The following is a 130,329-nucleotide window of genomic DNA, read 5'->3' on the forward strand; positions in this document are numbered from 1 at the left end:
CACATATTTAATGTATATAATTTATAAACAATTTTTTCATATTTTTATTTATTTTTTTTAAATAAATGACAACAGAAGCCTTACAATTTTTATTCCATGTATGGAGTACAATTTTGAATATCCCTGGTTTTATATAAAGTATGGTGATACCAATTTGTGTCTTCATACAAGTATTTTTGATGATGAACTCTATCCACCATTCTTGCTAATCCCCTTTCCCCTTTCTTTTTTCCCACCTTTCATCTGTATCTAGAAACCATCTATCTTTCTCATGCTCCCCCTACCAACCCCATTATGAGCAAGCCTCTTTATATCAGACAAAACATTTGGCATTTTTTTTTGGAATTTGCTAGCATCACTTAGCATTATCTTCTCCAAAGCTATCCATTTACCTGCAAATGCCAGATATGATTTATACCTAGAAAACTTTAAAAGCTCCACCAGAAATCATCTAGAACTAGTAAATAAATTTAGCAAAGAAGCAGATATAAAATTAACACCCATAAATCAAAAGCATTTCTGTATATTAGTGAAAAATCTTCTGAGAAAGAAATGGAGATAACTACCCCAATTACAATAACTTCAAAAAAATAAGATATTTGGGAAGCAATTTAATGAAAGAGGTGAAAGATCTAAACAAGAAAAACTACAGAACCCTAAAGAAAAAAATCAAAAAAGACTTTAGAAGATGAAAAGATCTACCTTACACATAAATAGGCAGAATTAATATTATCAAAATGACAATGCTACCAAAAGCACTATACAGATTTATTGCAATTCTGATCAGAATTCCAATGGCATTCTTCATAGAAATAGAAAAAAACTAACCATAAAATTTATCTGGAAAAATAAGAGACCAAGAATAGCTAAAGCAATCCTTAGCAGGAAGAGTGAAGCAGGTGGTATCACTATACCAGACCTTAAACTAGACTAAAGAGCAATGGTAACAATACAGCATGGCATTGAGAAAAAAAAAAAAAAACCTGGAAGACGAATGGTACAGAATAGAGGACACAGAGACTAACCCACAAAATTATGGTTATAATATATTAGACAAAGGTGCCCAAAACATGCACTGGAGAAAAGATAGCCTGTTCAACAAACCACTATCTCTCACCATGCACAAAACTCAACTCAAAGTGTATTAAGAACCTAGGAATTAAACCAGAGACTCTGCATCTAATAGAATAAAACACAGGCTCTAGTCTTCATCATGTGGGAATAGGCCCAAATTTCCTTAATAAGACACCTATAGCACAAAAATTAAAACAAATAATCAATAAATGTGATGGAATCAAATCAAGAGTTTATTATCAATAAAAGAAACAATATGTGAGGTGAAGAGAGAGCCTACATCCTAGAAGAAATTTTGTACCCCTCGCACATCAGATAGAGCACTGGTGTGAGAGGGGTACATAAAGAAATCTAGGGTACATAAAGAACTCAAAAAAACTAAGCAAATCATCAACATCATCATCATCATCATCATCATCATTCAATCAAGAAATGGGCCAAGTATCTGAACAGAGAATTCTTAGAAGAGAATATACAATCAATCAACATTTTTATTATATATCTGATTGGTTATGGTGCTCCCTTTACAGGGCCAAGAATAGTTCACGTTCAGTTACTAAGGAAGGGAAACATGAGCAAGAAGGATTCTCAACTTTCCTTTATGAATTATCAAATGCAATTTTCTATGTCAAATTTCTAAACATAGTTGGACATGGGAAATATAGGCTTTAAGCAGAGAAATTTTTTTAAAAAAACACAGTGTAAAAGAAAGACAAAAATAAACATAATTTTTTGCACCACATTGAACCAAAAGAGAAATGGAACCTGGAATTCAGAAAAGAAAGATTCAAACTTTTATACTTGGAAATGTGGATGACATGGATGCCTAAAGTGAAAAGGCTATTACAAGCTTTTGAAAGAAAATTCTTGTGAGTGGCAGATAATGGTTAACCAATTAGAATCTGCACAGTGTCTTTCAGGGGCCTTGTCAGCTGTGCACTACAGAGAATACAGGTATTCATAGCCTCTATGAAGAGCATTGTTCATCTGTATGATCTAAAATTATTCCCATAGTACAGATAAAAAAAATATGGGTACCTGGATACTAAATTCCAATTAAATGTCCCACAGAAAACTATCCAGAGACAGAACTGCATGAAATTTCTTCAAAGACCATCAATGTATTGTTACCTCCTGATACAGGGATGTCAGTCTGGGGAAATATTATTTTCTCTTCATTTTGAAGAGAGTGCATTGAGAATACATTTCAGGAGCAACATAAATACTTTTTTTTTTCCTTTCATGTTAAGAAACCATTCAGAAAAAGAGCTCACAAGACAGATTTCTTAGAAGGGTAAATGCCTGGAGATGAAAAAAAAAAAAAAAAACAGCAGTGGCCCTGTGTGACTCAGTAAGGAAATAAATCTAAAAGGCTTATTAAAAACTGAAAAGAAACAAGTAAATATTTCTGAAAATAAATATTTTCATTAGTTTCTATCTCCACAATAAGTCATTAAGTAAACAACAAATTATGTATGAATATTTCTAGGATTGGCAAATTTTATTCCATACGATTTTATATTAAACCTCAAAATCCAGATAATAGAATTCATGATTCACTGCCAAAAATATTTTTACATAAAAAATTTTAAGGAGTGGATATTTAGTAAATATGTCATTTAACAATTTTATTACCATATGATTTTGAAGAAATTTATTCATTTTCCTGCAGCCATAATGTAGAGAAATTTCTTATTCATTTTTCCAGTAGTAATTAACAAAGATAAGCCCTAGAATCCACTTTAAATAACCTACCCTCACAATCACACAAGAAACCTATAATAAATGATGAAGAAAGGAAAAAGTCAATTTGAAAAAATAATTTAAACTTTTTTCTTTTTCTTGAAATCAATCCCTAGCTGCATTTTTGGATAAATTTTCTCATCTTTTAAGCCAAAAAGATATAAAGGACAGAAGTTTGAACTGAAAATTTATACATGAGATATGTGTATTAACTATAAAACACTAAATGTTTAGAAATTTAAGAAATACAAAATAAAAAAACCTATCATGGGAAAAATTAAGTAATATTGATGAACATTTAAATCAAATTAATAATCATTAACTCAAAATGAGTTTAAGTTAGTATCTATTTGTGGAAACTATTTTGGTATCAAATATACATGATACTCCCTATCACAGACACTTACTGAAATTAGAGCATATGTGATCCTGATAACATAGAAGGACACAATGGTAGTCACCCAAACACTTGAAGCCCAAGGGCATGGCTCAATACAATATACATCTTAGAAGAGATAAAATAATAATCTGTAGGAAAAATGATCACTAAGGCCCGTCACATTTCATAATATATCCAGTTTTTAAAAGAGCATAAAACACTATGTATAAATCTTACATAGGTGCCTTATGCAAATGGCATTTCACATGTGTACATTTTTAGAAACAAAGTATGTAGAACTTATGAGAAAATAAAATTCACAAAAAGCACATAAAAGACTAAATTATACAACCCACACATAGATGATGAAACTCATCATTTTAAAGGTGATAATTTTCCTTCAACCCAAAGTATATCTCACCAAAATTGCTATGTACAAATATGAATATATCAAAGTGAAGTCTACTTTTATGTGTATTCTTCAAAGCAATAATTTTTAAAAAACTATAAATAAATATACAATAGAAGAAAATAGGAGAATAGGGAAAGGGGAACTTCTGGATAATGAAGGGGAGCAAATTATATTCATGTTTTATGGTTATGTCAAAATAAACTTGACTATTAAATACAACAATATTGCAATGATAAAAAATCAGGAAGCTTTACTTTAAATGAAGTAAGAAACCAAAGCAAAAATTTTTAAAATTCATCTTCAAAGTTATATGTAATTTTAGCCAAAAACCTTTTCAATTATTAGAGCAGGAAAAGAACTGATCATGACCTACTATTAATATATATTGTGAAATTATAATATTACAATAATCATCAAAGAATCAAAATATAAATAAGTTCCCCATATGAATATATATGTATGTAAAAACTGTATGCTTTATTGCAATAGCAAAGTCTAGATAAATCAAACCATAACAAAAATAATGTCAGCAACTTAGATAGGACCTTTCTCAAAATAAATTTAAACCTGTTAGAGCTGTTTACTGGTGAATAGTCCTTGCTTCACCAATGCTGAGGTATAACACCAGAGAAGTATAGCAAGGAAAGTTTACAGTGGAAAGTAGAAGCTTTATTAAAGGACAGCAGAAAATTCTTCTCCCCAGAGGAAAAAGGGGACTCAAGAGGTAGAATCATGGAAGGGTTTTTTTGTTTTTTTTTTTCTTTGTTTTTTTTTTTTAGCTAAGGTCTTTTAGCTTTTTTATAGCTAAAGTCTTCCTTCAGGTATCCCACATTCCTGTCACATTGCTTTTCTTTGTTCTGTTATCTTGCAGTGATGGAATATAGGTGGGAAGGCCAAAAGTGTGCAGGACAGGTGGGCTGAAGGAATAATCTGGGCAGGTAGGGCTTTTGGATTAGCATCTCTATGTTTGCTGGGGGCTGCTTCATTAAAATTTTGGGGGGATGGGCTAAGGACCTTGGGGACATTTTTAATTCCCTTTTTCCTGATTCTCAATGTGGTGTTCATTCTTGATTTTACTGAATATTAGACCCAATTTACCTAACTACACTAACTACCTATCTGTAAATCTGGCTTCACTAGCAAGGATATGGCTAAGTAGTACAGTATCCCTGACCTCACCTAACTTTAACAAAATAATAATAATGAAGAAAGTAAAAATAAAAGAATGTCAAAATGAAAATTAGCTAGCTCAAGAGGAAATTAGTTACCCCAAAATGACAGCTGCTCTCCTGCAGGAAAATGGCCTTTGGAGATTTGATTTTGATAACTATTTCACCTGTCAATCTCCAGAATTTGAGCTGCAGGATCACACCTGACACAAAATATTTCATGCACATGCTGAGGATGCCCTTTGAGCATAAGGAAGGTAACAAAGGGTATCTGCCACTGACATGTTCCCCACCTGGTTGGCCAGTAGGACTGAGGACATAGTGGCCCAGTGAAGAACGTAAGCCTGCAGACTACAGAGACTGCCCAGAGGACCAATCTGCTAGCTCCTGTTTTCAACACAGCTAGTCTTGTGGTTCCAATAGTCTTTCTCCCCCAGCCTCCCTTGCTAGGACAATGCACACTCACCATTTCCTGGTTCACAAGAGTAGGGCTACTTGGGATCCTCAGTTCCTGCACAGCAGAACAACCTGTGACTCTGAAGTGTGAGACTACAAATGGCAAAAATGGATGACTCAGGAAGTGAAAGCTCTTCCTCCCTGATGACACACAGGATTGGACAGTTCCCACAAAATGCTCTTGATTGGAAGGGGCTTCAGATCATGAACATTGAATCTGAGAGAAGTGAGCCTTTTTCTGTGTGACAGGCAATATTATCCAAACCAGGCATGAATAAGGGCTAGATTTTTTTTTTAAATCTGAGAAATGTACCCCAGAGCCTCAGGCTGCTGTTATTTTAAGGCAAGGTTTTTTTCCATAAGTAGGAACTTACCCAACCAACAGAACATTTTCATTTAAACTTACATATAAAGTCATTTCCGTTAATAGATTATATATGCTTGTATATTATTCAGGAATTAATATAAAATAATGACAATAACTATCCAATTTTATTTAATTTTTTTTGATCTCTGTTCTTTTTAGGTGACAGATTGAACTGTAAAGAAACCCCCTAAAGTAAAAATGCCCAATAAAAACAACACATAATGGGCTAGAATTTTGGCTCAGCAGTACAGTGCTCACCTTTTATGTGCAAGACCCTGGGTTCAATCCTCAGTACCACATAAAAAATAAATAAGTGAAATAAAGGTATTGTGTCCAGCTACAGCTAAATAGTGCATAAAAAACATAAGGTACAAAGTGAGAAACCAGCCTCTACCTCAGAGCAAAGATTGTCCAAGGAAGGCTGCATGACCCTGGTCCTTGGAAAGACCTACAGAGCATTCCTAGGCACATACCCATCCTGCTGAGTTGTTTCTCTACAAATAACAGGAGAGATCTTCTGTTCCTGGTGTCCCTGACTCAGTCAGGCTAGGTGGTGACCCAGAGCAACCCCCTAGCAGCCACAAAACAGCATGAGACAGGGAAAATACCTGGGATGCCAGATGACTCTCCAAGGAGTTTATGGTGGTTGATAATATTTTGGGAAACCATAAAATTCAGCAGATACTCCCCTCATGGCCTAAGCCAATCAGTTCAAACGAATCCCCATTTTGTACTAACCAATCACCCTTACCCAACTTGTTCCCACCAGTGAATGTGCTAATCATGTTTTAGAGTTGTTTATGATTTCCCCAAGGTGTGTGATGATTTGCTAAGAGATGCTATGATGTATGAGGGGTACCTGCCTTCCACAAAGAGTGTACAAAACTGCTGCAAATCCTGGGCTCAGGGCCTCTAAGCCACAAGTTGCTTTGTATGTGGAGGACTGAGTTAGCTCGCAATAAACACCTCTTTGCTGCTTACATCATTCTTCGGCTCTGGTGGTCTTTTGGGGGTCCTGAATTCGAGCATAACAGTCTCTCCTGAAACCCATGGGAAAAGCAGACAGCACTCCAGTTCTCTAGGACTGCAATTTTATAGCACAAAAAGTTGTCTTGAGAACTTTACACAGATAACAGGATTTTGACAAGGATAATACAAAGGCAGGTAGTAGGTTAATGGTATAAGTGGTTCAGCACTTTGAGAGTAAGTTTAGATCACAACATCAGAATTTATGATGCACCACTAAAGTTTCAGAGTGAGTGTTATTTGGTCAGGGAAAGCCAGAATTTATGAGTCATCACTAAAGTTTCACGGAGGGTTTTTATCTCATCAGGGAAAACCAGACATGGGTGAGTTCAAGGCATTGGCAGGCCTTTCAAGCAAGTTTACAAATCACAGTAATTTATAATGAAGCAGAAATTAACTTTTCATGCCTTTGTGATGAGATGGCTCTCAGTCTTAAAAAGATATTAGGCTGGATTTTTCACTTGCTATAGCCATAGCTTTTAAAGTATATATTTCATACTTTAACAAGTATGAGCATTAAATTATTAATATTAATTACTACTAATTTATTAAAAGACTGAGTAAAATAGGAACTAAGATATTTGTTATTATCAAAATTTATTTATTATTAAAATTTTGATTAATATATTGATAACATAAACATAGAAATTTTTTTTAAAGAGAGAGTGAGAGAGAGGAGAGAGAGAGAGAGAGAGAGAGAGAGAGAGAGAGAGAGAGAGAGAGAGAATATTTAATATTTATTTTTTAGTTCTCGGGGGACACAACATCTTTGTTGGTATGTTGTGCTGAGGATCGAACCCGGGCCGCACGCATGCCGGGCGAGTACCGGGCGCTACCACTTGAGCCACATCCCCAGCCCCCATAGAAAATTTTGACAATGATAAATAGACATTTAATATAAGGGCTTCAATATTATAAGTCCCTCATGTTCAGTCCTTCAATGATTTTTTTCATTTTTTAGGTCATTTTGAATTACACTTCTGCAAATGTTTGTTAAGTATACAAATTCAAGATTTTGTATTTTGTAAAGTAGAAAAATGGCAGATTTGAGCTCCTTTCAGGATTTTAAAACTTATAAGCCATGTGAGGTATCTTAGCACTTTTTTTTTTCATATTTGCACACAGTCCAATTCTAGAGAGGAATGAGTTGGAGATAGAGTCTACTGTCCTGAGCAAAAGAGAAATTGCTTTAGGCTATTTATAAAGCTTTTTAACTTTTCTAAATTTTCAGAATTTTTGGTAATATGAAAAAAATTACTTATTTTAATAAATGAATTGTTTGAAATTAATTATTTATCTTTCCTGCATTATTTTTCATTTTCATTGATTTTTTAGAAGAACTAACAGAACAGAATTCCAACAGTGTTCCATATAAATTTAAAGGTATGTTGCTAATGATCAAGATAGAAAGCAGAAGCAAAACATCATCTAGTTTGATGGTTCTGGTTCAAACTACAGAGTTACTTACTTATTTCTGCTATTATTCACTAGGTTCCTGAGTATGCAGAAATCACGAGTCAACAAAGAGAAAAGTCTTTTTGGTTTGTTTCTCACAACAAATTCAAGCTAAAATACACTAGTATTACTGTAGTTTCAGACCACAGTGTGTTTCTAAATTATAAAAATAATATGTATACATAAATATATAAATAAATATAAACTAAAATACAATATTAGATAGATTTTTTTTCTGGATAATCATCTTGTACATATTTCCCTTTAGACACAGTTCTGGGAACAAAGTGTCACAAATAAGACATGAATCCTACATTGCTACACAAAGTAATTAAGGCACATACTAAGAGCTTGGTATAAAACTTGGCAGAGACACATAAATAACTAGAGAGCACCATAGAAAATGATACCCAAATGCAAAGCAGCAAATTCATAGTCTTTACGTACATGAAGAGATAAGTTTTCATAGCAAATTTTATAATTCAGTTTCTCCTAATATACAGAGATAGAGATATTTATTAAGAGATGGTTTTATGCAGATTTTTGGTTTAAAAAGGGAAAAATCAAATAATGTAGGTGATTTAAACATAAGCAATAATATTTTTCTGCATTCAGTACCTGTTTTGCAGATATATGAATTATAATTAATTCCAACCAGTAAAATGCAGAAATAGTGTAAAGATTATTCACTATGAGTAAAACTACTTAAAAAGAGAACCAAACTTCCATTCCTGTCCAAATGTTTATTCCTGACAAAAAGACTGCTTTTTTTGAACCATTTCTGTAGATATGATTTTTTTTGTAATAAATATTTTGGTGATAATTTTTGCATATTACTTATTATATTTATGCTTCACATTTTCTCTTTTGTCTTATTTTACCACCTATATTTTGAAAGAAAAAAATTTATAACTCCTTAACTCCCTTCATATTTGAGCTTTGTTTTAAATTTTAAGCTTAAATCATTTCTATAATGAAGACTATGCTTTCAGTAAAGAATTACTATTATTATGCACCTGGCTCATTTACAGGAGTTTTGTTGTGTTCTTTGATTTTATTTACAGTGAAGTAAAAAAAAAAAAAAATTAATGTTGGACCAAAGCACATAGAAAAGACCACCAACTCCAATTTTAAATCGAATTAAATTAAGATTGTATTGTGTACACAAAAGCTGGCCAGGACTGTCTCTTACAAGATCCCATGCTAGAGATCATCCCCCTGATCTTTAAGAAAAAAGTTTTACAGCACAAAAAGTTACAAAGAAGGTGGGTGTCTAGGGTATATACAGCTAACAAGATTTTGATAATCATACTAGAAAGGCAGAAAAAAGGTTAAGGATCTACATGGCTAACATTTCAAGGTAGGGAATAAATTCAGCTCCAGACATTAGAATATATGAGCAACCACTGAGATTTAGAGATGATTGTTATTTGGTTCAGCAGGAGTCAGAATTTATGAGTCACCAGTAAGTTTTTAGAGAGGGTTGTAAGGGATAGCCAGGCATAGGTGAATTCAAAACACAGGTAGAAATTCCAAGCACATTTAAAACATCAAAATATTGTCAGGTCAAAGAGAAATTTTAGTTTTCTTACATAAAACAGAAATAAAATTTTAACCTGTAAAAGCTCTAAGAGAAGATTTTATTATTTTTTTTGTATTTTCTCACATCTAATGGCTTCTGGCATTCCTTTGTTTGTGACCATACATGCTTCTCTTCTGTGTTAATTGGGTTTCCAAAACAAAAAAATATATATAGATAAGCTCTTCTCATAGGGAATATGTTTCTAACATAGCAAGTAGAAACCTTTAACCCCACAGGGTCTGACAATCATACTATAGGATATTAAAGACCCTCCAATATGCATGTTCTTCCAACCATTGTTGGCAAAGATTGACAAAAGTCAACTCATTGCACAGAATGAGTGAGATGGGTCTCTGCTCTGCAGTCCAGAACAGGTGGTAAAAGAGCCTGCCAAGTGAGTCTAGGACAGGGCTTTACATGACATAGCTGACAAAATCCTAAAAACAAAAGAAAACAAAAATTCAGAGAGAATCATACCCACATAATCTCTTTTGACAGAAACAAATTCATAAGAAGAACAGAGTACAGAGGCAAATCTAAAGTGATTTAACTATATTTTCTTTTTCTAAATTGCTATCAATGTCTCCCACAATTACATAGTTCTGGATCTCCTCAGTTAATACTTTATCATTACCTTCAACCTACAATGCATTAGGCACACTGAATTTACCCTCATACTTATGCACTTATCACTTATTTTTTTTCTATAGAAATGCATATGTATATGAATACATTTTTCCCACATTTCTAAGATTCTACCCTGAAAATTTCTGTGATATAACTTCCCTGAAATGCATTTTCATTATTTCATGTCAGTTCATTTAAATATTCCCTATCATGTGTAGGAAAAGATGAGACTTCTCTAAGGCCCTTCTTATTTGACTATTTATAAACTATAATTAAAGGTCAACCTCAGTACCTCCTCAGAACTTAAGTCTCATTCACCTTTCTCATTCACAGTGCTTTATTTTTTAAGTAGGTAGCAGAAATTTTATTTTGAAGGAGAGTAAATGACTTAAAGCCATTCAGGGTACTTTAGAGGATCCCAAAAACCTATGGTTGTGGTTTTTAAACAACTTTATCACTGAAAGATCTGGATAAACTCCAAGTTTGACACTGATACTATGCTTCCATGGGAAATGGTTTCTTGGTTGTCAATATTGTCTTTCCCTTTCCTCTATAGTCTTGGAAATGTGTGGGTTGTTTGAACTTTTAGAATCATTATTATTAACACACTTAGCATGGACACATTAGATAATAGATGACATCCATATTCTGAAAAAAAAAGAAGACCCTTCACCAAGCCCTAAATAAGTGATAAAATAATCTCTGGAAAAAAATAACAATCATCCATTAGATTATTTTTTAAAAAATACTAAGAATAAGTTTAGTGAGTAATAGTAAACATACTGTGAACATACTGTACTAGGAAAAGTCATATAAATGCAATTTTAATTTTTAAAGTTCTTTCTGATTAATACAAAGAGGGCATAAAAAGCTGGGTACATGGGCTGGAGTTGTGTCTCAGTGGTAGACTACTTTGCAAGCATGTGCAAAGCACTGAGTTTTATTCTCAGCAATACATATAAAGAAATTTTTTTTGGTTTTATTTTTTAAATACATGAAGCATATTGCATCACAATTCTTATTACAATATAGAACAATTTTTCATACCTCTGTTTGTATATAAAGTATGTTCACATCAATTCCTGTCTTCATATATGTACTTTAGATAATAATGTCTATTACATTCCACAATCCTTGCTAATCTTTACACAACACTCCTACACTGGCTACTTCATATAAAATTGCCACAGGGATTTAATGCATTAATCAAATAGATATTCTGCAGCCTATGCAGTGCTGTTGGAATGACTATTATAAAAATCTAAAATTGTCATGTATGGTGGCATATGCCTGAAATTCTAGAAGCTATGAAAAATGATGAAAAAAAAATAAAAAAGAAAAATGATGCAGGAGAATTGTTAGATCAAAGACAGCCTCATTAACATAACAAGGCTCCAATCAATTTAGTGATAGCCTGTCATAACATAAAAAGGAATGTGGATGTGTCTCAGTGGTATGCACCCCTGGATTCAATACTCAGCACCAAACCAAATAAAACCAAGCAAATATCTCATAATTAATAGGAAATCCAGGGCACATAAATATGTAAAAATATTGGTGACAATATAAATTTAATAAATATATTTTTTTATTAAAGTATTAAGGATCTTAAAAAGCCCAAAATAAAAATGCCACCTAATCCACTAGTAATTTGGGGTAGCAGTGCAAGGTTGTACATGCCTGTACTCCCAGTGGCTTAGTAGGATAAGATTTAGAAAACAACGGGTTTATTCTCAAGGTAAAGACCAGCCTCAAGAACCTGGCAAGGTTCTAAGAAACTCAGTTACACCCTCTCTCAAAAATAAATAAATAAATAAAAGTGTTGGATACTGGGTATGTAGCACACTGGGAAAGTGTCCTGGGGTTAATCTCCAATATTTAAGTAAATGTAAAGATATAAATAATAATTCTTGTTAAAAAAGTTATACAATCCACTAATAATAACTCTGGATATCTATGTAAAGGGATTGGAATCCTTTTGCTAAATATATTGCCACATGTCTATTTTTATTGTATCTTTATTCACAGTATCTAATAAAATGAAACAAATGAAGTACCTTTTAGATAAAAATTTTATCAGAAAATGCCTTCCAGTTGCAAAGCATCCAATTAGTTCATCCCTTCAGAAGCTACACACTTAAAATTCAAACTGGTCCCTAGAAGGCAAGACTTAGATAGTAGTGTTTTTTAAATACTCCAAAAATTTTGATATCTCTGTGAACCTTGTTTCAGATATTCTAAAACTTAGAACTAAGTTCCCATTATAGTTTTTAAAATTTCTTATTTGGGACACATAAACCTCATTTAGGAGAGTCCATTCTTTTTAATGTCACCTAATTTTATTCTACTTTCTTCTCATGTGAAAATCTCAGAACGATAAATTAAAATCTTTTAAAAAATGTCCTTCAGTTCTTGTAGAAAAACATAAATGATGCATCCATTTGTAATAAAACTTGGGAAAATAATGATTGATAATGCTGAAAGTGGAGTTTTGATATAAGCCAAAATTTCTTAGTTTGCCAATTGAATCTAGGTGCTTGTCTCATAAATTTTAAAGAAAAAAAAATCTAAAATATAGCACTCCCACCATGTGGTATGAGGAATGATATCAGAAAAAAAACTAATTTTGGTGTGTCATCTCAGAAGTTTACCAATGGTTTAGACAGAACACAGAGCAAAATGCATTTAGTATAGGCTTTGGAAAAGGCATACAGACTACCATAAGGGTTCACTTTCATTCTTTGAGTGACCCATCCTTTTTTCTTCAAATTCAATCAGGAATCACCCCTGGGACAAAGGACTTCATGGAAGGTGTTCTCACAAGTGGGCTTCAAGTTCTTTTACATTTTAAGTAGGCCTTAATGGTGCTCATTAACATATCTTCCAGTTAGCCTCCAGCTGTTGTTGAGAGAGGCCCATTATACACATTACAAGGTCATTCTATTATCTTTTCTATTTTTTGTAGTTTTTCTCTGTGAACAGAAAACCCTAGTTTTGGATCTGTGAACAGAGAGCTAGAAAAATGGGGGTTTATTCTTAGACCTATGCAGAGCTAAGCTGAAGTTCTGGATTTCAGATTTTTGTTCTGATTTGAGATACTGCTTCCCCTAGATTTAAAAATCTCAGGACTCATGAGGAGAATTAGTTAAAAGCCAGCATCATCAAATTTGTGAGACCCTAAGAAACTCGAAGGGACCCTGTCTCTAAATAAAAATATAAAAAAGGGGGTGGGAATGTGAATCAGTGAATGAACCCCTCTGGGTTGAATTTCTGGTACCAAAAAGAAACACACACAAAAAAAAATTCAACAAACAAACAAACAAACCCTCATGAGTAACAAGCCCTAAAATCAATAGCCTATCTCATGCATGAGTACAACAAATGGATTTGGGGTTCTCACTTGATATTTATCTCAGTCTTCACTACACAATCTGAAGATATGCTGGACTCATGGGACATTGAAGCTCTCAAAGGGCTTTAGAAAGAAGCTGAAAACACCATACAATTATGGAACAAAATGCCCAGATTTTCAACTGCTCATCTAAGCCTCACTAGAATAGTCAGAGGCAGGTGAAGGATAAGCTGCCCCACAGAGACCCTCTGGTCACAAGATTCTGGAGAGGACCACAAGGAGTCCCTAGCTATGACTGCCAATTTCCACCATTGCCACTCCGGTCAGCTTTAAGCCACCTTCATACCCAGTCTCAAGATAACAAGGCACACTTACCATTTCCTGGCTTTCAGGGTTCTCAGCGTTCTCCCTGTGATTTGTTTTCAGATTCTGCATAGCACAGACACCTGGGCTCTGGATTCAGGACCGAAGCCAACAAAAAGATTGAAAAAATGGTGGGCTCCAAATGCCAAGGGAACAGAAGATTGTGGAAACCCGCCCCCTCATCACCAGCTGCATGAGGATTGGACAGTTCTCATCTAAGAGACTGATTGGTCAAGGCTTCAGGCACTGCCTCCAGCCTGAGCCAAGTGGGTGTAGAACCCATCTGAATGACTGGCTGCTCCATTGTCATTGCTAAAAGACTACAGATCATGGCTGAGGATATAGCTTAGTCAGTAGACTACTTGTTTTGCTTATATAAGGCCATGGATTCAATCCCCTGAACTACACACATACACTCCTGCCAAAAAAATAAATTAAGTAAAGGACTTTGGGGACTAGGGTTATGGATCAGTGGTAGAGTAATTCCCAAGCATGCGTGAAGTACTGGGTTGAACACCCAGCACCTCATTAAAAGACCAACCATCAAACTACTAATGATATTGTGTTCATCTAAAACAAAAAATATTCAAGAAAAAATAAAGACTGTGTATTCGACTTGTGCACCTTCACTACAGAACCCATAAAATTCTCCCATGATGGCTTTTCAAGTAACTTATATTACAAGCATGCTTCAAAACCCTGAAATCCTCCCAACGTCACTTATTATTATTATTATTATTATTATTATTATTATTATTATTATTATTTGAGGGTCTGTGAATGTGGTTATTTTAAGGCAAAGTTTTCTTCCAATACTAGGATCTATACCAGAGGGAATTGCATTGACATTTAAAACTGTTTATAAGGTTAAAGCAATTGGTGAATAAATATGTCTATATTTTTATTTATGAAAATGATATCACATATCTTTAATTTTTTTCTTAACTTTTCTGTTCTTTGTCTCATTAAAAAGCAGTTTGAGCTTTAAACTCATAAGCAATGTCCCCATATCCCTTCCCCCCAAAAAAATGATTCACATATATAATTCAAATTATTGAGACTCATAAATTTTGGATCCTTTACTTTAACTAGTGAAGTCTATAGATTTTCTTTTTATTTTCACTCTTAAATGAAGCCCAATTTTTATAGCTTTCTTATTGTGTAACTGACCTTTAATGATCTGCATAGTTTACCCCAAAATCTGATCACTTTGGACTATTGATGTCTTGATGGAGGGGATCTCAAATTTGTCATGCAAAAGGCATGAAATGGATACAGGAAGATGTAAGACTGGAGATTGCTGAGTATGTAGATTGTGTATTACAAAATACGTATTGGTGGACTATATGGGAGTATAGAGAAAAAGAGCAATGAAAAAAAAATAGAAAAACTTGAGCAGTAGAGGGGTTCATATTGTACAAGTCTACAATGATGGTATGAATGTAGAGGGGTAGTGTTCTTGGAAGCAGCAATAAAATTTGGGGGGAAAGATAAAGGTAATTTTTCACAGTTCCCAAGTAAGAGAGCCAGGTGAATGGGTTCTGAGTTCAACTCTTCCCACCTAGGAGTGGAATTTATAGTTCATAGGATATGTTTTAGTAAGTAGTAAAACACCATTTCCATGTACCTTTACACTTTGTCATGGCTACAAGCTGACTTTCACAATTCCAGTCACATTAAAACTTGCACTTGTTATTAATTAATTAATTAATTCCATTATTTATTTGTTTATTTATTAATTCACTTTAGTTGCCATTGTTTTTACATTACTGGTGATTATATAATTGCATAAATATTCTGAATGTTAACTGTTTTTTAAATATTGTTTTATGTGTTTATTCATACATTTACTTTTCATTCAAATGTTTTTCCTTGGTCAAGCCTGATTTATATTAGACCTTAACCTTTGTTTTTGAAGACTAGATAAAATCGCATTATTCCAAATAACTCAAGGCTCTATCATCTTGGCAGAACCCTCATCACCCACTAAATTTGACCCAGTGTGGGTCAACTAAAAGCTGAGTCAAAACTCCTTTTTTTTTCTTATAAAAAGCTTAATAAAGAATTCCTCTCTGACTTTTATATGTTGGAGAGCAGACTAAATTTCCAAAGCAGCAATTAATAACCTAGATGTGTTTTCCAAGTAGCTCACTATTACTTTTAAATTATTTACATCCTTGATACAAAGAGTGTCACTGATTACTTTTTTATTTCTGCAAGATCTCTCTCTCTCTCTCTCTCTCTCTCTCTCTCTCTCTCTCTCTCTCATATTACAAATTGAAATCAGATATGCTTTTTTGCTAAGAAACACTCTCAGCCTTTAATAAATTATTCTATGAAGAAAAAAGGGTTTTACTGATTTTCTTACAGCCTCACTAAGTTGCTGAGGCTGACTGACTTTAATGTTTTAGAATATAATGTTATAGAAATAAGCATTATATATATATATATATATATATATATATATATATATATATATATATAAAATTGTGTGTGTGTGTTTGTAGTGTTTGTATCATGTATACTCACCAGGAGTATATACACAATAACAGTAAAGCAAAAGTGAATGAAAAAAAATTTGAATGAATGAATGAATGAGTGAATGAATGAATGAATAAATAAATAAATAAATAGATAAATAAATAAATAAAACATATGAAAAAGTACAAAGATTTTATGTGAGTGGAATTGCCAAATGTTGATTGCGGCCACAAAAATTTGCAAAGCTACTTGGAAATGGTTTTATACTACCTACTTAAACATACTCTGTGAATTATGAATTCCACTCCAAGGTGGGAAGAAATAAACACAAAATCCATTCATCTGACTCTTTCTTTTGGGGGTTGTGACAGAGTTACTTTCTTCTTTTGCTTCTCCCTTATTTCTGCCTCCAAATAAACTACCCCTTACCCTCATGCTACTATTGATCCACTACTAGACTTTTCATTTTTTTCTTTTTTTTTATTGGTTGTTCAAAACATTACAAAGCTCTTGACATATCATATTTCATACATTATTTGTGATTCTGCAATCTGTATTTGGGGTAAAAATGGGAATTCATAACCACTAGACTTTTAAAATCTGAACCCTTGAGCTGGTCATTCTTTCCCTCTTTTCTTCACAACACTTTTTTCTCTACCTGTAGCTATTCCACCAATACTTTTTCATGAATACTCACTACTACATAGTCCGCATCCACCAATCTCACATCGTGACTCATCTGGATCCTGCCTTTTCCATGGATCACTTTGAGATCGCCTCCACTCAGATATCAATAGTCCAGAGTAAGGTCAAGTTAGGGTGTTATATATGCAGGTTTGTAAAAGTCATTTACATAATAATAAGCCTATAAAAATTGGAATGTATTTTATCTGAGGTTAAAAAGAAAATTTACAGACTGCACTGTTAAACTGAAGTGTCTAAAATTCACTAATCTCAATAATTTGAAAAAAGAAATTCTACAAATAGGAGAGTAAAGAAAAGTGCATAATACATGAAGTAACAAATTTGAAGACACACCAAGTATATATATGCAAAGAGTGTCATATATTGGTGTTTTCAAAAACCAAATTAATTTGAAATAAATGTGGTAATATTTATTAATTATATATATTGGTAGTATATATGTATATGTATAAAGTGCATCTCATATAATTATGAGTATATGTTGCAAGAAATGAACTCTACAGTAATGTTTTTTTTTTAATTTTGCTGAAACACTATACATACCTAAATCTGGGTTTATGTATTACCAAATATTCATGATAGATTTTATACTTTATAAAGTTTATCACTGACCAACAGACTTTTTGTAGAAGGAGTAGTATTTATTGCCAATTAGAACATACTGCCATCATTTATTTTTCATTTTTAATTACTTTTAAATTATATATGACAGCAGAATTCATTACAATTCTTATTACACCTATAGAGCACAATTTTTTCATTTCTCTGGTTTTATACAAAGTATATTTACATGAATTCACTTCTTTATACATGTACTTTATATAATAATATACATCAAATTCAACCATCATTTATTTTTAATAAAGATTTTTTTTTTGAGAGAGAGAATCTTTTTTTGTAGATAGACACAACAGAATGCCTTTATTTTTATGTGATGCTGAGAATTGAGCCCAAGTCCCACCCATGCTAAGTTGAGCACTCTACCACTAAGCCCCAATCACATCCCTCCACCATCATTTCTAACCACATGAACCCTCCCCTCCCAATCCCCAACAGGTCATTTTGATACACACTGAAGTATTCTATGAAGTTATAGAAAATATTATATACCTTATAATAATATGAACAGATAAACTTTTTAAACTAATACCTAGAATAATAATAATAATAATAATAATAATAAACAACTTTCCATTTAGAAAAAAATAAAGTATACATCTGGTACTACTGACTTCTTTTCCAAAAAAAAAAAATGACATCTTCTCCAAAAAAGAGGGGTCATTTGTGGGAAAAATTATAATCTATACTTTCTTAATATCAAGAATAAATTATTGGGCTGAGGATGTGGCTCAAGCGGTAGCGCGCTCGCCTGGCATGCGTGCGGCCCGGGTTCGATCCTCAGCACCACATACAAACAAAGATGTTGTGTCCGCCGAGAACTAAATAAATAAATAAATATTTAAAAAAAAAGAATAAATTATTTTCAGAAGTAATATATATTTCAATATAAAAATAAAGTAGAACAAGATTCCATGGCACACACCTCTAATCCCATTGGATTGGGAGGCTAAGGCAAGATAATCGTGAGTTCAAAACCAGCCTCAGAAACTTAGCAAAGCCCTAAGCAACTATGTGTGACCCAGTCTCTGTGTTCCCCTGATTTAAATTTCTAGTAAGAAACAACAACAACCAAAAGAATACAGAGTATTGATGAGGACACAAAACAAATTCTCATGAAGTAAAGATGGAGTAGAAATTGCTGTTATTTCTTCATGAAAACTGTTTATGTATATATGAAGTACTCCTCACCAAGCAGCATAGACCTGTAGAAATTATAGTATATGTGTACCATGACACTGTACAGTTACAGGATAGCATAAGGCTAGAGCTATACTTGTTCACCCAGTGGAAATCTGGGGCATAGGAGGAAAGAGGAGGTACATTCAAAAAAATAAAAATAATAAAGTTTGAGGAAAAATTGGTTTCTAGAGCCCAGAAAGATTCTTGATTTAATTAGAGTACAAAATACCATATAAAAGTATTATACTGAATTTACATCTGTTAAATACATTACATGTATAATGGCTTTCAAGGAAAATATGTAAAACTTATCACAAACTAAATAAAAAATTAGAAAAACACATAAAATACTATGTGTGTAAATAAAATTAATCATTAAAAAGAAAATTATTTTGACTCAATTTAATACATAATATTTTTCCATCAAAATTTTAGCATTTTTTTAAAATACAAGAACAAAGCTGGATGTGGTGGTGCACAATTGTAATCCCTGTACCGTGGGAGGCTGAGTCAGGTGTATTATGAGCTCAAAGCCAGCATCAGCAAAAGTGAGGTCCTAAGCAACTCAGTGAGACACCATCTCTAAATGTCATACAAAATAGGTCTGGGGATGTGGCTCAATGGCTAAATTCCCCTGAGTTTAATTCCCAGTACCAAAGAAAAGCAAAAAAAAAAAGAAAGGAACAAAAAAAAATTTCATCTTGGAAATAAAATATGTAAAATACTTCAAAACGTTTAATTAAAAAAAAACAAATAATATAGTTATTTTTATGTGACACATTTAATTAATCGCAATAATACAGTGCTGAGGGCCATTGCCAAGTAGGAATGATGCATCAAAATCTCCTTGCCAGCGTACCCCATGCTGCTTAGAGGACATTCAATGGGACATTGCATGTATGCTTTAGTAAAGTGACCTTGCTCAAAGACCAGGGCGGATCCGGGTTTAGAGCTGATCAGGTGTGAGGAAGTTTCCCTGCTCCTTGAGTTTAAGGCGTTCCCGGTTTAAGACAAGTTTAGGGTGTTCCCGGCTTAAGACAATAGGGGTTTTAGGGAAGTTGGAGGCTGAAGATTATTGCTGCTGGGATTAGGGTGTTCCTGCTGCTTGTTCCCGTTGAGTTCTCATGAGATTCAAATGGGATTTGGAAAAAAAGCCTCGTGGAGTATTGATTGGGGGCGGCAGCATATTGGAGATTGGAGCAGAACGTGTTTGTAGAGGCCTGTGTGAGTTCGGGAATAAAGAATTGCTGTTTGAACCTGCAAAGCTGTGTGGTGGCTCGTGATTCTGTGCCCAGTCAAGACTGTGGCAATACAGAAGAATAAATCATAACATGAATCAAATCTGAAACCATATGTATATCAATAGTATTGTTAAGAGCAATAGAAAGGCATATGTAAAACCAACCATATAAAAAATAACATTAGATTGAATGAATGAATCTATCCAACCTAAAGTTAGAATTGGGACCTAGTGGCAAAGTTCATGGTAAGAGTGTGTGTGCAGAATGTGCAAGGTAGTAAGTTATAACCTTAGCAACACTATAAAAGGCAAATGTTAAGAGGGAATGATGTTGAAAATAAAGCAGAATATTAAAATGAGACACACTCTCTCTATCTATATTTACATTTAAGAAAAAAACTACTATGAGTGTCTCTTTGACAAAATTATAATGAGTAGAGAGATTTAGATACACTGAATATTAATCCTGTCTTGAGCAATGTACCACATTTGAGACAAAATCCCCAATTACCATCATCACTTATAGTAAACAGAAATGTGAGAGATGGGCTGAGGATGTAGCTCAGTTTTTAGAGTGCTTGCCTTATATGCACAAGGCCCTAGATTAAATCTCTAGCACCACATAAAGAAAGAAATAAAGAAGGAAAGAAAGAAAGAAAGAAAGAGAGAGAGAGAGAGAGAGAGAGAGAGAGAGAAGGAAATATGGGAGAAGTGATACAAAAAAAATTGTGGTGATATCTAAGATCCATAAATGGCTTTTCAAGTGTTTCATCAGCTGTGATCAAGACACAGAAATACCCAAATATCAAAGTTGTCAATTTATCTAAAAAGAAAACCATCTGCCAGCATATTTTCCCAACTACTGTTGCTGACAGATGAAGTTCACTCTAGCTTGTAATTTAGGGGAAATAGGGAGGAGTCCAGTAATCTACTCTTAGCTTGAGTGAGATTTTAGCACTTTCTGAATCCTGCCCCAACCCTGACATACTAGTAATAATGCCTGAACTACCAATTGCTCCTAGAAAAATATGTGTGTGTTTGTGTGTGCATGTGTGTGTGTGTGTGTGTGTGTGTGTGTGTGTGTCCTGAATTTCTCAACTTTAATATATTTTGTTTATGTTACTATGTCCTGAAGTTCCAAACTCTGGAACAAATTTGACTGAGCTTATGTAAATCTATAGATTTCAAACAAATGAACTTACATCCTTTCCCAGCACTTTTATGAACTATGATACCAAATAGTAATTCAGAAAGGAGGTTAAAAACCAATGATCCCTGTTTATTCCAACAAATCTTTACAAAATAGTCCTACATTGGCTACTTCATATAAACTTTCCACATGGATAAATTGCATCAGTAAAACAGATTTTCTGTAGTCTGAGCAGTGTTGTTGAAAAGGTTATTATAATAATCTGAAAGAGCAAGGTGTGGTGGCAAATCTACTAACAGCTGGAGAAAGGAGTCAGGAGGATTTTAATTTGAAAGACAGCCTTAAAAAACATAGCAAGGCTATAAGCAACTTAGTGAGACATTAGTGATATATCACCTGTCTCAAAAAAAAAAAAAAAAAAAAAAGGACTGGGGACATAATTCAGTGATTAGCACCCCTGGAGTTTAATTCCTAGCAGCAAACCAAACAAATATCTGAAAGATAATAGGGACTCCAGAGTATATGTGTATATGTATAGATAAAAAATTAGTTAAAATATAAAGTTAATAAAATAAGCAACTTAGTGAGACATTAGTGATATATCATCTGTCTCCAAAAAAAGGACTGGGGACATAACTCAGTGGTTAGCACTCCCAGAGTTTAATTCCTAGCACCAAACCACACCAAACCAAACAAATATTTGAAAGAGAGTAGGGACTCCAGAGTATATGTGTATATGTATAGATAAAAATTTTGGTTAAAATAAAAAGTTAATAAAGATACTTTTGAAAAAACTATCATAGTTAAAAGCTCAAAATACAAATGCCATATAATCCACTAATAGTAATATTTTGAAGCAGAGTATTATTGTGAATGTCTGTACTCCTGGTGGCTTTGGAGGATGAAAGAGGAGGAAATTAAGAACAAGACCAGCCTCAGAAACTTGGCAATGGTTTAAGTGACTCAATGATACACTGTTTCATTAAAAAAGGGGGTGTGTAACACAGTGGTAAAGTGCCTAAGTAAATAAAAATAAATAATAATTTTTTTGTTAAAAAATGTCCTATAACCAAGTAATTATAATTCTGGATATATATCTAAAGAAATTGGAATTTTTTGTTAAAAATATTACTTTATTTCCATTTTCATTGTAGGTTTATTCACAGTATCTAATAAAAGGAATCAAGTTAAGTGCATTTTAGATACAAGATATTGATGAAAAGTTTCGTTTTGTCTACTTTCCTTAAAGGCTGCATACTTATAATTCAAACTGCTCCCTAAAGGCAAGACTCAGATACTGGTTTTTCTGAATACTCCAAGAGATTTTGGTACCTCTGGGAAAATTGTGTAAGACTTTTCTAAAACTAAGGAATAGGTAAATATTGGGTTTGGAATGTGGACAACACACTGTAAATTCCTCAAGAGGGAATCTTAACTCAGACACTGTGATAAGGTGTCTGAGTCTGGGGAAGAAAGAGGAAGTAAAATCAGAGTTTGAGATAAAACTAGAATCTCAGCTTCACTGATTTCTAGGTTATTTATTTAATCCAAATAGATATTGGAAAAGGGTTAAGGCTACTAATTAAAATTTATCCAAAACAGGTATTTAAAAAGTACCAGGAAAGAGCTGAAGGTATGGCTCATTGGGACAGTGCTCCCCTAGCATATATAAGGCCTTTAGTTTAATTCTCAGCACCACAGATAAATTTTTTAAAAAAAGTAAATATTTAAAAAAATACCAGGTAAGGGTCCAGGGTTGTGGCTCAGTGGTAGAGTGCTTGGCTAGTATGCCTGAGGAAGTGGGTTCAATACTGAATCCATAATAATAATAATAATAATAATAATAATAATAATAATAATAATGTGTTCATCTACAACTAAGAAAAAAAATATTTTTAAAAAGTACAATAGTGCCATGGCCCGTGACCTTCCAATTAAATGTGTTCTAATTAAGCCTTTACAATTGAACTTGCTTGTAATTTAAATTAAACTCCAGTTCCACTTTTATTTCCTGCCAAACCAGGACATAGGAGTTTGCTTCAATATTAGGAATGTTTCTAAATGTCATTTTAATAGACTTGTCTTACATATTTAAAAACTCAATTGAAAGCAAACTTGGTGGCACAGGCCATAACCTCTGTGGCTAAGGAAAATTATACATGGGTATCATGAGTTCAAAGCCACCCTCAGCAAAAGCAAGGCACTAAGCAACTAACTGAAACCTTCTCTCTAAATAAATACAAAAAAAAAAATGGGCTGGGGTTGTGTCTCTGTGCCCCTGAGTTAAATACCTGGTATTAAAAGAAAAAGAAAAAAGAAAAAAAAACTCAATTGAGGACAAATACATTAAAGAAACAAACAAACAAACAAACAAAAACCTTAATTTTGGACAAATTAACTACACTATTGTGAGGATGGCTTTAGGCCTGGCCTAAAAATCTCCATTTTAAAACCTCAGTTTGAAACATGCAGTCTCACCGGGCATGCCTAAAGAAGCCCTGCAATATTGCCCTCAGACATAAACAAATCACTTCCCCTCAAGCTGAGAAACAAAGTGAGGCCTCTGGCAAGTTGTCCTCAAGTAGTAAGAGGCAAGGGTGAGAAGGCCAGGGTGCAGACCACCAGACCAGATGTTTTTGGCCCTAGAGTAAATGATGTCATAGAAATATCTGGTGGTAACTAATAAGAATTAAAAGGGGGGTAAAAAAGCCTCAAAATTTGATATAAATAATAGAGCAAATGAACAGATGTTCAGCCAGCTCAATCAAAAATGCACTTGAGCTCCTGAGGCTAATGACATCTCATCATGTCTCATCATTTGCATTATTCTCTCCACTCTTAAAACTCTACAGCCACATAATGACCTTAGTGAAAGGGGGAAGGGTAAAAGATTACGTGACGTTCTTCTCATGTGATGAAACCTTAATTTCAGTGGGGAGAAACCCAATGGGGAAAATAAAACCAAGAGGCAATAGAGCTAACCATTTTCTTTAACTGTTTTAACACCTAAATATAATTACTCCAAAATTTATTCTTCATTGTTTTTGTTTTTGGTGTCAAAATGGAAAGACAAGAGAGAAACACATGGACAGACACAGGGGATGTATAAAATTTTCTGAGGTTAAACTTTGTTGGCACACCTATTTCCAAGTCTTTGCTTGGAATCAAGATTTCTTTTCTCTAATATATTAAATCATTAAGATTTGGTAAATTAGAATGCTTATTAGTTTTAACTTTACATCAAAATTGATTCAAGATATTTTCTTGCCAAGAATTTATTTATTTCATGATCCTCAGATTTTTGAGGCTTACTTAATATTCTTATCATCGTTCTCTTATGATTGCATTACTCAGAGATAGAACTGCTGTACTCTTTCTTATGTATTTTCTTTTTTTAATATTTGTTTATTTAGTTAGTTATTGGTGGACACAACATCTTTGTTTGTATGTGGTGCTTGAAAGGGTAAAGTTTCTAAGCTGGAAAGCTTGAATGTAAAAGATTAGGTATTATTAAGTTCCTCTGTTACACCTAGATTCCTGAGATAGTTAAGACAACACCCTACTGGCCATTTAGCCTAGGGCCCTGTGCAGTTCGTCACAGGGCCTGGACCAATCAGTTTGAATGTGTAACCCGCTTACGAATGACCAATCAACCCCGCCTGATCTGTTCCCACCAATGAATGTGCCAATGACGTCTCAGAGTTGTTGTTCAATTTCCCCGCGCCTCATGATGATTTGTTCTGATGTATGCAAAGCCTCCCGCCCTCCCCAAAAAGTGTACTTAAGCTCTGTTTGAACCTCTGCTCGGGGCTCTGCGCTGCTCTCCCTTCTTGAGTGAGCATGGAGCCCCAGCACGCTGGAATGGATCCCCAATAAATCCCCTTTTGCCAATTGCATGGAGTAAGTCTCTTGTGTGGTCTCTCCCTCCGACGTTCCGCCTGACCCCCCCTTACAGTGCTGAGGATCGAACCCGGGCTGCACGCATGCCAGGCAAGCGCGCTACCGCTTGAGCCACATCCCTAGCCCTCTTATGTATTTTCTGAAGGGTAAGAACTTCAGAATATTTGTTTGGGTATCAAAAGCATTTTAATTTAATCTCATGGTAAAACCACTCTAATTACACCTCAAATTGAGGTTTTCTTCAGAGCATATTTTACTGAGTATTTGTGTTTCACAATAACAGATTCAAAAATTTCAGTGACTAAAAGCTATTTATTTACTGAGATATGTAAAATTTGGATTTTTTATTTTTTTACAGCTACAATATTTGATAATAATATTTATGATGCTTTCATGAACAAAAGGATATTACAAAAATAGATGTATTTCACTATACCTTAATAAAAATGTACATGTACATGTATCATTATTCAAATGTTTATTTTTACCTCTGAGTATATTTTCCAATATTATTATAAAATAAATCATATAAGATTTATTAATTTGCATTAATTTGTTTTTACCATATTTTGTTATTATGTTATTGTTATATACATATTGCTGGCTAATACATTCTTAAAAATGAAATGCTGTGTAGTAATCATAGCAATTTTACTTTAATTTTAAAGACCCTTTTAAACTACTCTTTTAATACATATTTTATTTTATCTTCCTAAAACCTTCTAGAATGTGTAAATTTATAAATATATACATTGAAGAACAAGAGATCCTATGGCAATAAGTAATATATAAAAGTGAAAAAATTTGATAAATTCAGTGCTAGAATTAACACTGTTTTCCTGAATTGCAGGTCAATGATGTCTCTAATGCAGATAGTAAACAAAACATTAAAATAACTAAAGAACTGTAATTGAAATGATTCAGCAAACTATTTGGCATGCCCATATGTGTTCTCAATTTTAATCAAATATATATTAGATTTATTTCATAATCCCTAGGTTAATTTATTCCTTTGTGATCATTATATCTTCTTTGAGACATGACCTCTAATAAAGATCCTCATTTGGCCTCAGGATGTGTGTACAGTAAGCAAAAAAAAAAAAAAAAAAAAAAAAAAAAAAACTCAAGAGTTATCCCTATTATATTCATAATATATTTTTTCTTATATCCCCAAAGACTTTCACATACTGGTCAGTTACACACAGCAAGCAATATTAAAGTTCATGAAGTTTTGCAGTATAACATTTTTATACTTCCAAGCTATTTCTAAGACTTCCTTGTGATTTATTGAATACATCAGGGAAAATAAATATGTCTTTTTTGGACCCAGAACTTGAAATGACACTGGACTCAAGAGATCAAGTTTATGAAGACAGGAGTTATGTGAATGGCTTCTGTTTATCTGCAGAAGAGCTGTCAAGGTGAAAGGGGTTGTATGAGAATGGCCTTAGGTCTGAGCCTAGGCAACTCTTGTATTGCCAGATTCATGGGACCCCAATAGACCTCCAGGAGCCAAAACTGATGCAATCACACAACAGTGTTTATTGTAAGCTCAAGCCTGGTCTCACAACAATTTCAGATGCATCGGTCCCAAGAGTGAGTCCCGACCCTTAGTTCAGTGAGGATTAATAAGATTTTGGGGGATACTGTATGCATCACAACATCACACAGACAATCATTTCACATCACAGGAAAGTCAAAAAACAACTCTTAACATTGATTAGCACATTCATTGGCAGGAACAAGTCAGGTAAGGGTGATTGGTTAGTTCAAGTGGTGGATACATTTGAACTGATTGCTTTAGGCTATGAGGGGTTGCAAGAGTGTATATAATAAACTTGCAGGGTTGCCTAATCATTTTGCCAATCACCAAACTACTCGGAAGGTCACCTGGCATTTCAGGTATTTTCCTTGTCTCGTACTGATTGTGGTCACTAGGGGGTGACTATGGGTCCTAACCTAGTGTAACTGAGTCAGGGTCACCTGGCATGGAAGATCAATCCAGTTATTTACAGACACAACTCAGCAGGTTGAGTATGTGCCTAGGAGCACTCTGGGTTTTTCCAAGGACAAGGGTAACACCCTCCTTTGGACAGTCTTTGCTCTGATGTAGAGGCTTATTTCTCAAAAATGGAGTCACATCAGTTTCTCACTCCATTATTAGAGGTCATTTATCACCAGGCACACCCACAGAGCCCTCTAATATGGCCTCAGACAAATTACTTCCCCTCACCCTGATAAACTGAGTAAAGCCTCTGGCAGGCTTTTCTCTCCTGATAAGAGTGAAAGGTGAGAATATCAAGATGGAGACCACCAGACCAGATGTTTCTGACCCCAGGATAAATAATATCAAGGAGAAATCTGGCGGCACCTGATAAGAATTGCTAGGGGTGGTCAAAAAACCCAAAATTTAGTATAATAATAGAGCTAATAAACAGGGATTCAGACAGCCTAAACAAGTATGCACTCAAGCTGGAGAGGCTGATGAGAACCTGCACTGAAATCTCATAACTTGCCATCATTCTCCTGATTCTCTCTGTGATCCTCACTGTTCTTAAACTCTACCAACTTGTCTGGACCTTTGTGAGAGCTGCAACTTTTCCCTGTGACCCTCTCCTCAACTGGTCATCCACTCCACACCAGAAAAAGCCTGTTTTTGTTCAGGACCTGATCACTGCTGTCTGAGTGAATGTGCATCTGCAGGTCATAAAGCCTAAGGCTTGAGACTTTTGAACTTGGCATAAAGAGGAAATGTCATGTCACTAGCCTGTCATGTTTTGTAATGCTCAGAATTAATCTAAAATTGTTTTCTGTGAATTATTTAATCTAGAATTTCTTGCTGTTATTTGATTATCTCCATTGCAGTGCCTATCATTAAGGATTGTTGTTTTCTTCATTAAGAACCTGTAGAGTAAAGTTGTATTGAGTAATTTGAATGAATAAAGAATTGAAAGGGGTAGAAACACATGGACATTCTTTATTTCTTCCCTTGACTGCATATGTCACAAATTTTCCCCCTGGAGATAGGTTGTTATTATTTTTAAAGTATCAAATTAAGGAATTCTTATCACTAAAGATTACTTTTATGTTCAATTCTAAATGTTGACTATATTTTTGGCATTATCTCTGTCCTCTGACTGTTATTGTTACCACTGTTTACTGGTAATGAGGCCTCGCTTCCCTGAATGGTGAAGTATAACACTGGAGAAGCATGCCAGGGCAAGTTTAGAGTGGAGAGTTGAAGCTTTATTAAATGAGAGCAGAAAAGCTTCTCCCTGGAGAAAAAAGGGGACTCAATGTAGTGACACCCCCTTTCTCCAAAGAAAAGCCCTCTTCACCATGGCTGACTTGGGGACTGTCAGCCAAAGAGTCTCTGCAAAAGAGTTCAATGTCGATAAACTTCCTATTTTTCTGTCACTCTGTTTACTTGACCACTGGCTGAGAAGATACCAGCACTCTAGATGCTGGACAACCCCTTACTAGTTTTTCACAAATGTATTCAGTAGAGTACTTTGAAGAAATGTGTAAACAAGGCCTCTGGCCTTGAACTGGGCTTCACAGGGATGTCTACATTTTTAAGATAAGTTACAAATAAGCTCAAGATAACAGCTGGAAAGGGGAGGAAGAAAAAGAGGAAGAAGCTCTCACCTTCTCAGGTGTTGTCCTTGAAGGGTTAATTTGCCCAGAACAGTGAAAGAAAAAGCTGCTTTTATGTGAACTTCTGCAGACTGTGAACTTCTGAGCCCCTTCCCTTACAGGCTTGGTATAAAACTCTGAAACTATCTGAACATGGGGTTCAGGGGATTGATTACAACAAAAGCTGTGCCCTCTGAACCTGACTGCAGCCAAATAAAACTGTCTCCTGCTATCTTCAGTGTCTTGCCTCATTTGTCCCTACAACAAACTGGGACACAGTGCTGGAGGGAGTTCTGTCACATGTGGTGAGTCAGGATCTACAGGAGAAAACACCAACTGGGCTGCTATCCCATACACATTTCCCACTTCAGGGTAGAAAAACTGATTCTGGGCATTGCCCTGAAACCTCTCCCCACCACAAGATGCCTTTACATATAAGGGTTTACTGGCTTCCCCATGTGAGTCACATGTCATTTGGAAGCCAATGGCAGATCCACATGTCCCCACCACAGATGTTTTATTACACACCTGCACTCCATTGTTCCAGGACCAGTTCCCAGCGGGCTCCAACTCACTGGCATCTCTGTTCTACACCATTTTCATGAATTCCAGTCAAATAAGGCACTGTCTGGCTCAGTCATGATGAGCAACAGGAGATCCAAAGATTTCCCAGTGCTTCCTGGTCATGAGAATTTCAAAAATTTCATGGTATTGTTCTAGCCATCATTCAAGGATAAAGTAGGTGGCACTGTGGGTTTCAATACATTCAGGAACCAGTAAGTGGTGATTAATCTCCTATCAATGAAAGCTCTGAAGAAGTCACAAAGGCAAGTCTTCCTAAAAAGCAGCCAAAAGTTCACATGAAGCCAGGCACGTTGAGGTCTATAATGTGAGGTCCATGTGTGTTTTGTTCTCAACTATGGCTGACAAGTCTTTCACAATTAAATCATGTGATTCCCAGTACTGCTGAGGAAAGCCACCATGGGCCTAAATCTCAGTTTCCAAGGGCACATCTCATGCTTGGCCTCTTCAAATCCCAACACAATTCATGGCAATACTTCTCTGAGGTCAGTTCCAGAACTCAATCTCTAATGGGAATCACACCAGACATCAAGCTGAGATTGGCCCAGTCATCTCTTCCAACCACCACACAAATGATCACAATTCCAACAAAAACACTCTCACAAGTTCCTCATCTTCATTCATATAGTCAATCATCATAACATTCTGGCTGGAGGTTTCCATACAGGAAGCAGTCCTAGATTGTGTCCAAAGTAAGCTCCCATGCCCCTCATTTGCCTAAAGCCATGGTGGCCTAGACACCCTTCTTGAGAACCAGGAGAGATAAAATGAGCCTGCAGTTAATACTTACTCTTTTTATTTTGTCATTTTAATTTTGGATGGACACATGGCATCTTTATTTAGTTTTATGGGGTGCTGAGAATCTAAGCAATAGCCTAACGCATGGGCAAGAGGATGATTCAGACACATCTCCTTACAGAGAACTTTACCAAGGAGCCACAGGGGAAGTCCCTTAATTTCCATTTTAAAACTATTTTCTTAAGGCTTCATAAAGCGGTGGGTGGCCTGAGGCAAAGACCTTCCTGACATTCAGGGGAACAGATCAATAGGTAAGAAAAAAGCCTGGAGACAGATGTTTCCACAAGATGAACACTATCACACTTACAGCTCCTGATCATGCTACTTGGGTTGCTGTCTAGCCAATCAGGGTTTCTCCACTGAGAGCCTTACCAGTCACAATGATTTCTGAGTTTTATGAAATGCTTGGCATTCCATTCAGCAATCCAGTATATGGCTATGTCACAGAGTTTGGAGGTGGTACATATCTTGGACACAAAACCACAGCCCCTTCTGGAGAGTGGCCAAAATTCAGGAAGAATATAGAAACTTAGGAACATAGTAGTTGTTGCTTATCTGCAAGGCAAACAGCAATCCATTCATATATTCACCAGGAGGAGTGCTGGGAAGCTTTCCATTAGACAGGAACATCCAATGATGCATTTTTTTTAGTGTCTTTGACCACACACACAGTGGGATCCATCAACATAGAAACACTCACCTTTAGCAAAAGGACTCATTAGTAAACAGTCCACTCCAAACAGAACAAACTATTTTCTCCATATTCTCAGAACATGAGACAAAATCACAAATTCAAACACACACCCACAAAGACACACATACACCACCCTGGAGTTAGTCTGCATCTATCCAAAGTGTTCTTTGACTAGTGGGTGACGCTATGTTCCCAAAGAGTGTCCTGTCCTGTATCAGCTCTGGTCTCCTTGGCCAACTCTGTGAAGTTGTCAGGAGCCAGCAATGAGCCAGTACCTTCCTTCTCAGGAAAGGCCCCTCTTCAGAGCTTTCCTGGTATTTGGCCATCCCCACATCAGTAGGTGCCAAGAAAGAATGACTCTGTCCTTGGTAAATCCAAACAAGTGAGCCCACAGGGACTGGGACTGGCTCTGGGTGCCTCCCTACCTGGATCCCAAGTAGAGAGTTCCATCACCAAGAAAGTGAGGTGAGGTTAATTCCTTCAAGAAAATAAATGAGGTCGCTGCCTTGGAAACCACTTTGTTTTAACAGTGGTTTCCAAGAGTCCCTTGAGATGGAGACTGCCCAATCCTCCTGTGACATTTTCACAAGTTATCAAGGTATTCATACCATAAGCGCCCAACATTAGCTATCCCCACAGGCCTGGTTTGGTCCATATTGTCTTCATTGAGAATAGAGAGGCTGATTCAGACACATCCCTTCATCCTGACCAGGTTGTTTGCCATGGAAGATAACTTCAGGCCTCTCAGGTCCTACATCGCTGCCTGGAATTCATCTCAAACATCCCACTATGCCTCATGTCATCCACATTTCATGGGATTCCTCTGTCACTCAGCAAGTTTTCTCTTCCATGCTGGGTCCACTTGAAGTTTGGCTTTGATCATCAGTTTGGCTTGTATTTTGTCTCCCCATGCATAGCTTTGCCATTAGCTTCACACTCACCCTACAGTGAAGATCATTCATTCCTTCTTGCTATCTCCACGGTGAGTACAGTGTGTGGCACTCATGGATTCACATAACATCGTTCCATAATGGAAGTCACATGATGCAGGTGTGTTAGTCAGATGTTCCTAACTGGAAAATCCTAAAATAGGTTAGTTTGCTGGCTCGGCTGCCTCTGGGGTGTGTGGGTGAGGTCGGTGAGGGCTGCAACGGGATGCGCTGGTGGCCTTGGCGGGTCCCGGCGGGCGTGCACGGTGAGGAGGGTCGGCCGTTGCCGCCATGACCAAGGTAGTGTTCCAGGCTGGGCCTCCGGTGGCGGCAGCGGGCGGGAAGGAGAAGCGCTCCTTTAGAAAGTGGTTGTTCTGGAGAGGCCGGTGGGAGGTGGCAGCCGCCCCTCCTCGCCCTCTTCAGCGCCCCTCTTGGCCCTCCTCTGCTTGATAGGGTGGGCAGCTTCCGAGCAGTGTCCTCACTCTCGCACCTTCGCTCCGAGGGCGCCGCGGGACAATGGGCCTCCGCAGCAGCTGGTTCCCGCCCAGGGTCCCAACTGCACCCACGCCGCTGCCCTGCCCGCCCTGCCCGCCTGGCCCGCCTGGCCTGCGCCCAGAGCTGGTGCCGTGAGTTGGGGGCTTCGCAACCACGCAATGCCTGCTCTGAACACCGCTGCAGCGCCTCAGACACACCCAGTTCTTCCCAAGCACCTTCGCTGGGCTAGTACCGGGGAGGGCACCTGGAGCCCTCCCTGACCCGAGCAGCCCTCAGAATGTGGTGCAAAGTAGCCAGGGCGAGGTCACAGAGCAGCTGGCGCACCTGTGCGGGCCCTCTAGACCCTGGAGTACACCCCTCAGCACAGTTGCGACTTCAAGAGTACTGTGTCAAAGAACGCACTTCAGGATGGGGGAATCCCAGCATGATGCCCAGGAGTCTCTGCTGTGGCTTTTGTACCTCATAAAGACCTCAATCCTGCTGGAAAGCAGGGGGACCAGCCTCCTCTGAAGCCTCCATCAGAGACTGATGTCATGCCCGTGGGACCATCTTCTCCTGTGTGTAGCACTTTTGTACAAGAACTTTTTCAAGCCCAGTACAGATCTTCTTTGACATATCCCCATTGTCAGAAACAGAGCAACACTTTGGATCCTTTCCTCTGCATTTCTTTGCCAATTCCTCTAACCCACACAAGACCTATTTCACTATAATGTACCAAGGGAAATGTCCTCATTGCATGAGGATTGCTGTGGCTGTGCCACTGTTTGGGACTGTTTCCAGACTTCAGGAAGCAATAGCTATGGAAACAAAGATCCTCACTGATCAGATTGCCTTGACAGAAATGTACTATGATGGATTCCTCTTTTTCTTTTGTGTTACAGATGACCTGGAGACAGTCAATGAAAGTGAAGGCATTTTTGCTTTAAGACTCCAGAAGTATTTCGGCCTGAAGGAATTCTCAGTCAAAGAAGAATTCACTTAAACAACAATCTCAATCACTTGAAGTTTGGCTTGGATCATCAGAGACTATCTTCCTCTACACAAACAGAAGCAAAGCAGGGGGAATTGGACCTGCCCACCACCAGAGCAGGCAGTGACAAGATTGTCATGCTGGTGTGTAACTGAGCCTGCACTGGGCAGCAGGGAAGGAGATTTGGACTGCCTTTTATGCTGCACTTAGAGAAGATGATAGCATGGGACCTTCTGCAGAAGAAAATTTTGGAGAAGATGAAGTATTTCCTGAGGCCTACTGTTTGCATTCAAGTGTGTCCGTTCAGTTTGCATGTGGTCAGTTTTGTGGGAATTACATACTTGCTGTCCCAGGAGGAACAGCCCCTGTGCCACCCAACAGTAGAAAGGGCATTAAAATCTTGTGCACCAGGTGGCACTGCTCATGAGAAGTTAGTGGTAGGATGGGACAAGGAGACAAAAATTTCTTATTTGTACACACTGAAGATGAGTATATCCCAGATGCAGAAAGTGTCTGCCTGCAGAAGGAGGGGCATCATCAACCTCAGACCTGCACTTTATCCCAGTGTTTCCAACTGTAAGCCAAAGAGGAACAACTGGTCCCAGATGATGCCTGGTGTTGCCCATACTGCAAGCAGCTGCAGGAGGGGAGCATCACGCGGAGCCTGTGCACTCTGCCTCATGTGCTATACACCTCAAGAGATTTCAACAGGAAGGTGACAGGAATGTGAAACTTCTAATCATGGTCAAGTTCCCCTTGACTGGCCTGGACATGACTCTTCATGTGGTCAAGAGAAGCCAGAGCAGCTGGAGTTTGCTCTCCCATTGGTCCCCATGGAGGCAGCCCTATGAACTCAGGAGGGACCCTTAGGACTACATCTATTACCTGTATGCTGTGTGCAATCACCATGGCATCATGCAAGGGGGGCACTACCCAGCATACTGGAAAAACTCCATGGATGGCCTCTGATATTGCTTCAATGACAGTGATGTGCAGCAGCTTTCGGAGGACGAAGTGTGCCCGCAGACAGCATATATAATCTTCTACCAAAGGCAGATAGCCATCCGGTCATGGTGGGCTAACAGCTCAGTAGCCAGCTTCACAAGTTCTTCCCTGTTCGAGCACTGGGTGAGCTAGCTTCCAGGGAGCAGGCAAGCCAGTGTGACTTCAGAGGCCTCCTCCAGACGAACCTCCCTGGCCTCACTCTTCAAGTCCATGGAAATGACTGCGGAAAGGAGTGAAGATGATGCTGGCTTTTCAACGCGGCCATTTGTGAGGAGTGTCCAGAGCCAGAGCTTGTCCTCCAGATCATCTGTGACCAGCTCCTTGGCTGTTAATGAAAATTGCATGAGAACTTCTTGGTCCCTGTCTGTGAAGTTGCAGATGTGCTCCATTTCTCCTTCCCACCTCTCAGGGTGAAGCCAGATTTAAAGATAGGTAGTTAGTGTAGGTAGGTAAATCGGGTCTAATATTGAGTAAAATTGAAAATGAAGGCCATATAGAGAATGGAGCCTGGGAAAGCAGAGTACAACTTGGGAAATTGAAATGTTAATGTTCCCAAGGCCCAGAGCCTATGCCAAGGAAATGTGAATGAAGCAGCTCCCAGCAAACAGGGAGATGCTAATCCAAAAGTCCTTCCTGGCCAGATTACTCCTTTGGCCCACCTGCTCCCCACACTTTGGGCCTTCCCACCTAAATTCCATCAGTGAAAGATAAGAGAACAAAGGACAGGAATGCTGACAGAATTGCAGGAAAGCTGAATGAAGACCTTAGTTATAAAAGAGGGAAGACCTTCCCCCTTCCACAGATCCCACCTCTTGGGTCCCCTTCTTCCTCTGGGAGAAGTCTTTTCTGCTGTCCTTATTTAAGCTTCTACTTTCCATTCTAAACTTGCCTCAGCATGCTTCTCTGGTGTTATACTTCAGCATTGGGGAAGCAAGGACTCATCACCAGTAATCAGAGGTAACAAGGGGACTCTCCAGTTCACAGCTCTGCCTCCACCTTAGAGAAGATCCAGTAAGCAGTGGATGACAAGGTCTCCATCTCTTGCCTTGGCAGCTTGAGGAAACTTTCCAGCAGTTATCAGGAAGCAAGTGATAGTCACAGTCTATGAGAACACAAGGCTGTTAGCTGAGCCCCCCTGGCTGTCATGTAGGGTGTGTTCAGAGATGAGTCAGATACCCAAAATTGAATTCCAGTGTTCAATTTTAGATACACAGAGCAAAAACTTAGCCCAAGGGGATCGCTTACCATTTGTCTCCTATGCATTTTATAACAATAACCAGATTGCTTGCATGGATCAGAATGATCTCATGGACTTCTCTCCTGTCAAAGAAGTGAAACCCCAGGCCATCCAGGCTCACTCACAAATAGAACCAGAGAGCACAACCAAGAAGTCTCCCAGTTCCAAAGGCATTTCTGAGCCAGATCAAAGCTTGCAAAGGGGAGAGCATCCTTGGCAAGCCAAGAATCATCTCTTTCAAGTACATCCCCTTCTTCTCTGTTCCTGTCAACGTTTCTCTAAAGCCTTCTCGCTCTTGAAGCAAAGGAGATTCTTCTAGGGCCTGTGGAAGGCATTCATGCCCTGCTCCTGACCAGCCCAGTCCCATGATTCTGCACCATCTCCCTTGCCACAGAAGCAGAAGTCAGCTTCTGATTACACTGCTTCCTCTACATCTGCTAAAAAAGCCTCAGGCTCTGCCACCAGTGGCCCCTTCCCTCCTGGGAAGAAGAGGACTTCAGAGTGAACCTTGAGTAGGGAGATCTCCAGACAAAGCCTGGGTTCCCACAGAGCCAGTGTTACCTCCATCTCCAAACCCAACTCCCCTTGGGTGAGCCAGGCCAGAGCCAGGGAGGGCAGAGGTAACAGCAAGCATGTGTGGAGCTCCTCCGTGGCCAGCCTATACCTCCCCAGCATGAGTGTGCAGTCTGGTCTGAAGAGGGACAGCAAGTCTGAGGATAAGGGTCTGTCCTCCTTCAAGGAAACTAGGAGGTCGATGAACCTCAGCAAGACAACCTTGATGTCTAAAAAGACACGTAGGAGCTCTGTCAAGTCAGACCATAAGAGTGCCAGTGATGACAAGGCTGAGAAAGGCCACAGCCTCCGGGGCCCCCAGCAGCCAAATTCACATGCAGTTGCAAAGGAGCAGCTTGTCTCCAAGGAGCCTACCCACACTGAACATTCCTTGCTCTCTGCTCACAAGACCATGTTTTCTCAGCTGGATTCCACTCTTCCCTCATCTCCCAGAGGCAAGCAGCCTGATGTGAAAGCCTCCAAAAAGTTCCCTTCTAGCATACAGACCTCTGACCAGCCTTCTCAGAAACCTCAGGGACATTTCCGCAGCCTAAGTGTTCTCTGTCTGTAAAGATGTTTATTTAGCAGCCCTTCTCGCCCACCAAAGCCCTCTATGCATTTGTTTTGTTATTTTTTGGTCATGTGACTGATTGCATGTGCGTGCATGTGTGCATGCGTTAGTGAGTGTGTGTTTGTATGCAAGGAAAAGTCAGTTGTAAATTGTTAAAAGAGTCATCTTATTCTGCCATTGAACCAAGTAACAGTTATAGGCAAAGCATTGATACCAGGCTAACTGAAGTCATCATAGACAATGCCTGGACAGTCCCTTTAGCAATTTTATATATATATATATATTTTTTTTTTCTTCTTCTTCTTCTTCTTTCTAGAGAACTCTAATGACTCTCACTGGACACTAGGGTCTTGAAACCTGTGAACCAGTTAGGCTATCATTAGTGTATGGAAGGGTGGATTATTTGACTTGGATTTCATCTGATCAGGATTTGTCCACACTGTGGGTTGTCGAGTGGCACAACTGTAAAAATAACATATGAAACAAACCGAGGGAAAAACTGTTGCTTTTGGCACTTGTGCCCCATTTACCAGTCTTTGTAAAGGGAAATATTTTAACACTAATGTTTCTAAGGTATCTATACTCAGCTAGTCCAGGATGAATGTGCATCAGTAAGTGGATTAAAGAGAAAAAAACCTTAAAATAAATAAATTTAGAGGAGAAAAGTTTCATGTGGTTCATGGTTTGAAAGTTGACAGACCATGGTCAGTTAGCAGTATGGCTTTTGGGTTATGATGAAGCACAGAACACCATGATATGGAAATCATGAGGAAGCAAATCTGTTCACCTCATGGTGGCTGGGGAAGCACAGAGAGGAAGAGGAGCAGTCAGGATTCTCATCCTTTCTTTAAAGGCATGCTCCAAATAACCTGACTTCTACTAGGCCCCACCTCCTAAAGGTTCCACCATATCCCAATAGCATCACTGGCTGGAGACCTGTGGACATTCAAAATCCAAAATATAGCAATGGGTACTTTGTGCTTAAATGTCTGCTAAATCTAGAGATGGAGATCATGGAGAAGAGGAACTTGTACCCTAGGTCTATAACAAAAAGCTTTGTACATGACTATGCCCAATGTTATGTCTATAATTAAGTTAATACCATCATTCGTAAGAATTGCTACAATTTACCTGTTAATATAGTCATGTTTCACATTACAACATTTTAGTCAACACATCATACAACTGTGGTCCCATATATTTTTAATTTTTCAAGTTTTGTTACATAAAGTAATGGTTTTTTAATACTGAAAAATTCCTGTGGCTTAGTGATGTCATGGCTATTGTAACTTTGGAGTACAATATACTACCCAGATGTTTGTGGTGTTACTGATGTAAATAACACTGCCAACTCTATGTAAAATGATAGCACATATATATTATGTACGACACATAGTACATGATAATTTAAAAATGACCGTAAATGATTTATGCATTTACTATATTTTGTATATTATATTAGAGGGTACTCCTCATTTAGAAAAATGTTTACTGTACAACAGAGATACAATTTTAATTTAATATCACTGATATCTAATTTTTATTGTGTCCTCTCTGCCTTTTTATTTTTTAATTATTTTCTTTTTAAATTTTTTTCTTAGTTAATAGATCTTTATTTTATTTATTTATACATGGTGTTGAGAATCAAATCCAGTGCCTCACACATGCCAGGCAAGGGTAATATCACTGATCCACAGTCCCAGCTCATTTCTGCCTTTTTATAAATAATATTTTTCTTCCCCTCTCCCATGATTATTCATCATATTTTTCCTGTTTGCCACACAAAGCTGCATCTTTGCTCAAGCATATTCAAGAGTATGGAATTCTGTCAGAAGGACACATCCTAAGGCATTGCCATTCATTACAAGTTATATATATATATATATATATATATATATATATATATATATATATATATATATATAACAGATTGAGTGTTCTCTATCCAAAATGCTTGGGAGCAAACATTTTAGATTTTGGAATTTTTTAAAATTTTGATACACTTGTATAAATATAACACAAAAACCATTTATATTTCATGTACACTTTATGCCCTTATGCACATAGACTGAAGGTGATTGTATACAATAGTTTAAGTTTACCATTGTTTTAAATATGAGCCATTGCATAGACCAGATGTGGAATTTTCCTCTCAAAGTTCATGTCAGTGCTCAAACAGTTATGGATTTTAAAACATTTCAAGATTTTCAGATTAGGGATTCTCACTGTATAATAAGAAAAGTAACTGATATCTCCTTAATTTATAGGGAATACGACAGTAGGTGCAATTGTGTTCTGATTTAAGATCTTTAGTCAAATATCATCCAACACCAAACTCAATTTTGCTTTTTAATTCTTTTATAGAAGCTAATAGAATCTCTGCATGTCACGGGACTAATGCCAGTATGTCCCTATTTATTACATATTCCAATGGCTCTTGAGACCCATTTTGTTACAATCTAGCCCAAATTTTGCCCTTTACCATGACAGTGATTGCATATAATTCTGTTTGTACAAGAAACATTTTTATGTTCTTCCCCTCTGAAGTATAAACCTTGTTTCTAAATTCATTTTATTAATACCTGACAAGCCTTAATGACTCCCTGAAAATAGCTGAAAAGAAATTTGAGAGGCACATGTGTCAGAAAGTGGACTAGGCTATTGTACATTTATTTGAACATTTGATTTTTGCAGACATATAACTACACATCTCTAAGTGCTTTCTTTAGAAAAATAAGTCACATTTAACCTTAAATTTGCATTACTCTGAACAATAGCTACACATCTGAGACCACATTGAGTAATGTATTTCACTTTCATAGATAAATGTGAATGTCTATGCATTTGTGTGCTTCTTTGCAGTTGCAAATGCATCCAACCTATTTAGTCTTGCTTGGATAACTAAATAGTACTGCTGCTAGAATTTTTAAAATGTGAAACTCTTAGGTTAAAGTTAGGTAATTTGTTTCAAAATAGAATACATTTCATATAGAGATTTTGATTAAATTGAAGAATATCAAGTGGTCTTCATTCAAGATCAAGGAAGCTTCATGATTATCATAATGAATAATTTGGGATTCTATAGGATTGTGTTTTACATAGATCACTCATCTATATTCTGACCCCATCAACCAAAACTCCCTGGACATATGTACTTTCCAGGGAAATTGGTATGATTTATGAGTGGTTCTCATTGTGGCCATCACCAAATCACCTAAGTGATTCTCACCCTAGTGCCAATGATATGGAGTAAATTTTTACTCCCCACCCAAAAGTATGTTTAGGTTCTATCTCAAGTGCCTTTTCTGGAAATAGGAACTTTGCAGTCATAATTAGCTAAGCTGAGGTCATCTTGGAATAGAGTTGGCCATTGATCCAATATACCTGGAGTCCTTATAAGAAGAGTACAAGAGACAGACACACAGATGAACCGAGAAAAAAGCCATGTGAAGAGAAAGCAGAGACTTAAGTAATGTAGTGTCAAAGATTGCTGAAAGCACCAGAAACTAGGAGGAGATGAGGAAGTATTCCCCTTAGGCTTCATAGATACATGGCTCTGCCAACACCTTGATTTCTGATTCATAGCCTCTGAAACTGTGAGACAATATTATTGTTTGTTATTTAAACCACCAGATTTTTCAAATTTTGCTATGACAATGATAGTAAACAAATATAACTACTTATTCAAGAAGTAAGGCAAAGGGAACTGTCTTTTGAAAGGTGTATGCCCTCTAGTGATTCTGCAATGAGCAAGCTTTGGAATCAAGAGATAGATGATCTCTGGGATTCTAAAATCTCAGGTATGATGATGGGAGAACACATATGTATTTCATGCAGGAGGTTTATATCTATTTCATTGATGAAAACTAACTCATCAAGACAGTGATAGAAGAGAAATCTCCTAATTATGATAATGAAGCTCTACATGAGGCTATTCTGTAGTTGCTACCCTAGAAGTACAAGGCACTTGAAGGTCAATTCAAATTTCATTTTGACAAACACCTCAGCTTAAAGTTATTTGCTCTTGGAGATATGATGCTTATTCAGTTTTTCGTGAGTAAGTGTTAGGGTGCTAATACATTTGCCTCATAATGGACAATATATCTTCTATGTATGAACATCTAGTTGTTTTGCAATTATTTCTGGTGATTGATATTAAACTATTATTTATTAGACTGTGGCACCAAATACAAATTTATTTTTCATACTGCTAAATTTAGACGTGCCTCTCTCCCATCTGGGTCTGCCCTAGTGACACAATAGTGTCTTACACAGCAGAGACAGCATGAGAGATTCACACTATGCCCAGAGCTGACAGAGTGCCTGAGTAATGGCAGCTGTCTCCTCAAACACCAGAAGGGCCTCCATGCATAGCAGCAGCAACCAATGACTCCCAACTCCACAGTACATCTTGTTCAACATCATTCATATAAGCTGTTCTTCTACACTTTTTCTTTATTACAGGTCTTCACTGTGGACTACCAATGGGGATCCTGAAGGAAATGCAATTCTATGAGGAGTTCTTTTTTTTCCTCCAGAGAAAGAAAAGAAAAACTCTAGCAATTTTCTCCCATATAGTAAATTATTGAACAAAACAGGGTTAAAAATTACTCAAAAGTGATCAGGCACTTAGGAAACAGAAGAGGAAACTGCCTGTCACAGCCCTATGTATGGAAGAGGCTTGCAACATAATTATTGGGAGATATCTGATTTTTGTCTTCATAATGAAAACACACACACACACACACACACACACACACACACACACATACACGAATACATGCACACACATTTGTGTTTGGGTTACTGTAAACAATCTTTCATGATAGTTTTGTCTAGCCTAACAGGGATTCTCAGATGGAAGTTCACTATCAAGTTTATTTAATAATAGTCTTTCATTTTCTGGTCTCATAAATGAAAAAGCTTGCTTATTTTTATTTTTCTCTTTTTTCCCATTTCAACTTTATTTAGAGATTGAGGATAATGTGAATACCAAAGTACACACGAAAGAAGAAACAAGTGTGAAAACTTGTAGAACGTGTGTTAGAATTTTCTTCAATCTAGTCTAAACACTGAGGCTGATCTAAATCTCTGATGTGGAATTCTGCCCTATGAGATTATACTGACATATTTTTAGATTATTGCAGCACTTTATCTTCTATCGTTTATTTTTGAATTGACAACATTATTGTGTGGGAAGTATCCACAATGATATTTAAATGACCAATTTTTGAATACATGACCTGCAGTATATTGTGTGGTATTCAAGATCAGAGACCATGTCTAAACTTCCTTGTATATATCATTTTCTTAGCTTGGACCTGGCACATAGTAGTAACTTAATACCTTCTTTTACTTGAATTGTTTCTGGCTTCTAACAAATAGGGTGGAAAGGAGCAAACAAAATACTGTGCCATATATCACAAATAATTGGGAATAAGATGTGGTTCTTATTGGATGTGATTCTATTATATTTCAGGGTCTGACATAAGACAAAAAATATCATAACCAATTCATTAATAAAAATGAAGATTGTTACTGTTTACATTATGATCAGAGGTACTACCTCTGTCCCCCATGTCACCTACTAGTTCCTAATGACTAGAATACACCAGAATGCCACAACTTTTTGGCATTCATTTATGCTTATATTTAATAAAAATGCAATTCAAACATATGCTTTCTCAGGCTGTGGTTGTGGCTTAGCAGTAGAGTGCTCATCTAGCATGTGCAGGGCTCTAGGTGGGATCCTCAGCACCACATAAAATAAATAAGTAAAATAAAGGTCTCATGTCCAACTACTCCTAAAAAATAAATATTTTTTTAAAATATCATATACCTTCTCCTTTTGTGATCCTCTCATTGTCTGCTCTTTCTTTTAATACACAATGTGAATGTCAAATCTGTTTGCTTTAATTATGCTAAAAGGTTATATTGGAAAGTTGTCCATTTAGTCTTAAACAACATGAAATAGCACTTATATTATCATTATCACTTTCTGCACATAAACAAGAACTTGATTAACAGTAGCTAACCATGAGAAAATAAATGTTCTCAGAAATGTGGATATTTTTATTAGAGAATGTCTCCTGTACCCACCTGCCTCCCCCAGGATGGAGAAGTACTGAAATCCCTTTAGGTCAGCAGCCAGTAGAGCATGGAACACTGGCACCTGTGGACAGATGTGCTCCAGGCCAGGGCCCAGGCCCTTCTGCCCCCAACCCACAGAATGGGTGGCTGAGATGAATAAGCCCTAGTTTCTGGAGAGGGCCATTTCGTCTCCACATAGGTAGGTGGAGGGAGGAGATCCTGCCCAGGGATCTGCTGTCAGGGAGGAGATCTCTATGTGAATATTCTCTAAAGACTACCAGGAGGAGTTCTGTGCCCATACCACCAGGAACATGACAACCACCAGCCACGAGCATGGCTCTGGAGCCCGATGTCCCCAGTACTTAATACAGTCTGGCTGCAGACATGGATCAGTACTGACAGCAGGGGAGTGGCCCCTGGAAGACAGGAAGAAGGTAAAAGTTAGGCTGTCAGGAACACATTTCAGAGGCAGGGGGTCAGGCCATGCCTTCCCATGAAGACCAGGGCAGCACCATGCCTGTGGAAGTCCTCCAGGAGGTTGTCGAGTTCCAGCACCATGGTGTAGTTAATGCTTCAGATGTGTGCACTCTAGGACAGCTCAGTGCCTGGGGTTCAGGCAACTCTGTCACACCTAATAAGAATATCAGAGTGGCAAAACCCACATGACAGGGGGAGCTACACTTGGGGCACTATGGTCCTTGATGAAACAGAGAGCAGGCTGTTCTGGGGCCCAGTGCCCTCTGCAGATCTGTGTGTCAATCTCATAATGGTGCAAGAAGGTGAGCATCTCCCTAATGCCTGGGGCTGGTCCTCACATCCTGAAAGCCAAGGCCAAGGAACAGAGAGAAGTGGAACTGAGGGCAGTGGGAGCTCACAGTGACTTCAGCCCAGCCACATACCTTTCAAGACCTGGTTCAGTATTACCTCCCAGAAGGCCTCGATGGGAGGGCAGTACAGGCCATTGACCAGCTGCAAGAGAAGGACCCGTTCCTCTGACACCTGGGAAGGCAGAGGGAAAGGATTGAGTTCTGGAGGCAAGGTGGATATAGTAGCTGCCAGGCCTTGCCTGTCCCACGCAGAAAGCCCATGTTGATCCCAGTGTGCTGGGGGAACAGAAGGGGGCACTGGCAGGAGGCCAAGCACTGAGGAGACTGCTGTAGTGCATGACCAAAGGACATCATGTTCAGTAGGGACTGAAATCACCCCATGAACTCAGACACTAGGACAGCCAGGACAAGGAGTCACACCATTGTGTCCACCCCTGGTCCACACTTGCATCTTGGGCATGGCTATGGAGTGCAGGAGGATGAAGAATAAAACCAGAATCCCATCCAGCATGTTGTACTTGTCCTCCCAAAAACACAGCAGGAACCTGACACAGAGAGGTAGCAGGTCCAGCCCTGGGAGAAAAGTCTGCTCAGAGGTGCATCTCCTCCCTGGATTCCCACTTTCACCTGAGTCCAATGCACCCTACAATTAGCAGGACAGCCTTCTGATCTTCACAAATGGAGCAATGGTGGTCATGGACCCAAAGCAGCCCAAGGGGCCTTCATTTCTGAAGCCTCAGGGGCAAAATCCACAGTCCAGCATGTCCACACTCTTAGGAATTAAAACAGGACAGGATATGATCTGAGCATCCCAAAACTCTGAGAAATAAGAGGGCCTTAGAGGCATGGGTGGAACCCTAGACCCCCCTTCTTTGCAGATGTTTTAAATATTTGTGTGTGTTGAAGTAATGTTTAAATACAAAGAAATAGCTTAATGTCCCCCCTTGATTGTGAATCTACCAATCAAGATAACATATCACTCATTCTGAAAAGTCTCCTCAGGACTTCACCCTTAGGAAGAACCATTGTTCTAGGCAGCATTGTGGCACACACTTATAATCCCAAAAACTCAGAAGGCTGACACAGGAAGACTGGAAGGTCAAGGCCAGCCTTAGCAACTTATAGATTCTCTCTCAAAGTAAAATGTGAAAAAGGGCTGGGAACATGGCTCAGGAGTAGATCAATTGACTAGTGTGCTGAACACCCTAGGTTCCAGAACTGCAAAAAAGAAAAATAAAGATTGTTTTTGAGTCTGACTTTCTGGGCTCAGTGCATCCTCTGTGAGATTCCTCTGGGTTAGTACTAGAAGAAGCAGCTCAAATGTAGAGGACCAAAGGGTAAGGGAACCCAACACAGCCACAGGAAGCCAGCAGTACCCAAAAGAGAGATGGACCACACAAGAGGATGACCTGCTCAGAGACTCAGGCAGAGCCCTCCAGAGCTAGTGATGCTGACCCAGGGGCCGACCCCTTCCTGGCACTGAACCCTATAGGCCAGGCTTTAATTCCATGGCACAAACTTAGCCATCATTTTTATGCTTTTTTATATTTATTTTTTCTTTTTACTTATATATGACATTGGAGTTTATTTGACATATTTATACAAACATGACATATGTCTTACACTAATCAGGATATGAGAAAATGTGTACTATGGACATTCTAGTCCAGCTTTGCTTTCTAATTAATGTCTTGACATGGCTACATTCTTGTGAACAGAGAAGGGCACTTAAGGGACATGGAGCTTAACTGTCCTCTTTTTCTAGGGCTGACACACAGGTCAAAGAAAGCCAGCCTTGCTAAAGATGGATGCTTTCCATCCAGGAACTCCACAGAGGGAGTCCACCTCCCTGTTGTTTTCAAGGCTGCCACAGGATTGGGGTGGGTATCAGGGATGAAGCAAGTCAAACTTCTACAGAAGTCACTGTACTTACAAAGCCCCAGCATTTTTCTTAAAAAATGGTCCCAAATTGCTGTCACCACAGGTTAATTTCCAGAATTCTTATAAAACTTTCTGTGTTCCTCTATGTGGTCCTGAATGACTCTGTAGATATGAGCAAGCTAAGATTTTAAGAGGGAGAGTTGAAGGGAAACATTTGGGATAGAGGAGGAATCAGGAGGAAGGAGCATGGGAAGGAGTGGGAAGATACTAGAGATGAGATTGGCCAAATTATATTTCCCCTGTAGGTACAAATACACCCCTATGAAACTCACCATCCTGTATAATTAATGCACACCAATAAAAGGTAGTGTTTTTTCCTAATTTCCAGAATTCTTAAAAAGCTGATTTGGTCTTTTTTTTTTTTTTTCAAGTTGTCTCACTGGTTTTGTTGAGGCGATAATTCTCAGCAGTCCCCACTTGAATTTCTCTGATATCTCTGTAGTTCACATTTAAGAAATGAATGAATTAGCATCATAAGTCCCCTGTGAGGAGGACAGTGACCCACTAGCTGGCCATGCAATTCTGTTAGGGGGTGGCAACCACCACTAAAAGAATATGACTCATCCTGGGCACAGGGGCAACACCTATAATCCCAGCCACTATGGAGGCTGAGGTGGGAGAATCACAAGCTTAAAGACAGCCTGCACAGCTTAGTGAGTCCCTGTCTCAAAAAGGACTAGGATGCAGCTCAGTGGTGGACTGCTTGCTTAACACATAAGACCCTGGTTCCATCCCCAGTACCACAAGCAAATCAGCCAACAAACAAATGAAAACTGGAAATAACCCCCATGTCAGAACAAGCATCTTGTATTAAGGATGAAAGGAAACAATGTGGCTGGGGCCTCCCTAGAAACTGAGGCACTGTGAAGGGTTCTTGAGATCAGGTCAGAAAAACTTCAGACTGGTGCTCAGAGTTAAAGGTATGTGTCATTCAGAAAGGACAGGAAAGGGGGAAATGAAACAATCTCAAGGGATGTTAGAAATACCAGTGTCACAGGGAAGCAGGGAGCTGAAACTCCAAACCTCAGTTCTTGTGTTTTGAAGAAAGAAAATTTAAAATCAGACACCAAAAGCATGCAGAAGAACGATATTATAAGTGAAAATGAGATGAAAATGAAGTTAAAAGCAAATGAAGATTAAGTAGAAATCACTCTCCAGAGGGAGAGTGGGCCATCTCTTAGCAGAGAAAAACAAAGGAGACAATGCTTTCTCCAAACATTTTGCTGTTTGATGTTCACCAAGAGAACTGGGGCCCACCTCTGTACTCTTCCTCTCCAGTGTTCAACTCCTCCTTCACTTCAAGTCGCGGAGTCTTTGACTTTATTTGATCCTCTCCAGAACTGTCATGGTGGCCATCCTATTTATGGGAGCTTAATCTACAAGTCGACCCCATGTAATGTGGGCACTGGGGTCAATAGCTAGTGAGAAGTTACCTTAGTGCACCTGTGCTTTTGAAGCAATTTTTTCTTCCTAGAAAAATGGAGACACCTCTGGCCATAATTCCTGGCTTTACATCAACATCAATGAACCCTTTCAAGAGGTTAGTCCCATGAGTCCTTTTCTTTTAATATGTTTTCCAACTAGCTCCCTTTCTTATCTTTTCTTTTTTTTTTAATTTTCTGCAAATTAACTAACACCACATTGCTTTATTGTATACTTTGGGAGTAGTTTTAAAAAGACCCTAAAGTGACTTAGAAACACTTGTGACCTTGCCTGCATTCTCTGCTCATTGCCAGATACTACCTATCATCAGGATACTGAAATAAATAAAATATGAGCTCCAGAGTGGGTGAGTGAGGCCAACTTTTACTTCTTGCAGAGGCCATGTTACAGAAGCTGGTTATCAAGTGTAGCCACTCGGCCTGCTGATATCTTTAACATAAGGCAGCATTGGCCTTTACTCTGATTGGAGGAGCTCAGATTACAATCTACAAGACTGGCTGTTTATAAAATTGGGGGTGGGTGGGAGGCAAAATAAAGGACCATAGTCAAAACGGCTATCATTGGATCCAATTAAAGCTACGTTTTCAAAATGGACAACCATAAGCCTTTCTATTTCCCATAGGAAGAGAGTGGATTCTCTCAGAGAGAAGAGGGATGGTGCACTTCTCCTGATCACCAGTTTTGTGATGAGACTAGATTCCACATCTGGCCAACTTTCTTCTGGGTTCTTGTTTTGCAAATTTGAAGAATAAAATTCAGGGACAAGCGGAGCATGGTGGCACATACTCTAATTCCCAAAACATGGGAGGCTGAGACAGAATGATCACCAGTTCAAAGCCAGCCTCATAAACTTAGTGAGTTTCTATGCAATTTAGCAGACCCTGTCATGAAAGTTTAAAAATTAAAAAAATAAAAGAGTATGGGATGTGGGGATGTGCCTTGGTGGATGAAGCACCCTTGGGTTTGATCCCCTGTACAAATACAGAGAGAAAGAAAGAGAAAGAGAAAGAGGAGAGAGAGAGAGAGAGAGAGAGAGAGAGAGAGAGAGAGAGAGAGAGAGAGAAAGAAAGAAGGAAGAAGAAGAAGAAGAAGAAGAAGAAGAAGAAGAAGAAGAAGAAGAAGAAGAAGAAGAAGAAAGAAGAAGAAGAAAGAGAAGGAGGAGGAGGAGGAGAGGACAAAGAAGAAAAAAGAAGGAGGAGGAGGAGGAGAAGGAGGAGGAGGAGGAAGAGGAGGAGGAGGAGGAGGAGGAGGAGGAAAGGACAAAGAAGAAAAAGAAGTAGGAGGAGAAGGAGAAGGAGGAGGAGGAGGAGAGGAGGAAGAAGAAAAAGAAGGAGGAGGAGGAGGAGGAAGAGGAGGAGGAGGAGGAGGGAGGGAGAGAAGGAATGATAAAGGACAGAAGAAAGAGGCCTTGATGGTGCCCATTAATATTTCTAGGGGTCAATTTTCTGTGTGTTCTCTCCTTTTGAAGAAGACCTTAATTGGGGCCCACTGCCAGACCATACTGTACTCTTATTACCAGGAAGCAACCAGAGTCCTGCCCAAGTCTCCCTCCATTTGACTTTTGATTGACAGCTTGGGGGCTGCATGACTGCCTCCCAACAGGATAGTGTGGTACTCAGGGTAAGAGGTTTAAAGGAAATGCGTCCCCCAGTTTCTGTCTTAATTTACCTTCCCCTTAATCAGTTCATTACCTTTTGAATAGCCTCCATCACATTTTGTGAGGGTTTTAGCTGTCAGGATGATTAGCGGTTGTGGCATAGTCTTAGTAGATATGGGGGGGGGGGTGCTGGAGACTTGGTTACAGGAGGCAGTGAAGATAGGATCCTGAGGGTAGCCTTTCTAAATGAAGGCTGGGGAGAGGGGTTCTAACATACCAAGCCCCCACCTCCTAGGTGTTCATACCTAAGAGAAGGCTCCCTGTGGCTGTTGGTCAAACTCCCAATTTTTTATGTGCATGTCACTCATGGCTGAGCACCCACCTTGGGTTCTTGTCATGCTATGAGAAGTTGCCACCAGCTGCTGACCTCCTGGTTGGAGGGTCTGAGCCTACAGTGAGCAACACATTTAGCGCTGATGCAGGACCTTTCCAGCCTTTCCTGTTTTAACCCAGGCAGAGATTGACACTGGGACATTTGTTATTCCAAGAGGAGCAAGGTCCTCATGCAAGAATATTCAGGCCCAGAAAAGTGTTAGAACAAAGCGACTGGGCCAGATACAAACATCATAGATCATTTCAGCTTTTATTAAGGAACAGGACTACATTTACAGTATTGGACTCACTTTCTTAGTGGAAAATGAGCCACTGAACAAAGGAGAGGACTAGGCTTATATAGATTGTGGATGATTTAGTGAGCATATCAGTCTGGGTACTCAGGAATTTGAATTGTTGGGTTGGGAGTCAGTGGCTAGCACTTGAAAAGGGGTTATCACTGAAGAGATTAGTGTTTCCTAGAGGCTATCACTTTAGGTTTGATGAAATCCTTTCTCCCCACCTGCAGCCAGCATCTGGGAAGAAATTATCTTGGGAGAGATGAAAGCTAACAATGTATGGGTTTTTGATCCTTTTTCCCAGGCCACACTATCTTGGGGTTTTTCATTTTCCATAACAAATATAAAAAGCTGACCCCACCCCCACAAGTTGACTCTAAACAATTTTTAACCAAAGATCTGAAGACAGTTGGAAAATAGATGCTACAGAAACTGGGAGCTATACATCCATCTTATTTGGCAGGGTCCTTTTAAGCAATTCAAAAGGAGATGCAAGTGTGTTATTCGTTCCATGGATACACATGCCCTGTATCCAGATATATGGGTCTGGGAGGTGGAGAGCCCAGAATCCCAAGCCAGAGCAGGCATGGAGCAGTGAGCCTCAAACCCGGACAGCCCTGCCTCCTGCGATTTCACTCACAAGACCTTTGTTCTCAGCAGCCCAGCTGTCAACACTTGTACCTCCAGCAGCCCCTCCCATCCTCTATATACACACACACACACAGATACCCACTTGCTTGCACATCCAGCAGAGTGCCTCTGCCTGCCCTCTACAAGCAGGAGAGTACCCTTCTGTGCCCTGCAACTGCTCTGTGGCTAAGAAACATGGAAGTGATGCCAGGACCTTGAAAACATGCAGAAGAGAAACAAAGTCACACCTCATGTGTGCTTGGGGTCAGATCCACTGGAGAGGGCAAGGAGAAGATCAGGGCTTCCCATGGTATGTCCCTAGGGCAAGAAACTGAAGCAGGTTGGACTGAAGACTGCAGTCTGGTTTTGTTAGGAAGAACTTGACAGCTCCATTTTTTAACAGATCCTCCCCATTAGAATAAGAGTTGTCCCAGATCACTCTGACTCAGCCTGACCTGAACCCAGGCAATAACCTATCATCACACAGAGAAGGGGATCATAATCCAGGACTGGAATCCTGAGAAATATCTGGTTCAACAAGGGGCAATGACTACATCAGTGACCACCAAGGTGACACCACAATACACTTCCCTGATAACCCCTAGCAGTGGCCTAACTACAAAAACTTTCCCACTCCCTTGCCCCACTACTTTCCTGGGCTATAGGCAGAAGTTGGGTTCTAGCCACTCATTTTTTTTTTGTAAAGTTATATTTAAATTGATTGATAACCTATTACGGTTTGAACCCAGAAGCACTTTACCTGAGCCATATCCACAGCACCTTTTAATTTGAGCCAGGGTCTGGCCTCAAACTTCTGATTCTACTACCTCCTCAGCCTCCCAAGTCTCTGGGGTCACAGATATTTGTCATTATGCCCAGACTCTCACTGGTGTCCTGAAGTTTGGAGGAGCAAGTCCTGGTTTCAGGCTCCAGGGCAGCTAGCCACTACTTCTGTGGTGGTGGTGGACACTTTATGAGGTGCTGGGTGCCTGGGGCTGGGGACCCACATGTGTCTGGGTCCTCCCAAGGCTCTCCTCGCCCTTGGTGGATGTGAGGCAGATTCGGGGGACCCTGAGTCCGCAGAAATCAGGGCCTCCTCCGTGACGTGTACCAGGCACAAAGGATCAAGAGACGCCTCCTGGGGGAAGGAAGGTGATCTGGGAGGGTGCAGGGTCCTCTGAGGGAATCACGTGATGGGGAATTGCATCCACTTATCCTTCCTATAAGTGGCTAGGAGGCTGGCTGTGGGGCACGTGACCTGGGGACAAAAAGAGAGCTAGGCTCTTGGGCTGTAGATGCCATTGGGTAGGTGGCGGGATCTTGCTGGGCAGGATTCAGACATGGGGGCTGCAGGTGTTGTGGGTGCCAAGGTGAAAAACCAGCCTCTACCTCAGAGCAAATCCTGTCCAAGGAAGGGACATGACCTTTGTCCTTGGAAAGACCCACAGAGCACTCCTAGGCACATTCCCCCTCTGCTAAGTTCTTTATCTACAAATAACAGGAGAGATCTGCTGCGCCTGGTGTCCCAGACTCAGTCAGGCTAGAAGGGGATCCATAGCAACCCCCTATCAGCCACCAATCAGCATGAGACAGGGAAATACCTGGGATGCCAGATGACCCTCTCAGTAGTTTATGGTGTTGGGAAATCATGTAGTTCAGCACAACACCCCCCTTGGCTTAAACCAATCAGTTCAAATGAATACCCCTTTTGTACTGACCAATCACCCCTACCCAACTTGTTCCTGCCAGTGAATGTGCTAATCATGTTTTAGAGTTGTTATTTGATTTTCCCACAGTGTGTGATGATTTGCTAAGAGATGCTATGATGTATGTGAAGTCCCTGCCTTCTCCAAAGAATGTATAAAACTGCTGAAAACCCTAGGCTCAGGGGAGGACTGAGCTGGCTCGCAATAAACACCTTTTTTTGCTGCTTACATCGATCTTGGGTCTCTGGTGGTCCTTTGGGGGTCCTGAATTCGAGCATAACAAAGGGTTTCTGTGGCAAGGAAACCCTTCCGTGGGTACTGGATTCCATTGCGTGGGTACTGGATTCCATTGCGTAGGGTGTGGGGATGCGTGTATAGGTCTCCTGGGCCCAGAGACCTCTAGGGAAGGTTACACGGGTGTGGGCCATGAGTCTCGCAGGGCTGGTTACTGGCCAATGGGTACTTAAGTTCTCACGGGTAGGGTGGCAGACCGGGTGGTTACGAGGCCGGGTGGTGCTGCATCTTAAGTGCAGGCGTCTCTTTCTGCGGGTTCAGAGCTGTAATAGGCCAAGACACATTGCCCCAAAATGTGACCTGGGAGATAGAGCATCCCCCCAAAACCCAATACACTTAGGCATATCTCTGGCTGGCTGTTTATTCTTTAAAACCTGGAGTCCAGGAGTAACTGGGCTTCTGTAAAAGAAATGGTTCCCAGTGAAGGAAATCTGCATTAGTAAAGAGTCTGCTCCCAGACAGCTTTGGTTACCTGGGAAACTGTCTAATGCAACAGCATCCATTCATCTCATGGTTCCACCCTCACCCTCTCTTAACTGTCCTCTCCAGGATCCCAGCCAACTGACCCTTCTTCAACTCATATTTTGTGTCTAAGTATGTAATTAAATGTGCAAAATTATCCTTCTGTTAGTTGTCTGATGTTGATTTAATTCATAGCTCAGCTAAAGAACCTAGGAAGGCAGAGGGGAGATATTTTTTCCTTCTCCATGGTGGAAAAGAGCCTGGGGAAAAGGGGGGGGGGATCATTGAAAGTGTTAGAGTGAAGAAGTTCTCCAACCTTGGTGGTATTTGGTTCAGGGGTTGTGTGGAGGGGAGGGGACACTCTGGGAACTGGGGTTGGGTGTGGCAGGTGAACCACCTGGAAGAGCTGGCCCTGCAGTGCAGACCATGGAAGAGAGGCAGGGGCTGCAGCAGAGGAAGTCTGCATGCAGCTGGGAACTCCAGCTGGTGAGGGGACACTGATGTTGACTGTTGAGAGCCACAGTTTAGTCAGAATGATGCCTGGCATTTGGCTAGAGGGAATGGTTGAAAGGTGACCCTGCTCTGGGATTAGGGTGGATCCTGTGGGGGTGGAATAGGGCGGCTCCAGGATTAGGGCAGATCCTGCTTGGATTAGGGCGGATCCTCCTGCCTTGGGCACCCACTACTTTGGAGTTCCCATTGAGTTCTTGAGAGAGTTTGGGAGAATTGGCACGCGGAGCCCGGTGGAGGGAGTGTGTTTCCGGGAAGTGTGTGTAGAGTGCTGGTGAGAGTTCAGGAATAAAGAGTTGCTGTTTGAACCTACAAGGCTTTGTGACGGCTAGGCTATTTTGTGCCCAGACAGACTGCGGCAGTGGTCACTGCTTCTGCAGCTATTTGTTGCAGGACCAGCAGAAGACGATGGTGTATGGGTGGATGTCCTGAGGATTCACAGGTTAGAAAACAACCAAGGCCTGCCATCTTAACGCCAACCAGGAGTGGCTGTGACCCTCTCCCTAGTTGGATGCCACTGGTCAAGGATAGGAGTGGGCCTTCATAGATGGCAGTGTCCTCTCAGTTACTGGTAACTCGGGTCCCAGACTGTTATCCCTGGGCTGCCCCACACAGACTGACCACTGCAGGAGGCTCTGCGCACAGAGGTGACCATGGCCACTAGCACCTCTCTAATGCTGTAAGCTGTCCCTGTAAGACTCACCTAACCCTCACCTGTGCTCAGGGCTATTTTTGGGGCTGCTGTCTTGTCTCCTTTCTCAGGGAGCAGGTTAAAATACTAAGGCTCCTGTGAGGAGGCCTCCAAGTTCTTTGGCCAGTGTGGAGAGGCCTCCTCCTGCAGCCCCAGGACCAGACAAGTCCCAAGGGGCACTGGGGTAAGTAAAGAGTGGGGGAATCTGTGCCTTTAAGGTAGATGGGAGCAGGGCCAGCTTTCAGCCTCACAGTTTCCTGACACCTTCCTCCCAACTCTTCCCTGGTGGCACTTTCCTTAAGCAGTTTTCTGAGGTTTTTTTGCTGGAGTAATCTGTCCTGCTTAAAGTTTTCAGTCTCTTTTCTTTGAGGGAACTGGAGTTTAGTACCCCTTTCGGATGAAAAGACTCTGGATGAGCTGAAGGGCCCTGGATATTCCAGAGGATATTTTGGGAGGAGGTTTCTGAGGCTGCTGGAGGGGGAGGGATCTGTGGGTTTGCAGTGTCCTTGGAGGAGTCCCCACACCTGCCCAGGCTCTCAGTGGAGGGACAAAAGGGCTCCAGCTGTCAAATGGGTCTTCCTTGTTGAAGAAAGGGATAGAGAAACTACCTCCCCTGCTCCTGTTCCACTACCCCAGAGCCCAAGGGGCACAGTGTTATGCTCAAATTCGGGACCGCCAAAAGACCACCAGAGACCCAAGGTTGATGTAAGCAGCAAAGAGGTGTTTATTGCGAGCTAGCTCGATCCTCTGCGTGCACACACAGCAACTGGTGATGCTGAGAGGCCCTGAGCCTAGGGTTTTCAGCAGTTTTATACATTCTTTGGAGAAGGAGGCACTTCACGTACATCATAGCATCTCTTAGCAAATCATCACACACTGTGGGAAAATCAAATAACAACTCTAAAACATGATTAGCACATTCACTGGCAGGAACAAGTTGGGTAGGGGTGATTGGTCAGTACAAAAGGGGTATTCATTTGAACTGATTGGTTTAAGCCAAGGGGGGTGTTGTGCTGAACTACATGATTTCCCAACACCATAAACTACTGGGGGGTCATCTGGCATCCCAGGTATTTCCCTGTCTTAAGCTAATTGGTGGCTGATAGGGGGTTGCTGTGGATCCCCTCCTAGCCTGAGTGAGTCTGGGACACCAGGCGCAGCAGATCTCTCCTGTTATTTGTAAATAAACCACTTAGCAGGGTGGGAATGTGCCTAGGAGTGCTCTGTGGGTCTCTCCAAGGACAAAGGTCATGTCCCTTCCTTGGACAGGCTTTGCTCTGAGATAGAGCACTCCCAGAGGGCAGCACTGCTCTCCCCAGTTCCAAGGACACCCAGAGCACCCTTTGAATCTGCAACCTGTGCATAGCAGGGAGGGCCTGGGAGAGAACCACACATGTGATCTGAAGATGTGCCACTCACACCTGTGCTTGAGTGGGAACTGTAAGGGTCCGGTGGAGCGTCGGAGAACGAGACCACACAAGAGACTGACTCCATGCAATTGGCAAAAGGGGATTTATTGGGGATCCATTCCAGCACGCTGGGGCCACGTGCTCACTCAAGAAGGGAGAGCAGCCCAGAGCCCAGAGCAGAGGTCAAGCCGAGCTTAAGTACACTTTCTGGAGAGGGCTGTGGGCTTTGCATACATCAGAACAAATCATCATGAGGTGCGGGAAAATTGAACAACAACTCTGAGACGTGATTGGCACATTCATTGGCGGGAACAGGTCGGTCAGGGGTGATTGGTCACTCCTAAGTGGGATACACATTCAAACTGATTGGTTCGGGCCCTGTGACAAACTGCACAGGGCCCTAGGCTGAATGGCCAGTAGGGTGTTGTCTTAACTATCTCAGGAATCTGAGTGTAACAGAGGAACTTAATAATACCTAATCTTTTACATTTTAATTCAAGCTTTCCAGCTTAGAAACTTTACCCTTTCAGAACAAAGTCCTTATTTCAGCTTGCTGCTCACCCACAGCTGACCCTTGGCCCGAGTGTGAGCAGGTGACATGGGTGTGAGTGGATGTGAGGGGTTCTTCCCTGCTCTGCCAGGGTACTCTGTCATTTTCAGGAAGTGTGAGGAGTCAGCTGCTTTCTTTGGTTGATTTTTGCTTCCTTGGTGTTTGATCTCTGGCTCTTTGGGAAGGGACTTTGAATTACAGTGAGATTTGGAATCCATCTTTTCTTCTGGAACCTAGCTTAGCCTTGGGCTTTGGGCCTTGGGCAGATGCACTTAGTGATCTGAATGGCTGTGGATTTTCTTGCCTTGTGAAGATAGAGCTGTGGAATGGTGGAGCCAACAGGGTTCCCCACCCCTGGGTATCAGGAATAACATCTTCCAGATGGGCCCTTGGGAGGGGAGGGTTTGCAGTCCCAGAGATTTTAAAACCAACAAGCTGCTATCCTGTAATGTTCCCAGCAATGTGCTAAACATGACATTATCATAAATTCCTGTGCTATAGATGTTGAGATGAAACACATAGAGGATAAGTAAGTTGTCACAGCCACACAGCTAGCAACAGGAAGAGATAGGACTTATCCCTCTGGAGCTTATAGGCAGGTTTAACTGTGGTTGAGGTCTTGCTGGTCATGGTTTGAGGGAGAAAACGGGTGCTGGTCTGAGTGATAAACAGTGCCAGCCTGTCTCCATAGGCTTGCTGAGGGGTTGGCATTAAAATCAATGATGCAACTAGATAGGGTGGACCCTGAGAGTGGCTAGAAAAAAGGCCAATGGGGCTGACACAGCACCCTGAGGGGCTTCATTTAGCCCCCATTCCTTTGGGAAGTGGCAATCCACCTTCATCCTGCTGCAGAGCCTCCCCAAAAGGCCACTGCCCTCTGCCCCTCTTCATTTTTGGTGAGGGCCTGCGTTGGGCCCAGAACCCCTTGCCAGCAAAACCAAAACAAAGGGGGATGTTCCTGAGAACAGGGACATGTGGCCTTTTTATTAAATTCCCCTGATTCTTCTCATACTGGAGTCCTACTGTGGCAGGAATCAGAAAAGAAGCAGCAAAAGACAAGTCTCTAGCTCTGACCCTGAGCCTCCACAGAGTTTACACTTCAAAGGGGAGTCAATAGATTCCTAGGGGTAGTTATTTACAATTCAAAAGGCAAAAGGTAATCAGGTTTCCTGAAAATAGCTGACTAGAAAGGGGCCCTCCCAGACATGAACCCTACCTTTTCTAGGCACTACTTCTCTTTTTTTTTTTTTTTTTAAAGAGAGAGTGAGAGAGAGAGAGAATTTTAACATTTATTTATTTTTTCTTAGTTCTCAGCGGACACAACATCTTTGTTTGTATTTGGTGCTGAGGATCGAACCCGGGCCGCATGCACGCCAGGTGAGCGCGCTACCGCTTGAGCCACATCCCCAGCCCCTAGGCACTACTTCTCATCACAGTGTTCTGATAATTCATTTTTTATCCAGGCCTGCATATGTCATCCATTACACTACAAGAGGGTGCCCATCCATGCAGGTAGTGAGAGAGGGCAGAGTTGTCTGGCACCTCACCTGAGCCAAAGCCTGGCAGGGGTGCCAGCCCTGGCTTCCTCATACCTGGGGGTAGGAATTGAAACTGAAACAGGAACTGGGAACTTGGCTCTGCAGCAGAGGGAGGCCACTCCTCTCAGTCACTTGAAGGTTTTCCAGGTAGTTTCACCTGCTGGTAGAAATCCCGGGCCGATGTGTTCTGCCAGGTACCCAGGTCTAGAGGTCTCTTGGATGAAAGCATGGGTGGAAACCTGGGGTCTCTGCACAGGCAGGGGTTGGGGGTGGGGTGAGGGCTTTGAGAGGTGTGGCCACCCTTTCCTTCCCAGGACCCCAGGGACCCAATTGGAACTCTTTCCCCAATGCTGGGAGGTTCCTGGAGGAGGCCTGAAGGTCCAGGAACCATGTTTCTTTTTAATTCTGTTTTCCTGGAGGATGTATTTTTCTATGATGGAGGAAGTAAGTTCAGAGTTGCCAGAGCATCAAGGCTCCTGGGAGGTGGGGAGTGTGCTGCTTGGAGCCAGGATGGTGGACACCACTTGGGAGGGAAGCATCCTTGACTCTGGGGCCCAGGGTGGGTGGGGTTCAGTCCAGTCCTGGGCATGAGTGGGTGAGACCCCATCTAACAAGAATGAAGTCCAAATAGCAAGGTCCCCTCCCCTTGAGGCCTCCCATGGGGCTCCACTGGAGACCCAGCACAGGGAGGGAGTGGATGTGCACCAGGTGGGAAAGAGGCCTGGGCCATGGCATCCAGTGTCTCAGTTCTGCTCCCCTCTGCCCCCAGCACCTGCCACAGAGTGGGCTGGCAAAGTCTGTTCTGCTGTGCCCAGGTGTATTTGCTTTTGAGTTGTAACAGAATTATCACCATATACATTTGGCATTTGATCTCTTGAAGTGGAGCATTTCAGGGGCCTTTGGAGCTTGTCTAGTGTCAGTGAGCTGATGTGAGCTTTCACACACTTTCTGGTCCTGGGGATTGAACCTAGGGGTGTTTAGCCATTGAGCCATATCCTCAGCCCTTTTTTTTTAAATTTTGAGATGAGGCCTCATCACTGGGGCTGGCTTTGAACCTGTGATCCTCTTGCTTCAGCCTCCTATATTGCTAGGATTACAAGTGTTTGACACTGTGTCCAGCTCTTCTTCATAATTCTAAGGAAACTTGTGTGCTGAGCAGCTGGAATACTCTGCCGTGTCAGGGTCTGAAGCTGTGAGCAGCCTGGCCTGGCCATTCCCATCCACCTGCAGCTGCTCGGCTGCCTCCCTAGATAGATTCCTGCTCCTTGCCAGTGTGTCTAGAGAACATGCTCCTGCACCCCAAGACTGGATGCTTACCAGGGAATCCTCTGCTAGGCCCCAACCTCTATACTGCCTTGGCTGCAGTGTGCCTGAGGTTTCATCTCCTCTGCCACCCTTCTCTCCCCAGTACTTGGAGCCCTTCATCTTGTTCATAGTCCAGTGTGGTGGGCAGAAGTGGCACCTGTGGATCCAGTTAAGATCTCCATTAGCAGGGAAGCCAGGCATATTTTGGAAATCAGATGGCCACATTTATTTGTTTTTGTTGACTATGCCTGTTGAGATTTACAGACCCTGGGACTGTTTGTGTTGGAGGACACAGGAAGCCAGGGCCTGGCTTGAGGGTTTGGGCATGCCTAGGGTCTTGCTCCTTTCTCTGGTCCTGGCAGCCCAACCCTTTTGCACAGGACAGCTATGTCCTCAGGCTGCAGGTGAAACTGACGTTGGCCAAGGTCCAACATCCAGCTCACCATCATGGATCCCTTTAGGACGGAGTGGGTGTGTCCTATTCTAGCAGAATCCCTGGAGCTCCTGAGTCTGTCCCTGGGGCCAGAGAAGATGCCAGGTTCTGGCAGGATGAGGTTCACTAGAGCTGTCTGTCCAGCTGGTATAATGGGAGGGAGGCCCATCAGAATCCTGGGTTTATTGTTAAATGTCAGATGTGAAAGGGAAGTGGTCTGGGAGTGGGGTATGTGGCAGAAAATTTTCCAACTTTTTTGTGATGTTTTGTGTGTGGGCAGTTAGAAGACTTGGTATAGGGTCTGAGTCCTGCATGTGGTTTTGGTGTTGAGTTTGAGTTCTCCACAGGGACTAAGCATAGAGTCTGAGTCCTGCATGAGGAATTGATATAGGGTCTGAGACCTTTATGTGGGCCTTCTTTAATGTGTGTGCCTGAGGGTCTTCTTCCTCTAGCACTCTGGGCCTAAGGTCTTCATAGAATGTGTAGGGAGGAGATGCAATGGTAAAAGAGCTGTGAGAGGAAAAAGAGCAGGGGTTAGGATAGAGGACACCTGGAGCTCAGAAGGCCTGGGCCTTGGGCAGTCAGCTCAGAGAAGGTCCCAGGCACAGGCTTGAAATGGCACCATGTCATCAAGACCCAGGTTTGACAATAGAGATTCTTCTAAGGAACAAATTTGGGATCAGATATGCAATCTTGAATGGCTGTGTGTGCACTGTGTGGGTGACATATCTGGTCAGGTGAGGTTCTCCACAGACAAGAGGGTAGATAGATAGGGTAGTGCTAGGCTAAGGTAGGCAGGCCTCAACTGGGAGTTACCTGGACTGAGGCTTCCTGCTTCTGAGCAACAAGGAGGCCTTTTCTTATAGGAAGGAAAGGACAGGTTGTTTTGGAGCTGCAGCGTTTGGAGTATTATGGACATTGGTCCTTTTCTGCCCCTTTCTTTTCTTTTCCTCTCCATTTCTCCTGCACTACCCTTTTCTCTTTCTTCCTTGGTACTAGTGATTGAACCCAGAGGTGTTCTACTACTGAGCCACATCCCCAGCCCTTTTGATTTTTATGTTAAGACAGGGCTTCACTTAGTTGCTGAGGCTGGCCTCACACTTGGAATCCTCCTGCCTCAGCCTCCCCAGTTGCTGGGATTGCATGCACTTGGCAGCCCAGGCTCTTTCTGTCTGATTTGCTCTTTGCAGCTGGGGCTGAGTCTTTGGCCACATCCTGCCTGGCTGGTAGCAGAAACCACAGCAGGGCCTTGTGGGAAGACAAAAATGATCTCTTCAGGGGTCATCCCAGTGTGGCCTTCTGGTGCTCCCTACCTTTTCCATGATTTGACCTGTCCTTCATCTCCTTGTGTAGATTCTGAGATCAATAACTCCTCGGTGGCCCAATCCCTGAAGGAAGAGATGGAGTGCAGGGAAATGCTGAAGGAAGATAGGGACCTGTGCTTGTCCCAAGGCTCCAGTAATCGGCAAGAAAATGCAGCTGAGCCCAGTTTTGATGAAGGGTCCTGGATTATCCAACGAGTGAACCATGCCACCTCCACCCATCCCTTTCCCTGCTCTGTTTCCCTGGTGGTTTAGATGGGCTGTCTGAGCCACCCTCACTGCTGACCTGTGTCCCCAGCCACCCGACATTTTCTCTGTAAACTTACTGCACTGCAGTCCAGCTGGCCCTAGAAGTGCTACCACATGGGCAGTGGCCTGGCTGCCCTCAGTGTCTGGTGCATCCCACAGGAGCCTACGGGCTTCAGGCCCTGGGTCTCCACCTTCCTTTCCCAGCTCTAGACCAAACATCTGGGTGTCTCAGGAGCTGTGGCTGGGCCAAGTGTGGGTCCCACTCTCCTCTGGGTCTACATGTTGAGGTGTGGAGCTGGGTGCACCTCTACTGTGCTACAGGGCCCATGTGTGGGTGGTCATTTGTTGGCAGGTGCTCTATATAAGAGGTGAGACCTTATTGGCCTCTGGGAGTTGTCAGGCACTGGGGAATTATTGTTTGGTAAGGAAACCCATTGGAGCCCCAGGAAGCTTCTGAGAGGGATCTTCCTGCAGGTGTTCAGGAGCACTGGGAGGTGCTCCCTGGCTCAGCTTCAGCTCATAGACACCCAAAGTGTGGAACCTGTTCCTAGGTTTCCTCCTTGGCATGGAGTGGATTGGGGCTTTTTGTTCCTTGGCTGGGTCTGGTTTGTGAGAGGGTGCTCTGTGGTGTGGAAGTGATACACTGGGGTTCACTATATGTGGTGCCTGGAGGGGAAAAAGAATTTAAAAGGTATAAAACAATAAAAGGGAAAGAAAATGGAAGCCAAGAGGACTCCAGTTGTTGACCCACTTTGGAAGAGGCACCGTGAATGGGTGCATGGTTTCTGACTTAGCGGGAAAGAATTCCTTAAAGGAACACCGCGTGGTTCATAAACAGAACTGAGATCAAGAGGAAAGGAGAGGTGGATCTGAAGTCTCGAATGCGGGAGGGTGGAGTATCCGGTGACAGGGGCAGCGAGACCGAGTCCTCCTCTGCCTGTGTGGCTCTGGGATGCCTCCTCGCCCCCCACGGAGGGCACTGCTGCCTGAGGTGGCAGCAGAGAACTCTGGGTTCAGAAACCTGCCATGCTAAATGTCGGGGAGGCTCGATACTGAGCCCCGGTTAACTGGAGGTCAGTGACAGAGGGTCAGGACCCCCTCCTCGAGATTCAGTTCCAGATGCTGCCAGGTAGGGGCGGGCCGGGCTGTCTGCACTCCCCGAGAGATGGGAAGAGTCCCCACTGGAGAAAGCGGCCTCCGACACGTGGGGCTGCCCGATACACAGCAGCTTCCTATCATCAGTTCATCAACCCTGCCTGCCATGCACAGAAAACTTCCCCTGGGTTTCATGCCGCATTCAAATATGAACGACTGAAAGATATTGGAGAATATCCTCTGACTTTAAAAGCAAAAAGTAGAAATTTCAAGAAAAAGGATTTAGAAGAAAGATGATGCAAGAAGAAGTAAATCTCAAGAAGGTATCAGTCATAATTTTAAAGAGACAGAAAGATACTGCACCTGTCAAGTAAGAATACAATGTTATGGGAAAAGAACGTGTAGAAAATGAGAAAGTGCTTAATAATAAAACAACTGACGAGCAGCATCCAAAGCTGAAAGTCCAGCTGGAAAGTGGGAAGATCAGTTTGAGGAAATATCTCTCAAAGAGAATAAAATTACAAACAAATAAAAACTAGAAAAAACAAAGATAAAAAATTAATCTCTAGGTACCAAAAATATCAGAAACAAAAAGAAGAAACAGTGGAGAGGAAATTCTCAGAGAAATAATAAAAGAGCACTTCCCAACTGCAGGGAGAAAGACCTGGAGGTCTAGGGCAGATTCAAGGGGTCACACATGGGCCTCTCAGGTCCAGGACTGGAATCTCAAGGGCACCGACCGGGGCAAAGACTGCCAGATTCTGAGGGGTCTTGGTTTCCAAGCAGGATCTGCAGACCCAGCAACCTGATTAGGTTAAAAAGCAGGATCCAGACTGATACGATCTCAAAATGAAAACAAGCAAACACAAAACCACTTCCTGTGCACTTTTCCTGTTGCTTGTGGTGCTGGAGGTTGAACTCAGGACCTCCTGCAGCCAGCCAAGAGCTGGACCACTGAGCTACAACTCCGCGCTAAGCTCACCTCTTTAACTAACAGAGTGCCACGCCTCAGTAAGCCACACCCAGCTGAGAGGAGAGGCTATATATCTATATCCTGAATCTGACCAAGAGGAAGTGTCTTCCCAGAGGTTTTTGAGGAGGAGGAAGAAGAAGAGACACATGGCTATCTGGGACTATGACAGAGATTATTGGTGGTTCCCACTATGTATTTACTCCTTCTTCCCGGAAGAGAACTCAGAATTTTAGCTAATACATGTTCTGAGGTGGAGGGAGGGTCAAAAAAGAAAAAAAGATTTTAAGAACTTTATAATAAAGGCATATATCTAGGGCTGGGGTTCTGACTCAGTGGTAAAGCACTTGCCTAGCATGTGTAAGGCACTGGTCTCGATTCTCAGCACCACATATAAATAAATAAAATAAAGGTTCATTGACAACTAAAAAATATTTTTTTTTAAAAAAAAGACATATATCTAATTTCACTTCTCCAGCCTTTTGGGAAAAAGCTGTTCAACAGTCACAGAAGTGATACATGTACAGAAATAAGCACTGAAGGAACCCAGTGTACAGTTTTGAAAATTCTTCCCGCCATCTTCTTGACCCATGAAAATGTCCTGTATGATACAAAAAGCACCAACCATTTTTATAAACATTCAGAAGCAGTAATAATTCCACGTGCAGCAAATTCTGCTACCCAGCATTGTATCTATGCACTGCTGTGACAGTGGCCTTTGACTCTATCCAATGAACATGTCTGAGATCAGCCGACAGACGGGAGGCACATAAAAGCAAGTGTAGAAGCAACAGCTTCCGACACACTCCAGCCATGCGCTGTCGTCTCCTCTAGTGCGACTGAACACAGCACCAGTGTTGCCTTCTTGGCACAGGAGTATTTCATTTATTTCTCTCATGGTCCTGTAGTGGACAATTCCAGGTCCTTTGGGTGCCCGGGGGACCTCCTCAGATAGCTGCTCCTAACACAGTTGCAGGCCCCCAGGAACCTCTTATCAGCTCGCTGACTTCACAGGCGTCTGTGAGTAACTTTCCCTGGGGGCGTCAGGAAGGAGCCCACATGGACAGTGGGTGAAGGACAGCTATAAGAGCTAAGGCCAGTAACAACTACTTAGCATCTGCCCTGCGGCAAGCAGAGGGACTAAAAGCTAAGAATCAAAGCCATTTCACTCTCCATACTCTGCAGAGACCAGACAAGAAGAAAAACAGATTCCCAAATGCCCTGGGCAAAGCTAAAGTACTTTCCTCTTTTGTAAAGATGAAAACTCATAATCCCTCGGAAAGTTCCATTTTAGTACTGAAAAGCTCAACTATGCAGCTTCATGTCCATCACACACTCTTACAAACCCATGTTGTTGGGGCAGAATTTTTTTATTGGTTCTTTTTAGTTATACATGACAGTAGGATCCATTTTGACATAATTATGCAATCATGGAACACATCTAATTCAGGCCCCGGGAAGGAGTACTGGGCAGAATGTTTTTTTAAAGTTCAATACCGAAAAGAACTTACTGAGAGCTGTATTCACGTGGCTGGGTTCACATCTTTTCCTAAAACACAGTGTGGACAGCAGGTAAAGAAGCTCGACCTCCATAGTTTTCTTTCTGAACTTCATCTCCCAAAATCTTTTGCTTAGCAATATGCATGCTTTTTTATTTAGAAACCTAATTGTCACTGGCGGCCCCCCTCTGGAGAGAATGGCCTTCATTGAGCAGCAGAGGATTCTCCCAGGGTGTGTTCATCCAGTTCTTCCTTCTGCAGTGGGGAGTGGCATGTGGGCACAGCGGGGGACCAGGGACACGGAATACATAGTTCTATGATAACACAAATTAACTCAGCTAACAAGAACTTCACAGGGCTCACACCGCCCTGCCTGCTGCACCCGCCCGCCAATCCTCCTACATCCTTTCCACACAGAAAAAAAGGCACTTCTGCTGGCATGCCATTACATTCCAGAAATCACTGTTCAGAACAAAGGCGAAAATATTTCCCTATGTTGATACATATCTGTCTAACCATGCAGGCCCCCCATGAAGGCCCAGAAACTGTGAACCCAGTTGTTCTGGGAAACTTACAGTCCTTGAATTTTGGCCGTGCACTGGGGGAAGATACTTTTCTTATTCCCTCCCTACAGCCCAACTGTTAAACTAAAATAGTGTTAATTAATACTGGCCAGTGGGGAGTTTTTTAAAAAGTCCTTTTAGCTGATTTCCATGTTTTAATCTTGAATCAAAGTCCACAGGACAGAAGAAATAAAAAGAAAACCTTGCAATAAAGTAAACTTCAAACATCCAAGTGGGATTACGGAGTGCTTGAAAAATGCACTGGATGAGAACAGACCAGAACCATTTTCAAAATACAAAGCTCCAATTTATTTCAATTTAACCCAGCTTAGGTGTCACTCAAATTTGCTATCCTAATGCTCCTGAAAAAATCCTAAATTAAATGTTCGACACTGATTATAACTGCACAGAAGTTAATGGTAACCTGAGTAATAACGCCACCTATTAAATGCTTTGTTTTTTAATAATGTTCTTTTCTCCAAGGACATTCTGAAAGTCTTGATTAAAGGAAGCAAGACACAAGGCACAGATCACAACCTCCCCCACCCTCCCTCTACTCCATAAAACACAGAACTCTGATCCAGCAATTTTATTAAACTCCTATTCCTACATTTAGCTCTCCTCAGACAGGAACATCTACCTTGCTAACAGGTTTGTTCAAATGTCTCATGTGCAACCACACACCCCGGTCCTTTGCTGGGGTCACAGAAAACAATCAACACAAGAGGCTTCCCCGGAGCGGGTGCCAGGGCGCCCGGGCAGGACTTACCCATCCAGGAGATTCATGGTGGTGGGGGTCACTTCAGCAAACAGAATTATTTTTCCAAGCTGCTTGGTCTGCAGATTTTGTCAACAGATCCCTAAGTTAAAATGCTCTGACGAGAAGACCTCTGCCTCGGTGATCACAGGTAGCGAAGAGGGGGTGATTCCTATTTCATATGTGTAAGATGAAACAAATTTGAGGGACAGCTTGCTGTATTTTATTACTCCTTCAGAATCAACATGTCTCCCAAGCCACTGCATAATCGGATCCCGGATTTCCTGTGTCATTAAAAAAAAAAAAAAAGGAATGAAAATGTTGTAATTTGGTATTTCATAAGATGATGGAGTTTTTCCTAAAAATGCCATTTGGGTAATATAAGTACTTCCTGATTCATGACTAATAAGAACTAGGTTAACATATTCTGTACATCTAAACTACTATACCATATGATAAAAATATACATTAAGTGCTGTGTTTGAATTTTCATCCCCCAGAATTCATATATTGGAAATTTAATACCCAAATTCATATATTAATGGCATTTGGATGTGAGACCTTTGGGAGGTGACTGGGTCATGGGAGCTCTGCCCTCATGAATGGATTAATCCATTAATAGGTGAGTTATTGAGGGAGAGGGTTAGTTACCACAGGAGTGGGTTTGTTATAAAAGCAGTATAGCCACCTTTTGCAAGTTCCCTCACCATGTGAAGCCCTGCACTGTCTCTAACTGCAGAGTACTCCCACCAGTGCAAAGGCCCCTAGATGTGGCCCCTCAAAAAGACTTCCCAGCCTCCAGAACTGTAAGAAATTAATTTCTTTTCCTTATAAATTACTCAGTCTTGGGTATTCAGTTATAGCAACAGAAAATAGACTAAGATACTAAGTATGATTACATTATAAAAATAAATTTCAGAAACCAGGATCCAAGGAAATAAGGACAGCATACTTCCCAACCTGTTACACTTCAGAAGTCACTTTCACGCCTAGCATTCACAAGTAACTCGCTAGTCTTCTATGCATCTATAAAATATGTGTATCTTTTGCCCCACAGGAAATTCATTATCCTGTTTGGAAGCAAACAAACAAACCCCTAGGTACAGGAAGTCACAGAATGCAAAGCACTAAGACACGAGACCACCAATCTCAGGCCCTGGAGGACCACTGCTTCCTCTTGTGAACCAGCGGAGCACTGGCCACCAACAGGTAAGAAACAAATTTCCACACAGAGAAAATAAGGGGACCAGGTGCAAATCCAAAGAGAGGGAGGAAGCCAGGACCCAGAAAAGACACCATCTAACCCAGACACAGGGCTCTCTATTCTATGTCCAAAATCATAATGGAGCTTGGAGGAGGCTCCCCTGCTCTACTCCAAACCTCAGAGGTCATCAGGAACTGGGGCTTCAGGGGAGTCTTCATCCTTAGAGGCTTGCACGAAACAGATGCAGGCTTTTATGGCATCCTCTCGCCAATACCAGGTATTTTAAAAGGAAAAAAAAGCAACCTTCCCATTAACATCAAGAGTGTGCCCCAGGGCTGGGGATGTGGCTCAAGCGGTAGCACACTCGTCTGAATTGTGTGCGGCCCGGGTTCGATCCTCAGCACCACATACAAACAACGATGTTGTGTCCGCCGAGAACTAAAAAATAAATATTAAAAAATTCTCTCTCTCTCTCTCTCTCTCCCTCTATCACTCTCTCTTTAAAAAAAAAAGAGTGTGCCCCAACTTCCACATGGTCATTGAGAAGCAGCTTCGAAGATAAAATTTAATTTAATCAAATTCAACTGATGTTTCCCCCTTCGGTGCTGGGATCAAATCCAGGATCACCAGCCCCCATTAATCAATGTTTAAAACTTATTTCCTATTTGCCAAAAATACAGAAGAGAGAGGGAACCGCAGAAATGATTTCAAAAGGAAGCAATCAGAAGAAACCCAGGAAGTGAGATAGTACAGGTCAGCTGGCTGGACTCATCAACAATGTCAGGAGGGAAAGGCCATGTGGTGCAGAAGCACAGGGGGTGTCCCATCTAGATCAGAAGGGACAGGAAAGACAGGAGGAAATGCAAGGAGTGGTTCCTGATGGATTCTGGTTCCAATCAACTAGCTGGAAAAGGCTCCGTGAGACGATCTGGGGTCCTGAATATGGACAGAATTCACTCCTGTCCGTTTAACAGGTGTGATAAGGATACTACTGTGGCAAAAGAAGAAAACCCTTCATTTTTTTTTAAATGTGTGTATGTCATAATATCGATGATTGACTGCCAAACAGAAGAAGCCAGTGAGGCCAGTGTGAGTCACTGCTGAGCACAGGTGAAGGGCACGTGGCGTACCTGTCTCACCATTTCTCCCTCTCTCCGTGTTTGAGGATGGGCATAACTAAAAGGAGCTCTCAGAGTGGTGACATGAACACGAGCTACTGGCTTAGTGAGCTTTTCACCACTGAGATCAAAATACCTGACCAGGACATCTTAGAGAGGAAAAATTTATTTTGGCTCCCAGTTTCCAAGGTTCCATCCAGGACTGGCCAGCTCCCTCGCTCTGGGATGGAGGTGAGGCAGAAAATCAAGGCAGAAGGGCAGCGGAGGACAGCTGCTCCACTCATGGCTCCCAGAAAGCAGTGAAACAGGCAAAGCCCAAGGACAAAGAATAAACCCAAAGGCACGCCACGGGGGACCTTCTTCCAGCAGCCACACCCCACCTGCCTATGGTTCCTTCCACCCAGTACAGGAGTCCTTTCAGATTGTTAAGCCAGCAAGTGGGTTCATCAGGTTACAGCTCTCACAATCTGAGGACTTCACCTCTGTTCATTCCTGCATCGGCTCCCACATGGCTTTGGGGGGCACCTCATATCCAAACCATAACAGCTACTGGAAAAACAGTGGGTCCAGCTAAAACATATTAGCAACCTATTCATTCTCTCCATAGGAGGAAGCAAGAGCATCAGCCAAGAGAGAAGAAGAGGAAGTAGGGGGTGGGGGTCCGAGCAGGGAGAAAACAATGTAGTGGGGGTACATGGCAGCAGCTGGAAGCACAGGGCCATCAAAGGCCAGAGCAGCTGGAAACACAGGGCAATCGAAGGCCAGGGAGCCTCGCACCAGGGGCTTCTTTTTTTTTTTTTTTAGAACTTTTTAGTATTTATTTTTTTAGTTTTTGGCAGACACAACATCTTTGTTTGTATGTGGTGCTGAGGATCGAACCCGGGCAGCACACATGCCAGGCGAGCACGCTACTGCTTGAGCCACATCCCCAGCCCACACCGGGGGCTTCTGTCCCACCTCACGCAGCCGCACAGTCAGAGGGTGAGGCACAAAGGCAGAGCCAAGGGTGTAGGTGAAACAGCCACTGGAGACGGGGCTCTGCTGCAAAGATAATCCACAGCAGAAGCAGCACGAACCATAAAAGGGAAAAAAATGATACTCTAGACCTCCAAGGAGAGTAAGATCAGTGATACTGTGCTCCCCAGAGATAGCGTCAAGGGGCTGGGGGCAGCTCCTCTGTACACTCCAACCCCAGCCCAGGCCTTGCCCAGCATGTGCAGGCCCTGGGTTCCGCTCCAGCACCATAGCAGAGAAAAAAAGAAGACGTAAAATCAAGAAAAACAAAAAGACATGCAACTAACTAGGGAAAATTATTTGCAATATATATGTCAGGAAAAGGACTTGCAGTCAGAATATTAAAACGAACTCTCCACATTTATCAAGCAGTACACAGAAATGGTACGTTCTCTTAAATGTGAATCATATCTAAATAGAGGTTTTTTTAAAAAAGCAAACTGCAAAAAAGACTGTACAACACCAAAAATAATAACCCCCATGAGATGACATTCACTGAGGTCCAGAACATGAACATGTGCCTCCAGAGACAGTGCACACAAGTACCTCCATGGGGGTGTGAACACTGTTCTTCCTGCGGCTAAGATGGGGCACACACGGCTCGTTGCCCCGTCACACTGCCCCGTCACACTGCCCCATCACTCCAGAGCTGTTCCAGCCATTGTGGTCTTATCCGCTCAGTTACTCACCTAAGTCACATTACATTCACAATATTTATTATAGAATCTGTTGTGTGTTGGAGCTCCTTTGCCAAGAAACAAAGAATAACCAACCTTAACCAATAAAGGCTTTCTATCTCAGACACATTTGGCCCCTTGTAAATAATTAGATTAATCCTGCCTCCGTCATAACATTGTAAGTTGCTAGGAAACCAGAAGCGATAAATCAGAAAATGAATCGTCATAGACACGGCACGCAAGCCTTTTATGGGTGTCTCATTCTTAAACACTTTCAAGGAAACAGGAGAAAATACATGTCTACTCTCATGGAATGTGAGTACGTGAAATGATCCAACTCTTTTTTTTTTTAATCTATTCAAAAAACTGTCATTTTTAAGATTTATTAATTTATTTTTGCAGTGCTGGGGATCAAACGCAGGGCCTCACATACAGCGACACACATGCTGTACCACTGAGCCACACCTCCAGTCCCAACAAGGTTTACTGAGCACTCAGATACCAAGCGATGCAGTGTACGCTGATGATATTGACCCCTGCTGGGCAAGGCGGTGCACACCTGTAATCCAGCTATTCTGGAGGCTGAGCCAAGAGGGTCAAAAGTTTGAGGCCAGCCCGGGCAAGTCAGCCAAGCCCCATCTCCAAAAGAACTGGGTGTAGCTCAGAGGTAAAGTGCTTACTTAGCATGTGTAAGGCCCTGGGTTTGATCCCTGGTTCTACCAGAAGAAGGAAAAAAAAAAAGAGGTGACCCTGCCCTGAAAAAAATCCTAATCTAATGAAAAGGCAAACATGAAATGTCCAGGTCCTATAAAGTCCACTGATTGTTCAAGTGTTGCAGAATAACATCTTCCTGAGGAAGCTACATTTTAATAGCAGCCTCCTTAAACCAAGTGTCCTGAAGACATTGAGGAATGCAGCACTAATGGGGGACAGCTGACAAAGAGGGGCAGCAAGGGCCCAGACCAGACGCCCTTGATGTGCAAACCCTTGTCACCCAGTGTCTCAGTCAACCTCTCCTCTCTAAGGAACCTTCTCTCCCCTCTCACATTAGGAGTGGATGGTGCACCGTCAAGGACATTTACAGCAAACCCAAAGCCAAAGCCAACATCATAACAAATGGAGAAAAACTAAAAGCACTTCCTGTAAAATCAGGAACAAGGCAAAGCCGTCCACCCTCCTCACTCCCATTAAATAAAGTCCTCAAAAAATTAGCCGGAACAACCAGGTGAGAAAAGGAAACCAAAGGAGAACAAACAGGAAAACTCGAATTCTCTGTTCTATGATATGATCCTATACCCCAATACCAAATCCTCCCCAGAAGACTTCCAGAGTTTACAAGTGAGCTTAGTGAAGTAGCAGGATACAAGATCCAAACCCATAAGTAAAGAGTGTCCTACATGCCAACAGTGATTCAGAGGAGGAGGGAATCAGGAAAGCCACCCCATTCACAATAGCCTCAGATCAATCACATACCTGGGAACTAACCTGACCAAGGAGGAAAAGAGCTCTGTAATGAAAATTATAGAACACCGAAGAAGGAAGTTGAAGAAGACCAGACTTGGATGATGGAAAAACATCCCATTTTACGCTGATGATATTGACCCGCCTTGCCCAGCAGGGGTCAGTATCATCAGCGTACACTGCATCGCTTGGTATCTGAGTGCTCAGTAACCTTTGTTGGGACTGGAGGTGTGGCTCAGTGGTACAGCACGTGTGTCGCTCTATGTGAGGCCCTGCGTTTGATCCCCAGCACTGCAAAAATAAATTAATAAATCAGAAGCAATATTGTCAACATGGCCATACTAAAAAAAAGCAATGTACAGATTCATTGCAATCCCCTTCAAAATACCAATGACATTCTTCACAAAATTAGGGGAAAAATTTTTTAATTCATCTGGAAGAATAAAAAGCAATACTAAGCAAGAAAAGCAAAGCAGTAATTCAGTAATTCAGCAATCCCAGTAATTCAGGAGGCTGAGGCAGGAGATGGCAAGTTCAAAGCCAGCCTCAGCAACTTAGCAAGGCCCTAAGCAACTTAGTGAGAACCTGTCTCAAAATAAAAAGTAAATAAATAAAAAGGGCTGGGGATGTGGCTCAGTGGTTAAACTCCCCTGGGTTCAATCCCTAGAAATAAAAAAAATAAATAGCACAGAGGCAAATCCACATACCTACAGCCATTTGCTATTTGACAGGTGCCAAAAATATATCTTAAAGAAAAGGCAGTCTTTTTATGGTATTGGGAAAACTGGTTCGTTATATGTAAAAAAAATGAAATTAGACCCCCCATCTCACCCTTCACAAAACTCAAATCAAAATGAGACTTAGGAAATAGACCAGAAACCTCACAACTGCTAGAAGGAAAGGTGGGTCAACAGTCCATCATAGTTGCTGGCACTGACTTCCTTAACAAGACCCTCAAAGTGTCAAAAAAAAAAAAAAAGCAAGAATCAAAAAACAGGATGCCACCAAACTAAGAAGCTACTGCAAAGCAAAGGAAACAAGAATGTGAAGAAAGCCTCCAATGGGAGATCTTGGCCAGCTACTCTTCCAGTAGGGGACTGGATATGTATCCAGAAGACACAAAGAAGTCAGAAACTAAATACCACAAAAATAAATAACCCAATCAATAAGCGAGCAAAGAAACTCAAAGAAACTTCTCAAAAGAAGAAACACAAATGGCCAACAAATACATTTTTAAAATGTTCAACATCTCTAGCAGTCATGGAAATGCAAATTGAGACTATACTAAGGGGGCAGGAGCTGTGGCTCAGTAGTAGAGCACTTGCTTAGCATGTGTGAGGCACTGGGTTCGATTCTCAGCATTGCATAGGAATAAAATAAGGGTCAAAATATCAGGATAACTTTCAAAAAACTACACTAAGATTCTGTCTCACTCCAATGAGAATGGCAATGGTCAAGAATACAGAAAACAATAAATGCTGGAGAGGTTGCAGGGGAAAAGATACGCTGGCAGTTTATTGATGGGACTGCAGACTAGTACAGGCACTCTGGAAAGCAGAATGGAAAGTCCTCAAAAAACTAGGGATGGAACCACCATACGACCCAGCTGTCACACTCCTGGGTATTTTCTAAGAAATCTAAAATCAGCATACTACAGAGACACAGTCACATCAATGTTTATAGCAGCACAATTCACAGTAGCTAAATTATGGAATCAACCCAGTTGCCTGTCAGTAGATGAAAGGATTAAGAAATTGTGGTGTATATACATACAATGGAGTTCTACACAGCCATTAAAAAGGAATGAAATTACGGCATTTGCTAGTAAACGAAGGAAATGGAGGCTATCGTGCTAAGTGAAAAAAGCCAACCTCAGAAACTCAAAGGCCATATGTTTTCTCTCCTATGTAGAAGCCAGAGTAAAATAACAGAAAAGGGGAGAGGATATCATAAAAAATCAATCAAATAAAAATTAATAGATAAGTGAAAGGAAGTCAAGTAGAGTAGAGGAAGGAGAACAGGAGAGGGGAGGGAGAGCAGGAAGAAGAGAGGAAAAGGGGAGGATCATGAACCAAAATTGATTCCAGGCATGTATGAGTTTGTTGGGAAGAAGCCAAGTACTATGTAAAACTGTAAAGCTCTAATTTTAAAAATCAGGAAAAAATAATGAGGGAAAACAACTAATTGAAAGTCAAGGAAAACCCACACAGATAGAAACACTGGCATGAGATGACAGGCCCACTTGGATTCTGCCCCTTACATGTTCCCACTCATCTACACAGTTTACACGTGTAATGTGACATTCATACATGCATTCTGCATGGCCTAATTGTTCAATGTTTCACTATGGAGGCCAGACACAGGGGGCACACTTGTCAAGCCAGCAGCTCAAGAGGCTGAGGCAGGAGGATCACAAGTTCAAACCCAGCCTTGGCAACTTAGTAAGGCCCTAAGCAATTCAGCAAGACCCTGTCTCTAAATAAAAAGAAAATTTTAAAGGGCTGTCGGTCTGGTTAAATGGTTAAACGCCCCTGGCTTCAATCCTTGGTGCCCCAGAAAGAAAATATTTTAAATTACACTATTTGAAGAAATTAACAATTTGGTATAAAAATAAAATTGTTATAATTAAAAAAAATGGATGGTACATGGGCTGGAGTTGTAACAGTAGTAGAGCACTTAACTCACATACGTGAGGCCCCAGGTTCCATCCTCAGTACCACAGTGCTGCAGTCTGGCTGGGCACAATTCAGGAGCCACTTATCAAAAGAAACGAACTTTATTTTTAGAACACACACACCGAACCACACAGCTCTTCAGGAATTCCCTCAGAGCCCAACTGCCACCACCAGCTTCCCATAAGCCTCTCAACCTCCCCTACCCCTCCTACTCTTGAGGCCGATTGGCTGGGTCGTGTGGGCAGAGCCAAAAAAAGTCCCCCAATGAGCAGCTCCGTGGTCTGAAAGGGCAGGGAAACAGCCCAGTGAGCATCACCGCAGAGGAGCCAATAAGCTGGCAGCTAGAAGTTTGCTGGGGCCGCTGTGAGCCAATCATCAGCTGGCAGCTGGAAGTTTGCTGGGGCCCCTTCGGCTGTGGCTCTCAACACCACAGAAAGATAAATTTAAAAAAATAAAGACATTGTGTCCATCTACAACTAAAATTTTTTTTTTTAAAGTGGATGGTACATGGGGCTGGGGTTTTGGCTCAGTGGTAGAGCGCTCACCTAGCATGTGCGATGGGTTCGATCCTCAGCACCACATAAAAATAAGTAAATAAAGGTATTGTGTCCAACTACAACTAAAAAAAATACATATTTAAATAAATAAACTAAAGTGGATGGTACAAGTAAGACACTGTATAACTCATTTTTTGGTAAAGGATGACAAAGTTTATGAATAGCAGAGATCCCAAAAGGTGGTATGCTAAAAACTGTTACTCAACTTATCTTTGAGGAAACACAAAACCTCAACATTTCCTCCCCAGCCACTTCCTTCTTTTAAAAGTGTTATAAAGCACTCATCCCATCTTCCTAACATGGTTCTTTTTTTTTAAGAGAGAGTGAGAGAGGAGAGAGAGAGAGAGAGAGAGAGACAGAGACAGAGACAGAGACAGAGAGAGAGAGAATTTTTAATATTTATTTTTTAGTTCTTGGCGGACACAACATCTTTGTTGGTATGTGGTGCTGAGGATCGAACCCGGGCCGCACGCATGCCAGGCGAGTGCGCTACCGCTTGAGCCACATCCCCAGCCCACCTAACATGGTTCTTGAAAAGAAGGTTTGATCTTAACGTGGATCTTTCTTCATCACATGCCTCAGATCTTCAAAAAAAGTTGACCTTTAAATTCAATTTCTTCTACTTTTACCCTGCAACTAGATCTATGCTTGTAAGAAGATAAACTGGGTTTTCCTTTATTCAACAAGACTTTAGTGAGACCCTGCCCTGAGGAAACCCTGACCTAACAGGAGGCAGGCAAGCTCATGCGTGGTCACAGGATCCCGATGTGTCCTCGTGCCACAGGAGCCTGGTGAACTGGGAGAAGGGAGAGGAAGAACTTCCCAGGAACAGGAAAGCAGATTTTGTTTTGCCCCTTCCTAGAATCTAGCACATCCCAAATTCAGGAAACAAAAGGCGTTTCTATGGCAACCCCAGAAAAAGACAGAGAGGTAACCTGACCATGGTGAGGAGAGCGGGGGCCCAGGAGGCAGGGCAGTGTGGGAAGTCCTACTGCCTGTCACTGTGCACCAAAGCTCCCTTCTTCCCTGCCCACCGCCCAATCAGGGAGCACGACAGAAATGAATGGAGAGGGAAGAGCAGAGGGTACAAGGAAAGGCGGCGTCAGGACGGGTGCCACACCAGGCGCTCAGAGTGGAGGCTGCAGACTCCCTCCTGCTGACCTGCAGGGACTCCATGTAAACGGGCAGCTGGAGTCAACAGCAAGTTCTGTTGGCTTTCTAGACTAGTCAACGTGAAGAAACAACCCAGCTCTTACCAGTGTATCTTACACACAAAATATTCGCAGGCACTGTCACACTCAGGGATGAAGGCACACAGCACAGGTGACTTCATCATCAGAAGATGGCGCTGTGGATACAGCAGTCCTGCTCTGGGTCCTGGCCTCGCTGAAGGCAGGGGTGCTCACTGGGCAGCTCTCAGGTGGACTGTGATTCCCAGCACCAGGATCCAGCCAAACAGGTTTCAGGCAGGGCGTGGGATGAAGGCCACAGGTGCACCTCCTGGCCTGACTGCCCCAAGCCAGGTGCTCCTGTCCCAGCCACACCAGCCCCTCTGTGGTCTGCTGCCCTTGCCTGGCTGGCCAGACTCCTGGTTGGATGGTGGCTTCCCAGCCTGGGTTCCCAAGGCTGGGCTCCTACTCCTCAAGTGCTCATCTGTTGACCCCAAGCACCATCATGCCACAGTGGATGGGCCCAGAGGGGCTTTTGACCTCAGTGACACTGTGCTGAAATCTGTCCCCTCACAGACTTCAGGGCAACCATTGACAAGAGAAACCAGGAGCCAAGATGAACCTGGAGATGTGGTTTATTTGGTCCACCCATTTTGAACCAGGGCTAACATTTAGAATGGGGCTATTTCACACCGCCTCTTCTGCCTCTTCTGAAGACACAGCAACTCTTCCCACATGGCAGTCACTGGCTGGGGCCAAGTGGGACACACTCTCCAACTGGACCTGCATGTCCCCCAACTGGCCAGCTGCACTGTCTGCCCTTCCTCCTTCCTCCACAGGTATCTGGTGGAGGCCACTCATCTGGCCCCAATCCAGCAAATTCTCCCCTGGGGCCCTTGATGACACTTTTCTAGTTAGGTACATGCTAGTTCATCAGAGTGAGTCTAGCAACACAGACCCTCGAAACAGAAAGGGCCTATAATTTTTTCTTAAAAACTTAAACAGAGAATTAACATATGACCCAGCAGTTATGCTCCACCCAGTCACCCAAAAGAGCTCAAGCAGGGACTCAGATACTGTATGCCGCTGCTCAGAGAAGCAGCGTCCACCAGCCAAGGAGGAAATGAACTGTGTCCATCAACAGATGACTGGATAAACAAGATGTAAAGGGGGCGGGACAGGCATTAGATATAATATTTAATTTAATATTATCCAGCTTAAAAAAAGAATGAAGTTTTGATACATATTACAACATGGATGCACCCTGAAAATATTATGCTAAGTAACATAAGTCAGTCACCAAAAGACAAATAACTGATTCCACTCCTATGAAATACCTAGAATAGACAAATTCATAGAGGCAGAAAGCAGAACAGAAGTTATCAAGAACTGGAAGTTGGAAGAGAAATAGGGAGTAATTGATTAATGGAGAGTTTCTATTTGGGGTGATAAAAAAAGTTTGGGAAACAGTACAGGTGGCTGAACAACACTGTGAATGGGATTCACACCACTGAATTGTACCCCTAGAGATGGCTGACGTGACAGTTTTACTTTACAGATACTTGATCAGGAGAGAGAAAGGGGGAGGAGGCCTCAATTCCTTTATTCCCAAGAAGCTCCCTGATCTCTGTGAGGTCACCTGCCACTCCTGGGCCAGCCGGCACCTTAGCCACTCAGGGACTTCTCAGAACAAAAGTCTCTTCCAGAGACTTTCCACTCCGACCGAGAAGCGACCAGCAGCCTCTCTTACCAACAGTATGAATGCCACACCTGTTGCACACTCGCTCCCTGCCGAGCACTGTGCTGGGCGCCCTGGACCTGGGTCCCCACTCCTCCCGAAGCCACACTGCTGCATTACTGGCACCACCCACAGGTGACGAATGGAGCCTCAGGCAGCATTAATGGCATGCCCAAATCACACAGGCAGTTAAGTCACAGAGCTGGAATTTGAACCCATGAAATAAAATCTGCCGGTCCCTAAATCCTTGGCCTAATTCTTCTCCCACAAGCCTCAGCCAGGAGACCCACGGGACCCAACACAAAGCAACGTAGGAAATTCCTATCTACTGCCACCAAAATACTGATGGCATCACAAAGAAACATACACTCACATGGTCTGCAAGCATGAGGCAGTGATAAACATGGGCAGGGCTTGGAGCTGGGCAGTGGGGTGGAGGGAGCTGGGCAGTGGGGTGGAGGGAATTTGAAGCTTGGATCCACCACCCACTAACTGCAGCTACTTAGACAAAGATCCAAGAGGACATTTTCACATTTTACCATGTGAGTGAGTTATGGCTGACCTCCCCACAATCCGGTTTTGGCAGAAGAGATGGCACTTTGAGAAGAGTTCAACAAAGGACTGCCTGCAGAGAAGCAAAGCATGAGGGGCGGAGAGGCACCAGGGCCAGCAGCGGACAGAGCCACTAACAGGAGCTGCTAGCCAGGAGGAGGAGAGGTAGGGACACGGCTCTGGACTCTGTCCATCAGTCCAGCCAGCGCATCCCAGTGATGGAATCAACCAGAACTAAGAGGAAGGGCACCCAGAGAAGAGCCAACAGCACAGAGAGCAGGGTGGACTGTGTGGCCAACACCCTCCAGGAGGGAACACCACATTGTTCAGGGCTGGCCATGGGATCCCTGGTTAACCACTTAACCCTAGCACTGGCCGGCCCCGGGGTGCTGTATGAGCTTCCGCACATCCAGATCTTTCCCTGGTGCCTAGACCAAATCTACCATGGCAATTCTGCGGCTCTGAAGGATCTCCCACGGAGGGTCCCACTATCCGAATCCTAGGAGTTGCTCAACGGCTGAACCGGGCCTGGTCATTTCCAGATCCCACCAATGCCCGGTCCATGTGGGCATTCAATAAATGTCTGCTAAGCCATCTTCCTTTTATCATGTAAAGTGATAGCTCAGGCTCGGTGGCTGAAAGGCCCTGGATTTACTGCATTTTTCTGTTACGTGCCAACTAGCGAAGACCACAAAGGGCTTGAGGGGAACAGTAAAGGGGGGAATGAATAAGTCGTTTCTAACGAGGCCGTTTTACAGGCCTCACACCTCCTCTGGGCCAAGTGGGCTCATGTCAGAGGCGAGATCTCTTCTGCAACTGTGGAGACCAAAGAGGAAGCCACGGAGGGCACAGAGACAATGGGCCGATTTTCGAGGCTCCACCGTGCTACTAGGAAGGAGGTGCACACTACCACCCGGGGCTCGGTGGGGGCACCACATCCAGGGCCCTCATGAAGCCTGCCTACGCCAGCCATTTGTCTGAGTCCAACACAAACCGGCTTCTGACAGAGCAGGGAGAGTGGGGGTGCTGAGCCAAGAACACTGCACCCAGGGTGCTGGTGGGAAATGCCTGCCCACTGGCCGAGAGTGGACCAGCCTGGCAACATGCACTTGAAAGTGACTGTGAGCACTTCCTGCCACCGTCTGAGTGTGTCCCCTACAAGTTCACAGGCTGGGATCTCAATTCCTCTGTGCAGCAGTGCTGCCCGATGGGACCTCGTGGGAGACCTCATGGGAGACCTTTGTGCAGGGCTCAAAGCCTCTCTCCAGGGACGAGTCTCGATCACTCTGTGAGTCTGCATTAGCTACCATAAGGGCAGCTGTCATAAAGCAAGCCCACCCTTGTGCTCCAGCTCTTCTACCATCACCTGCTTGCTCTTCTGCTTTCCACCATGAGCTGAGGCAGCACGGCCCCCCCACCACCCTCACTGGTGATGCTACTGCCCAGTCCTGAACTTCCCAGCCTCCGGCTGAACTTCCTGGTTCCGACTTTAAGTCACATTTTCCTTTATAAATTGACTGTCTTCCAGGTGCAGTGGTCCAGTGGGTCTATAATCCCAGAGAGAGGGTGAGGCAGGAAAACCACAAGAAAATCACAAGTTCAAGGCCAGCCTCTGCAACCAAGCAAGGCCCTAAGCAACTTAGTGAGAACCTGTCTCAAAATAATAATATGGTGGGGATGTAGCACAATGGGGAAGTACCCCTGTGTTCAATCCCCAGTACCAAAAAAATTAAAAACAAACAAAAAAGTTATCCAATCTACCAGGTGCAATGATGCACACCCGGAATCCCAGAGACACTGAAGGCAAAGGCAGGAAGGTTGAAAGTTCAAGGCCAGCCTCAGCAACTTAGTGAGACCCTGTCTCAAAATAAAAAAAAATAAAAAGGGCTGAGGATGTATCTCAGTTGGTAAAGCCCCCCACCCCGCCATGTTCAACACCTAGTATGAAAACATGAAAATTTAAAAATAAATAAATTATCTGGTCTCAGGAATTTTGTTCGAGCAATAAAAAACTAAGACACCTCATCTCTTCTCAAACCTGAGTGTGTCCCAGACCCTGGTACTACTGTCTGCTGTGTGCCTGTCACTGGTCGACTGGGCTGGACTCCTCTGGAGCACTGCTTGTGAGATAGGGCATGGGACCAGGCCAACAGCGCCACCACCAGCCAGCAGTGAGACCTGCAAGGCATTGCGGACCTCATCATCGTCATCTTTTTTTTTTTTTCTGGAGAGGGGTGGGATACTGGGGATTGAACCCAGGGGTGTATAGCCTCTGAGCCAATCTCTAACGCTTTTTATATTTTATTCTGAGACATGTTATCATTAAATTGCTTAGGACCTTGTTAAATTGCTGAGGCTGGCTTCTAAGTTGTAATCCTCCTGCCTCAGCCTCCCAAGTTACTGGGATTACAGACACATGCTACCATACCCAAACAGTTTCTTCATTTTTAAAAAGAGAAAACTAGAACACCCCTTTCTATCAAAATTGAGCTTCAAGTCTTGTCTCCATTGTTTGATTCTCCACTAAAATGTTAAGATTGTTTCCAGGATTCCAGTATTAACATATATGTCACCTAAAAGGAGAGAAGTAGCTAGGAAAGAGTGGCCGGGAGAAGGGCGAGCCCATCCTCCTCCAGGCTGTCTTAGCAGAGGTTCGTTTCTTCAGCTGGCTGTCCCTGTCACACTCTGGAAAATTCAGAGAATCCAGGGAACAACCCATGCAGGGCCTGGAGGGGAAAGCAGGAGTCCAACATGAGCAAACAGCGGGCAGCTCTACACGCAAGAACCTCTTCAGTTTTAAGAGGACGTGGTCCGAGACACCAGGCACTCTGGACAGGAAGGGGCAGCTTGCTGACAGTCAGTACCGGACATAAAGATGACTGGACGCATCTTTAGTAACAGGTAACATGCTCCCAGCTTCTTCCTGGCTCCATCTTGCCGGTTTTCCCCAACACATCCGTAGCCAACTCTGGCGAACTCTCCCACACAGCTGCTGCAAACGCTCTGCTCCATCTGAATACAGGGTGACAGAGCGAGACTGGGCCAGGCGGCCATCCCAGGCAGGGCGGGCTTTCCCTCCAGGCCTGTCCAGAGGTGGGTCAGTTGTGGGCTTGGAAGCCAAGAGGGTGTCCCATAATACGTTAGCAGGACACCCCGAAGTGCTTTGTGAGTCTCACACACGCGCTTGCTGAACACTCATAAAGCAACATTTAAATTACTTTGTGGCAAATATAAAGTTGCATCAAAGACAGTATCTTATGGTTTAACTGCACTATGGAGCAAGAGAATATGTGAGCTGACAGGGAAACCCAAGGGCCACATGGAGAGCGAGATTTTAAACAGACAATAGAGCACACACACTTGGAAAATGCAGCTTCTGTAAATGTGCGGCTCCTACACGCTGCAATCATGATTCTCAAACTGAAAGTAAAATTAATCCGAGAAAGAGCCTGAAGTAAATAAAAGCAAGCAGAAAGCGAAATACTCTTTCATTGTACTCAACTGTGAAGCTGCACCTATCAACAATTCTAAGTTGTTCCAGTATAAAAATGAATATGGCAATCATCACAAATTCTTAGTAAAGGATACACTGATGTGAACCTTGTAAAAAGTCTTTTTAAAGTTTGTTTTTTAGTCTAATTGCTTTATCAAATTGTTTTGTAGTCTGACAGCTTTGCCAAGACCAGCGCGAACACCGCGAAGCCTGGAAAGGATCAGAAAGGCTGTCTTGTCCTCCTGCCTCCTGACAAAACTGTTTTGCAGTGAGAATTTGGTGACCGGCCTTTAAAAGGCCATCTCCTCTGAAGAGCTCATTTAGCCAATCTGAGATACCACACCCAACCCAACATCACGGAAGGAAAATACACCCAAATGGGAGAATTTGAAATTACAGACTTTTGACTTCCATTGCATTTTTATGGACCAAAAAGCTGCAGAAAAACAAACCATCAGTGTATCAGGGCCACCAGTGGAAAGTGATACCGCCGGGTAATAACCTGGGCATTCCAAAGAGCCAGGGTCTGGATGGGCCCGACTCTCCAAAAATGCTTGATGATTCTTTTAAAAGATAAACATCTTTATTAACAGAGATTTAAAATAGGAAGGGGTAATGGATTTAAACACTACACCATGTACATGTGTATCAAAGCATCATATTGTACCCCACAAATGTGTTTGATTTTTATACTTTTATGTTTCAGCTTTTAAAAATGGGAAGGGAAACTAATGAATGCCATCACTCAACTGCTCTCCAATAACAGCTGTGTGTAGGATTCACTTTTGTTCAAAGAGAAGAAAATCACTTGCCAGATGCTTTTCTAAGGCTCAGAAAAGCAGATCCTTGCATGCAGAATGCAAATTGGCTTTAAAGCACAAGTTTCTGCAGCTCAGTCCTCGGGAAAGACTGTGGTCTGTGACCCCAACAGTCAGAGGACGCAGGTGTCCTTGCGGACTGCTAACGGATAATGCCTTCCCACCTCCGCTCGGTCAGAATCTGAATTTCAGTCTTGAAGCAAAACTGTCCAGGGCTAAAGCAAGCCCTCTCTTCACCCTTAGCCCGAATCATGTAGCCACACACCTTCCACTGTGAATCTCCCCTCAGCAGAAATGTCCAGACGTTCCAGCCCATGCCTTGGCATCCCCAGGGTCAACGGGGAAAAGACTGCAACCACAAGGTCAGGTTCTAGTTCAGTAATCTTATTTTCTCCTGCAGCTTTAATTAAAGTGGACATATGGGGTTAAATACGTATTTACTTACATAAATGTGAGTTTAAATAAATGTACATATGTGTGTATTTCTACACATCCATCCACTAACATACATGCTTAAAATTGAGAAAGATGAAACACCACTAAGAAGAATCAAATAAAACAAATATTCTAAAGGCTAAGTTGTACTTATTTAAAATCATGTTCCTCAGCTGATGAAATGGAATTTAGGGCTGGGGTTACGGCTCAGGGGTAGAGCACTTGCCTAGCATGTGAGGGAGGAATTGGGTTCTATCCTTAGCACCACATAAAAAAATAGAATAAACTTAAAAAAAAAAACAAGATTTGGAGTTTAAACTGTACAACTTTTTATGAGGAATACTGTATCCCACTAAGAACTGAAATTATGATCAACTCCAACATTTCTCCTTTCTAAAATAAATCTATTTTAATTTGCAAAAATTGTATCTATTCATTGTGTGCAACATGTTTTGATAAATGTATTTGCTGACTCCAGCATTTCTTCCACAGATATTTTTACAACAAAGACCAAAAATATTTTAAGAAACAAAAATGCTCATGCCCCAAGTAACAGGAGTTCATGGACTGGTGCTAAAACATGCAGTCCTAGACACTGCGTGCGGCCCAGCTCAGCCCTGCGGTGCCTGGAAAGACACGCACACCTGCTCACAGGTGGCCGTGGGGCCAAGGCAGCAAACTGACCATGGAGAAGACAGCTGAGAAGAAATGAGCACTCTTCTATCTGCAGGAGAAAGAGCCCAATGGACAGACGGACAGATAGACAAACTAACCTTGGCTGTGTGTCCTGCTTTCCTAAAGAATCCAGAGAATTGTACTTGCATGCCCTGGTGTCCCCGCTGAGCTGCGCCCAGGACAGAGGTGCTCCAGCACCCTGAGATGGAGAGGCTGCCTCCACCATCCCACTCAGGCAGGAGAAAGGCCGGATTCAACACCGTTCCACCCACAAATTGCCTGTCAGGTCTGAACCCCCCAAAAACCCGCCAGCGCTTTCCCAGACGGTCAGCACCATACTTAGAGGAACATTCTCAAACTATTAGCATGACTGAAAACTCTGATTCACATCCCAAGAGCTGAAGGAGAACATTTATCAAACAGCACTCAGGTCTCAGACCCCAGCATTCCTGAACTGACACGCAGGCTCTACAGTTGGGGACAGCCTCCTCCAAGGGCCATTCCGATGCCACGCATGGGACACTGCGCACCCTCCCCCTCTAACCCAACCTTGCTTCTGCACCTGATCACAGGACCTTTGACCGTGCCCTCTAACCTGGTGCCAGTGTGGGCTTGTTCCCTGGAATGTGTTTTTTAGACCTGGGAGACAAAAATCTGCTGTTAAGAATGTTCCAAGATTTCCTAAAGACAGCTTCAATCGACTTCCCGGGTGGTAGGGCCATAATCCATACCCGCTCACACATGGCAGCGATTAGGAGCTGGTGGAGAAGACAAAAAGCATTTGGTCTTGGAGAATTTTTTATTCCGAAAGAGCCTGTTTCCCATCCACGAATTTGTGACTGTATAAATGGTGGATATAAATAGTCTGAGGAAAGAAAGCCGCCCTTCCTAGACACGGTGCCACCCAGAGAAGGTAACGGCTAGGCAGCATGTCCCTCCAGCCCAGAGCCCACCTTCCCTTCCCAGACCCCACAGCAAAATCACAACCCAGAGAAAGCCAAACCACCCCAGAATTCAGGAAAAGTGGAAAACAACCAAGTGTGTTTCTCTGTCGCCCCAATTTGCGCTCTCGATTTTACCCTGGAGTAAGAACTCCGCAGGAGGCTAGAGACATGCCAGTGGAAACTAGATCCCAGCAAAGAGGTCACACAGGAGCTGGAAAGCCTTCTCACAAAAGCAGACTTCTGAGAATGAACTAAGGGGAACACGCCACCTACGATTTCTTCTGCCTTTTGACACCAAGTGGCATCAGGCCTTTTGCCCCAGGCACTACGTGTGACAACAGGAAGCCCGTCAAAAGGAACAGAAAATGTCCAGTTTCAGTGAAGAGCAAAGGAAGAAAGGAGAGAGGTACATGAAAGACCCTTAAAAACACTCCTGGCTATAAAAGCTCTAGAATGTTTGCCTTAATCCTCCAGCCGCCTCAGGTGCGGTACAGTAAAACAGCCGGCCACCCCCGGCCACCCCGCAGCCACGGCTGCAGCGATTCAGGCTGCACCTGGGATTCTGGCTTTTCTCTCCTATTTGTGTCTCAAAAAAAGGAGCATATCAGGTGCACTGCAGAGCAGTGCTGGCCGCCTCTGTGCCGGCCAGGTTCAGAACGAGGGCTAAAGGCAGCAGAGGCAGGATTCCAGGCAAAATTCTTCAAGTCAAAGTTGCAGGAAAAGTTTTTCATTCTTCATTTGAAAGGGGAATTCTAATTAATTCATTAGAAAACTACACCATGCTCTTCTGTGTTGAAACCCAGTCTCTGGGCTGAGGGTGAAGCTCAGTGGCAGAGCTTTTGCCTGACACGGGCAAGGACCTGGGCTCGATCCCCAGCACGGCCAAATATTAAACAAATAAACAAAACCTCGACTCCTAAGGCTGAGGAGCTCTGCTCAGCCTCACCCACCCGTCAGGGATTTCTGATACTGAGCCCGGGTGCCTGTGTAGCTCCAGAGCGTGCTGCGAAGATCAGAAATATGCTCTCACAGAAGCCCCCACGGCAAGGGGCTTACACTCGATAGGCACTCAAATGTTTGCTGAATAAAGTGGTCTATTAGAAGGGGAGGGGTGAGGACTGCGTGATGTGACTTAGTCTGAGCTTCTTCCCAAAGACACCATTAGCAAAGTCATTGCCACTTCACTACAGATGAGTAGATCAAAACACACGTTGGACACCTAAGCCCTGACAATAAAAGATATTTTTTTAAAGGAACTCTTTGGGTAGAAGGGGCTATAGTAGGAGTTTTTCAAGTTTTTTTTATTTTGATAAATATCAAAATATTCTTGCCAACAATACCTGTTTTTTAAAGGGAGGGAGTTTCAGAGTAAATAATTTGGGGTTGAGTTAAAATGAAACTCATTTTTGTTCCTAAGCATGTGTTATCCCTTCCACAATCCCACACCACCAAAACAACACACATACACACCACGGTGATTTTGCCCAGTTACTTCAATAACAAACTCAGCTGTCACTTCTTGTTACGGTTACATCTTGATCCCAAGGGTGAAGTAACAGGACACCTTCACAGGACCCCTGCCGGCTTCCATTTCTCAGGTCACCTATGTTCCTAGCCACCATGAATGCCCAAAAGAAATTCCAAGAGTTTCCATTTTAGGGGGAAAAAATCTGTGCTCCCCAGTTGCTGAGCAGGAAGCTCAGGGAGCTCTGCAAACGTCCCCGAGCCACAGCCGCCACTGCCCACATTCTCCCCATCCTCTGCTTCATCCTCTAGCCTCAATGGGAGAGGGAAAGGGACTGTCCAGTGACGCTGCAGGAGTGGAGGGGGGGGTCTGGCTCTGTCCCCATGCAAGGGTTCAGGGTCCCACAGGTCCCCGTCGCTTGGCCTTGCCACAGGAACCCCTCTGGCTGGGTAGAACGACCTCTTCCCCTTTGTCCTGACTCCGGCAGAGATTAACTGGAAATGGAACCAGAGACCAGAAACAAGACAGCTAGATTCTAAAATGGGGAAGAATTGTATTATCTATAAAATCAAATTTTATACAAAATAAATCTATTAAAATCATCCTATGACACATCAAAGAATTGTGGTTTTTTTCTACAAAATCAGTGTTTCCCATAAACACGACCACGCTTCCTCACAGCAAAGTCCCCACCCGCATGGAGGCCGCCACGCAAGGTCACTTCACAACACCCACATCAACAGCACAGCCTCAGTCTCCCAATCCTGCAGAAAGAAAGCCGCAGGCAGCATGTCACGTCCAGAGAGCCCTCCCAAGAAACGGGACAGCCAAGCAGGGCTAGCACTGAAACTGGGAGCTAACACCAGAAGCACCTTCCCTGAGGCACCGCACGCCAACTAGAGAGCTCCTGATCGGTCACACCACTTACCAGAGTTGAGTGATTTACTAGCAAAGCTGAGCCTTTTAAATAACTAAACAGATGCCAAATATCCACTAAGTATCAATATCTACGCAAGACACTTGACCTTTTAACATTCAAGTTTTATCCATATATGGGGCAACTCCCAAGTTCAATGACATACACTAATTTGTTTTTTTAGTTTTTAATAACTGGTTTGCTCATTATAAAAAGTAACATCCACCCATTGTACTAATTTGGAAAACAGAACGTTTTAAAAGACTATTAAAATCACTCACAAGCCCACCATCAGAATTTACTCCACACATATATACATGGACACACACACACACACACACACACACACACACACACACATAGACAGGGAAATACAGAGACAGACAGATAGACATGAGTGTACTACATTTCCTTCCAGTCTTGATTCTGTGGACAGAGGTGTGGGCTTCATGGTTTAACATACTAGAACTCTGCTGAAGCCCAGATTTTGACCCTGCCCCTGGGAGGCTGAATTACAAATTACAAGAGGGGTTCTGGTCAAAGGGGAAGCCCAGCTGGCCACCCAGAGGCGCACCCGGCAAAGCCTTGCCTGCACTACATGGTGGAATGTTCCAGTAGGAGTCTCACACTTACTGTGGGGTCTGGGTGTCGTAGAGCCTCAGAACACACCCCTATCACGTGGGTCAATGTCCGCCAGGTGGGCTTCTCCTGTGTGGAACTCTCCCATTCTTCTCCATTGAATCACAGTAACATAGAAGCACACAGGGGCTTCATAGATCTTCTGTGCCACTCGCTATCAAGAGCAGGGTTAGGGCACCAAACTGTATCAACTCGCTGGGGATCAGTAAAACTATTCAAGTAACTCATGCATGCATTTTGTTTTCATATTCTTTACTATAATAGGACCTAGTATACGGTAAATGCTAACTCAAAGTCATTATGAGCTATGACACTAAAATAATTTCTACAGGCCTAAAAGAAAGTGCCACTAAAATAATGCAAAACTTCTAAATTATACTAGGTGACATTGATAAAGAGGAAAAAAAAACAAATTTCTCAAGAACTACTTTGTGGTTCTAGGGGCCCATATGCAGGCAGCCTAGCTCAGCAGCGACACCTTGTGGTGGAAGCTTGGCTTACAGCATCAGAGTATTTTCCAGAAAGCAGGAAATAAAACCCTGAGACATCCAAGTTCTAGGACAGGTGATTCCAGCAGTTGGCAGTGCCAAGGTCCTTTTATGTAACGTAATCCCACAGGCGTCAATGTGATCTATTAAGGCCACAGGAAAGAAAGCTAAAGAACAACCCACTTGTATTCCCAATTCTTGGGTCTGTGTCTGTAAATATGAATCCAGCAGCACGATGACTAGGTACTCAGATGTGTCTGTCTCAGCCTCAGTGACATCAGGACAACCACAGCAAGAGCAACCATCTGGCCACCTCCAGAAAGGCCATCTCAGTTTATCTATTTTCAAATTCATTGGAAAATAATAATATTAAACTTCTGACAATGTCCTTCTTAGTAGATTCAAGGTCTTTTAAGAGGAGTTGATAAATATTAAGGAATGGATATAGTCTTGGGGCTTAGTTCAAGGGAAGAGCACTTGCCTAGCATGCATGAGGCCCTGGGTTCAATCCCAGTACAGCAAAAATAAAAATATGTACAAGTGTGTGCAGACATGTGTACACACACACACACACACACACACAAGGAGTATAGCCAGAAATGAGCAAATAGAAAAAAGCAGTCCAACTGCTACATCGATGTTCATTGCAGCTGCTGCGCCCCTCCCATGACTCAGGCAATGGCAAGGCCGTACTGAGGTGGATGGCGCAAGGTGTCCATCCTCTGGAGGAGCGCAGTATGTTTCTGGGAATGGGCTGATTTGTTTTTGTATTCCTTTAATAAGTATAGTTGTGATTTCTCATATGACCATTAAGTATGAAGGAAAAAACATGACTTTCCCAATTAATGCAACTACTTCTAAAGCATAGATCTGTTGGCTCTAAATACAATGATTCAGCTGTGGAGCGTAAATTGTTAATGTCTAATGAAAAACTCCCTGTATTCCTGTCAAGGAAGTTTTTGAGAAATTAAATTAAAATCTAGAGAAGAAAAATTAATGTTAAGAAAATAGATTAGTGCTTAGTACTGGGCAACTTGTTTTTGTTCCTGTACACAATGGTTTGTGCTCTTACTCTTGTTTGATTAAAATTAATAACAAGTCAACCACTTGCTGTAACCATGACACCGGTTCCAGTCAGTAAGTCAAGAAAGAATAGTCAAGGTATAGGCCAATAGTTTGGGACATTTGTAACTATTATTAAAAGTTAACTAAGCAGAAACAGCTCAAAGCAAAACTCGAACTGAAAGTACAAATGTTTGCTTATGCATAAGCCAAGATACATTCTTCTATTCTAATTGTAACTACGTAATATTTTGTTTCTTTGAATAATGATTCCTGTTTTGTAACCACAAAGTACTGTAAGCCTGCCAAAATGAAAAGTATATATGATCAACTTCACAAGTAAAGATTGGGATCAACACCTTCACTTTGGTGTCTGTGTTGTTTCTCCACCCCCTCTTTCGCCAACTCCTCACCATCAGTTAGTCTCCTGAGACCCCCTGTTGGAGCTGGTCTCCGACATGCAGCACAATTCACAATAGCAAGACTGTGGAACCAACCTAGATGCCCTTCAATAGATGAATGGATAAAAAATATGTGGCATTTATACACAATGGAGTATTACTCTGCATTAAAAAATAACAAAATCATAGAATTTGGAGGGAAATGGATGGCATTAGAGCAGATTATGCTAAGTGAAGCCAGCCAATCCCTAAAAAACAAATGCCAAATATCTTCTTTGATATAAGGAGAGTAACTAAGAACAGAGTAGGGACAAAGAGCATGAGAAGAAGATTAACATTAAACAGGGATGAGAGGTGGGAGGGAAAATGAGAGAGAAGGGAAATTGCATGGAAATGGAAGGAGACCCTCAGGGTTATACAAAATTACATACAAGAGGAAGTGAGGGGAAAGGGGAAAATAATACAAGGGGGAGAAATGAATTACAGTAGAGGGGGTAGAGAGAGAAGAGGGGAGGGGAGGGGAGGGGGGATAGTAGAGGATAGGAAAGGCAGTAGAATACAACAGACACTAGTATGGCAATATGTAAATCAATGGAAGTGTAACTGATGTGATTCTGCAATCTGTATATGGGGTAAAAATGGGAGTTCATAACCCATTTGAATCAAAGTGTGAAATATGATATGTCAAGAACTATGTAATGTTTTGAACAACCAACAATAAAAAAAAAATTTAAAAAAGCAGTCCACAGCAGAGACACCCAAGAAGACCAAACAGGACCCAACATTTCTGAGGCTGGTATGTAAGGTGGGGCTGGTAGGGAGCATTTGTGTGTCCACAGAGCAAACGCTTGCTTTAACCAGCCTCGCCTAGTTTATGAAGGGTGAATCAATATTCCCCCAATTGATCAATAATAGGGGAAAATTTTCTCCCACACCTGCTGCCCCAGACAGTTTAAATAACTGGAAGGACAAAAATATGTTTTAAGGTAAGTAGACGCATAACACAAAGTTTTAGCTTGGGTATTTCCGTTATGCCCACCCTAAAGAATATACCAGAATGGGCTGAGGTTGTGGCTCAAAGATAGAGCACTCGCCTAGCATGCGTGGGGCACTGGGTTTAATCCTCAGCACCACATAAAAATAAAATAAAGATATTGTGTCCACCTACAACTTAAAAAAAAAGAATATACCAAAAAAGACCAGTGTTCCAAATGTCTGCTCACAGGCCACTCTTTCTTCTCTGTTCTCAGTCCAAGAGTGCCAAGGTCCCAGTCCTGAGTCCACCATGGTCAGAGCTCCCAGGAAAGGTGAGGGAGCACTACCAAGGGCCAGTCTGGTCCACATGGGGGGAGCCCCGGAGCAGACAGGCACTCCCTCCCAGTCCAGTCCAGCTCAGGAAAGGAGAGAGAAGCTCCAGACCATGACGTCACACTCCCCCAGGACCCGCAGTCCTCACCCACAGGGCCCCGCCCCTCCTACAAGGGGCTTATCTACAGGACCTGAAATGCTACAGATGGCTTTATTGTGGTGTTTCTGTACCACAGAGTGGTGCTTTTCCTTCTAGTATCTGAATGCATGAAACAGATGAAAGACGGGGAATTCTGAGTTCCTGAGACGAAGGTACAAACAAAAGCCCCATCATAACTCCCCAGGCATGCATCAGGAGCAGGGCAAGCTGTCAAGAGCTGGGTGAGGAAAACACAGCAAGAGCATGTTTCTTAAACAAGAAACAATCCCTTGCTGCATTTTAAAAAATATTATTTTAGTTGTCAATGGACCCTTATTTATTTATATGCAGTACTGAGAACTGAACCCAGGGCCTCACATATGCAGACAAGTGCTCTTCACTGAGCCACAACCCCAGCCCTCATTGCTGTACTATTAATTTTTAAAATTAAACACATTACCTTTGGTTTTTCTAGACTAGGTGCCAGGCACTGGTCAAACACATTCTAAACTTTAACTCATTCAACCTCCCCAAAACCTATAATAATCATTGTTACACTGTTATTTAAATAATAATTCTTTGTATCATAATGTATATTATATATAATCATATAGTACATAATTATATTTTATTAAAATAAATTGTTATTATTATATTTTATTATTAGCTTATTTAATAAGCTGTTATTTAATAATAATTCACACAGAACTTCCACAGATATTATTTCACTCTGTCCTCAGGGAATCCTGCGAGGCAGCTCTCGGGTTTGACATCTGTCTTCTCCAAGGAGCAGATGGCATCCCTCTGTAAATTCAGCTTGCCAAGGACCCGAGCGGTCAGGAAGACAGTGCCCTCTCTAGCTCCTCTGTTGGGGCGAAGGATATGTTTTGTTCTTCTCAAGGGAGGGCAGGTGAACCCGGTGTGTACGTCACCTGGGCAGCAGGGTATTTTCTGAAGCTACATGGTCACATCACTAAACTCAGATCCCCCTGTTAAGGGGAGACAATGAAGAGACACCCCCAAGATAATCAGATTGTCACTAGGAATAAGAAACTGACAGGCAGGGCCACGTGAGGGGATTAGCAGGAACACACACCTGTAGAATTTGGTGGCCTGCCCGAAACACGGTTTCAACAACAGGGAGCAAATGCAGACCCGAGGCCAGAGAATCCCCAAACACATCCCCAGCTCAGGGCATTTTCCTTCTAGACACAAGTGACAGGGATGGAGATCCAGAGCACTTCTGCCACAAGATGGCAGACGTCTGCACAACACAGGGAAGCTGGGACTTCCTCATCCAAAGATACGCTGAGGAAGGCCCAGAACAAAATAACTCGTTTTGATCCCAAACAATTATGGTTCCCAAATGTAGCCATCCCTTGGGATCCATGGGGGACTGGGCCCAGCACTGCCTTCCAATGCACACTGAGGTCCACAGGTGCCCAGGTCCCTCATAGCAAAGGACAGAGTATTTGCATTTAACCTACGCACATCCTCTGAATCCCCTAAATGAACTCCAGATGACCTGCACACCTCCCACAATGTGAGTGCTGTGTGAGTAGTATCACACTGTGTTGTCTAGGGAGTGAGGACAGGAGAGAAGCCTGCACGTGCTCAGTAGAGACAATTAATTTCTCCACTGTTTTTTGAAGTTGGCTGGCTACACCCTCAGATTTAGAGCCCACAGATGTGGAGGGGCACTGTTCACTCTCGACACACACAACAGGGATCCTCCCCCTAAAAAGGGTCATAACTTGCAGACCTGACACCTCCTGAATTCCAGTCTTCTCCACCTCCCTTACCTACGCACACCAAAACAAGTCAGAGACACCCGCACATCAGTAAGAGGGTTCCTAAACTCAAAGTCAACGCAGAAATGGAAAATCATGATAAAAATCAACACCAAAGCCAATGGGAACAGCCACAGAGCGGAGTATGAGGTGCTCACCTCCAAAGCCAACAGCAGGTACAGGGGCGTTAAGGCAGGAGCTTCTCGCAGGTCACAGCTGACACCCAGGGCCGAGAGGATCTCCTGGAGGACTTCGTATCTTCTCATGTTGCTGGATTTCAGCAGGTCGAAGTCTTCTTGGGTAGTTCTGGGAGGTAGTTCTAAGTGCACCTGGACAAAAAGACAACACTTGTTAAATCAAGGCACTTACAGTCTCAGAGAGCTTCTTCAACAGGTTTTCTAAAAGTGTGAATCCCTCTCCTCACCAACAGCAATATAAACTTTGGACCTGAATATCTGAAAAGTAATGGCAATAAAAACAAAAATATTCAAAAGGACCCTTTCATTGTTGTTGTTGTTGGTGGTGGTGTTACTAGGGACTGAACCCAGGGGTGCTCCACCACTGAGCTACTTCCCCAGGCATCTTCAATTTTTATTTTGGTGGCCATCCTGGGGGTTAACATCCTGAGTTGCCCAGGCTGGCCATGAACTTGTGATCCTCCTGCCTCAGCCTCCTGAGTTGCTGAGATCACAGGTGTGTGCTACCACACTGGGCCCTGGAGGGCCTCCTGCACTTGTTGCTACCAGGCTGAGACACTGGGTAGAGTCAACCCTAAGGGGTTATCAAACTCTTTACAGGTTGATTTTTATCACCAGCTGTGTGACCTTGGGCAAGTCACTTTAAGTTGGTTGTAAGCCTAAGTCACCTGCAGTATCCTTGTGCTGAGAGCCTAAATGAGGTGCTACTGAGATCACACAGGGAGGCAGAGGGCCAAGCTGAGAACGTCCACCCTGTCCGTCAGTCCAAACTGGGAAGCAACTCCTGGAGGACAGCATGGGGAGCATCTGCAGGAACTGAAACACAGGGGACCTCCCCCACTGCCCTCCTCGACCTGGTACAATTCTAAGACTCAGAGCCTCACGTGCTTACCCAGACCTGCTGTTCAGAGAAAATCAAATCAGCTCTACCACCAGCCTCTGTCTCGCACACTGGAACTTCCAGCTCCCCTGAGATCAGATTTTAGTTGTGTTTTAAAGCCTAGAGCTTCCAGGATACCAGCAAAGTGACCAGAACTAGTTTGCTTTACTTGGTTTTTGTCCACTGTATGGAGACCTTCTGACCTAAAGATTAGGAAAATAAAAAGCAAGGTGCCAGCCTTTGGGTACCTGCACAACTCTCGATTCCCACCTGAGCTCTGACCAAGCCAAAGACTCTGTCCCAATATATTGTCTACAATGGTCCAGATGCTAACATCGAGGCCACACCTAAAAGGTTTGGGAACACTGTCCAACATGGTCCCCACGCTCCAGTTAGGCATCAGTGGCTGGGGCTTCCCCACAGACTGAGCAGGCCTGTCAGTGGGCAGCAGGGTCCCACCTGTCCTCCAGACAGCCCCGGGCAGGGAGGAGGCAGAAAGCGGGAGCATGGGTGGGATCTGTGTACTCTTGTCTCCTTGCCCCAAGATGGGCCTCTGCTCTCAAGGGGACACAGCCAGGCTGGTGGACAAGCCACACCACAGTGGACACACTTCCTTCAAGTGAGCAGGTGGCCATCCTGGGGGTTAACATGCCAGGAGTTAAAATGAAGGAGAAATAAAACAAGCACAGTTCTGTTCCCGCCAGAGCTCAAAACAAAACACAAAAAAAGGAACTGAAAACCAAGGGAAGAAATTGGGACCAGAAAAGACTAAGAGATATTAACAAGCCCAACCAACCCATCAACCAGTAAATATTTACCATGGGCCAGCTCCTGTGCAAGGATTTGAAGGATAAAGAGAAACAAGTAAAGAGAATTATGATCCAATATGACAAGCAGAGTGTTGTAGATTCACAACTGAGGGACTGTGAGTCAAATATCAGCCCACAGGTGATCAGGGAAGGCTTCCAAGAAGAACCTAACAACTAGTGTAAGAATTGGAGGACAAAAACATTAATTTAATCAGGTGCAGAAGAGGAAATTTCTCACATTTACAGGTTTAAAGCTATTCCAGACACACAGCAACATGTATAGAGGCAGGGGAAATGGAAATCAGAATTTGTTTCCTGAACTGGGAAGAACTCAGACAGAAGCTGTGGAAATACATAAAAGATGGGCTTGGACACTGAGATTGGTAACTGCTTAGATGAAAGAGGAAAAGTAGATCAAGGAATCAGCAATTCCTTGAGGCATGATAATGCTTTTCCCAGATACAGGATGTAAAGGAGAAGGAAAATGAGTTTGATAGTGAAGATAAGTAGGCAAGATATCAATATAGCTGGAAGGGGGAAACTGTTCTGGAGTAACAGCAGTAGCTATTGTCAGCCTTAGGGAGACCTGGGTGTAACCTGACTGATTAGCAGAATGGAATTGCACTCTTGAATTGGCATCTTCCCAAAATTAAGCCTAACTTCCATTGTGTATATATATTTCTCTGATCACTGACCATGTGAAATGCCCAAATATGCCTGAGAATGTCAGCCCCAAATGTACTTAGGAGTTTACTCAAAACTGAATTGGGAAATGGTCTTCCCCAAGAACACTGCTTCTAGTCATAGCAAATCCTACTTCATAGGAGAGATTGGCAGGAAAACATTGACAAAGTCCTAAAACTAAAAGTCCGTCTCCAGGACCCAATTAAAATATAGATTTTTATATAGACCTTCAGCAGTAGGAAAAAATGAATAAGAGCTACCAGTACTTTTAATCAGAACTTAAAATTACAAATATGTTTTTATTAATTAAAACTCACATGTAAAATTGCCTACCAAAGCAAACACAGGATAAAATAACTAACTCATTTGTTCTCATCTGTCCTCTCAGATCCAACAGTCTATTAAAACCCTCAGGGGTAGAAACTCTGGCTTATTTGCTAATCTTGCCCCAGTTTGTAGCATGTAGTATACAGAAGTGCTCAATAAATGTTAAATAAGAAATATATGTTTCTATATAAATTGGGAAGAAATGAAAATCTAAAAGAATATTTAGGAGTCTTGGAGAATCCCAGGCTGAGTCAGTTAAATGCTGTTAATATTGAAGTCAAGATCCTAGGGTAGGTATTAAGTATAAGTTTAGTTACCTCACATATCTGACTACATAACCTAGGAATCCAAAAATGTGTGGTGAGATGTTTGTGGAAGAAGGGATTAAAAGTGAAGATTTCTTTCTTTTAATAATGTCTTGCTATGTAGAAAAATGAGAAATTATACCCCAATGATTCAAATGTTTGAATTGCCAAGATCATTGTAATGTCATGTGTAGCTAATTAAAAAAAATTAAATTGAAAAAAAAGGGCTGGGGCTGGGGCTCAGCGGTAGTGCACTTGGCTAGCAAGTGTGAGGCACTAGGTTCGATCCTCAGTACCACATATAAATAAATAAACAAAGGTCTATCAACAACTTAAATTATATATATAAACTAAAGTGGAGAGCTGGGGTTGTGGCTCAGAGGTAAAGCGCTCGTGTAGCATGCATGAGGCGGCACTGGGTTCGATCCTCAGCTCCACATAAAGTAAAATAAAGACCTTGTGTCCACCTATAAGTAAAAAATAAATTTTAAAAAAATGAAAGTCGAGTACTACAATGCTCAAGTGTGAGCTCAGAATTTTATATCTACCTAAATTATCATTCCAGTACAAAGGACACAGTTTTAAAAATGCAAACAAACAAAAACCAAAAAGGCTAATGAACCATACAAACCCCAAGCCCCAAGACTATAAACATCCCTCTCCAGAAATTTGCTGGATAGTGAAGTACAACTATGGAGAAATGACCGGAAAAACAATGTCAAATAACCAATTTGAGGATTAACTCCATTTAATTGTAAGAATAATTGTTCACAGTAGAGGATTAATATATAATGGCTAATACAGAGTGAAATTACACATAAACAACAACAACAAAAGGGTCTACCATCCAAATCCAAGACAGGATGCAGGCAAACTTCAGGCACACAGGGTGAGAGGAGAGTCCAGCACAAATGAAGGGGACAGCCTGGGTGATCAGACATGGGTAGCAAGGGCTCAGCTGGAAGGCACCTTGGGCAGATCACCTGTACCACAGCAGCATCCAACAGGCTTGGGCTTCAGGCTCATCCGGAGGAGGACCCCATAGCGGGAGGCCAGGAGTGTTTAATGTTGGGGAGTCCTCCTGGGGTAGTAGCCGGAGAAGCAGAGAATGTTACTTTTCATTTGTTACTTCTTGGTATTACTTGAATTTTCTTAGCAATACATTGTATTCTTCCTTCTCTTTCTTCTTCAGTACTGGGATGAAACTTGGGGTCTCCTGCATGCTAGCTTTACCACCAAGCCACACCCCAGCCCTTATTTTTTTATTTACAAAACTACTGTAAAAATTTTTGAGAGATGTGAAACATATGGTCAGACTAACATTTTTTAATGTACCTTTTTTAAATGAACAAAATTTTCACATTTCCCTGATTATTATTAAAGAAGGGAATTTCTGCCCTTTTACCCCTTACTTCAAGTGATGGGGCCTCTGCTCCTTTCCCAAAGATAATTTGGGTTCTAGGGTAACTGTCTGGAACAATACTTTGTGATGAAACAAAAAAAAGGGCCCTTTTTTATTTTGGATGACATCATTCCTGGCATGTGAGTCAAACTGTTAAGTGTGAATAAGAACATCATCAAGGGGAGGAGAGGGGAGGTGGCATCGGAGGGTGCGGTGGACACAGCAGACTTGCCAGAGCACAGCTGGTGTGGCCTTGAAGTTACGTAGAGGCAAATTCTACCTGCACATCAATAACCAGGGTCAGGGCTGGGGATGTGGCTCAAGCGGTAGCGCACTCGCCTGGCATGCGTGCGGCCCGGGTTCGATCCTCAGCACCACATACCAACAAAGATGTTGTGTCCGCCGAGAACTAAAAAAATAAATATTAAAAAAATTCTCTCTCTCTCTCTCTCTCTCTCTCCTCTCTCACTCTCTCTTTAAAAAAAAATAACCAGGGTCAGGACAGTTTGATGAAGTACAGATTCTAATTAAGAGCCAGAGGACCACAGCCTCACCACCTTCTCAGCCCAAGTTCAAACTTGAGTAAGGATTGCAACGAAGGTGGCTGGAGACTGCTCCCTCACACTGTGCACAGGCATGGACTCCAGTCAGGCAGTTACCAAGGAGAAAACTGGTAGAGACTACCCAAGGATGTTAATCAACTGGTGGTTTACATCCTCCAGTAAATAAAGTAAAAAGTCTTGTTCTGTGCTCTGTATTATTGCCTTGAACTTGGAAATTAATCCAACCTATAAATTCTGACGTGAGGCCAAATAAAATGGGTTGGAATGAAAAAAAAAAAACTTTAACCGTTCTAGTTGGTTCTGGCTGGTCATTATATCCTAGAACCAGAGCTTTTTTTTTTTTTTTTTTTTTTTTTTTTTGGTAGCACAGATGGAACCCAGGACACTCTACTGCTGAGCTAAACCCCAGTCCTTTTTTGAGATAGGGTCTCAATAAATTGTGAGGGTCTCACCAAGCTGTGGAGGCTGGCCTTGAAACTTCCAATCCTCTTGCCTCAGCCTCCCAGTCACTGGGATTAGAGGTGGACACCACCAGGTTCTAGCACAGATGGAACCCAGGACACTCTACTGCTGAGCTAAACCCCAGTCCTTTTTTGAGATAGGGTCTCAATAAATTGTGAGGGTCTCACCAAGCTGTGGAGGCTGGCCTTGAAACTTCCAATCCTCTTGCCTCAGCCTCCCAGTCACTGGGATTAAAGGTGGACACCACCAGGTCATACTGAACCTGTACTTTTCAAAGTGACCACTAGGCCAGAGGCCTAAGCAGGCATCTATGTGAATAGTCACTTTGGGATCTTGGAGTGCAGCAAGGGACTGGCTATCCTCACTTCAAACAGACCAGCTCTGGTTCATCAGTATGAGCTGTTTTGATGTGCATTATGTTCATAAAAATTGACATTAGAATTATTTGTAAGATTTCATTTTATGTTTCATTATTTCAATTTTTTTCTGCTCAACTTTTACCCTAAATAATATTCATTTTCTTGAGCTATTCAGGGAGAAACATTCATTTGTAATTTATAGGATGAAAATATATTTTCAATGGCCTTGAGAAAGAAGCCATTTCTCTTGAACCTGGAATTTTTTTCTGCATATAAGAGAATAAACAGTCTCCTCACTGCAGACAATAAGAAAGCAAGGCAGTCTCCCCAGAGTTGCTCACCATGAAAATGTGTCCAGAAAACCTTATGTGCATGGGAACCAGATGGCACCTGGAATGAGGACTCTTCCTTCCACACAAGTGTTTACAACAAACCATTGTTAACATCTTTGTATGAAAACATGACAGGACATACTAATGAGAAGCTTTTACTTGATGTTTTATTTGTAGAAAAGTTTCAGTTTTGCCATATTTATATTTTAAAGTGCAAATATGAGAAGAAATGAGATTCTCCAAAATGTGGCCTGGGAACAGCTGATCTAGAAAGCTCTGGAGAGAAGGATCTGCATCCACAGGCCTGGCAGGCACTGCACTCTGTGTAGTGAAGGCTCTGAGCAGCCCTGCTACAACCGAAAGGACCCCAGGTATACCCCCACCAGAGAGAAGAGGGCCAGGCACAGTCATCCACCACCACCACGAGCAGAATCCAGACCTGGTCTGTGGCAGGTCCAGGCACTGACTGACCTCCCTAAGCCCTGGACACCCAAACAGGGCAAAGTTGATTTGAGCTTGGCCTGCTGCTGTCAGCTGCTGATTTGTTGATGCTCCTCTCAAACAGCCTGGCCTCGTGCACTCACTGGGAAGGGAAGCAGGTGACCCATAGCTGCTGGCTACCATGGCAGTCTGCTTTCTGAACAGAGGCTGATGCCTACAAAAGTAACTAAGGGAAATGGGGGCTACAGCATGTCTAGGAAGAGGTGCATGCAGATAAAACAACTACCCGAGGAAAAGCAGGAAGAGGTGAAGAGCTACAAACCCTTCAGGTGTAGCTGAAATGAAAATGGAGAGGAAATGGAAACCCAGCTTCTCTGTCCAACTTTTGGGAACCTTCCTTGCTAAGAGGTCAGCCATTGAGTTTGGGGAGAAAACTTCAGAGACGGGAGCTGAGGTGTGACATTGAGTGATGGGTGTCAGAGGGACTACCTCAGCCTAGTAGGATTCATAATGGGAAGGGAGAAGGCAGCATTTTTTGGTGGGGGAAGGAGGGCAGCGGGAAAGTACAACAGCTATGAACTTGCTCAAATAGGCTGGGCAATGGGGCCACCTACAAGGAAAATCAGTGTTCACTGGAGTGGAAGATGAACATGGGCAGACCAACTGGGCCACCAAGTGGGGAAGGAGCCTGTGAGGGGGGAGAACAGGACAAAAGAGGTGCCATCTCCCCAAACCTGCTGAACTGAGTGTCCAGCCTGTGAGTGGCCCAGTAGGGCCATCAGCACTGGAGAGAGACAGCGTGGGGTGGAAGATGAGGACAGAAGGATTCAGGCCACAGGGAGGGCCCGACTGGTGACACAGCAGAATCCAGGAGGACAGGGCAGAAAGAGCAGCCCACCAGGTCAGGAGCTTGTGGCATGCTGAGACTTGTCCAGCCGCTGTGTCTGGAAGCAGAAACACCCTGTTGTGGTGGAGCCAGCTCAGGCCAGCATGAGATCTGCTGCAATTAATGGAGAACTACAGGGACAGTTTTATTGCATCCCAGTTTCCAAGCAGGCTAGGATAATTCTGCAAATCCCCCTCATGCATTATATAAGGGTTAGATTATGATTTAGGAGACAAGCCTTTTCAGGAATATTAGTTTATCAGTGAAAAAAGACCCACTTATAATTCATTTACTGAGAACTCAGTAGGACAAATAAAATAATTAGGCTTTTTTTTTAAAATAGCACTTCAGCTTTGCAATTGTTCTTCATAATAATGAGCTGTTATGTACAGAGTTTCCACTCTTTATTTTTTTAAATAAGAAATTACATGCAAGCCAAGTATGACAAAATGCAGATCTAGAGGTTTCTGTGGTTATAGTAATCGGCCCACAGTACATAAATCCCCTGTCACTGGAACCTGGCTGCACTAGGAATAAATCTCTTATTTATGCATTTCACAACCATAATATTTAACAGTGTCATTTTCATGAGTACATGTGCCAGATTTAAGAATGTAAAACATTCTGAATTTATAAAAACAAATGAATTATATTTACATTACAGAAAGATTTACTGCAGGGTTCTTGTAACCAATAAGCTCCTCTAGTGCATTGAAGATGTAATTTCTAATGCATCTTAGTCAAACTTTTTGATCAAGAACATATTACTATACCATGCAAAGTATATAGCAACACCGAAATCACACTCAGCTTTGGGGGTGAAAAATGCTACAATATCTGTGTTCACTGACTCTCCTTCCTCCAAGTCCATGGTGGACGAGTATCTGACAATATGCAAATTGTCTAACAAGTACTTACTATGCCATCTGTGGGGTATACGAATGTGATTAAGGCATGGCACCCAAGAACAGTTCTTGTAGGTCGAACTGTCTCTGTGAGGCATGAGAAATGGAATAATATAACCACCCACCAACTGAGCCACCATTATGAGTCAGAATCCATGACTCTTGAAACATTAATTGAATCCTTCAACCTTTGAGTAGGTGCCATTTCCATCCCATAGATAAGAATGAAGATCCAGAGAAGGCACATGACTCCTGGACTTGGAAATAAGAAGACACAGTTCAAATGTCTGCTCTTACCAGGGCCCAGGGCATGTCACTGAACACTCCTGGCTTCTATCTTCTCAACACATAGTAGGGCATCAGCACCTCCACAGAGCAATGGGAAGGATTAAAGCACTCAATGCATGGTCTCATAAGACAGTATTAGTTCAGTAACTTTTGCTAGAGATATGAAATTAGGGAATTTTTATCATATTCCTGACTGTCTCATCCCAAACATGGTGCTTTGGAAAGAGGTTAAGTTTTAGACTCAGTGGGAAGGACCTGAAGCAAAAAGGTGGCATGACAATAATGTTGGAAGTCTGAGGAAGGGTCTGTGTTCACCTTGGGCCCAAAGAGCTGGGAGGAAGACCCTGGGGAATCCAACTTTGGGAAACTATTATTTTCTATTCCTGAATGAGAAAACATATTTATAAGATTTCTGAAATCTCTCCTCCCATGTTTATTTTAATCATTCCCTTAAAAATGACTATTCTAGAGCAAATACAAGTAATGTGGGGCTCAATAGTTGCTTTGGAGCTAAGTCAAAATAGGAATAAGTCTTACCAACATCTGTCTAGAACTGACACCTAGAATATTATTTAGAATTACAAAGCAAACCCATAATGCACCTATAAGAAGAGTTCCCCCTCTCTGATTAATGCATTGGAAAAAAATATTAGTCTTAGAAATTTTGTTCAAATGTTTTAACTTCAAATCATCATTTAACAGTTTTTCAGCACTGAGACTGCCAGGCCTAGTAATACAAATATTAAAATATATATGCATTTTAATTGGGTAGACTCCGAAGAGACAGCAGAAGGCAATCAGTGCAATCGTGAAGGTATACACCATGGATGTTTGTAACTACTGGTTACAGTGAATTATGGTAAACAGTCCCATATTACTGTCTTTCCCTGGCCATTAGACTTGACATTCCTATTCTCCATCAAAATCTCATTTTCTTATTAGACCTACAGTTTCCATAATTCTCTCATAAGACTTTCTCAGGGCTGGGGTTGTGGCTCAGGGTTAGGGTTTAGGGTTTAGGGTTTAGGGTTTAGGGTTAGGGTTAGGATTAGGGTTACTCAGAGCATTAAGCTGCACCCTCAGGTCTCAGGGCCCAAGTTCCTGTAGAGGACAGAGCCATGAATCCATCAGGGCCCAGGGAGCTGCCCCAGAGTGCACAGGGGCCAAGGTGCTGGGCCCACCTTTCAGTACAGGGCTGTGAGTGAGAACCTGGGTCAGGGTGTGGCTGAGGAACCTCTTCAGCGCATCCGCAGAAACCCTACCACACGGGAGAGCCTGGAACACACCAAGCCTGAGCAAAGCAGAGGGAGACTCTCAGGAGGAAAGGCTGCCCCTTCAGGCCCAGTCCTCGCAGCATGGGTCTCGCAGGCATTCCTTTCTTTATCCTTAAAAGCGCTTTCTTGGTCAGGCCATGAAGCTGCAGGGGTTTTTGTTTTTTCTTTCTTCTTTTGATACAAGGAATAGAAACCAGGGGTGCTCTACCACTGACTACACCCCCCAGTCCTTTTTATTTTTCATTTTATGACAGGATCTAAGTTGCCCAGGTTGGTCTTGAACTTGCATCCTCTTGCCTCAACCTCCCGAGTCCCTACAATCACAGGTATGGCCACTGCACCTGGCCAGCTCTAGGCTTTGAGTGGGATCCAAGGAAAATGGTCTTATCAAGACAGAAATGAAGCAGTGAGGAGCCGAGAGTGCAGAGGCAGGCTGGAGGCGAGAACCAGATAAGGAGGATGGGCCATAACTGAGCAGAAATGGGCAGCCAGGAGGCCTCAGCCACCAGGAGCAGACCAGGGCATAGCACCCGGCATGTGCGGTGGCTGTGGCAGCTGTGCTCTTGTTAGAGCCAATGACTCCGAGAGAACAGGGAAGGAGCATGGGGCAGATGTCCCTAGGCTGGGGTCCGCCTGCCACTCTGCAAGACTCCCCAACATGGGTAAGGCACCCACAGCCATGGCAATGAGGGGGCAAGAACCAAGGGGCCAGCAGTTAAGTCCTACCCCTGCCAGCCTTCTCCACAGAGCACACTGCAGCCGGGCCAGCAGGAGCCTGGCCATTCCCATGAGAGAATGTCTGAACTTAAAGTACTACAGCCAAACACAGACATGAGAAGAAACAGCACAGCAAGCCACCCGACTCAGGAAGCTTGTCTCAGAGATCTGGCCCAACAGGCCGTCTGGGCCGGACCTGCCAGCCTAGCTCAGTGGGGAGCCTACCTGAGGTGCACAGACAGGGCCTCATTACAGGGTCACAGAGAGTGTCCTCACAAGAAGCCAGACCTGCTGGCCCTCAAACTCCAGCTTAGACCCAGAACTGTGAGAAAATGTCTGCTAAGCCACACAGTCCACTATATTTTGCTCTGGCAACTTGGGCAGACTAACACACACACATACGCACACACACATATACACACACACAAATAACGTGGTGCACTCCTAATTTTGTACCCAAAAGGACTTAACATCAGCATATTATAGCAACATGGCCTCATCAATGTTCATAGCAACTCAATTCACAATGGCTAAGCTATGTCATCAACCTAGGTGCCCTTTATGAATGCATAAAGAAAATGTGGCACATATACACAATAGAATTACTCAGCCATAAAGAATGAGATTATGGCATTTGCCAGGAAATGGATGGAATGTATCATGTTAAGTGAAATAAGCCAAACCCAAAAATTAAAGGCAGAATGTTCTCTCTGATATGCAGATGCTGACTCACAATGGGGGTGGTGGAGGGGGTGGAGGTTCACTGGATTGGACAGGAGAGTGAGGGGAAGGGAAGGGGATGGGAAAGACAGTAGGATGAATTGAACATAACCTCCCAGTGTTCTTATGTGAGTACACATAGTATGTCAAAGTACACTCTACCATCACATGTAACTCAATAACAAAATGGTGTTTTAACCACTGCAACAGAAACACTGAGTCATTCAGCACATCAAGCCCCTTGTAAGAGATAAAAATCAAGAGGAAAACAATTAAAAGACTGAGAAGAGGGCTAGGGATGTGGCTCAAGTGGTAGCATGCTCGCCTGGCATGCATGTGGCCCGGGGTTCGATCCTCAGCACCACATACAAACAAAGATGTTGTGTCCACCAAAAACTAAACAATAAATATTAAAAAATTCTCTCTCTCTCTCTCTCTAAAAAAAAAAAAAAAGACTGAGAAGACCTGGAAATATGGGGGCCTCTACCTGTCCTCTTGGGATTCCACCCTCAAGGCCCTGACCCACTGTGCACTGAAGCACATCCTTACCCCCACCTCCCACGCTCAACTCTGTGAGTCTACGGAGCCCTGGAAAGAGAAGGCCACCCTGACCAAGCCTGACAACGGCAGATCTGAGCAGGACCCAGAGAGCAGTGTGGGGCTGGCCACACGGGAGGACCAACAGCAGCAGCATGTTCTGGGAAGCTCTGTGGTAGGGTCTGAGAGCAAAGAGAGGAGGAAGCCATGGGGCTCAGCTCACGTCAGGAGGCCCCATTTCCTGAGGGACTCCAGAAGCAGGAGTACGGGGTGTGTTTCCTACTGGCTCTCAGAAGATGAAGGAGAGAGTGGTGCCCTGGACCAGGGGTTGCTACACTAGACGGGTTTCAATACCATGGGAAGGCCTCCACTGAAAGGCTTCTGCCCCTGGCCTCCCTATGAGCATGGACCCTTCCCCAAATTGCCCACATACCAGCAGTTCACCACCCTATGATCGGAGGACTCCTCCTGAAGGCCGGCAGCCAAAGTGTCAAGTGCCACTGACAACACAGGGCAGAAGCAGCACTCAGCAGGCACTAACAGTCTGTCAGCACCCACCCTCAAGTGCTCTGGGAAAAGGGGTCAATTTCTGAGTCTCAGGCCTCTGAAGGCCCTTAAATCCCATGGCACTAGGTCCAGCCAGCCAGTTACCTACCCTGAGGACACCGAGGCCTGCCAGCTTTTTGTTTTCTTTTGTGGTTCTGGGGATGGAATCCAGGGCCTGGCACAAGCTAGAAGTGCTCTGCCACTGAACTGGGTCCCCAGATCCTCACAACAAGCAGGCTGCTGATGCTGCAGTGAGCTGCACCACTGTGCAGCCCTGGAGCTGACTGTGCAGCCACACTGAACGGGGCTCTGCAGCAGCACGCCGGCCAGCTACTGCCAGGGCAAGGCCGGAAAGCTGGGAAGGCTCCTGAGCAGCCACGTGTTCCCAGCTGCAGGGGCCACTGACTTACATGAGAGCATGCTCTGCAGCACCTCAGCAGCCACCTGTCAGAACAGAGCACAGGGATGTCACTCGGCAGTGTCTGGGCAGTCACGCACTCGCACTAGACACACCTGTCACCTCTACAAAGAAGAGCACCTCCAAAATTCCTTCACAAACCTAGAAATCCCCCAATGCTGCCCACCATGACACCCAGGCATGTCCCCGCAAGGTCTAGGCCGGGACCCACAGCCCCCGCTCTGGCTGCACCCCCTCCCCTCCTGTGCTGCCAGGATAGACCTGTGCTGCTGTGAAGACCCCTGCCCTGGAGACCTCTGGAAACTCAGGACACCCTCAGTGGTCACTTCGCAGAAAATGATTTCCTTACGCAAAACTTACAAGTGTGGACACAGAACAAATGGCAGCCACTAGCCCAGGAGTTCCAAAAGGAGCCAAGACCTGGTGGGGCCTGCTCCTCAGGCCCCAGCCCACTGCTGCTAGGAGGCTGAGTCGGGAAGCTCCCTGCTCTGCTGTCCCTCCTACCTGGGACATTGTTCCAGTCTCCTCCACTCTTCTCAGATCCGAGTTTTCCTGAAATCCCTGTGAAACCAACAGCTCCACAAAATCTGGAAAACCACAAACCAAAGTATTTACACACATATGGTCTCCAAGCAGCTGTGACTCACACAGATCCCTAGGGCCACCCAGCCCCATTCCTATCAACATACACGCACTCGCCAAGCCAGACTTACCCTCACTCTATTTTGGAAGTACTTAGCATACATCAAATTTATATTAAGGGCTTTTTCTCTTAATGCAAAGAAGTAGATCTCAAGGGATGGCTCATGGATGGTCCCCCCACAGCAAATACAGGACATGCAGCTCATCCCACCAGGAAGGAGCTTTTTGCAAGGGAGGATTCCAGGCAATGCAGGCAACCAAGGCTCACAGAGCAGACAGAGCTGGCCACTAATGGAAAATGCAGCCTCTGCCAAACCCCTCCAACTGCTGAGGCTAAAAGCAAATTCAGGACACCAGGAACTTGCTGGGCCCCACGCTCACAGGCATGGCGGATGCTCAGCTTCCCACTGGCCGTGGGAACTTTTTTTAAATATTTACTTTTTACTTTCAGTTGGACATTATATCTTTATTTTATTTTTATGTGGTGCTGAGGATCAAACCCATGGCCTCATGTATGTCAGGCACTCTACCACTGAGCCACAACCCCAGCGCCCCCAAGGTACTTTTCTCAGGAACTATGAACATACCAGAGAGCACAGCCCTAGTGATGTCCAGGTATGGGCAGGAGGTGTCTATCTGCTGGCACAGGAGGCGCAGGTTCCTGAAGAGCCACGCCACCACCGCCCGCATGTCAGGATGGCTGGGGATACAGCACACAGTGGATCTGGGTCTGCCTGACCCCATGGCTGCCTCCCCTTACTTGGCAATTTTCTGCAACCCTCACTCCACTGTGAAGCCTAGTCTTTCTGCTCCAAAAGTCCATGGACCAGCTACAGGGTTCTGCCTGGCTGCAAATGACCCAGAAACAATCAATTTCAAATGGTTCACTTATCTGCACTGAACACTGTAGGGATCAGGGATGGGACACATACGGGACATGTGCAGCTCCTTTGCACATACTCTCTGTATGTCTTTGTTTCCTACTTCACTGGTTTCTGCTATAACCCTTATTACTTTCTCCCTCCATCTGGCTTAACTTGCTCTTCTCTTTCTAGTCTCTGAGGTTAAGCCTAGATTGATAACATTCTTTTTTGAAATATAGGCTTTTACAAATATGGATTGCCCTCTAAACATTTCCTTAGCTGTGTTCCACAGATTCTGGAAGACTATTTTCATTTCCACTCATCTCAAGGTATATTAGGTGCACACTAAACTTCATGTAGTGGAGTTTACTACCCTTGTATAGCTTCTGGCTCTGTCACGTTTAGGCTTCCCACTTCAAGATCACGAAAGTCCTCCCAGGGCTGGCTTTTATGTATTGACATTTTCCTCTTTAATTCATCTAGAGGTTTTGTTTAGTTTTGCATACAGAACCCAGGAACTCACAGGTTCCAGGCAGCTCGAGGACACTGAGCAACCCCATAGCCCAGGCTTTTTTTGAAATAAGAAAAAGATATGACCTTTTTTAATCAGTGTGAGCCACTGTCACACCACCATTTGGATTCAGGTGGTGTGGAAAAAAATCACACATGATTTCAATAACAACTAATGTTCTCGTTAAACAATGAGGCATTTGCTTCTCCAGGTGCTTTTGGAAGTAAATAATTCATACTAAACAGCAATGTCAAAGCAACATGGATTCACTAGTGCACTACCTTTCCAGTGGCTCTTGTAGGCTCACGACACTTTGCACATGAAGACGCCATACAGCTTCAAGCAAAAGAGAGTTCTGAGGAAAATGAGTGTTATGAGTCTGTGCCTGTGTCCCAGCGTAGGCTGACTTCATGCCCACTGAAACATGGCCTGAGGCCTCACTTTGGGCTCACGTTCCTACCCCCCTTCAGGCTCTTCTGCTGTCCTGGGGCTTCTCTCCGTTCCCACAGTCTAACCTGCTGCCTGTCAGGCTCTCGCAAGCCACCCCAACCTGGCTCCATGCAGCCAACACAGCAACCCAGTGGTTAAATGCCCCTGGGTTCTAATCCCTAGTACTCCAACTCTTCTGTAGATGCCTTTACTGGCTCCTCATCGCTTTGGGGACAAAGTCAAACTCTTATGCATGGCATAGGCCTTTCCTCATGAGCCTCCCCCAGGGAAGCCCCCCTGGACTGGCCAGGCATTCACACCATTCCACTGGACCCTGCTCAGACCATGCTGATCTTGTCCCCCACCACCTGCTATCCCCTCCCCTCCCCCAACCTCCAGGCAACTTTCAGCTGCCAAGAAGCCTTTCCTCACACCTTCTCTGCACAATTGTGAAGATGACACAATGCAATTTTCATGTGCATGTCATTGCCTTGTCCTAAATTAGATGCAATGAGCACAGGGATCATAAGCAGGATAAAAGGATGGAAGTTACCACTTTTATACACTTGCTCAGGCAGTTAGCACAAAATGGTAACTGAGCACTTTCAAAACTTCAAAAAAATCTGTAAACTGCCAGGTGCAGTGGTACACACCTGTAATCCTAGCGGTTAGGGAGACTGAGGCAGCAGGGTTTGAAGCTTGAGGCCAGGCTCATCAACTTAGCAAGGCCCTCAGCAACTTAGCAAGACCCTGTCTCAAGATAAAAAATAAAAAGGACAATGGATGTGACTCAGTAGTTAAATGTTCCTAGGTTCTAATCCCTGGTACCAAAAACCAAAACGAAAAATATCTGTAAACCTACAGAGTTTGAATTATTCAAAAAAATACTTTCAGTATATTTAAATACTCTACTACTACACTGAAAAAGACTTCATGATAATATACCCAAGAAGGCAGACCACCCTGTTTCTGGGATGCACTGTATTCTAATAAAGATTGCCAACAATGGGCAGACACTGGCAAAAGGACTGAGGCTCTTCCTTCCCAGCACAGGAGCATCTGATGAACTTTTATTTCATTATCATTAAACAACATATTCAACTGAATCCCCAAGAAAACCCAGGGTTCTGGCTCCAACCAAATCAACAGAGCACTGCTGGACAAGACCAGAGTTGGGGTTGTTACCTGTGCTTTCCATACTTCTTGGCAGAAGGAGAGGCGGGAGAACATGCTGTGTGCCAGAAGATACTGAGCAATCTCAAGCAAGAAAGACAGTTTCTTCTGAAAGGACAATAGATCTTTTTTGAAGACAGGCAGACTACCTAAACTACAGCAGTGTGCTATTTCCACACAAACTCATGAGCAACAACATGTGACATTTAGGGGAACTGGCATCTCACTCTTTGCTCGGTGATGAGCAGCACGGGATGGCTAGGCTCCTCACAAACCATCTTCATACTGCAGGCAACTGTCCTTGCCGACAGTTTCCCCACAGGAACCCCCACCTTCAAGGCCTGATCCTGAAAAGCAGAGCCTTAAAGACAAAACAAAAAACAAAACTTTTCCTGAAAACATCAGCAATTTGAGTTAAAATATCTTTTTAAGCCACAGCACACAGAAAACTGTCTTCAAAAGGGGGGAAAATGTAAAGGGAAAAACATGATACACAAAATAAGACACTTTCATGGACCAAGCAGCTCTACTACAATGAGAGGTAATTTCTGAACCCAGAGCTGTGCACACGCACAGGCAAGCAGGATGAGCAGATATGCTGACAGCTACAGAAAGAGCTCTATCTCCACCGTTCAGCCAGCACCACCGAATGAGAACCCCAGCAGGCTCTTTCAACTACTCTTCTCCTTTCTCTTCTTTTATTCCCCGTGCTGGGGATGGAACCCATGGCCGTCCATGCTAGGTAAGTGCCCAGCCACTAAGCGTTCATGGGTGCAGCAGTTTGTCTTCCTGATTACTTCAGCATCCAGATGACCTGTAGGATGGAAGCATCCCATCGCCTTTATAGGTAGGGGCTTCCCAATGCTCTGCCACACACACCTGGTGGAAGCAAGGGCCACAGGTGGAGTCAGTCTGCAGGGCTAACAGAAGGAACCCCAATGCTGACTCTCAGGCAGCCACCAGGCTACTCCTGAGCAACCAGTCTCTAGTCTACCTTCCTTGAAGTGAGAAACGCTGTGCACCCTGGAAATAGGTAACACCTACAAGCAGTCACTTCCTTAGCTTCAAAAACTAATTTATGAGAAGAAATAGAAAGTTCTAGTACATGATCATTATCTTCAAGATTCTGAAAGCACATATTTATGAAGTGAGCAAATGCGATGGTTTTAGAGGCTTCAGTAGAGTATTAGAAATCAACTATTTGTTGCCATGGAAAAATTTATTTTTATTTAAAATGCATTTATCTTATTTACTTATTTAATTTTTAAAGCATGGTAGCCATCTCTTCAGCAAAAAACAAATTTAGGGGCTGGGGTTGTAGCTCAGCAGTAGACCACTTGCCTAGCACGTGTGAGGCCCAGGGTTCGATCCTCAGCACCACATAAAAATAAATAAATAAAATAAAGATACTGTGCACACTAAAAAATAAATATTAAAAAAAAAAGAAAAGAAAAAGAAATTTAAAAACTAATGGATGGGAGCTGGGGTTATGGCTCAACGGTAGAGTGCTCGCCTCGCATGTGCAAGGCCCTGGATTTGATCCTCAGCACCAGATAAATAAATAAATAAATAAATAAATAAATAAATAAATAAATAAATAAATAAATAAAAATAAAGTTATAAAAAACAACAACTACTACTACTAATGGGTGGAGGGTCCATACTTCTGTGATTAAGGATAAACAGCACAAGATCTCATGCCTTATCCAAAGTCCTTACAAGAATGTACAACCATGCCTGGCCCCTGGACTTGTGACTCATCATCTGTGAGATTCAAAACCAGTTATGGCAGTGAAAATCAGGATCATTTCCCAATGGCACACAGCATCAGAGATTCTGCCAGACCTATTATCTAAGGTTACCTTTATACTTCTTAAGAACAAATTAGTGATTCAGTTAATTCCACTATTTGCAAAAATAGCTGTCATGTAAAAAACTATGAAGGACAAGAAGAAATCTAACACATTTTTTGTTATCTCCTCCAGAGCCTTCCCTATCTCACTATCCCAAATTGGGAGGAAAGTGGCCACCTAGAAACACACTTACCCTCCTCCTTCCTCCCTGACACACACCTAGAAACACACTGCCTTCCTGCCTGCTCCCGGCACAACAACCTCTGCTTGTGCACCTCTGTGGATGAGCAGCACACACTGCGGTCTTTCATAAATCAGCTTGGTTCCTACCCAAGTCAGTCAATTTCTAAACACAGCAGCAAAACAAGCCCACACCAAATCATAAAATAACAAATCCTCTAACTCCATGAATTAAGAATCCAAGTGTAACTCACCTATGAAGGAACAAGAACCATCCGTGGAGGCCTTGTCACTGTCACAATCAATCAATCTGTCGAGGCACAATTTTTCACAGAGTGGATCTTCCACCTAGAATCAAAGCAGGGCGTGCACCACTGTCAAAACCCAGAGGCTCCTACCGGGCCGGCCTGAGACTTTTAAAGTGGAACTGACTGACCGCAGCCTGGGGAGAGTCGTTAACCCACTCCTCAACCGCGCTCTCCACCGAGATGCCCCGCTCTCCTCCCCAGGCAGCTGGGAGCCAAGGCCACACCGACTTCCTCTCACCTCAAGCAGAAGGTCACTCAGGCTCTGGTGGCGTCTCAGGAGTTGCACCGCCGAGTTCTTCAGTTTCTGTCCCCTTTCAGGATTATATTTTTGCCTCTTGACTCTTCCCGCTAAGGAAAAGGAGAAAATCAGTTTCCAGACGTCGACCCAGCGAGCTCCTGCCCCGGCCCAGGGGACGCAAGGCGTACCGCCCGCGAGGTGGCCGGGGGCCCAGCGGGCGGAGGGCCGGGCCGCCGGGACCCTTCAGGCCGGAGCCGGCCAGCCGCGGTGGGGAAGCGCCCAGGGAAGGGGCTCGGGCCGGCGGAGGTCCGCCCACCTACCCAGCAGCTCGGCCCAGGACCTCCGGCGGCGTAGCGGATCGGAACCCGCGGCTGCTCCCGGAGGCGGCGAGCCCGCCATGGTGAGCGCCAGGACGTCGAGGCGCTAGCTCTCCGAGCCCGCGCTGCCTGCCTTCTCATTGGCTGCGCCCGGTTCGCGTGTTTCGGGGCTGAAGTCCCCAGGCCACACCCCACGAAGGCGGAAACCTGGGGCAGCGGCCATCTTGGCAGTGGCATCAGAAAAAAGGCGCTGGCGGCCATCTGGGTGGTGGCAGGAGCGTCGAGCGCTCACGCCACGAGAGAAAAGTTACCCGGGGTTGGAAGCTGGAAGGGGCAATGGGCGGTGCGGATTGATAGTGGCATCCTGCCAGGAAACAGCGACTTCCCTAATGCGTCTTTCCTGACGAAAAGGACCCAGAGCTGATCTGGAAAGGACGGGCACTACAAACCCAGAGCAAGAGATGCTGAAAACCTCCGGGCCCTCCCCTGCAGGGCGGGCCAGCTCCTGCAACACCAGGTTCTGCATTTCTCTTACCTGGGGTTGCTGTGCTGAGTTCTCATTTCTGGAAAAACAGGCCCAAGGGGCTTTTGTGCCACGGCGTGACTCTCCTAACTCGAACGTTAGGGGAGCAGAATAGAGCTCATAATGTCACCTAGGGAAAAAGGGCCCCATCCCTTATGCCAAAACTAACAATCATAGTCTTTTCCTATAATAGTGGCCCAGGCAACCTGAAGTGTGTATCCATCCTTTGTCTGTAAGGGAGAGTTACAGAATACACCAACTGCGCTTTCTGCATGCTAGAAAAAAGATTAGCCAACTATCTCCATAGTGTGGTGGGGACAGATGAGACAAGACCTGAAGACAGCAGGAAAAAGATTTATTTGGTTGTAGGCAAGTTCAGAGGGCAAAGCTTTTGCTGTAATCCATCTGAAAGGACACTCGCAGTCTTCCATAGTCCAAAGAGCACACCACACACCTGAATCTTGTGCAAGAGATTCACTGTTGGTGACCTGGGGCAAACTGGCAAACCTGTCCCTTGGTGGAGAGCAGCCGTTGGCCAAAGAGATGGGGACTATCTCTAAATCCTTGGGGTGGGACAGTCCAAGTTAACTGGGTAGAGGTGTGAGTGTCTGAGTCTGTCCAGGTGAAGAGGAAAATGTCCTGGGATTGGCATCTTTTAAGTCCAAAACGGAAAGCTGCTTAGGAGTTGGGCCAGAAGCGGGGTAGGGTTGGGCCAGAAGTGGGGTAGCGTTGGTCACAAGCTGTTTAGGAGCTTAAGCTGGGGTGGGGTTGATTGTTTAGCAGACATATGTTCTTATGGGAAGTTAAGTATCATTGCTTCATAATCGAAACTTTGAAGCCTTTAGATAAAAATGCTCCCGACCTAAAATGGTGAATCTGATGCCAATATTCCTCCGTTTTTGTTTTTTAGATACCAGGGGTGGGGCTGATGGTCTTTCTTCTGTAGTTTCTTCCTGCTGCTTAGGGGTGAAGACGTTCATTCCTGTAAAGGGATTCAGGGAGGGTTTTAGGTGGGGGCAGAGTCTCTGGGAGAGAGGAGTTGATCAGGACTCATAGGTCTCCGTCTTGGGCATCAGGGGCTGTTAGTCCTTGTAGTAGCCTCCTCTCTCCAAGAAGAGTCTTCTTTAGGAATCAGTGGGGAGCTTTGGAGGGTTGAAAGTTGAGGTTTTGGAGATGCACAAAGTCAGAGGTCCTCTAGGGGTTGCCTTATAGTGAGACTGATCTGTAAAGAGGGGCTGCCAAGGAGGAGGTCATCTACATGTTGAATAAGTTTACATTGGGGGAGTGAGAGGGAAGACAGATCCCTAGAAAGAGCTTCGCCAAATAGATGGGGACTGTCTCTAAATCCTTGGGGTGGGACAGTCCAAGTTAACTGGGTAGAGGTGTGAGTGTCTGTGTCTGTCCAGGTGAAGAGGAAAATGTTCTGGAATTGGGGTGTAAGGGAATGGAGAAGAAGGCATCCAAAACTGAAAAATGAGTGATGTGTGAGGGAATAATGGAGAGGCGGGATGTGGGCTGGGAACTCCTGGGTGAATTGGGTGAAAAACCAGCCTCTACCTCAGAGAAAAGCCTGTCCAAGGAAAGGGACATGACCTTTGTCCTTGGAAAGACCAACAAAGCACTCCTAGGCACATTCCCACCCTGTTGAGTGGTTTATCTACAAATGAGATCTGCGCCAGGTGTCCCTGACTCAGTCAGGCTAGGTGGGGACCCATAGCAACCCCCTGGCAGCCACCGATCAGCATGAGACAGGGAAATACATGGGATGCCAGATGACCCTCCCAGTAGTTTATGGTGTTGGGAAACCATGTGTAATTCAGCATGAACACCCCTCTTGGCTTAAACCAATCAGTTCAAATGAATACCCCTTTTGTAGTAACCAATCACCCCTACCCAACCTGTTCCCACCAGTGAATGTGCTAATCATGTTTTAGAGTTGTGATTTGATTTTCCCCATGGTGTGTGATGATTTGCTAAGAGATGTTATGACGTATGTGGGGATCCCTGCCTTCTCCAAAGAATGTATAAAACTGCTGCAAACCCTGGGCTCGGGGCCTCTCAGCATCACCAGTTGCTGTGTGTGCATGCGGAGGATGGAGCTAGCTCACCATCAACACCTCTTTGCTGGTGTTGATTGGTGGTCTTTTGGGAGTCCCGAATACGAGCATAACAGGGGATTACGGCTGTATTGTGAAGCAAGATCCTGTATGAGTCTGCAGTGTCTGGTTTCCTGACTGCTAGGTTGGGTGTGTTGAAAGGGGAGTTCGTTTGGCACAGAGGCCTTTCTGGAGAAGATCAAAGGTTTGAGACCCCTGAGGCTCTGGAGAGAAAGTGAGTATTGGGGTCCTACTGCGAAATAGGTGGGGTCCTTGAGATGTATTATCAAGGGAGAGTGGCGGATGGCTGTGGAGGGCTTTTGGAAGTCCCAGATAGAGGGATGAATCTCTAATGCAGACACGGGGTAAGAGGGATCCGTGGAATTTGTCTGGACTACTAGCAGGGGGGGTACTGGAGGTGAGCTGAGACTCAGGAGTGAAGGTAATGGAAGCCCAAACTTTGGAGATCCCTGCCTAAGAGGAACTGGGCAGTGGGAATCAGGAAGGAGTGGGAGAGGGCAATGCCCTGGAGCATGCAGAGAAGCCAAGGTCTTTGTAGGGGCTGGTCAACCGTCCTCTGTCGAGCTCCTCATGACAAAACCACTCAGGGTCACTCCAGGTGAACTGGGCTGCACAAAATAACCACACAAGAGACAGAGATGCCTTTTTTTTGGGGGGGGGTTCTTTGACAACTCCTCTGACCTTAAGAGTCTGCAGAAAAGAGAGAGGAGCACATGCTGACCCTTTTATTGAGGAGAAGCCATTCAAATGAGGCCAGGGGTCAGATTTCAGGGGGCTGAGTCTAGCTTGTAATGTCTGCTGCCAGCAGGTTGATTGACATCTAGGAAGGTCACACCCAAAGGCAGAGCAAGAGAAGTGGGCACACAGCACACAAAGGGCATTTCCATGAAATCTTCCATCCCAAACAGGGCAAAGGGGTAATAGCACAACAGAACAGGTGAGCATAGTTGATCCATGGGGCTGTAGGAAGGCACACCTAGCATGAAGACACATTCTGCTACTTTGAGGATTGGGGCAACATCTAAGGCCACTACGAAAATGACCAGATCACTACAAAAGTGACCGACAGAGCCTCTACCAATCACGGGAAGAAAATGCTAGTCATTCAGCGTGACAATAGAAGAACAAGAAAGAAAAGTATGTCACACTGCACGACTAAACACTCAGGATCACTCCAAGTGAACTGGGTGGCTGAAATAATCACACAGAGACAGAGAAATATCTTTTTATTTGGGTCTTGTGATGGTTCCTCTGAACTTAGGGTCTATGGGAAGAAGCCATTTAAATGAGGCAAGGGATAGGATTACAAAGGATTAGGAGAGTATAGCTCCACACCTCTGGGTGCTGCCTACTACTAGGGCCATGCCTTGTTATCCGACCAAGGGAAGAGTCACAAGTCAGGGCTCTACCGTGCCAGACTACAGGGTTTTTTCAGATCCCCATGGTGCATCAGTACTTAAAGGGGTGTGCATTTGGAGTGGCTCCCCACATAAGTAGGTCCCCAAAACTCCTTTAGGACTTATGTGGCTCCAGTGTCCAAAAGGAAAGAGACGGGACTACCTGCCCCCACCATGGTTACCCTGGGCTCCTGAGAAGTGGTGGTTGGATGAGGGGACCTGGGCCTCCTCAGTCATCCATTGCCAGACCTAGAAGATCCACTGGAAAGATATCAGAGCCGGGTGGCCTTGCACCTCTTGGTGCAAGTGGCCTTCCTAATGGCATTTGGAACATGCCCCAGGAGGCTTTCGGAGATCCGGACATACTCTGACCCCATGACCCATTTGACCACATTTGAAGGAGGGGTCAGGGGGTCCCCCTGGCTGCCTTTTAGGGAGTGGGGATGCCAAAGTGCCAGTGGTTGGGGCAGGTTCAAAGGCCTTGGCCAGCATCTGGTATTTCTTCTCATCTCTCCCATTATAGACCTTAAAAGCCACTTCCAGAAGCTCTGCTTGTGGAGTTAGGGTGCCCTCTCTAGGTGTTTGAGTTTAGCCTTCATGTCGGGAAAGCTCTGGGAGAAGAAATGGGTCATTAGTAGTTGTCTCCTGTCTGGGGTTTCAGGGTTGGGTAGGTGAACTGTAAAAGGGCCTTTGTAATGCAGACCAAGAATACTGAGGGGTATTCATTTTTGTCCTGAATAACCTCTTGGAGTTCCTCATAGCTTTATGGGCTGATTTTCTTAGTCCTGCCATGAGGCAGGTAATGAATTGGTTCCTACCAGTGATCCCTCCAGCCAAATCATAGTCCCAGTTGGAGTCACGATCAGGAACTACCTCAGTGCCAATTGGGTGAGACGGGGAGGTTTGGTGGACTTTCCCAGCATAGTTTCTGGCCTGCTCCCGAATGTGCCTGTGTTCTTCAGGGAGGAGAATGTCGGATGGGATCCTAGGAACATCCTGGAAAGGAAAGCATGTGACTGGGTTAGGTCTTGGAATTCCTGAATGTACCCTGAAGGGTGAGAGGTGAAGGACCCTAGCCTTCTTTTGACTTGGGAGAGTTCACTAAGGGAGAATGGACGGGTACCTGAACAACTCCCTGTGACCCTGCTACTTCACAGAGGGGAAGCAGAGGGGTGAGCTGGGTAGAGGGGTCCGTGCCAGAGCCAGAGCAAGTAAAGGGTGACCGAAAGTAGGTGAGGGAGGCCGGGAGGGGTCGGAGATGGTGGAGGGTGGTAGGGAGGGGCTCGTCAGCGGGGTCAAAGTCTGGGGTTTCGGAAGGGTCCTGAGGTTGGGGGGGGGTATCCAGAGTCAGCCGAACCTGGGCTGGAGAACAAGAGGAGCAGAGGGGGATTTCTTTTCATCTCCCAAGCCCTCACAAAAGTTAAAAAGGTCCCTCAAAATGTTGGGATCTAGAGTGCCTTAAGTGACCATTTGGAACCATTTTCTAAGGTCCAGAGGCCCAATCTGGTTGCAGAGTGAATTAGTTTTCACACCTTTAAGTCAGGGGTAAAGCGGAGTGAGTCTAAATTTGCTAAAAAGCAACCCAATGGGTGTCCAAGGGGATGGCAGAGGAGGCTGTGCCCATGGCAAGAGAGAGTTGGTAGGGAGCAGCGCAGGCATCCCTCTGTGTCTTCTCACACTGAATGAGGAAGAGCTGACCACTCTTGGAGTCCTCACTGCCTCAGGGATGCAGCTGGGGCTAAGGCCCACGAGGTTCTCAGCACCAGGGCTTTGAGCCAAAGGAGGAACTTGTTGGTAAAGATGGCGCCCAGAGTGCTTCTCTTCCAGGAGCTCAGGTCTATGACGCACTGAAGGCGCGTGAACCATCACCTCCAATCCCTATGAATGGCGCTGCAAAGTTTGAATGGTGCACCTCCAATCCCTGAAGTGGTGTGAACTCTCAGCCAATGAAGAAGTAACAGCCCACTCGCCCTGCTCCTCCTCATCCTGTGTTAAGCCCATAAATATCAACACCGGGTTCGTGTTCGCTCTCTTACTCTTACAGTCTTACTCTCCCTCTCTCTCTTACTCTCCCCTCTCTCTCCCCCCTCCCCTCTCCTACCTCTCCCCTCTCTTCCCTCTCCCCTCTCCTCCCCCCCCCCTCTCTCTCTCTCTCTCTCTCTCTCTCTCTCTCTCCTCCCTCTCTCTCTCCTTCCTCCTCTTCGGAGACTGACTGCTCTGGTCCTGCTAATAAAATCTCAGACAGGTAAATGGTTGTTTTGGCTTGTTGAGCTTTTTCATCATCCTTTACAGAACTGAGACCCAGAGAGAGATCTTTTGCTGGGGGTGGGGGGAGCCTTCTCGGCCCATAGACTCAATCACTGGTTGGGGGTGCCTGTGAATGGGAACCCTAGGAGTGCTGGATGTTCAACGGTCACTTCCTGAACTGGCAGGTCATTTGAGTTGATCAAAGGCAGGGGAACTTATCTGAATTAGCTGGTACTTAGTGAGATGGAAGGTGAGTTCAAGGTGAGGATGGTCTAGGACGGAGTATAGGATCCCAGAGCAGCTCAGATCCCCAAAGAGAGATCAAGGTCAATGGGAGAGCCTAATCTGAGTCACTGGCATCAGTGAAAGGACATTTAGAGAGTCCACGCAAAGTCCAAAAACCACGCCACGCCCCGAATCTCATGCAAGAGACTTATTGTCAGTAACATGAGGTAACTGACCAGGCTGTCCCCCCGTGGAGAGCAGTGGCTGTCCGCACTCACAGAGCAGCTTTCTAGTGCCCCTGAACCCCACGTTCCTGCAGTTCCAGAACTTGATACCCAGCATGTCAGGGGAGGGGCTCAGAAGCTCTCACTCTGAAGAAGTTCACACAAAAGCAGCTTCCTTTTTTTTTTCCTTTCACTGTTCTGGGCAGGTTAGCCCTTAAGGACAGCACCTGAGAAGTGGAGAGCTGCTTCTCCCCTTCGCTCCTGGCCAGCTATTACCAGGGAGCCCAGTTGGTAACCTCTTCTCTTTGAAATGTAAACACCTCTGTGGAGCTCAGCGCAGGGGAGGTCTTGTGAAAGGATCTGTCTTTCCTCTCAGACTTTGCATTTGCAATCACACTTCTACAAAGTATTATCTACATCATTACTACACTAGAGAGTCCATAATGTTGATGAAAAACTAGCAAAGGGGTTTTCAGCACTGGAGTGTCGATCTCTTTCAGGTCTAAGACCAAACAAGTCAGAGCAGCAGGAAACAGGAGGCTTAACCACTCTTAACTCCTTCGTAGAGGTTCTTTTGCTGATAGTCCAAAGATTGATTATGGCGAAGATTTCTGGAGAAGCTTAATTGTGGGGAGCCACATTGAGGTACCACGCCTTCCAGTCCTGATGCAACACGGGGATCTGAAAGACCACTGTAGTCTGACACGGAGTGCCAGGACTTGTGACTCAGTCCCCCACCCCACCCCACCCAGATAGCAAAGCCAGTCTTCTGATAGGCACACCCTGGGGTAGAGCTACACTCACCTGTTCCTTTGTAATCCCACCCCTTTGCTCTGTTTGGGATAGAATGTTCCATGGAAGCTCCCTTTGTGTGTCCCCTTCTCTTACTCTGGCTTTGGGTGTGGCCTTCCTAGATGTCAGTCAACCTGACAGCAGACATCACATGCTAGACTCAGCCCCTGAAACCTGACCCCTGGCCTCATTTGATGGCTTCTCTCCGGTAAAAAGGGTTCAGCATCTGCTCCTTTCTTCTTTCCCATGGACCACGAAGGTCAGAGGAGCCATCACCGGACCCAAAGAAAAAGGTATCTCTGTCTCTGGTTATTTCATGCAGCCCAGTCCCCCTGCAGTGACCCTGGGTGTTTTGAGGAATGTGTCATGAGGAATGTGACAATCAAGATTTTCTGTGGAGGAGGGGATGCCACTACAATAGCACAGAAAAAGCTGGACCTGGCCAGCTTCAGCAGCAAGAGCAGCCATGTTTGAAAGCAATGAAAGAGAATACAAAAAGAAATGGTGGCCACACCTGTAATTACAGCCGCTTGGGAGTCTGAGGCAGGAGGAGCACAAGTTCAAAGTCAACCTCAGCAAAAAGCAAGGCACAAAGCAACTTATCGAGACCCTGACTGTCTCTAAATAAAATACAAATCAGGGCTGGGATGTGGCTTAGTTTTCAGGTGATCCTGAGTTCAATCTCCAGCACCAAATAAAAGAAATGAAGACAGACTCGGCAGATCAGCAGTGCTTTATTAACAACTGAGGGGCCCATTTTCAAGGGGAAAATGGCAGCGGGCTTCATCAAGGTTTTATAGGTTTAGCACGGTGAGGTCATGGGAGGAAATTTGGAGGTGGCCTCATTTGGGGGGGGCAGGAGGGTGGGTAGGGAACAGCTGTAGATAAGGGAAGCTCCTTGGGGCCACTGGACAGCGGGGAGGGGTTGCGTGTGCTGTGGGTGGGGCCAGGTTCCTTCCATGCTCTCCACATTTTCCCTTCCTGCCTTCCCTCTGGGCTGCAATAACAAATCTCCACCTGCACTGGGGACATCGTGGGTACCACCACATATGTCTCCATGCTCAGCACCGGGCAGGCCGGGACAGTGATGGGTGGGGAGGGGGGGATGGGTGGAGACAGTCGTGGATAAGGGAAGTTCCCTGAGGCCTACAGTCCAGGTCCTTCATTCCAGGCTCTGAAAGGGGTATAAAGAGCATTGACCTGCACTCACTTTTAGGCTGATTACAGCCTCCTGTCCTCTCCTGCTGTGACAGCTAACGTCACCAGGATGACCAAAAGAGACCATCAAAGGAGCTAAAAGAGCAGCCCACAAATTCTTAGAAACTTCACCTCTCCCTGGAAACCACGTGACCCTTCGCCCCTCCCTCAGCTGCCCTCCACTACTCTGCTGACCTGTGTGTGCCCTTCTCAGCCTTGATGGAGAATGGAGAATCCAAGGAGCGGATCTGAGGGTCATGCGTCCCATGTCGCCTATTCTTTGGCCTAGAATAAAACCTCTTGGTTGCTTGACCAATGGTTGGTTTTGTTAATTGGTCCTGAGATTCTAAGAGGGAAAAAGGACAGCAGGTGGTGAGGGAAGTGGAGGCAGGTAAGAGAAGGCAGGGGTGGGGAGAGTCTGTGGGGAAACCTGTTGTAGCTGCCACTCACCCCCACTGGGGCACACAGTGCCCCCCCACAAACACACCATGTGCACACTTCAGACATGCACACACACCCCATGTGAATGGGCAGACATGGTGCATGTGTGCACACACAGCATTTCAGCTTAATTCTATAACTTTCTTCCTTCTCAGCAACACTATTCATCAATAGTAGGAAAGAGGATGGGGGTGGGGGGAAATGTCAGCCACCCAGTAACATAAAGTCAGTGGGTTCCCAGAATTGAGCCACCTGAGAGGCAGAGGTGTGGACAGTGTCTACAAGAGCAAGCCCTCAGGACAGGCTTGAGACGGCCATCGCTGCCTTGCTCTGCTAAAGCTCGCCTAAGAGGAAGCCAGTACACAGAGCCGCAGCTCAGAGTGCAGCAGCTGGGAGGAGGAGCCAGGAGGCGGCACTGCCAGGCAGAGGGCTGAAGCATAGCTTGCACCTCAAAAAGAACACTGGAAAGCCTGACCCCGAAGGGTCCCAGGGCAGCAGAAGAGAACATTCAATAAAAGCCAGCACTGTGGCCAGGCACCGTGTGTTGTGGGTTCAGTGGGGATGAAGGTCTCCGCTGCCCATCATCTCAAGTGCCACAGGAAACCCAGGTGACAGGAAAGTCTGGCCTCAGTCACTGCCTGGTTGGGACACTACCCACTCAACACAAGTCCACACCTCTATAAACTTTTCTGCTTTGTGTTCATCATCTCAGAATGAGAAGTGAAAACTTTTCCATTTTTTTAAATAACTTTATTTTATTTACTTATTTATTTATATATGGTGCTGAGGATTGAACCCAGTGCCTACCTCCTGTTAGGCGAGTGCTCTACCGCTGAGCCACAACCCTCTTTTCTTCCATTTTGAAAATGACTTTTCCTCCATTATGGAAGAGTTGATATATATTGGGTCTACAATCCCAGAGAATCCAGAGGCTAAGGCAGGAAGGTGCAGGTTCCAGCCCAGACTGGGCAACTTAGCAAAATAAAAAATAAAAAGGGCTGGGATACAGCTCAGTAGTAAAGTGTTAATATGTGTTTATTGACAAATTAATCTAAAGGTACACAAAATATTAATCCACTCAAAATCACAAAAGAAGCTGGGCACAGTGGCACATGTCTATGATCCAAGTGACTCTGGAGGCTGAGGCAGGAGATCACAAGCTCAGGGCCAGCCTCATCAACTTAGTGAGACCCTGTCTCTGAATAAAACAAATAAAACTAAAAAGGTCTGGGGATGTGGCCCAGTGGTAAAGCACCTCTGAGTTCAATCCCTAATGTAGGAACGGTGGAAAAGCTCCATAAACTCAAGGAGCCAATACAACTGTTTACCTGTTGGAGATTTTATTGGTGGGACTGTAGCAGGCAGTCACAGAAGAGAAGAGGGGGAGGGGGAGGGGGAGGGGAGGGGGAGGGGAGGGGGAGGGAGGGAGGAGAGCAAGAGAGTAAGAGAGTGAACTGGGTGTTCATATTTATGGGCTCAACACAGGATGAGGAGGAGCAGGGCCAGTGGGCTGTTACTTCTTCATTGGCTGAGAGATGGAGCCACTTCAGGGATTGGAGGTGCTGGTTCTTCGTGCCATTCAGTGCATCATGGACCTCAGCTCCCAGAAGAGAAGTGCCATCTTTACCAGCATTAATACCAAAAAATAAAATAAAATCACAACAGAGACTAATGTTTCATTGTGTGTCTCTCTTTCAGACTTTCTTTTTTTTTTTGTTTTTTCTTTCTTTCTTTTTTTTCTACTGGGAATTGAACTCTGAGGCACTTTGCCACTGAGCCACATCCCCAGACCTTTTTATTTTTTGAGACAGGGTCTTGCTAAGTTGATTAGGGCCTCATTAAGTTGCTGAGGCTGGCCTTGAACTTTTGATCCTCCTGCCTCAGCTTCCTGAGCTATTGGGATTACAGAAAGCACTCAGCCCAGGCTTTCTTTTTTACAAATACTTTTTTCTTTTTCTCCTTCCTTCCTTCCTTCCTTCCTTCCTTCCTTCCTTCCTTCCTTCTTTCCTTTCTTCCTTCCTTCCTTCCTTCCTTCCTTCCTTCCTTCCTTCCTTCCTTCCTTCCTTCCTTCTTTCTACAGTCTTGCTAGGTTGCCCAGCCAGGGTCCAGCTTGCAGTCCTCCTGATTTAGCCTCTGAGACTCTGGGATTACAGGGGTGCACCACCATTGCTAGCACAATTAGTTTTAATTGCAGCTTTATAATCTGCACTTTCACCAGGCCGTGGACCCAGCTCCTCAGGAGGCTGAGGCAGGAGAATTACTTGAGTCCAGGAGTTTGAGATCCTGCCTCAAATAAATAACCTGTGTGTTCTCCCCGCAAGCACTCATGCATGTAGATGCAGCCTTCCCTTCAGTTCACTCTGATGGCTCCTGGCCTATGCAGCATCCCCAGTTGTCTAACAACCCTCATCTCCTTTTAGCAAGGCAACCTTAAAGTGCACACACTCCTGGAGGTCTGAAGGCTCTTCTCAGCAGGGGATGTGTTCCAAGTATCACATGCCTGGGTCAAGACCACGCACACCCTCCTGGCCTTGACTGCTTGGCCATGCGCCTCTCCCTCTGTGGAAGTTCAGGGGCCTACCCTCCGGTGCTTGCAGCAGGATCCTGTCTCCTGCCAGGAGTGGTGGTGGCCATGACCGTCATCCCAGCTACTCATGAGGGAGAGGCAGGAGGACCACTAGTCTGAGGCCAGCCTGGACAGTTTGAGACCCTGTCTCTAAGGTTTTTTTAAAGAGGCTTAGATCTTGTGCAGGAGGGCTCAGTCCCCAGTCCCCCAAAAATGCTAAAACAACAACAACAAAAACCAGCCAAGTCTAGTGACAATGTCCAAATAAAGGCCAGAATAAAAGGTGACACAGAGAAGAAGCAGTGAGAGGTGAAGACAGCCCCAGGCACAGAGCACCCCAGATCCCCCGAGGAGCTGGCTCTGCAGACGCTGGCCTCGGCCCCCAGAACTGCAGGAAGATGTGATGCTGCTGCTTGTCTGTGCTGGGAGCCCCAGGAACCCACATAACTCCCACTGTTTCTGCACCCTTGTTGTGTTAGCATGGTATGAAGGGGAGAATGCACCCTGTGTCACAATAGGAACCTTGACAGAGGGTACCTGGGACTTCTGAGCACCTGAGCAGCACTTTGGAGGTCCACTGCTGCCCGTACAGTCTGTGTACTCCCATGCAAAGGGCAGAGAGAGCGAGTACTTCAGCTCCAAGGCTCACAGTCTCCATCACAGCCTCTCAGCTCCAGCACAGCAGCATGACAGCAACCACAGATGACAAGTCACAGCTGGAGATGCCTTTGTGACCATCACACTTTATTTACCAAAACAGAATGGGCCAGTGTGGCCTGTGGGCATGGCCTCCAGAGAGATCCCTGTATTGAGAATGAGGAAAGCTGGCCTCGCCTGTGAACTCACAGGTAGCCAAAAGGTCAATCTACACCTCATTTCTCATCTGGGAAGAGAGATCATGGTGCCTTTTCTACCTCCCTGGTGGGATTCTGTGAGGATGAATGAAGTGAGAGCAGCAGAGTGCTCACCAGGCGGTCGAGGGGTGCGCACATGCACACGGGCAGGAGGCGCTCCCTCGGCTCCAGTCAGCACGCCCCTCCCTGGCATCCCATCCACAACTCCCTTGGGCCCTTCCCAGCACCAGCATGTTCCAGGCCTGAGGATGCTGCCACAATAAAAGCAAAACAGGACACAGCTCTGCCCTCCTGAAGTGACCAGGCCCCTGGGAACAGACACACAAGTAGGACGTGGTTGCTGAGGACAGGCGGCCAGTGCCATGGGGGACTGAGAACTGCAGGTGCTGAGAGCTAGGGTGGAGGGCAGGGGCCACCTGGGCTCCCAGGGGCCCTGCATTGCTCTGGGCTCGCATGTCAACCACAGGCTGAGGGCCACCAGCAGGAGCAGGGGACAACCAGGGTCTGCCAATTCTCAGAAGCTGTTTGTTTTGGAGATTGATCTTACTAGATGAGAGAGTCTGGGAGTTTTTTTTCTTTTGCCATTTTTATTTTATTTTACATTGAGACAGGGTCTCAGTAAGTTTTCCATGCTGGCCTTGAACTTGAGATCCACCTGCCTCAACCCCCAGAGTTGCCAGGATCCCAAGCTGAGAGTTTTGATCCTGAGCTGCAGGGAGGGTGGAGATGCCAGGAATGGAGGGAGAAGACCCTCCACCCCCATTTGAAGTGTGTCCACTGTTTCACCTTCATCTTGGCTCTGCCTTGGACCCTTGTAGTGCCAACAGTCCGTCCTCTTCTCTGGCTCTTCCCTCTGCTCAGCCCAGAAACCCTGCAGCCCTGGCTCCCACAGCCCTTCCTCCCAGCTCTCCTGGGTTTCCTTCCAGAAACCAAGCACAGCCTGGCTCTACCTGGCCTCCCTGGGGATTCACAGCTTTTATTATTATCCCAAAATAAACCTACAGCACAAAACCCCAGCTTCTCACATTTCAGCTTTTCCTCTCAGACCCCTGAACTCTGGCCCTGCCTGGCTGCAGGGAGCATGACAAAGAATGCATTCAGGGCCTCTCAGTCCTGGCAAAAGCTCAGCTGCTCACTGCATGGTGTGCACAGAATCCCTGGGGAGGAGCCGACCTGCTTTTGAATCTGAACTTGACTTCCTGAGGTGTGGGCCCAAGGATCTCTGCCTCTACTCCCCACAGGTGAAGCCATCCCACCTATGTGTGGGCTGGTGCACAAGGTCTTTGCTCTGGAATTGTCTCTGCATGGCTCACTCTGACATTTGTGCCCAGGCACTGTGGGTGTTCTTGCTACACCAGGAGCCTTACACTCCTGAATTCAGTGCCCCAGAACTGTCTCTACTTGTAGCCACAGAACACCTGGGGACCCAGTCCCCACATCACCTTTTGGCCTCCAGCCTCTACATCTGCGAAGATGCTCATAGGAAAATCCCGAGAGCTTTCCAACCTGTGCCGGCACAGTGGTCAGCTAATAGTCCTCCCCTGGCAATGCCCCCCAGGGGCCAAGATTGACAGTTTCCTTGGAGAAGACATGTAGTATCTTCTCAAAGCTCTGCGTAGAGCATGCAAAAAGGCAACCAACGGGGCGCTCGAAGCTCGTGTCCAGCACTGGGCCTGTTTCCCCATGTGCCCCCCCCAGGAACAGAGGTGGGCCTTTCACAGCTCTTTCTCCAGGCTTTCCAGGGTACCTGGTGCTGTGAACAGTGTGAGCAGAACAGCTCACACCAAAGGTGACTATTTTGGGAGTATGTTTGCAAATAAGAAACTCAGCAAAGTGATGATCCAGTTCCAAGCACTAAGGGATTCTAGTGTGTCCCCAGGCAGAGTCATGGATACCACCCTATTTTCTAATTTACTGGAAATGAAGTAAGCTACAAGTGACCCTATAAATATAGGAATAGCTTTCCAAGTTGGGTTAATGATTCACCTACACCAATTTTTATTATACTCTCAGTTAACCTTTATTTTTTGTACTGGGGCTTGAGCAGGGAGCTTTACTACTGAGCTACATACCAACTCTTTAACTCTTTTAATTTTTTATTTTTAATTTTTTTTCCCTTAGTTGTCAATAGATCATTATTTTATTTATTTCTATGTGGTGCTGTGAATTGAACCCAGTGGCTCACACATGCCAGGCAAGTGGGTTACCGCTGAGCCACAGTCCCAGCCCCACACACCAACTCTTTTTAGTTTTGATTTTGAGACAAAGTCTCACAAGTTGCCCAGGCTGGCCTTGCTTGCAACCCTCTTGCTTCAGTCACTGGGGGTGCTAGGATTCCATCTATGTGCCAGTGCACCCAGCTCAGTCCTGTCTGGTTTTTTTTTTTTTTAATATATTTTTAGTTGTAGAAAGACACAACGTGGGCTGGGGAATGTGGCTCAAGCGTTAGCGTGCTCACTTGGCATGCGTGCGGCCCGGGTTCGATCCTCTTCACCACATACAAAACAAAGATGCTGCATCCACCGAAACTAAAAAATAAATATTAAAATTCTCTCTCTTGGAAAAAAAAAGGCACAATGCTTCATTTTACTTATTTATTTATTTTTATGTGGTTCTGAGGATTGAACCCAGTGCCTAGGCAAGCACTCTACCACTGAGCCCCAGCCCGAGTCCCTCTCTCTCTCTCTTTCTTTCTCTCTCTCTCTCTCTCTCTCTCTCTCTCTCTCTCTCTCTCTCTCTCAGTACTGGGGAGTGAATTCAGGGGCACTTAGGGCCTTGCTAATTTGTTGAGGCTGGCTTTGAACTCGCGATCCACCTGCTTCAGTCTCCTGAGCTGCTGGGATTACAGGCATGTGCCATGTGCCCATCCCCAATCTCTGTTTAATAGCTGGAAATAAACTGATTTATTTCTAAAATCCAGATGGCAAGTAAAAGTTATGGAAGAACTGATATTTCTTTGATTCTGAGATCCTGTGTTTCTTTCTTGATGAGCAAAAATGTATATTTTAGCTCTAGTGCTTCTCCCAGCTGGAGAAAATGGCTAACTTTGACTTCAGAAACTAACTGTGGAACTCATCAAGGTATCGAGAGCTCACCACAGGACATAACAGTTGCATCTAGTTGTTGGAGCCATGAGCCAATTACTCTGGTTTTGAGTAGATTTACTCTTCAGTTCTGATTATCAGCTTAAAAGTCACACTCTCAGAGCTGAGCATGGTGGCCACTCAGGAGGCTAAGGAAGGAGGATCAAAAGTTTAAGACAAGCCTGGGCACTTTATCAAGACCCCATCTCAAAATAAAAAACAAAAATAGGGATGTAGCTCAGGGGTAGAGCCCTTGCCTAGAATGCACAAGAACCTGGGTTCAATCCTCAGTACCACAAAGAAAAAAAGTCACTCTCAGCCTCCCACTCTACAAGATTGAAATATTTCTTGCTGCAAACCCACAATTAAGAAGTCAGAAGACAGGCTGGATGTGATAGCACACGTCTGTAATCCCAGCAGCTCAGGAGGCAGAGGCAGCAGGATCACTAGTTGAAAGCCAGCCTCAGCAATTTAGCCAGGCACTAAGCAACTCAGGGAGACTCTGTCTCAAATAAACTACAAAACAGGGCTGGGGATGCGGTCAGTGGTTGAGTGCCCCTGAGTTCAATCCCCCATGAAAGAAAGAAAGAAAGAAAGACAGGAAGGAAAGAAGGAAGGAGGGAAGGAAGGAAGGAAGGAAGGAAGGAAGGAACAAACGAACGAACGAATGAATATGTTCATCTACAACAACAAAAAAAAAGAGGAAGAAGTTAGAAGATGCGCTGGGCTGTGGCTCAGTGGTGGAGTGCTTACCTAACATGTGTGATGCATTGAGTTCAAACTTCAGCACCACATATAAATAAATAAATAAATAAAGGTAGCAGGCTCGGTGGCACACACCTGTAATTACAGTGGCTCGGGAGGCTGAGGCAGGAGGATCATGTGTTCAGAGCCAGCCTCAGCAAAAGCGAGGTGCTAAACTACTCAGTGAGACCCTGTCTCTAAATACAAAATGGGGCTGGGGGTATGGCTCAGTGGTCAAGTGCTCCTGAGTTCAGTTCCTGGAGAAAGAAAGAAAAAAGAAAAGAAAAACGAGGAGAGAGAGAGAGAGAGAGAGAGAGAGAGAGAGAGAGAGAGAGAGAAAGAGAGAGAGAGAGAGAGAGACAGAGACAGATAGAGAGAGAGAAAGGAAGAAAGAAAGGTGCTCTGTTTATTTACAACTAAAAAAAGTCAGAAGACTTCTCATCTTGGGCCAATTTCTGGGTCTCATCTGATCCTTTTGGGGGATGTGTCAGTAGCGTCTCCAGCACTGGCCAACACTTCTGCTACCTCATTTGGTCATGCACAGGGGGATAAACTTTTAGATAAGTAACAAATCCTCAGGACATAAGTAAGAAGAACCCAAGTCCCACTTTTTTCCTTAGTTCTGAATCTTGCTGGCTGATATCTGAGGAAGCGCACAGGGGTCCCTGAAGCCGTGATGGAAGCTGGGTGAGAAAGGGTCACAGGACTCTTATAAGTAGGTGGCCTCCAGGCCCCTGAGGAAGCCAGACATGAGTCTTACCAGGCCCTGGCCCAGTGAGGAAGCTGCTGGAGGCACCTGCTCATCCAAAGAAACCCTGAAGTCTGTGGTCAGCTAGGGACATTCAAACCCCCAAGAACGAGGGCAGGTGTCGTCTTTCCCACTAGGGAAATTACCATCTCCATCCTCTCCCATGACTGTGGCTGCACCTCCAGGGATGCTCCTGCCACCAGGAAGACAGGGAGCAGCACAGCCACAGTGCAGCCACACCCAGCTTCCACTGAGGTGGGGTAAGAAGTGAGGCCATCCCAAGTCTTGATTCCCGTGGAGCCACCTGACATGGTGTGGGCATTCTCTTCTACACAAGACGCTTCACAGAAGCTAGGTGGCCTACCCTTCAGAAGCAACCCTTGAAATTCCTTCCTTTCATGGGTGCAGGATTGGGGAAGCTGAGCCTGAGCCCCAGGCTGTGCCATCTTTCTCTACCTTCTCTCATCTCCACTTTCCTTCTACAAAGTACCGGTGCTCCTGCATCTCATGTCTCATAAGCTTGGGGAACAAGGAAAGATGTGAAAGTCACCCCACAATTGATTATAAAAACTCTAGTCACACTTACATGTGTCAGGCTGGTGAGGTGGCTCAGTAGTAAAGCACTTGCCTAGCCTGCATGAAGCCCTGGGTTCAATCCCCAGAACTACATAAAAAAATAAATAAAACAGGGCTGGGGCTCAGTGGTAGCACACTTGCCAGGCATGTGTGAGGTATTGGGTTCGATTCTCAGAACAGCGTGTAAATAAACAAAATAAATATCTATCAACAACTAAAAATAAATAAATAAATAAACCAAACAAAAAGATTTTAAAAATATGACTCACATGTAACAAAATCCTTTCTGCTTTGAGATTAAAAGAACAGAAGGGATGATCCAACAGTGGGGCCCCAGGTGAAAACATACCTCCATAAGTTCCCTTCAAACCAGGTGAAATGGCCTCGTTGCTGAGGTTTTTAAACCCAGCGGCCCAGGAATCACCCCGGCCCTAGTCAGATCTCCAGTCCCGGGAACCTGGGTTTTGTGCTTCCTGGTGATTTCCCACTTGCATTTCCTGGCTGACTACCACTGAGAGGTTTCTGGATCAACCCCAACAAAGCAGGTCCCTGGCTGGCACACCACCTGACTTGTGGGTAGGGGACCTGAAACAGAGTGGGTGGGTGCTGTTATCTCTGGCAAACCCTGTGTCTTCATGTGTCTACTGTCTCAGGGACCGTGAAGGGATGGAAGCAGACACACCTTCCCTCCTAGAAAGGGTCATCTATTAAGTGTTTCATGCCCGAATCCCGGGTCACTTTCACCCTCACCCACCCCAGCAGTCTCCTGGGGTCACCTTGCTTCAGGCCCTCCAAAGAGTTCACAGCACTTTGACTCGCTTCTCAGTGTGGGAGCCCCGCCCCCCATCACTGTGGTGTGTCCACCACCGGAGGCCGGTCTAGAGGAGCCCAGCCTACAGTGAGCCCAGAGCAGGCTGGGGCGTAGACCTGTTGAGCTCGGGGTTGGGGAGAGTGGGGTGTCTTCCAGAACGTCTCCATCAGGAATGAGT

The 130,329-nt window shown here is 43.8% G+C and overlaps 1 protein-coding gene and 1 pseudogene across 1 annotated transcript; one reads left to right on the plus strand and one right to left on the minus strand.

Moving 5' to 3' along the window:
• Positions 1–32,211: 32,211 nt before the first annotated feature.
• LOC144253107 (ubiquitin carboxyl-terminal hydrolase 31 pseudogene) lies at positions 32,212–36,750 on the plus strand (annotated as a pseudogene).
• A 6,135-nt stretch (positions 36,751–42,885) lies between these two features.
• LOC144253108 (Fanconi anemia group A protein-like) lies at positions 42,886–111,688 on the minus strand. Its single transcript, XM_077795012.1, has 14 exons — positions 111,610–111,688; positions 111,290–111,399; positions 110,998–111,091; positions 108,938–109,071; positions 108,723–108,818; positions 107,390–107,463; positions 106,322–106,434; positions 105,597–105,679; positions 105,085–105,118; positions 104,558–104,628; positions 92,199–92,369; positions 43,740–43,839; positions 43,142–43,256; positions 42,886–42,922 (listed from the first exon to the last, which is right to left on the minus strand). The coding sequence occupies exons 1-14, from the start codon at positions 111,686–111,688 to the stop codon at positions 42,886–42,888; spliced, it is 1,311 nt and encodes a 436-aa protein (XP_077651138.1).
• Positions 111,689–130,329: the final 18,641 nt, after the last annotated feature.

This window comes from Urocitellus parryii, unplaced genomic scaffold (assembly GCF_045843805.1).
Source record: "Urocitellus parryii isolate mUroPar1 unplaced genomic scaffold, mUroPar1.hap1 Scaffold_95, whole genome shotgun sequence".
Taxonomy (NCBI): Eukaryota; Metazoa; Chordata; class Mammalia; order Rodentia; family Sciuridae; genus Urocitellus; species Urocitellus parryii.

Coding starts and splice junctions, on each gene's coding strand:
- LOC144253108 (XM_077795012.1), bottom strand. CDS start 111,688: ATGGCGGGCTCGCCGCCTCCGGGAGCAGCCGCGGGTTCCGATCCGCTA. Junction 109,072..110,997: donor TGGTTCTTGTTCCTTCATAG/GTGAGTTACACT, acceptor TTTGTCTTTAAG/GCTCTGCTTTTCAGGATCAG. Junction 92,370..104,557: donor GGGTGGTGAACTGCTGGTAT/GTGGGCAATTTG, acceptor CTTTTTGTCCAG/GTGCACTTAGAACTACCTCC.